Source organism: Cheilinus undulatus, linkage group 9 (assembly GCF_018320785.1).
Source record: "Cheilinus undulatus linkage group 9, ASM1832078v1, whole genome shotgun sequence".
In the NCBI taxonomy this organism is placed as follows: domain Eukaryota; kingdom Metazoa; phylum Chordata; class Actinopteri; order Labriformes; family Labridae; genus Cheilinus; species Cheilinus undulatus.
This window is the reverse complement of record NC_054873.1, coordinates 44,737,324-44,873,328: the sequence shown is the minus strand read 5'-3', so window position 1 is coordinate 44,873,328 and position 136,005 is coordinate 44,737,324. Positions and strand designations below refer to the sequence as shown.

Here is a 136,005-nt window from a genome sequence, read left to right as displayed (position 1 = left end):
TTAATGAAAATTAAAAAAAAAAAAGTTGGGACGCTGTGTAAAATGTAAATAAAAACGTAAACCCACAAAAAAAAAAAAAAAAAAAAAAAAAAAATGCATCACCAGGGACTGTCATGCCATTATATCTAAATACATGTACTTTGATTTGGAGTTGCCACCCCTTTTGCAGCTATATGAGCTCCCACTCTTCTTGGAAGGCTTTCAAGAGAAAGTCGGTGTCTTTCTATAGTAGTTTGTACTCATTTATTCTGTAGAGCATTCATGAGGTCCGACGCTGATGTTGGACCAGAAGGCCCTGGCTTGCAACATCTGCTCTAGTTCATCCCAAAGGTGCTCTGTGGTTTTGAGGTCAAGGCTCTGTTTTGGCCAGTCAAGTTCTTCCACACAAAACTCATCAAACAATGTCTTTGTGCCCTGGGGCACAGTCCTGTTGGAATAGAAAAAGGCGTTCCCAAAATGCTTGCCACAAATTGGAAGCATAGCATTGTCCAAAATGTCTTTTGATGCTGAAGCATTAAGATAAGGAGACTAACCCAACCCCTAAAAAAACAGCTCCATACCAACATCTCTTCTCCACACAGTTGGCACAATGCAGTCAGGCAGGTAACGTTCTCTCAGCATCTGCCAAACCCAGACTCTCCTATCTGACTGCCAAACAGAGAAGTGTGATTCATCACTCCACAGACCACGTTTCCACTGATCCACTGTGCAGTGTCAGTGTGCTTGACTTGGTGATGTGAGGCTTGCATGTAGCTGGAAACCCATTCACTAAGCTCCTGCCACAGAGTTTTTGTGCTTACATTAATGCTGCAGGGAGTTCAGAACCTGTCGTTGATCCCGCTCTGTGTTTTTTCTTGGTATTCCACTTTGCTGGTGAGTTGCTGTTGCTCCTAAATGTTTCCACTTTCTAATGTATATCACTTACAGCTGACTGTGGAGTATCCAGCAAGGATGACATTTCACAACCTGTCTTATTGCAAACATGGCATCCATCAAAGCACAACGCTGAGTCACTGAGCTCTTCAGAACGACCCACTTAGGATCATAAATGTTGAGACTGCATGGATAGGCATTTGATTTTATACACCTGTAGCAACAGGTCTGATTGAGACACCTGAATTCAATAGTGAACTGGTGTGGCCAAATATTTTTGTCCATATTGTGTAGGAAATTGAATTCCAATATGCAAAAAACTGTGTACCATAGACAGTACACTCCATGTCTCTGGAATCAGCAGTGTGAAATCGTTACTACAAATGTTAGCTGTGTGGTCTCATTGCTGAATCATTTAGTGTGTGCATTAAGAAGATTATGATGTAAAGAACTGTTTGAAGCTGTTGTTATGCCTGTGGTTTCCCATGTTGGTTTAAGTTAGATTTTCACATTTTGGCTTTTTCTGTCTTTATTAAGGGACATTGGACTGTGGATAGAGTCGCAAACAGGGACAAGAGAGTGGGGAATGACATGTGGAAAAGGAGCCACAGGCAAGACCTGAACCCGCACCAGGTATGTGGTGCAACCTGACCACTGGGCCAAATCAACCTGTTCCCATGTTTTAAAGCGGTTAAAATTTGAAGATCCTATGGTGTATAGCCAGAGAAATGTCCCATTTGCTGCCTGGTGAAAATGTAATAGATGATCAATTCCATGTCTTCCAAGGGATTAACTCTTTGGGCGCCACAGTTTTTTCAAGAAAATATTCAGTTGTGATATCAAGATTTCAAAAGGCAGTAGCTTGAAAGTGGTTAGAGATAAAGGCATACTGTAAATGAGAAAAAGCTTCAGCATGACCCAAAGTTTGTGGTGGGAGTAAATTCACTCATCTAATTTGCATATTCTGACGCCACCAGGCGGCCTCCACCACCACTGCTTCTACCACGTCTGCCCCTACCTCTGCTGTGTTTTTTTATTCCCGCTACCTCCATCAATATTTGTGTTTTGACCACCCCTGCAACCCCCACCATGTCCCCACCCCGGCTACCTTGAGGAAAAGCAACGGCTTCAGTATGTGCTGCTTTGTGGACTCTCATGGCACACAGACTCGCTGTGGCTGCTCACAGATGCACGGCAGTTTTGGTCTAACCAGACAACTGAACGTCGTGTATTGACCACCCCTGAAACCCCCACCATGTCCCCTCATCGGCATTCGCTGATTACTCCCACCCCGGCCCTGGTGAGGAGAAGCATCGGCTGCAGTATGTGCTTTTGGTGGACTCTCATGGCGCATGGAGTCACTGTGGCTCTGACGCACCGCTATTACCGGATGACTGAACGTCATCGTCACAGGGCTGAATATTCCACTATTTCTCCCGGCATTGTGAGTGTTCTCTCTACAATTCGCTCTCTTTCTCTCTTTTACGCTCTGACAACAACCACTTCTACCACTTCCTCGTCTCCTCAACCGGTGGTGCATCTTCAAACACTCTCTCTTTAAAACTTTGAATAGAAACACACCCACAAATGCTGCTGGGATATAAGTTACTCATGTCCGCCATCTCCTGGTGTAAAGTAGTAACAACATTAGGCACCATACTTGCAGCTACAGCCTGTTTAATTCAGCAATGCTGCTTGTCACAATTTTGGAGCTTAAGGGATTAAAAAGAAGGTTCCACCCATAGGTGCTTGTTTTAAATGCATTAACAGATAAAAATGTGAAGTGTGGAGCACCAGAGTTGTATTGTACAGTAATCTATTTAAACCACCCCATGAATTAAAGAACAGGACTTCCTGTTTCCCCCTAATGAAATGTGTCATGATCTGAATTTTAACAGCATTAACACAGACTTATTGATCCAATATTTGATGAACAAGTTGGAAGATTTTCTCTTTGAGGTTACAAATCCATTAGATTGAAATTATTGATCCAACTGAGAGAATACAGAAAGGCTTCTACATTATTATTTTGGCTTTTTTAGGTGATAACAGCTCCTTTTGCTGCTGCCTGAGAGAAGGGGCTCCTTTCATGAGCTGGCTTGTTTCAAATGCAGCAGTAAAGCTTTCAGCCAAACTCAGAGGCCAAATTTGACTATTGAGTGTTTTTCTATTGGTTTCTTGATAGCTTTGAAAACAGTCTCTTTAAAGATTTCTGGTGGCTGAGAGAAAGAGAGGAGTGGAAGCTTATGATGGGTTTCTTATTGGCGTTTCTATTAGTTTCTTTCAGTGGATTGAAATAGGCGAGACTGCAACACTGCAGTCTTATACCACTACAAATGATAACAATCAGTGTGCCTTAATTCTTGACATTAGCTTGGAGGAAGAGTAGTGTAAGTAATAAAACAAAAATAAAAGAATGAATTTTAAATAATGACAGATATCAACACTCAGGGACAACAAATTGTGTTCCACCTGGCAGCCTTTATCCTGCTGCAGGATTCTCTTTTTATGGGGATTTTGAAGTCGATAGGGAGCCTTGTTGATAAGCTGTGAACCTGCTTTGAATATGAATTATTTCAACCTGAGCAGAAAGACATAGGTGGCTCATTTACACCGACTTAGCTTATTGAAGGGTGTGCAGTTTGGAATATTTTTGCATGACATTACATTGGTTTCTGCAAATCAGCCTTCACTCATCATTAGACAGGCTGAGCTGATGATAATTTATCAGAACAGCGCCATTGTAGCTCCAGCTGTCCATTTTTTCTCAGATTTAAACACAGAAAAAGCCAGCTACATCCCAAACAGAGTCTGTTGATGAACAGTAGATAATACCTTTAAATCATCCTAGGCCACTAATCATCAACTGGCGGCCCGAGGGCCATATCAGGCCCCCCAAAGCTTCCTATCCGGCCCCCAGAAGATCATTACTTTCAAGAAAGGAGAAAAAAATTGTTGTGGTTTTAAGGATATCTTTTGGCTTTGAATGTCTGCCACTGTTAATTAATCCCAAAAAAACAATTATTATTGATATTTAGTTTTAAAATTACTTACCATTTGATCTGTTTTTACAAAAATATTTGTCAGCCATTATTAGTTTAAAAAAGAATTGTTAAAAAAAATGTGTTAAGACTGGCAACAATGTTGCATAAAGGGGCCAAATAAAGTGGTGAAAAGGGTTTAGAGAGAGGCAAAAAAGGGCAATAAGTGGTAAAATTGATTGTGGAATAGCAAAGAGAGAGAAAAATTGGCAGGCAAATTGGAAAAGCAGTTAAAATGTGGCAAAAAAATTGGTGAAAGAGGAAAAAGGGACAAAAAGTATCAAAAATGGGTTAAAAGTGGAAAGAATTGTGCAAAAAAGTAATGATAAGTGGCCAAATTAGGTTGGAAAGTGGCAAAAATTGATGATAGAGTGGTAGAAAAGGGATAAAACACGCAGGAAAAGTGGTAAAGGGGGGGGGGGGGGGGTAAAAGAATGACAAAAATTTGGTTAAAGATGCAAAAAAGGGCAAAAAGTATCCAAAATGGGTTAAAAGTGGCAAAAAATATAGCCAAAAAAAAAAAGAGCCTGGCAAAGTGGTGAAAGGGGATTAAGAGTGGCAAAATGGGTGAAAAGTGGGAAAAAAATTGTTTGAAGTTGCAAAAATGATAAAAACAAAATGGGTAAGAGTAGCAAAAACATTTTGCAGAAATGGCAAAACAAAGTAGTGAAAATGGGTTAAAAAGTGTCAAAACTTAATCAGTATTGGTGCTAAATCACAACTGGGGAGGGCCCATTCTCTGGGAATTTTAGGGGTCCACTGCCAGCAGGCCTGCTGCATTAAAGATAATAGGGATGCATGTTACTGGTATTGCCGCCTTTTTTTTTAATTTTGAAAGAAAATACAAATTCTAATACAATAACATGTTTATTAGGTCAATATATTTATTTAAATTTGGTTGATTTGAAAGTCCAGCCCCCAGAATCTCTGTCAAGACTAAATCTGGCCCTTGTTCAAATGTACTTGATGACCCCTGTCCAAGGCAATACTCGAAACAGGAAATGAATATGAATCAGTATTTAGAATCTAAACATTCGCTTTAAAGGGATATTTCAGTATTCTGAAGTTGGTTTTATGAGGTACATGGCAATAGCAGTGGCATTAGCCTCCAGCAATTTTAGTGAGCACTGCCCCTCTAAGCCCTTGGAGAAGCTAGGCCATCCAGTGCTACAGACAGGTATAGTTGTTTCATGTAAGTTAATGAGTTTAAGGTTAAAATCCCCCCCCCCCCAAAAAAAAAACAAAACAAAAAACAATTGGATCAATTATAGGCGACATCAAAAGATTTTGAAGCATTTCATTTCTCACCCAGAAATCCCTTGTGTTTGACAGTATTTTGCAATGCAAGCTTTGCCTACTGGCTACATGCTCTTTCATGTTTCAGTAGATTTTGACTAACCTTCACTCCTGTTGTTTGTTCCATGTTGCTTCTGTCTTGTAGCCTGTGTGTCATAATGGTTGTTGTAATTTCACTGGCTGGTAAGGTAACCTGAACCTGCCTTAAACATTCTTTTTCTTGTTTGGGTTGATCTGCTTTACATGGATTGATGCATTTTAGTGGCAGCTTCTGCTGAAAATAGACTGGAGCAGAGTGGAGTGGAGTGGCACTTTTGGCATGCAGAAGAGATGGACCAGAGTGTTTACTGTAGAATTGTAAAGATGGACTAGAAAGGGAGTAATTTGCTCTGGAGTGGGCTTAACATTTGGATAGCTGGGCAGTTGAAGTATATGAGGGAGAATTCTGAAATGAATTGTTAAACAGAATCCATTTAACTTGGAAAATCATACAAAAGATTTCCAAGAAAAAAAGGGACACACTAGCAAATCTTTTTCTCCTCTCTCTCTTTGTTTCTTGAGGCATAGGCCGGTATTTTGAAAATGGAGTTTTTTTCCAGTGATATAAACACTGAAAGTGTATTTTTAGAGGCTTAACACACTGTTTACATGTGTATTACACATCTGTTTCAAAAATATGTTTGGACTAATCCGGAGATCTTCACCTGCTCTGTAAGGTTAAAACTTTCAGTAGCGCTGTTCCCAAACTTTCCTGGAAACATCCAGTGAAAGATGCAGAAGCACCCTGTACACCAGTGATGTCATCATGACACTCTGGTCATTCATAATTAAAACAATGATGAGTAAAGCAAAGCACCAGGAAGGCAAAGAGATAGTTTTGTAGTAAACAGAAATTAAAATAACCCACTAGATGACTGGTGTGGCCTCTCCAGGTCTCACTGTTTTGACTGGAAGGCTGTCTGTGGAGACCAATGAGATATTTGTGTTATTGGCTGGGATGGGAGAGGAGCATCATGCACTGATAAAAGGTATAAAATTTTCCTTTAAGAAATGACATTCCTGGCAATGCTTCAAGAGATGCATTAAAGACACTGAATCTGTGGAACTGAGGCCAAGATTTTTTTCTCCTGTCTTTATAACTCCAGGGCAGGCAAAAGGGGATACTTAAGAGTTATTTTGAAATTTTCTAAGAGCAGAAAGAAACAACCAATATTCATAAAAAATGCATCAGTCCCATGGGATGTTTCCCGGTTTAAAATACAAATTAGCTTTCAGATATTAGGGAGGGTTTTATAAATAAGCTGATTGTCCTGGGTGATCGATTGCTATACTGTTGCTGGGTGCCAGCATACGTGTCACTGATGTCAGGTCATGGTTTCAAACGACACGGAAGATGCAAGAAAAATCCGGACATACATGAACTTTTGTCGTTCCCTGCGCTTGTATTCAGGCCTGACGACATTGCAGTAGGGCCAAAACCTGGCTACTTTTTTGTTTTTAGGAAGAAACAATGTTTACTGGCAGAACAATGAATAGCCTAGTTGTTTCTGCACTTCCTTGGTTTCACAATAGAGAAAAAGTGGCTGAGCTGAGTGACATCTACTGTCTACCTCTATATACCTCTGAATGAAGTGTTATTGTTAAGTTCAGATGTTTGAATTATTTAATGTCACGTTTTAACCCCTTTTCATCACTGTTTCTTCCCATTTTTGCCATATTCCTTTCCCTGTTCCCATTTGCCTCTTTGAACTAATTTGTGCCTATTTTTAGCCAATTCTTGCCACTTGGACCCTTTTTGTGGCAATAGCCACCCATTTCAACACATTAATTGCCAGTTTTTAACTGCTTTTCACAATTTTTCACCAATTTTTTTCCCCATGTCTTTCCTTTTAAACCCATCTTTTGTCTCTTTTATCCAATTTTCTCTTTTTCCATTTTTTTTTACTTATTTTTGCCATTTTTTCCCAAAGTTGCGACTCTTTAACCACTTTTCACCATTTGTTTCTGCAAATTTTTCCAACTTTAATCCCATTTTTGCTACAATTCCTTCCCCATAAAACCTCTTTTGCCTCTTTTAACCATTTTTTCCCCATTTTTGCCATATAACACCAATGTTTACTACTTTTTCCAGTTTTTGCTACTAACCACCAATTTTGCCACTTTTTTGCCTTTTTAACCCATTTTTGGTCTCTTAATTTTTTGCCTATTTTGACCTATTTATGCCACTACAACCTTTTGTTGTGACTCTTTTACCACTTTACCACATGTTTCTGCCAATTTTTCCCACATTTATCCCATTTTTTTCCCACTTAAACTCACTTTTACCTCTTCTAACCAAATTCTGTCCTTTTTTGCCACTGTTCACCAATTCTTGATATTTGGACCCCTTTTGCTAGTTAAACTAACCATTCATGCAAAATTGACTCAATGTTTGCCACTTTTTAACCACTTCTCCCCATTTTCCATCCATTTTTGCCCTTTAACTCATTTTTGAGACTTTTGTCTTTTTTGACTTTTTTTTTTTTTGCCAATTTTGACCTATTTTTTCAACTTTTTAAGCACTTTTCATCTCTTATTTCTGCCAATTATTGCTACATTTAGCCTATTTTTTCAATTTTTACTTTTATTTTATAATTATCTAATTGTTTTCCCCTTAAACTTGTTTCAGTCTCTTCTGCTTTTCTCTCAGGTGTCCTGACGTTTGTGCACATCATGGCTTTGCCATGAAATCTGACAATACTTTCCAAGTGGTTTAGTCCCATGTGCCCATCCACATTGTTACCGTTACAAATAAAAAAGGTAATTCTGTTTTAAGGAAAGCAGTCTATTTTTTGAAAATTACTTTGCTGACCTCCTCATGCCCCCCACATCTGGCTGGCCCCAGAAAGTGTCCCCTTTATCCCCCCTTAAAGATGGCCTTGCCTATGATTGACAGAACCTCATACAGCCTCACTTCAATGCCCTTTAGCTGCTCCTCCTGGCAAACTAAAACTTTCATTCCTGGTTTTATTGAAGCTTTCTGTCAGGATCATCTGGGCTCAGCTACATTAAACATGTTTTGTGTTTCTGTTGCTGACAATCCTCAGTGTGAGACTTACAGTACTGCATGAATGTTTATATTTATGCGTGCCCAGCAGTGTACAAGATGAGTCTGCTGTTTACCAGAGGATTTGTTTATGCCTTTAAGTTTCTGGTCCACAGTTTAAGGCTGAAAACCACAGCGACTGGATGTTTAATTCATATGCAGAGAGAACAACAACGTTATCTTAGGATCATGTGAGCCTTGTTGTCTGAGACATTAATTGAAACAGACCTGATGTAGACACTGTCCTCCTCTATCAGCCTGCTGTTTCATCAACCTGTCCTCTCCTTTTAATCCACCCCCTGTGTTTCCCCTTCACCATCTCTTTCCCTGCTTCTGCAAGATATTTCTCTGTGCCATCAAAATCCTACAGTTCCTCTCACTATGCTGATTCTGTCCTTTTTCTGCTCCTTTTTCCCCATCTCCCTGCTCTTTATTCCATACTGTGCACCATGTGTTAATCTGTCTATTCACACGGTCCGCTGAGAGGGCAATTAACCTGATCAAAAGTTGCTGGTGCTGAGATCAGACATGTTTCAGCAGGGGACGGAGGAAAGAGAATCACAGCGAAAGGAGCTGGGAAATCAGAGGAGAGGGAAAGCAGAGAGGAGCTCTGAGGTGAGAGGGAGGGAGAGTTGGACAGGACCATCTGGCAGGACCTTCAGGTGGCCATCAGTGTGAAAGCATTCGTTCAAACAGTTTTTAAATAGCTGAGTGACTCATTGATCTTCTCATGCACACACCTCACACCCCAACGCATCAAACCCCAGCACGCCGGCTGCTGCGATCTCATCTCAGTCCCTCTCGCCTGTGAGGGATTAAACTCTTAATCCTCCAGACTGAGGCTTGCTATTAGTACCAACAAGGCTGCAGCTATCTTTGTTTGTTTTCTGATGTGTCTGTGCCGGGTTTTGTGGGGAGGACAGGGCTTGGTTGTCACACTTTCCACTCTTGTGTGTATGACTCATGATCAGTACATCCAACAGCAATCATTCTTAAACTGGACTAAGCTTGAGGTCTTGCATCAATAATATTGGGAGAAAAGACAGCCTTAAAAGTAGTGTACCCATTGGCTTTAACATTTTTATTGTGACACTGATTTAGTGTTACATGTGGGTGAGAAACATATGGGACGACCCAGGGCCGTTTCTAGATTTGTGGGGGCCCTTTGCAAGATGCTGTTTGGGGGTCCCTTGTTTGCCAAACTACAATGGAGAGATTCCTGATCCATTAAATCAGTGATTCCCAACCAGTTTTCCTCCCAGGTTGGGAACCACTGCATTAAATGATACATGAACATGCAACAATCTTTTACACGTCACAAGCAAAACAGTAATGATAACCTTTAGTATTAAATTGCTTATGGTCTTAACCTATATTTTCTTTTTTGTGCAGCACTAACATTCATATTTAGCATTATTATGGTTCTTCTTAATAAAACAGAGTACTACATCAAAAACTTAACTCAGCTGTAGTAAAGGAGGAAGGATTGTTCAATTAAGAAAACTATATTTTCACAATTAATATTCCAATAAATGTGGCAAAAAGGGAGAGTACAACAAACTCAGCTGAGTTAGCATTAAGCCACTACAACAATAGTCCAGAATAATAACAACAGACCGAAAATTTATTTAATAAATAAGTAGTGTTATTCATAAAGCAGGAAGCCAGCTAACTAGCACTTCTCCAAGGCTAGCTGAGCTAGCTAAATAGCATGACAAATGACAAACAAACTTGCTAAAAACTTGGCATTACACCTCCCCCCATCCAACCCCACATCACAAACAAATGCCTTATTTTCATCCTTTAGACCAGCCACACACTAGACCAGGGGTGTCAAACTCAGTCGCAGCAGGGGCCAGATTCTGGATTCAGGACTAACCTGTGGGCCTAACAGGGTCTCCTTTTAAACCATAAACTGTCAACCTTGTTTCAACGGTGATAAAATATGAAAAAAACAAAACAAAACAAACAAAAAACTTAGCTCTGATGATCAATAATTTTGACATTTAAAAAGATACGTTTAAAGGCTCACAATCTGAGAAAAGTAAATTCATTAGTTCAAAACGGTCAAAACATTAAGTTGAAATCAAAAAATAATGTTTTTAATGGCAAATATATTAGAAAGAAGTCAAAATCATGAGTTTAAAAGGTCAAAATATGAAATAAAAATTGTAATCATGAAATTAAAAGTCCAAATATGATTCAGAACTTTAAATTGTTAGTCTAAAAGGTCAAACTATGGGATTATGAAGTCAAAGTTAGGAGTAGAAATATATGAGGTAAAATATGAAATAATTGGTTAAAAAGGTAAAAATATCACTTAAAAGAAGAATTATGAATCTTTAAGATCAAAATATCATATGAGAAGTCAAAATTTTGAGGTGAAATGTTCAAAGTATGAAATAAAATGTCTAAATCCTAAGTTTGAGTCCTAGTTGTGAAATGCTAAATTGAAAATGTGAAATTAAAACACAAATTAATTTCTTTTCCCAAATTCCTGACTATGTATCTAAATATTTGTACTTATTACTTTCAGAAAATGAGGGCCCGATTTAACTGTTCCACAGGCTGGATTTGGCCCCCTGGTCTTGAGTCTGACACCTGTGCACCAGACGATTTTCAAATCTTTAACAATTTAGAAATGTGGGCGACATCAGGCAGTTACAATCAATTTTTCATCTCTAATCAGGGCCGTTTCTAGCTTCGTCGGGGTCCTATGCAAAATGCTGTTTGGGGGCCCCTAGTTTGCTAAACTACAATGGAGAGATTTCTTATTAGATAATCACAAACATGCGACAATCTGCTACACTTCATGAGCAAAACAGGCTATGGTCACAACCTCTCCTATTAAATTATTTATGCTCTTAACCCATGGTGTTTTTCTGTGGGCAGAGCTAACAGTCATATATAGCACCGTTTACATTACCTTTCACTGAACGATGACATAGCAGACATCTGTACAACAGTCATTGTGGCTTATTTTATTATTATATCCTATATTTATTTTTAAGCATTTAAGGGAAAAAGATCAAAAGATGGGCCATTTCAATTCTCTAAAGACGAGAATTAACTTTCAGCTTTGGGCCCCCTGGTGGCTTGTGGGGCCCTATGCATTTGCATAGTCTGCCTATAGCAAGAAACGGCTCTGCCTCTAATCTTCTGAGTGCATACACTAGACCCCTGGTTCCCAAGGGAAAAAGGGTGGGAGCCACTGCTCTTCTCTCTCTCCTCTGTTGTCCATTGATGGTAGAATGAATTACCCAACTCCATTCGATCTGCAGAGTCCCTCTGTACTTTTAAGAGAAAGCTAAAGACCCAGCTCTTTGCATGCACTTAGCTAGACTGTCCTCCACTGTTGTCTCCAGTGGTAGAATGAGTCTCCCAACTACAGTTGGCTCACACTGTCCTGCTCCACTTCTGGGATTTTTGGGCCCAGCTCTTGGTGAGTGACCCAGCATGTGATACTCTGGTCTTTATTTGTTGTGAAGACAATTGAATGGATGGCAATGATGGAAAAAAAAAAAAAACACAAAAAAAAAAAAAAAAAAAAAAACACCATGTGGAGATGCATGGATGGACTTTGGCGCACACATGGATAGAAGCACAACCCCCAAAAACAGAATGCCCTCAGCCTGGGCTACCACTGGCTCAAACTGTTGAAATCTACTCTGAACAGCAGAGTTCACAAATCATCTTCTCACTGCAGTGTTTTGTGTTTGCTGCACAAAAAGCAATAAGACAGGATAAATATTTGGTCTGAACATGATGAAACAAAGCCCTGTTGTTTGGCTGCAATTACCTTTTTGACAACCAACCTGTGAGACACCCAGCCCCGGTCTCCCCTACTGCATGATGGTGTGTTAGATAGATGGTTAGCAGCTGCTGGTAGGGGTGTGTGTGAGATTAATAAAACACAATAAGGCAGGGACACACACAGAGTGCTGGAGGTGGTATACACATAAATAAGTTAGCTTTTTCAGAGTTGAAGGTGTTCCCCATCTACCACCTGTGAAAAATAAAGACATCTGTGAATGTATGTGTGATCTGGAATGAGAAAATGACAGAATTAAAAAGGCATATTGCATTACTGTCTCAGTGAGGCAGATTGCAGGGCACATAATCCATTCAGCTGTGACTGAAACGTCATCTCCTTTGTGAGAGTAAAAAAATAAAAAAAAGCTGAGTGAAAACTAATAGTGGGCTTGTGTGATCAGTCTCATGTTGCATACACTAACCAGCCTGGGGCATACGCTGCACCGCAGGTTAATGAATAGTGATGGAGGGATTCAATAAGCAGAACATCTACGTTCTCAGCACACACACATTGACCCCCACCTCTTCAGTTTCCATCTCTCCCCTCACTAATGTGTTGTCTGCTCCGTTAGCAGTCATAAGGACCTGGACAAAGTGTTTGCTTGTTTTAGCAGTTCCCTCCCTCAGGCGTAGGAAACCTAATGAGCTGCCTCTCAAGGACAGAGTGGAAGCGTGAGGCCAGCAACGCAGACAAATCTGCAAGCGTAATGATATTTTCTCTGTGAACTTTCACCCTGCGAAAAATTCCATCCCAGCAAAGCAGAAATGGATGTAAAGTGTGTGCAATAATGGAGAAGTTAGCATTTTCAAAGTCAGGACTGAACGCTGAGGAAACACAGCAACAAGTTTGACCAGCTGCACTGTCACAGAGATTTATCACTGACCTTTCTACTTCTATTTTCTCCTGTATCCTTGAAGTTCACGCTGCTTTTACTCCACTGTCCTGCCAAACATCAAGCTAAACCCACAGGGGATGCATGCAGCATTTTCAGATGAACAAAAACACAAAACTCCTGATAAAATATTCATAAAAACAAACACTGTGAGCACTCAGACCTTTAAACAAAAGAACACAAACTTGACAAAGTTATAGGTAACTTATTTATTACTTTATAACTTATTAGGAAAAAAATAAGGAACTAACTTCTAGTAAACCTACAGTAAAAGTGACATAGTTTATAGGTAACTAACTGCTAGTTTGCTTTGAAATGAATGAGGAAAAAAAAGATAACTATTAGTAACTGTAGCATTAAAGCTGGGTGTACACTGTGCAAATTTCAGCCGATCCAATTTCAAGTTTCACGATTCACTTGGAAGTTGTGCCGACTTTCAGTAGTATTCATGTGTTGTTTACGACGGCCGAACATGACCCAATTACAGCCTGACCAGCTGCTCCAGACTGGTTGGATGGATTTCAGACATGGTGTATATTTTGGTTGTATGACTCCACACACTCCCACAGTGAGAGCTGAACCACAAGCAGATTCCTCAACTTTGGAATATTTTTTCTATTATTTACTGTCAGAAAGCATCTTAAATCAACACGGCAACAGCAGGAATGACCTTCTCGTGCCTTCTTCTCTTCTTCTACAATAAAGGAAATAAACAAGCAGGAAATGTTCCTACCAGCAGACTGGCAGCTGACACGGATGGTGATGCTGTTTGTCTGTGTGGGATAGCGAGAGAGAGAGTGAGAATACGACTAGATTCAATTTCAACCTCAGTGTGTTTAACCTTGCAAAGCAGATGCTCCAGACTGGTGACCAGTGTTGGGAAAGTTCAGCTTCATAGTTCATAATTCAAAATTTTGAACTAAGTTCACAGTTCCAAAAACGAACTAGTTCATAGTTCTTTTGTTTTTCAATATGTTGCTGCGAGCTATTACCCTTAGAATAGTGGCATTTCCCCATTGTTGCCACCCATTTAGTCCACACTTGCACCCATTCAGTCACTGCCACATACCTTGAAAGGCTGGCCGGGTGCTTTAGTTCAACATGCAGTTTCAGGTTTGCTGTTGACGTTGTTGATGTACGGTAAGATTTTTCCCACCTGGATCATCTCTGACCTTTTCATAAAATTCTTTTAAGTAATCATACGAAGATGCCGTATTAATCATGGAGGCAGAGCCTGAGATGGTGCTGCTGCCTTCATTTGTTTTTGCCTCCATGCTTTGCATTTTGATGACACAAGCAGCAGTGCGACTCTGTGGTGGGTGGTGTTGCCAGATTGGGTGTTTGGGTCCCCCTACATATTAAGGCCTGTTTACGGTGTGTTTTAGCCGGGTTTTCGCCTGAAGGGCTCTATGGAAATCTGGCACTCTCTTGAACAAAGTTAAACTGTGAGAGAGCGTCGTTCACAAACGCCAGAATGAGCGCACTCAAAATAACGTTCACCAGGCAGAAATGCAGTGCGTTCAGTTCACATTCACCCAAAATATGAACGAGTTCATGAACGATCGTTCACTGAACTCTTCAGGCAACCATGGCGACTGTAGACATGTCAGTGCACGACTTTTGTCATTTTTGAAAAGAAAACGGCCCACTGCTGTTCTTTGTTCTTCTTTTAACGAAGAAATTTCATCAAGTTCTGATAAAACTGGCGCTTTAGCAGCACCCACGCTAATGTCTTCTACCATAACTGCACCAGCCTCTTCAGGCTGCTCGCTTACGTCACGACTCCGCCGCGCTCGAAAGTTCTGCCCCTCGTCGCTGATTGGTCCTGTCACCTTCTAACCGGACCCAAACGGTTCAGATGGGAGCTTTGCAAGATGGATTTGCCAGTGAGAAACATGGAAACGGGCGTGTCCATCTGCTTTGCAAGGTTAGTTTTAACACATATGAAGGTGAAAAGCTCTGGGCATAAGCCCCTTCCTCTGGGGGGCACTGGTGAGAGCTCTGAACATTTTGAATGAAGCCTCCAACTCTGAACATCCATCCTATCAGGTCACGTTGGATCCTTGTTTTGCATCTTAACAAGAAATCCATGATCCATGCAGTGATTTCTTGACTCCTCTGGATAAAAATGAGGTACTGGGGATGTGGGACGCCAAATCAGAACGTCACCCAGGGTGCCATGATGGCTGGATCTGGCCCTGGGTGAAACACCACTGCTGGGCTCAAAGATCTCAGTGGTTTTTGAGTACAAAAATTGGTTTTATTCTGTTGTTTTCCTCAATGCTGTTAGATTTCCTCTCCCCTTTGTTATGAAATCATTTTGACATCCTTTCTCTGACTGTCTGTGAAAATCGACTCAAATTCCTCCCCGCAGACTCCCATCAACCTTTAGGAAAGGTAATTTGGGAGGTAACCGCGCCCCCTGTTGCGCGTGAAGCGATAAAGGTAGGAAACATGGATGAGATCGTCTCCTCGGTGTCCTTGAATTTCACATTATAGCAGAGGGAAAGGGGAGCGAGCTCCGACAGCCACACAGCCCATTTCTCCCAGTATAATGTCATCTATCTCTCATTTACTTCCAGCCACCACTGCGCCTGTTTTCCCCTTTACGCTGAAACTTGAACTTGTGAAGCGGTGATAGTGTTGCGCACCACGGCTCTGACTCCCCCTCTGCTCCTCCTCCTCCTCCTCCTCCTGCAGCAGCACTAACTGAGCTGTAACGGGACACTTTGAGCGCACTAAGCCGTCACCAGCCTCCATCACTACTATGACCACAGTCTCTGCGCGCTTTTCACAGGCTGGGATGATGCAGACGCAGGAGACGCATTCTTGCTGTTTTACCACGCTGGGTTTGGGAACGATTAACAACCTGGGTTGTTGCTGAATGATCGGAGGGATTACAAGACAGCAGAGGGATTTCACACGGTTTGGAGCGGTGCTGAGGAGTAGGGGGATCCGGATGGTAAGCTGCACCTCATAAGTTGTGCCGATCTCTGCGGGGTTCCTGTTTGCATCTCTTATTCTTAGTCTCAAGTTTTGATGTTTTAACTCTACTTTAAGGGATGTTGGTGTATTTAAATGTTGCGAACATTTCAGCTTTGATGACAGACATTTGAGCGCAGTGTAGGTAGGTGGACCAGAAAGTTCAAACCAAATTGTTGCCGTTTTAAAACGGACTCATCCTGGACAGATGTGTGACTTTACCCTTTAAATAATATTCGACTTGACGCGTCCAATTATTGGACATCACCATGATACGATTTGCTAACGGGCTCTAATTACAAGCCCGTTGTGATTAAACGTAATTAAACAACCGCGCCAAACAGATCCGACACCTCGTGCGCGCGCTTTGGCAAGTTGATGAGACAGAAAGTGAGAGAGCAGCTGGATCCATACGAGGCGCACACCCCTCCACCCGCTCCTCCTGGCGAATGCAGTCACTGTTGACTTGCCCATGAATATAATATTAGCTCTCAGTGAAGGCTGAATACGCACGAGCCCGTCAAACTAACATGCTGATCTCATCAGACTGGAGGCAGGGATGTATACATTCACTGATTTATATCATACACGGACATATTATGATGGAACTTTAATTAAAGTTTGATGAGATTTAAAATAACTGTCTTAATATTTATCTAGCCTGCAGTAAAATCTATCATGTAGGGTCCATCCCTGATTTAGGATTTACAGTCATCTGATTGGACAATACTGGCTGTAGTTGCCTAAATTCCCATTTTCTCATTTAATGCATAAGAATGTAAAACATAATGAAACATCTGGACTTAGAAAAACAGTTTGTTCTGTGATAGGATGTGATCCATGGCTTTTCTCACTCATTCAGTCTTCACTACACATGCTCATTTACAAAGCAGATCCTCATTGCTTTAAGTGAAAAGAAAACCAGACTAACTGGGTGCAAAACTATGATTTAGTGATCTTTATTACACACAGAAACAACGATGATCAAATAATAAACACTTGTTAGGACATTGTAGGTCAATAAGCAACAAAGTGGCTACAACTTCAAAAATTAATGCTTAAAAAAAGGCTAGAATTTTAATTTATTTAAGTCTTATAAATCCCTCGATGCTATAATTTGAAGCACTGGTTTTCACGGTGCTAGGCAGGACTATTCTTGAGTTGGAGCAGATGATTTCAGGGAGAAGAAAACCAGAAAAGACATAGTTGTCCTAGCTAAGTCTGTCAATGTTAGAAGCAGAATAGAGGGATTTTTTGTGGAGATGTGCAGTATTACTAGTATGATATCAGTATTAGCTTAAAGTTCAATGTTGTGTAATGGTTTGGACCCGTGTTATTGGTTATTGGTGTTTTGAGAGCGCTGGAGGCAGTGAAGTTAGCCAGAAGTGCACAGTCACGTTTCTGCGGTTTCCACAATAGTCTTTATTACAAACTACACATCTGTTACATGTCCAAGAATGACGCCGAGCTTATTCTGGTGCAACACATTTAATTGTTGGAAAATCTGTTAATAATAGAAGAAAGTCCAGTTGAGATCAGAAGCTCTTTGCACAACTTTGCATATCTACTCCATAACCAGAAGTGAAAAACAGCAATACCATGACAGGTTTCTTTCACAAATCCAAACAAAAATACCATCAGTGCAAAATACTATCTGTATACCAGATACATTGTTAAAGATATCCTTCTTTGCTCTTGAAATTAATGAAAAATCTCTCTTATACTCATTAATGTAGAGGCAACGTAGCTTTAGTGTTCCTTTTCGTCAACTTAACATGTTCAGCTTATGAACTTGTCTTTTTAACCCTTTTAAAGCTCTACAAATATTTTACATGAATTAAAACTTTTAACTTTAGTCTTCTTAATAAAAGCTCATCAGTGTAAATAATCTCTCTGTCAGTTTACAGAGGATACGACAAAAGCACTTAGACATAAGACGGCATATGCTCTTATTTCCAAAAATCAAAAACTGTCCTCTCGATGTGCTTTTGGTAACACTAGCTTTATTAGCTGCTTAACTACTATTAGCATGCTAATCGTGGTTAGCGGATTAACATCAGCAGTATAAATCATCCCATCCATCCATTTTCAATACTGCTTATCCCGCTGGGGGTCGCGGGGTTGCTGGAGCCTATCCCAGCTGTCATCAAGAGTACCTGGATACAGCCGAGGACCTCCACTTCACACCAGGAGTCGGAAAATCACCGCCATATCTCATCTCCTAATACCAGAAGTCACTTGAACTGAACGTCTCCTTCACTGTTTTCTCCTTTTGTCGCCGCCATATGAATAGAGGCAAGTCAGCCACAAAAGGAATACAAGAGATGAAAGAAATGTGAGTTAGCGGGTAAGCACTGCAATAATGTTACATTAATTTTAATTAATCGATTTATGATGGAAATTCAAGTATCACTGAGCACAGACATGACATGCGACAGGAGACTGGCTGGCTGGCGGGATGTCGACGTCAGCTGCCATGTTGCCAGCGGCAAGTCTGCTTTGTCAGTCAACACAGTAGACAAGGATTGTGCAAGTTTTTCGTAAGTTTTCAGTCCAAGTGACTTCCGGTATTAGAAGATGAGATATGGCGGCGCTCTTCTGACTCCCAGTATGGAGTGGGGGTCCTTGGCTGCATCCAGGTCCCTCTCGCTGTCAGTGGGTGAGAGGCGGGGTACACCCTGGTCGCTGGCCAATCACAGGGCTGACATATAGAGACAGACAACGAGGCAAACTTCGCACAGAAAGGCCCTGACGGGGAGCGAACTGGGCTGTGCAGCCCAGTATAAATCAAATATGGCTTTATTTACTGGTAAAATGCCTGCATGTTAAACAACTTCAAGACTATCTATTTCCCCGCTCCTCTCTCCTTTGGTTTAAATGTCAGTATCAGTGTCAGTTCAAATGAGTTTGGTAAAACTGGCATACCAGACATCAGCAACAATCCAATATCATGCCAATATAATTTTTAGAGGGAGGAGATAGGCACACAGCCACAAGAAGGGCGAGTCAATGACAACATAAAGCTGTCATATTGAGACTGAGCACCAAAGTCAGATGACAAAGCCAGGGGAGTTTTTGCAGGAAGTTAAAGGAAATCTAGTCATTGCAAATAAAAGCAAGTGAAACATTTAGTTTTGCAAACTGTGATGAAAAGTAAATACCTTAGGCTGAATGTGGAGGATGATCTTCAGTCATTCACTTCCGCAGTGCAACCCTAAATCAACTGCTTTGACTCGCTGTTCTCATTAAACTAGAGGTGAGCACAATTAAAAGGCAATATTTGCAATATGTTAATTTCCTAAGCCAATAAACGAATCGCCTTCGGTGGAAGGATGTTCAAAAATATTAAGACAAAAATGTTAGAAATATTATCTAACTGTTTAGAGTGTTTGAATTTCCTTCTTTTAAATAACAAAAATAAGTGCAGGGAGACGTTATGAGTCTAATGAGTTTATTAATCAGGTTTAATTATGTGCTTTATCTTTTATGCTGCAGAGGAGTTTGATTCAAAGTATAAGTTAGTTCTATAGTTGCATTCGAAGTATTAATAAGTTGGTATTCATACTACAATAGGCCATGAGTCATGAGTAAACAGACAAATCTTTATCATATTAGACATTGTTCTCCTCCATGAAGCTAAACTGGGGTGATGTGTGGTTTAGCAGGTGCTCCACAGCAAGACTGGCAGATGAAAGAGGGTCTTTTGATCAAATTGTAAAATATTCATCTATTTAGTGTCACTCCTTCAACCTTCACATGCACCAAAACTCCAGACAAAAGGAAAACTTTCAGCCTCCAGCGATGTCCTTTCTCTCCTGTGTGGTTTTCGTCCCGTGGAGAACCAGATGTCGGTCTAAGCAGCGAACACCAGCGTGCGGCTAAAAACACCTTCCTCAATTAACTTTCCACCATGAAAAACCAGCCACATCCACAGGGAATACAAATCGATTAATAAATAGTTTATCACACGCTCCCCCCTCTGTGAGGTGGAAATGAAACCCCAGCATGGTGACAGAAGTGATTTATTGGTTCCTCCAGTACAGGATCGGATCCTCCTGGATCTGAATTAGTGACTCATGTTGGTGCGGACCAATGCTTCAAAGTGTCTGCACTGTCCACTTACACATTTAATAAGGCTGTGTTAGCTGTAGATACAGACCCAGCAGATCATCTCAACTGTGATGATAGCGTGATTTTATAAAGGCTGTAGTCAGCAGAATATGCAACCAAACTGTGACATCAGGGCTGTGAGTCACTGCTAGTCACCATGACGGATGACTGCTTTACTCTAGTTGTGCAGGGAGACCTGTATGTACACACAGAGGAGGTTTTAACTTTAGGCATGGCTGCACATAAAGGGGGTGAAGGGGGAAGCTTTATAGGGTATAACCAAATGGGGGGCCCATAAACACAAGGGTCATCCTAAATTTAAGCAGCATTGGACCAAAAATGTTATTTTTAACATAACTGCCAACATCAAAGTAACAAAAATACAGTTTTTAAAATGTGGTGCTGGTGATATTATACAATACTATCCACTGTAGGTTGGGATGATGATGTTGCGCAATGTTTAAGTGAGGTTTTTGTGGTTGTATTTGGAGTATGACTGCACAGTTGTCTTAGCAAAGCTTGCACATCTCAGTGAGTTGATCAATATTTAATAGTATTTGTAAGCCCAGTTAGTCAAAGTCAAATTCCTTGTATTTTTACACAAAGTTACCCTATAAAACTGATTCTGATTAAACAAAATCTCTTCTGCTGTATAAATTCATAGCACTCATTTTGAAGTGTTAGCAGTGTTAGCCTACTAGCATTCCTAAACTGATTATAATCTACAAAACAAAATAAACAGTAGGAACACAGTATGAAGCGCATAAACTCTCTGTTTTAAGATAATATCAACTAAATAAATCAATAAATACTGAGACATTTTTTTTTTTATTATTCATTCTATTTAAAGATTTTGCAAACTACTCACATGTTCTTTAAGATGCACAGAAAATCACAATGTGCCACATCATCGTACCGGTGTACAGCGGATCATATTATCTAACATCATTAGCAGACACCAGCCCTGAGCAGATCTGACAACCAAGCCCATCTGGTACTCAAACTGGGCCAGTTTAATTGTTGGAGATGGGCCAGTCCACATTTTTTTTTTTTTTTAGTCCCAATCCAGTTCTGATGCATCAGTACCAATAACCAATATAAAATCTGATATTAAAAACAAAAGAACAGAATTAATAATCTCATTGTTTTAGGTGGTATCATGTGTAATGTTACACAAAGCTCAAGTAAACTTTAAACTATATTTCCTATTCAAAGACCAAAATATAATTTAAAATGCATAAAACTTAACATTGTTCAAAACAAGGTTGTTATAGTTAACTACAACTAACTAAATAATTAAAACTAAAATTCAAAAATCATTTTAGTTAACTGAAACTAAATAAAAACTAAGCTTTACAAAAAAATGAAAACTAACTGTAGTGCACTTACAAAACTAAATCAAATCAAATAAAAATGGAGCCAAAATATCCTTGGTTTTAGTTTTTGACACAACCATACTGACTGGCACCTACACCCAAGTCTGGGGAGTGTAAAACTGCCTGATCTGATTGGTTAAGACTTCACATAGTGGTAGTTTTATGTCTGGAGTTGTATTCAAACATTATCATTAAGTAAATAAAATGATAAGTGAAGAGTAGCCTGTTTATATGTTTTTAAAAATGTATGACGCTCACTCAGCCTGACATCTATCTGTAAAAAACTAAAACTAATTAAAACTAAACTAAAATGAAGCATTTTTGCAAAATAAAAACCAAACTAAACAAACAAACCAGCAGTCAAAACTAATAAAAACTAAACTGAAATTGAAAAAAGAAAGTGAAAACGAAATAAAAATACAAACTAATGAAAAATCCCAAACTATTATAACCTTGATTCAAAATTAATGTATTCAAACTTTGTTCTGGCTTCACATAGAAACAGGAAATAGCAACTAAAGTAATTGTTTCAAAATTAATATTAGAAACTTCATTGCACTGTAAAAATAGTAGCAACAAGCACTGGGCACCTGCAGCAAACAGAATATTCAAAATAACTATGTAACACTAAAAATAGTAAATGTAAAAGTACCTACAAAAAAACTCTTTAAATAAGTAAAAATAATCAATGATTCAACTAAACAGGATTAACTAGGGACTATTGCAGCAGAAAGCAACAAATGTGAAGATTTTATACAACAAGCTGACAAAAGCAAACTGCTACTGAAAGCACCACATTTCCTGATGTGGGCGTTCACAATGGAAGCATTTGAGAAAAACAACTATGGACTTTTATTGTGAAGGACTTGTCAGCAGTACCACGTTAACTTAGCAGACCACTGTGTGTAGAGTCAACCATGCTGTCTGCAGCTTCTCCAACTTTGTTAAACGCCACAGCCTCCTTCTTTGAATCATGATGGACTTAAAATGAAGGAGCCCTGAGTTAAAACACCTTTAAAGAGCTTTTTGTGCTCTTGTAATTAGAGCCTGATCGATATGGGATTTTTGAGGCTGATGCCGATACAGATTTTGGGGGTTAAAAAAGCAGATATCCGATATATGAAATAAGAACATTAATATACACAGGATATATACTGTACATGAACACAAATTTGGACATGTGAATTAACAGTTGCATTTATCTTTGTTTATCTCACAAAGATGCAACTTAGACGATGTTAAAACACTGTAATACGCTCTCTAGAACTTATGTGAAAAAACTAGCATGCTCCCCTTGACGTTCCCTAACAGTGTGTTTCTGCGAGGTCGTTATTGTCATGGGGCACTAAAGTGTAATGTTATATTGTTTTATAAAGCCCCAGCTTACCATGGAGTAAAAAAAATATGCAGTTTCTCTCGCTGTTTCTCTGGTCTTATACATCTTTTCTGCTGTAGTCGATAGAGTCCGACTGCAGCTGAGAGGGACTGCTCTGCTGCGCGAGGACTTTGCTGCCTGTGAGTGCTTAGGGACGGGGAGGGGCCCAAGGCAGCACCCGCTGCTCACTGAGAAAGCAACAACGATACGTGCTTTCATGTCACAGTCTCCAAAACTCTCCAATAACACCAGAAAAAGTCTCTAGATTTGTCGCTAGTCGCTTTTTTGAAAAAGAGTTGCTAGAGGGGTCTGAAAACTCATTAAATATAGTGACAGAGTTGCTAAGTTGGCAACACTGAGTGGGGGAGAGCTGCTGCTGAACTCTGTGTGTGAGGGGGAGGGGCCAGGCACTCGGGCTGAGTTCAGCAGAGACACACAGGAGTAGGCAGACGGACAGGAATAGAGCAACAGGCGCAGAGCGCAGCAAAAAAGTTAATATATCGGCTACATATTGGCCGATGTTGTTTAATCTGTGATACGCTATAATCGGCGCTATTAATCGGCCCGCCGATCAATCAGTCAGGCTCTAGTTGTAATATGAGTCACTGCAGCTCGTAGTAAAGCTGCAGACTGTCTTTGACATTCCTCTGGAACTTGGCAGTCAATTTGGAGATGGTACTAGGTCTCACCCCAAATAATGCTACAACTTAGCTTTGCGGAACACCAGCTAGATCAAAGTAGCATGCCCGATTCTTGGAGCAGACGCCTACTGACCACTGTAGCAGGGTCCATGCTCACAGGTGCTGTCAATCAGGCACCTGACTGGGTACCAAAAGCTCAAAACAAGAGCAATAGCAAGAACGAAAAAAGTTTTATGAGACTGGCAGAGAAGATTTGGCACATTTTTCATGGGCAGAACCCATAGGAGTGGCACTCATATATACCAAAATAAACTGCATGGCAGAAGAGCAGATATTGCACCTCTAGCGAGTGTTTTTATTCTATTTTTATAACTTCCACCTGGCGTAGAGACATGCTAAAATATTTAGGGTTCTTTTCTAAGAGGCAATGAGTAAGTGCTGTTAGGTATTTCTATTTCTGCTGTGGTATGTCCCGAAGTCTTCCTCTTTGTTACCTGCAAAGAGGTGCTTCACGCTTATACTTAAGGATAGCTATGAAGAAGGGGCTCATGAATCTTTGCCAGAGGCCTCCAAATTACTAACACCACCCCTGCTTACACATGTATTTAGAAAAGTCTGGATTTGCCCTTGAGGATTCTGGCTTACCTGAATTGCAATGCCAAGTTTAGAAAATCTATTACAGCTTTTAATTCACAACAAAAGCTGGCAGAAGAAAAGCGTGGGGCAGCCACCCAAATATAAGTCAGCTTTATTGTTAGTGGCTGGATACAAGGAGCAGCAGAACAATGAGTCCCAGAGGATGATCCAGCTGTTTCAGCCTCAGACTCCTTCTTTCATCATTTGCCACCTGGACCTAAATTGTTCCCACCTTCAGCTTTCCCGGAGTGGCATTTATCTCTAAAGGTTGTGGAGCTCATTGAACACGCAACTATCCGTCACTGCTAAAATGTGTACCCTTTTCACCACTCACATACAGTTTGATGCGTCATATCAGCAGAAGCACACGTGATTTAAGTGCTGGCCTTTATTCAGCCTTTATTTAGTACTTCATCACTCTTTTGCTTCTCCTGCTATGATGGCCAAAAAACAGTCAAAACTGTTGGAAGTGAAGACGTCTCCAAGTTTCCACTGCTTGTGTTTTTGACACCCACATGAAGGAATGAGTCTGCAGCAGAAAATAAATTCAAACTGAAGGTTAGATGAAGCAAGTAAGGACAAATAATGTGATTATAGAAGCCTGTAGAAATTAACGGTAACTATTTAAGGCTCAGCAGCAGTTCTGGGCAGCCGCATCAGGAAACTGAGCCAAAAAGTTTTAGGGTGATAGTATAGCCAAGAAAAACATTTTGGACCCTGCGCTTCAGTGTCTGTTGCTGGGATTGCTGCCCATCCACAACAGCCAATAACTCATTCTTAGTGTGAATAACACCACAGACCTGACTGTTCTTTCTGCTGTTAATTCTCAAATTCTCCAAGTAAACCAACCAGGCTCTTCTTAATGGGTGTTAACTAGAGTGTGAAGTCCTCTGCTATCTGTTCAAGTCCTGCAGCAGCCACAGTGACCGGCTCATTCAGCAGCAGAGCCAAAGTGTCTGTCTTTCTTCTTTATTACCGAGGGAAGTTAAAGAGGGATGTGAAGCCTACAGCTCTGCAGAGTCACTGAGGTGTACTCTCTGATCCCCTCTTACTCATTCTGTATTCTGACCATCCTTCCCTATTCTCTTTCCAATCATTGCTCTGTTTTCACATCTCTGCCCCAAAGGTAGAAAATGTAGAATTTCTGCACTGAATTGTCTACATATATTAAATAGTACATGGACTTGAGCTTCTAAAGCTGTTTTTGTTTGAATACTTAAAGCACTTCTTACACCAGAGGTCACACTTACACATTCACATCTCATCCACACACAGATGGAGGAGGCAGCTATCAGTGTTAATACACAGGTGCTACCACTGACGCAGCAGTGGAAGGGTAAGGACACTTTAAAGGGGACATATTATGCAAAAATCTCTTTCAGGCTTTTCTAACAAAAATGTGTGCCCCTGGCCAATCCACAAAAAAAAAAAAAAAAAATGAATTCCCTCCTCCCCTCTATTTCTCCACTGTTTAGAAAGTGTGTTCTCAGATTGTCCCCTCATGATGTCATGTAGGGAGGTAGCCCCACCCCCAGGTTTGGTTGGCCCTCCCCACTGGGAAGTCAGTTCCACTCGCCTCTCCTGATCTTCCTCTCAGCTGCCAGCTGAGAAGAGGATCAGGAGAGCCACAACAATTTCCTGAGAGGGGCGTGGTTAGGGGCGGAGTCAGACAGCTCAGTAACATTTAAAGCCACAGAAACAGAAACAGCTTGTTCTGAGCAGGGCTCAAACAGAGGGGTTTTTAGACATGCAAAAATCCAATACTGGAGTGTTTTTTCAGCAACAAACTTCACAGGCATGTTCTTGGGACATCTGAGACCAATATAAACTTGTCTTAAAAGGGTAAAATATGTCCCCTTTAAATGAAGGAGTTGGAGGTCCAAACCTAATGCATCCCTTTTAGGTTAGATATCTATTTTAGTTACAACCCCGAGTACACTGTTTGAAATGTAAGTAAAAACAGAATGCAGATGTTGAGACTGAGACATTTTACCATTTCATCAAAAAAACAAAAAAAAAAAAAAAAAAAAAAAAAAATTAGCATATTTGGATTTGATTGCAGCTACACATCCCAAGCAATTACGGACACAAGGCTGGAAAAGTAGGTGACACTAATTAACTGGGGTAATTGGCAACAGGTCTGTGAAATGACTGGGTATTTAAGGAGCCCTTTTGCAAGGCAGAGTCTTTCAGACATAAAGATGTGCAGAGGTTTACCTGTCTGTAAAAACTGGGTCTAAAAACTGTGGAACAATTTCAGAAAAATGTCCCTCAATGTAAAATTGTGAAGTCTTTTAATATCCCACCACCTACAGTGCATGGTATAATCAAAAGATTCATAGAAGCTGGAGAAACATCTTTGCACAAGGGACAAGGATGAAGGTCGATAGATTCTTGTGATCTGCAACCTAAACAGGCATGATTCTGTACTGGAAATCTCTGCACAAACTCAGAAACACTATCAGAAATCATTGTCTGTCAACACAGTTCGCTCTGCCATCCACAAATGCAAGTGAAAGCTGTATCATGCATAGAGGAAACCACATGTAACACAATAAGAAATGATGCATTAGAAATGGATTTAGGCAAATGGAAAACTGTTCTGTGGTCAGTTGAATCAAAACTTAAAATTATTGTTGTAAACTACAGATGCCGTGTCCTGCAGGTTAAAGATGAGAGGGGCCATCCATCTCGTTATCAGTGCCCATTTCTAAAGCCTGCATCTCTGATGGTATGGGGTTGCATTAGTATCTGTGGCATGGGCAGATTCACATCTAGAAAGGCGCTCTCAATGCTGAAAGGATATAGATGTGTTCAAGCAACTTCCATCAAGACGTGTCTTTCAGGGAAGACCTTTCATATTTCAGCATGACTCTGCCAAACCACATACCGCATCCATCACAACAGCATGGCTTCACAGTAGAAGAGCCCACAAACTGAGCTTTGTAACTACAGTTTTCAAAGTCAAATTATCCTTGATTTTTATACAGTTGCAACAGGACATAAAAGTACAGGTGATTGCCTGGGGCCTCATGCAACAAGGGACCTTGGGGCAAAGGTGTGTATCAGAAATGAGGCACTATACTACATCAGCAATAATTTCAGTAATTAGGATAAGTATTTAGAATTTAAATACACTAAACAAAGTGAACAAAATAGCACCAGAACAGAGTTTAATAGTCAAAAGAATAACCAGGAAGGTCCAACTATGTCCTCATTTCAAGTAAATTATATTTAGGCAGATCTAAAGAGAAATAATTCGTATTTGTGTGGTAATACAGCATAGAATAGATTTTAAAAACATGATTTGTGGCGAAAGAACAGATACTACACCCACAGTGTGCATATGTTGTTTATTTTTTAAAAGTTGCACCTTGCCTTGAGACATGGAGACGTGGAGGCTTTGATTCATATTGTTACTCATAGAAGAGGTGATGAGCAAATACTGTTTGCTCACATTTGGGTTTGTCCGGTAGTTCTGTGTCTTTCATTGTAAAGAAAAGCGTTAAAATATTCTTTTCCACTTGCTGTGACTGCTTTAAGCAAAGTGAAGAAGGGCATTTCATTTCTCTTCACCTGGAGTCGTGGGACTAGAATCAGCCCTTAAGGAGTTGCACATAAAATCACCTGCAGTTTTGATTATGAAAAGTCTGTCTGCCAATTCATCTATTTTTGATTTATGAAGAAAATATATGGCATCCTTTAAAATGCTTAAATTCAGTAAAATTCAGCAAGTGAAGACAAAGTGATGACATGTAGACTGAACCCAATACCAGATGGTATCAGCGAACACTCGAGTTTATGCATTGATCCGATACCGTTTGGTTTAACTTTATATTTTGCTTCGTTTAGCCATGCTAAATGTTGGTGCTGTAAACCAGAAATCAATTCTTCTTCATTGTTGGAAACAGGCTACCGCTTCTAACGCAGCAAAGAAGAACCAAAGGACCCACTGCAGCAACAGAGTATGGTGGCAGTGTGACAGTTTTCCTCTGAATGTGATCGTTAAAATGCCTTCCAGACCGTCGCTGTCGTACAAGACAAGAAGTGACACAGTTTATGAAAAGTTAAAAAACTTTTGAACCATAAATCGTTGCCTCTTAATTTGTCGTCTTGAAGCTAGCCATTGTGTTTTCTCATTGATGCTTTTAATGCCTTTGAATCCCGTGCGCCAGCATTTTCAGCAAGCCTGGAGCTTGTGTGACATTTATGGACTTTAATGATAAAATCTACACCAGTAAACCCGATATTGAATGTCTTTTTATCCATTTTAATTAAATAAGTTTAATTTATTACCCCTAGCTTGAATGCAAACTACCATATTGTTACCCTCTGTGAGTGTCTGTCAGTCAACAGCAGGCTGTTCCGTAATCACGTGATGTTGGCCAAATAAAGCATAAAGGAGAGATAGAGCGAGCCTGGGAGGCAGCCCCTGTATTATTGTTATTTTAATATTAAGCAGCAAAACACAGTAATCAGCAGGAAAACAACTTTAGGCTCACAGAGATGCTGTACATTATGATTCTATTTGTTGATCCATGTTCTGAGTCAAATGTAGGTCTAAAATAATTTGATAGTCTGCACAGTCAGTCAGAAAGATTACACTGGCATCGGATCAGTACTTGGCCGATATTCAACACCTTGGTATTGGAATCATATCTGTAAGGAAAAAAATGGTATCAGAACATCCCTAGTCTGTGAACACAGGGTGTAGATGACTTATCCTCTGAGGTGCCTGTGAGTTATTTTTAAGTGAACTGAGACATTAAGGAGAAATGGTAGACTTATTTTACATCACTGTGGCTGCAGGGAGACACTGAAGTGGCTTTACCAAAGTGTGCTGAAAGCTACAATAAAGCTTGAGAGTAATTGGGATTAAAGAAAGAATCTGGCTCTTAGTTAATGGAGATTAATGCCATTAGATACAGGAGTGACTCAATACAGGTTTAACAGTGATTTATTTTACAAGTTTGGCAGTGTTTGAGATTGTGAAATGTCTTTGGTGAATAGACTCAATCATGATGTCTCTATGAACTTAAAGGGGTAGTGAGCCCGACAGCAGAATAGCATACCCCCCAATGGAGTCTAGACACTGGTGGTGGTGATGGGAGTGGGATAAGAGCAGTAAGAGACTTCTGAGGAGCTTAACCCAGACACTGATGAGATGCTGGAGGTGGAGATGAATGAATGCAGGATGCATTAAGGAGCTGAACCTGGAAACCTATGAGATGTAATGGAGGTGGCTGGGGTGGAGGAGGAGGGTTGCAGCGGTCACACTGAAACAGACTGACTGTGGAGGAAAGAGAACAGATTTTAAAATATGGCAGCTGCAGGATGATTGGATTGAGAGAGGTCATGTCTTAACGGGATTGGCTCAGCGCTGAAGGGAGTGGACGCCCATACCAGCTGATTACGAGAGCAGGAACTGGTGAGGGAAAAGGGAGACAGGTGTGTTAGTGATCACTAATGAATGAAAGGATGAATGGAAGTGAAATGGTCTTCCTACTTGAACTTACGCTAAGCTTGACTGCCCTGGATAATATATTCTGATAGGACAGTGGACAGAGTGTGTCAACTTTTTCAATGGGGGTTGAGTTGCAGGGAATTATGGGAGTAATTCTGTGCCACAGTCGACATCATCTTTAGTTCTTGTTTTAAATGAGAGCCTCATGGCAGTAGAATCTACATGCTATAAATGTAATCTCAGTTTTTCCCACTTTTGTTCTGACATTTCCCTCTCTCTCTTTCTCCCTGTCTTTCTCAGAGCATTGATGATGCCCTCCCTAATCCTTCTGCTGAGACTCATTGGATCCCCTTCGGTGCCCGGACACCTCAGTGCGGCTCTTTGACTCATCCGGCTCATCCTCTGCAGTCATCAGCTGCTGATCAATCCTAACTCACTTCCCTTTTTCAGGCTTTGCCTTCTCCAGTCTCTCCTTTCAGACTGGGAATACATTGATCTGATAGTGAATCCTGATATGCCAGCTGAGTCTGTTGTGGACGTCTGACAGCAATGTCAAAACTCACCCACGTACAAATGTGACAACAGGTTTACTGTAACTCCTCATTCTGCTCCTTTTTTGGCTTTTTTTGCTGCACTGGTTGGAATCCAAAGCCATAGCTCTTTTGTCGCTGTGAAGAAGACTGCTTGTTATGAGGATTTCTGACACCAAAAAGATTGAAAACTACAGCCATACTTACGCTCAGCTTGTCGGCAGTAGACCCAAGCTGTGGAAGGAAATCTTCTCTAATGTGGAGAGTTTAACAGAAGCCGTTAAACTCTGTGATAAGACAGGACTCCTGTGCTCCTGGTCTGAAAAGTTTAACCTTGAGGGATCTACAGACTCCTTCCATCTTTAAGACCCGGTCTGAGCTGCCCAGTGTGGAGCAGCCTGCTTTCCAGATGCTGCCATGCCCATCATCAGCAACGCCAACCATGACTTCAGCAATCTGTCTGTCAGCGATGACAGCAGTCTGGACCGTATCTTCACAGAGATACCCGAGACTGAGACCATCAAGGTATGACTGCATGCTTTCTGTTCTTTTAGTATGGAATTGAGACCTAAAGTGGCATAAACTGGGGCTTGGCATTACTTTCTTTGCTCACCAGGCACTAGCCATAGTGGTTTTCTTAATTCACGAGCCACTCAGCATATTCACGTTTGCATATTTGTTTGTAAGGTTAAAAATAATGGTATGCCAAAATTAACTATTTTCACCCCTTTTGCATTGATTCTTTTTTTCCCCCAATTTCAGGCCTTTGTGCTCATCCACCTTGGAAAGAAATGGGCTCATTCCCTTCTCCTTATTCCCTAAAGCAACCTTTAATGGACAGTGTAGTGGACCGATTGGCACGATAAATGATATAGACACTACTTTGGCTTAACAATCACATCATTGCTGTTGCATAATTCAATGTAATGGCAACAGCTTGGGATAAAAAATAGCAGATTTTCACTGAAAACTAATACTATACTCGACTTTTTCCACAACAACATGCTGAAAATGTGAAATGCTAAATGCCAAATGCTTTATCTGTGCATACAGACTATGGTCTCTCTCCATCCTGAGGAAAAGAGGCTATTCTGCCGTAAATCCATTGCCCATCTTTATTAAAGGGACATTTTGGTATTTTTGAAGTTGGGTTTTATGGAGTTTTTGCAAGGAGATTAAATGCTATTGCGTTGCATTTTAGCACAAAATAAACAAGAAGCTATAATTTACCACATGTTTTTTCATCATTAATTGATGAGGGAGAGTAAAAGGAGACCTCTGTCTTTGGATCAAAACTAGAGAGGAGTAAAGTAGTCAAATGTTGGAACGTTAGTGTATTTATACTAGGCCTGTTAATATAAACGAGTTTACGCTCATGATTAATCTGGGAAGCTTAACATGTTAAAAAATAATAATGCAATTTAATCATATGAAAAGTGAAGAGCCCTTTTGGGTCTTGCCCCTGACAGGTGTCCGATATTGCAGAAATAAACTAACACTAGAACTAAAAAAAAAAAAACTAACTAAAACAGAAAATTTTTGCAAAATAAAACATAAACTTAGCAGGAAAAACTAATTAAAACTAAACTGAAATGGAAAACAAAAGGTAAAAATGAAACAAAAATAAAAATGAATAAAAAACAGAAAAATATTATAACCTTGCCTCTCAGAATATGAGCAATCATCCACTGTCTCCAGAGAAAAAACACTCACGTTCTCTCACTCATGACTTGAAAATGGCACTGTTTGATTCACTGTTCATCAAAAAAATATGAGCATGTTCAATGAACACAATCATTTAGAACATTCAGGCAAAACGCCGGTGCTCATGGGAGTTGGAGGCTAACGTCATAGTGTCACAGTGCAATCGTGTCATTCATTATTTCAGATGCATTCTGAGATGACAACAGTTAAAACTCACTGATCACTTTTTTTTATCAGAGTCTCTTAAATAATCTTTCTCCCCATTCTGATGCCCGGTATCATCTTGCCCATGTCTATACCTAATGCATCGGCTACTGCCATGCAATAGGTTGATTTGTGTTAATAAGTAGTAGAGCAGGTGTACCTAATAAAGTGGTTGACACCTTTATAGAAAATTCAACCTGCCCATGTAGCTAATGGGAGTAAAGCTGAGATAGGACTACACAATTTCAGCATGATTATAGCATGATCTGACAGTTATGTGACTTCAGGACCCATCCACCATGCCCCTCTTTCTTCCAGCGTCATCACATTGGCCCCAGTGTTTGACTGCATTCCTCCTCGCTATCTGCCATGTCTGTTGGTTAAATCCCAGTATCACAGCATGAATTTATGGCTCTGTGATAGACTGATTTGACACAGTGACCATCCTATCAGATGGAAGAATCATGTAGTCTGACCTTGGCTTCTCTGGACTTTACATGAAACAGCTGAAATCTACTTGCATTTTCTGGCTGTTAATGTCGATCCCTGCAAACCGCTTACAGTATACTAAAGGAGCTTGTTAAGCTGAAGCTGCTTTTATTAAAGCTTTTATTGTTCACTCTCCAGGGTGTGTACTACAAGAGGGCACAGCTCATCCGTCGGCCCGAGGACCTTGTCTCTATCGACCATGCCCTCTTGGCGTTGATTAATGTTGGGGGAAACCGCTACACCTTCCCCTGGAGCACCTTGGAGCAGTTCCCGCTCACACGACTGGGTCGTCTCTGTGGCTGCCGGTCACCTGAGGACATCGCCAGAGTCTGTGACGACTATGACGAAGCCCGTAAGGAGTTCTTCTTTGATCGCTCTCCGTCTGCCTTCAGGGTCATCCTAAACTTCCTGGCCGCTGGGAAACTGCGTCTGCTGAGGGAGATGTGCGTCCTCTCCCTGCATGACGAGCTGACCTACTGGGGCGTGGAGATGGCATACATGGAGCGCTGCTGCAAAAGGAAGATGTACACACGTATCGAGGAGGTGCACGAGCTGGAGCGGCGTGAGGAGGAGCGGCGGCAAAGAAACGCCATGCAGCGTGTACCTGTGGAGGAGACGAGGTACCGAAAGGTGATGAACTGGCTGAGAGACACGGTGGAGAACCCACAGTCTGGTTTACCAGGGAAGATCTTCGCCTGCATGTCTGTGATAATGGTGGCAGTGACAGTTGTCAGCTTGTGTATCAGCACCATGCCAGACCTGAGGGAGGAGGAGGACAGGGTGAGTAAACCACAGTGTTTGCATGCTGTGAATGTAGCTGTCAGTAGCACAGAGGCCCTGGACCAGAGCCAAACCAATACTTATCAATCAATAATAATGCTTGAACTTCAGCTGGGCCCATAAACCCAATGCCTGTGGTGAGATGCCTACAGCGACTGTGTCTGTCAGTGAGATTTATCATGAGCGCTGTGAGTGATTACTGCAGTCTCTTCTGCACTTCTTCCCTCTGTGCTTCATAGACACAATAAAACAGTCAAATGTTTGTTTATGGCACAGATTTCTAACAAATGTCACCTCAAGAAATTGTACAAAACAGAAAATCTGGACCGTATGCTTTCCTTTATTATTTATAGAAACTCAAGTATCAGCCATGTGTGCAGAACTGTTGAAACTTCCTATCAACAAGCAGAACTATCAACCATTATCAGACTCATTTTGAACAGCATAGGCAGAGTTTGAGGGGGACTGGTTAGATTGAGGAGGTTCTCTGAACTCCCAAATGACTCATAATGAAAGTGCAAAAGTATTCAAAGCGATAATTCATTGATATACCGCTGCAAAACAACAGCCTGGCTGAACCAATGGATTAGCAGATTCCAACTCTCCTGGTCAGAGGATGACCACATCAGTCTGTGCCATTTGAGGAGAAAGTGGCAGACGCTGGGGGAGTGGTTTACTCATACTTCAAGCCAGTAAACAACGTGTGAAGTGAGCAGAATCAGCTTGACAGCGTTTCTTTATCAAAAGAAGAGAAAGAACCACCTGATGATTTTTGTTCTCCACCCAGATGGCAAGAGTTTGATTCACCAAGTGGCTCCACTGATGGTGAACAACAGTAGCAGTTACCTATTAACCTTATTGATTTTGACAGACAGAATATTTGTCTAATCACTTTCCAGGAATTTTTTAAAAGGCTCTGCCCGTTCCAAACACAGATAATGGGGGGTCGCCCAGATGTGAAATACATCCCACGCAATGGGTAAAAGAAACAGTGTATCTAGTGTTTCAGACTAGTTATGCTTTGCTTAAGATAATAATCTTGCAGAACCAGTGGATTGGCCAGATTCCATCAATCAGTGTTACAGATGCTGCAGATGTGGTTTAACTGAAGCAACTGCAAGCCTGTGAACTATGTTGAGCAGTGAAAATGATAGCGTGGATGCAGCTATAGCAGCAGTTTGATTTCTAGACCTTTTCTTTATTCATAGAAAGCTTTTCTATGTGGAAAAGATGTTTCTGGACAACAGTAATGATTGCCTGTAGAGCTTGCATCATACATTGTACAGACAGATGGGTATTTCTCACAGCCTCATAATACGATATGTATCCCTATATAGAGGTGACGATATGATGTGTATCGTGATACATTTTGATTTTGGACAATAAACATGCCATAATTAAAATATCTTACACTTAATTTACTTAACTTTGATTTCTTTGGTATGTAATGTCTATTAACTTTAGTACAGTGTCTTTGAGTTTTCAAAAAGTGCTTTACAAATAAAATGTATTATTATTATTATTAAAACTACAGACAGAAAAAGGTGTAGTTTTAAGGTTCTTACACATAAAAACACTTAGATTACAATCCCCAGAGATCAGAGTATATTAAAATTGTCTATTTATAATCACTAAGCTATTAATAATGCAAACACAGCAATATTTAACTTTTGTAAATGCATTGCATTTGACTTATATGACTTTCTGCTTTACTTTTGCCTAAAACAGCACCGCTGTTTCTTTACTGAACCGAGTGAGGATTGAACAGTGTCACTCATGCCACGTTCACACTGCAGATAAAGTGACCTGAATCTGATTTTTTTGCTCACATGTGACTCATATCTGATTTTTTTCTGACAATGTGAAAAGCACAAGTCACATTGAATGTGACCTTTTCGAATCATATTCAGGCCACTTTTGTATGTGGTTCTAAATCAGATCCGTATCTGATCTTTTGGAAATTCACTACAGTGTGAACAGATCAGAATTGTGCATTGTTGTTATCAGTGCTGCCCTTCGGCTCGTGTCTTTAAAGATAAAACATAAAGTACTGCTTATGATCTCCTGATCCTGTTTAGAAGTTGAGGGAAACTTTCATTTAACAGTGTCATTCAGTGCTGGTTTGTTGACTCAGTGAGCCTCGCTGTTGTTGCTAACTGGTGTCGTATGTTGAGCAAGATTGGTGTTGCTGCAGTGTTTTACCTTATTACAGCTTGCACGACTCATATCAAGTTCCTGACTTTCTAGTGTTTGAAGAAACTCAAAATAATCCAGTATCTTTGCTTTTAGTCCTGCTGGCAGTAGATAGACACTATGATCCATGTTACGGGAGTGAGGCGTGTGCTGCATCATGCAGTTTCACAACTGCTGCCATCTGCTGGACTGGTCACCGTGGTGACTGTGCAGTCCAGTAATAAAGTAACCCTTACAGTCCATTTTTGGCCGTGGATCTCAAGAGATTTAATTGTTGTGGTGTTCTCCTTCCCCTACATAGGTGTATATAAAGAATGTATATAAATAGTAAACTGCTTGTAAACTGGGATTATTTCCAGAAGGATGCCATACCACTCAAAGCACTATAGATTCCAAACCAATTTTCCCCACTATCTGCTCAGTCTCATGGTCTTTTAGATAAAACATACTACTAATATCCAAGCTCAAACATGCTCAGGAGGTCGACCTGCTTCATGCAGTTTTCTCTTTTTGCCCCTTATTGTGGAGAGAAGACGGACTATCTGCATCGCCCCTCTCTGCTGCATGGAGCTGAGCTCTGATCCTGACTGAGATCAATTTAACATAACGGATGATGAGCTGGGAGGGAAGCAGATGGTTTTTTATCAGTGTTAGGGTCTGACTTCAAAGATCTGATAAGTTTCAGTATTTGTAACTTATTTCCAACCTGGATTGAGCCGATGGGGGAATCTTATCTGTGCATTCATGTTTGCATTCAAGGGAAAACCTTAGAAAAGCCTGGACAGATTGAACCCCGGATAATGGAGTAAGTTATTTAAAAATGATAGTAACAGGGTTTATTTACATTATTTTCTCACGAGTTAAGCAGAGTCTGTGAACAAACCTTCAGTGTTCGTCTCTTGAAGCTAACAGCTGAGAACCCTTCCTATTATCAGGTTTTACAGTTTTGTGTTTGGTTACAGGTTGATTCACACATTATTGCATCGCTCTGATGTATGCATTATCTTTGTGAGCCTTACAGTTCAAACTGTACTTATGCTGGACAGCCATCTGCTGCTATGTGAGGTGGGATAAGAGAGAGAGGGACAGATAGCAAAAGGCAGTAAACAACAACAAATGAAACGGATTCATGGCTCCAGTTCAGTAATGATGTTAAAAGATGCCGTAAAAACAAAGTAATTAGTAATTATGTACTTGTAGGTGTTATTTAAGCCAGTAATGTTAAAATACTCAAAGTCCAAGGTCCAAAGTCGACCAAATTGCAGTATTTGTTGTTTCATTGATTTGATTGGTTGAAATTTTTTTTGGGAAACTTGGGTCACAATTTCCCATTAAGAAGGTGATGTTGAGTCCTGAGGCTAGACCAGCCGAGAAGCAGATGTTAAAAGAGGCACTAAGGTAGTATGCTCCTTAAAGTACAAACCAATTTCCATAAAAGCTGGACACTGTGTAAAATGTAAATTAAAAACAGAAGGATCTTGTAAACCCATACTTTATTCACAATAGAACAAAAACACATAAGAAACTGAGACTTTTCAACTTTTAATGAAAAATATTAGCTCATTTTGAATTTGATGACAGCAACACATCTCAAAATAGTAGGGATGGGCCATATTTAACATTCTGTAGCATCCCCTCTTCTTTTAACAACTGTCTGTAAACGTCTGGGAAGTGAGGGGACCAGTTGCTGGAGTTGTGGGAGAGGAAAGTTGTCCCATTCTTGTCTGATCCAGGATTCTAGCTGCCCAACAGTCCTGGGTTTTCTTTGTGAAACCATTTGTCTGACCACAGAACAGTTACCATTTTGCTTCAGTCTATTCTAAATGAGCTTTGGCCCAGAGAAGAAGTCAGGGTGTCTGGATTGTGTTCACGTATGGCTTCTTCTCTGTACGATAGAACTTGCATGCGTAGATGGCACGGTGAACTGTTGTGGAAGTTTTCAGTGGCCGATGTAGTGATTTCCAGTACAGAATCAAAGCGTGTTTTTAAAGATAATGAGCATCCTATATTGATCTATGGCTGTGTCCCTAAAGCATCTGAGATTTCTCTCAATCTTTTAATGATATTATGAACTGTAGATGGTGAGATACATAACGTATATGCAATTTTACTTTGGGGAACACTTTTCTGAGATTGTTCCACACTTTTTAGACACAGTTTTTGGCAAATTGGTGAACCTCTGCCCATCTTTACCTCTGAGAGACTCTCCCCCTCTAAAATGCTCCTTTTATACCCAGTTATTTTATTGATCTGTTGGCAATTACATCACTTACTTTTCCAGCCTTTTGTTGCCCCGTCCCTACTTTTTTGAGATGTGTTACTGAAAATTCCAAATGAACTGTATTTTCATGAAATGGTAGAATGTCTCAGTTTCAACATCTTATATGTTGTTTATGTTCTACTGTGAATGAAATATGTGTTCATGAGATTTGAAAATCATTGCATTGTTTTTATTTATATTTTGAACAGTGCCCCAACTTTTTTGGAATTGGGCTTACATGATGGAGCCTTATCATTGAGGGTTTTAAATTCAGAGGAATTGTTTTAAATAATACTCTAAATTTACTAGGGAGCTTACAGAGAAAAGCTAATGTAGGGGAGATATGGCTGTTTTCCTTGTTCTAGCAGCTAAAAGCATAAAGACACTGTGATTTTACAGTGACACGGTTGCTCATATGCTAAACTTGATGCTATTCGACAGTATTTCCAGGAAAACTGACTCCAACACTGATGTTGTCACCAGTATGTCAGTGTTAATAAGTGAGAAAAAGTACATGTGAGAGTCTTGTTTTATTCATTCCTGACTGACAAAGGAATTGTGATGCAGTAAAAAGCTGGGCTTCAGTCTTCTCTGGTATAAAAATCTTTGTTGTCACACCCTCTTAAATATCGCTGCGGGATGCTGCTGTTGTGTGCGTCTTAGCCTTTCATGTCCTGTGATCTGTATCTACCCATAGCAGCGTGGGATAATGAAGTCAGAGCTGCTCACTGAGGCCTGTCCAGTATCTGTCAGTAAACATGGGGGGGATAATGAAATGGGTTTACTGTATCTCAGGAAGAAATGACAGCACCAGCAGACACTCTCGCAAATTTACCGGCCTTAAAACACACACGAGTGAACTGGAGTCACATGCTTACACTCAAACGCCCTGACAGTCACATGCACATACAATAGTAATGAACTCCTCCACTGTAACCGATACGGCTCTCACTGAATTTCTCACCCTTTTGCTCTTGAGTCTTTTCCTCCTTCTTAACTTAAATTTTACTGCAGTGTATCCTCTGTGCGGTTATGATCAGTTGCTCATGAATAAGAAAGGGATTGCATGTATGTGAGCAGAGAGAGACTGCTGCAGGAAGACTCTGCAGCTGCTCAACAGCTGTTGAGAAGCCGTCAGCGGTGGCACCCCTGCATTGATTTTGATATGAGCAGTCATAGGCAGCCAAACGATCGTGTGCAGGAGGGTGTGATAGTGGAGAATTTAGGAGGCGGAGGAGAGCGACGGCTGCAGAATGCTTGATGAGTTGTAAAGGCTGAAAGCAGGATTGGAGAGCTCCGCCAGGAGTCCAGCAGTCAGTAGATAGTCATGGGAACACAGATGGACAGGACTGGAAAGAGTCCCTGGGTCTGATTCACTGAGTGTCTGTAAACCTGCATGACTGTATGATAGCTTTAAGGACCTTTTAAAGCACTTTATAGGAGAATCTATAAGCTGTAGCCTATAGGAAAGAAAGCACAAAGATGTCGCCTGCTCCTGTGGTTATATTTCTCATTCTCTGACAGCAGTGGCAAGGTTCACAACAAAACAATCAGATAGCAGCATTCAAGACAGCACATCTTTATGCTGCAGAGGCAGAGTACAAGTGTTAGTGAATGCAGGGAGATTGTGTTTCCTGATATATGGCTTTAGGATGCCAGTTGTGATGTGGACAGGAAATTGGGCTCCACTGCTCGTAAATCTGCCTGTTCCAAAAGGTACAAAAAAGGTGGAGCTCCACAAGAGGTAACAAGCTGTCTTTAGAGTTCAGGACACTCCTTTTAGAGAACCCCCTACACAGCCAGCCTTTACACACAGACTCACACCTATAACAACACACAGATACACACAGTGGCCATTACCAGCCTGTATTGATTCTTGACAGAGAGAGTTTCAGGGAAAACAAAGTTTTGTGAAACTTTACACCACTCTGGGTGCTGCTTATAAATGCTTATAATGACAACACACTAGGAAACATTAGTAAATTCTTAATGCTTCATTTATGAATCAATTTATCATCCATGTCATTCATATGAACAGGTACAAACAGAGTTGGGCTCCAGTTTGGTTGAGTATGGTTTGTTATGGTTTGGCACGCTAAACACCAAAATAGTTTGCGTTTCCACAGACACCTGTACTCTCACATGGTGGGTGGGCTGTGAAGGCATGCAGGTGAAATCACATGCAGCGCGAGTCTGCTGGGCCAGCTGCAGAGTTGTAGAAAGGATGAATGACAGAAAGCAGAAGGGAATGAGCAGTAAACAGTTTTATTTCAGCTGAAAATGCTTTTTAGAAAATAACTACATCTTATTTTTGTTAACTGTGGTCAGGACAGATCCTCTGCTGATGGAATATGTGTACAGAAATATTACAGTATGTTAATATGCAAATATATCTTGTCTAGAACAGTTGATACAACATAATATAAAAGTTAAGAGCTTTACCTCGAGAATTTGCCACATTAAAAATAAACTAAAGTTTAACTGGTGTGAAAATCAAACAAGATTAAGTCAGAAATCCTGGCAGCACTGATCTTGTTTTAAAATAGGCTGTAGCACGAAGTTCTACAGACACATTTAACAACCACAGAGCGATGTTTTCACAGGTTACCTAAAGTAAGAAGTAGATGAATAAATATCTACAATACAGAGAATCAACTGATCTAAAGCTTCATATTCACGAAACTTCAGCATTAATTCAGTTTCACATCCATCGCATATAGACCAGGCTGACGTACAGTGTTGGGGGTAACACGTTACAAAGTAATCCGTTAGAGTACTCAGATTACTTTTTTGTTGTAACGAGTAACATAACGCGTTAGTTTTATAATTCAAGTAATCCTGTTATTAGTTACATTTTCATAGAAGTAATCTGTTACTGAAAAAAAATCCCAAATTTCCTCTCTTTTCTGTGGCTTAAAAAAGAGGGAAAGGAAAAAAAAGTAAGCTCCTGGAAGCATCTGCTCTGTTTGTCCTTCTTTCTTCCTGTAGTCACGTTGGCATTGTTAGCTTGTTGAGCCAGCGAGATGACAAAAAGGACAGCAGAAGACTGTGGAATTATCCCCATTATATTGGATTTTTGGATAAAAGAGACAAGAACAGCATCATGGTGAAACGTTGGTTCAAAAGCTTGCTTTCATTGAATCAGCTGTGCAGCCGTTCTAATAACGCACTTTTATTACACACAGCGTTCAATTCTGTCTGCCTCTGCTCAGCTTGTTGTCTGATTGTGAGCATGTTAAAGAGCTGTGAAGGTTTTCCTGTCTGTTAGTGGTGTTATCAGGCTGCAGAGATACAGATTATGGGCTTTAAATTAGGCTGTAAATTGGCATTAGAGTCTGCACATTTAGATGCAGAAGTGTGGTCTTTATATGCCGTTTTTATAACCAACGAGGGGAACGAGTGGCTAAAGGGTTTTAGTATTTAGTAAAGCAAAAGTACTCTAACACGTTAGTTTTAGAAGTAGGTAATGCAGTAATTTAAAAAGTTAGTTTCAAAAGTAATGCTACCCAACAGTGCTGACATGTGCCTTCAGGCTCTGCTTTGTGTTCTTAAAATCAGGTCCAGATAGACGTCAGGAAACTTGATTTGTGGCCAGATATCAGTCTCCACAGACTAGGAAATGGTGTGGATTTCTGTCAAGTCCAAATATCCGATTTAATCAGATATGAGTCTTTTTTTCTCTCGTTTTGGCTCCTCATGGAGCACACTTTTGTGTTTTGCAGCCCATAGCTGAGCAGTCATATCGCGTGCTGATGTGACATCAGTGCAATCCCCTATTGTTGTGGGTGAGGCTCCACCTTTTTGGGCAGGTTAGGCAAGATTGGTACCCCTACAGATGGGTGCAGAAAAACTACCGCTTTCTATGGAAACTTTCAGCTTTAGGTGTTTTGGTAGTGCAATTTTCCTGCTTGGGTTTTTTTTATTTATCACTACGCTGCATAGACAACAAGACAGCCACAGAAATATTTAGCTGAAATATCTCAGAGTGACTTCTCTCAGCTCTAACTGACCAAAGATGATTCCCAAACATCTTACTTGCCTAATGATGAGGTGTTGTATGTAATAACACCAGCAGAGACACACGTGTGTGGTCTCTTCGTTTTCCTTTTTTGCAGAGTTGTACGTAGTAATCTAATAATCATCCAATGTGCCAACATTTGTGCATTTTGCTGCATTTCTCTGCACAAAACTTGTGCTAAGGTCGGCCCTATTACAAAGCACTAAAACATCAGTGAGTCTGCAAAGATTCATTAACCCTAACTCCTCAATGTGCAGCAACCTTCACAGACCTGTTTCCTGTTGACTTTGCTCACAACCAAGTAAGCAGCTAATCGGTTATACTGTACGTAGATGGGTAAACACTTGGAAAACTTTAAAGAGGATATATTATGCAAAATACACTTTTTCAGGCTTTTCTAACAAAAATGTGTGCCCCTGACCTGTCTAACAATCCCCCCAAGAAATTAGAAAAATCCATTCCCTCCCCCTCTCTCTTTCTCCATCTTTCAGAAAATGTGTGCTGAAACGAGCTGTTCTCAGATTTTCCCCCTCATGATGTCATGTGGGGAGTTACAAAATTGACACACTGCCACCAAAAATCAACATAATTTTAATTGTTTCGCTGATAAAACCATAAAAAAGGCCTATGCATGCTTTTCTTATTAAAAGAAGTTTGTATAAAGTACTTAATAACTGCTTTATCATGGTTTTAATCAGTTTTTAAAATCTGATTTTGGTAGCCTCACAACAGACAAAGCCTTGTGCCTCCCCTTAGATCTTTTTTGCCCCCTCTGGGGGGTCTTGACCGCAGGTTGGGAACCAATGCAATAAGGTATAGTACATATCTAAGTACAAGAGATTTGATGTAGGATGATTTCAGCCAGACAAACATTCATTTAAAGGCTCAGTGTCATACTAGCACTTGAATTTTCTTAGTGCCTGTAACTGTACTGACTGAGATACTGTCAGAAAGTCAAGGGTGTGTGTTTGTTTCTCATTTTTGTGTATCTAACATCTTCTCTGTGGATTAAGAGGACAAAGCAGGTGTGTGTGTGTGTTCATCCGAGCATCTCTTTGCATGTCGATGCTCCTTCTCGGAAACTGAAGGGCAGCTGCCCTCAAAAGTAAACAAATCCATCTGCTGCTCTCATGTTTTCCTCTCTGCATGCTCCTGAGTCTCAAACTATTCTTGTGTGCTCGCCTGCTGAACTCCAGCTGCAGTGTTCGTCTAAGCCCGGCCATGAGCAGCAGGACTGCTGTCATCTTTAATTCACATGGCCCTGCTGTTTGTCTCTGTCCCTGTCTGCTGGAGTGGGCCAAAATTCCCTCGTCCAATCATCATTCATCCGGCCTCTCTGCCTGCCTCCGTTTGGGTTAGGGGTGTGAAAGGAAAGGAAAGTAAGAGGAAGATGGATCAGGAGGACAAATAGAGGATATGTTTGTGAGAGGAAGAGAGGGAGAAAATGAGGGATGGGATGAGAGAGATGCTTAAGGGTGTGAATTAAAAAGCCAGAATGGATGAGATTGAGTTTCTAGTGGGGGGAAAACAAAAGATTTCATTGCTTCATTTTCCCTTCATGCCTATCTGGATGTGATGTGTTTCCGCGTGTCCTCAGTTGTCCCCTCTATCAAACAGAGCATCACTGTGAACTAAATGCTTTGGGAGGGGCCTTTATCTTACTGCTCAGTTTCAGGCCTGCTGATAATAACTGCTCCACTCCTCCATACTCAGCAGTGTGCCTCTCTCTGCTCTATAAGTGCTCTGCTCTTTATGATAAAACCCTCTATTTAAATCTAGAGCCTCTATTATTCCTTCAGGCTGTGTACAGTTGCAGCATTTTGATGGGAAGCACAGCCTCCCCTAATGGGTTTCAGAAATGCAAATAGATGCATGAAATATTGCTATTAAATCAGGTAGTCAGAGTGTCTGTGGATTTTAAGGCCCACCTGATAGAAGCATTCATTTGTCCTTGGAGTTTGAAGTCCAGTGCTGTTTCAAGTGTGGATTTAGGCTGTTTACCATCATGGATAAATATGAATATTTGGAAACGGCTTACTGTATAATCTCAAACTGGAATAAAGTCAGACTTTAATATCTGGAGGCACTATTTTTGTTACCAAGACTTGAATGTTCGAAGGTCAGGAAGCAAAATCCTTCACTCAGATTTGAATGAGCAAACACCATGATTTAACCCTTAGAAGTCCACGGGCTATTTTGCAATTTTGTCAATACTTTTCTTTTGATGATATAAACCACCCATGCTCATGTTTGGTATCATTTTTTCTGCACTACCTCAACTTTATGAAATGAAAACTATTTTTTTAAGTTTAAAGGGGACATATTATGCAAAAATCCCTTTTTCAGGCTTTTCTAACAAAACTATGTGCCCCTGGCCTGTCCAAAATCCCCTCAAGTACCAGAAAAATCCACTCCCTCTCCCCCTCTCTTTCTCCACCTTTCAGAAAATGTGTGCTGAAACATGCCATTCTCAGATTTTCCCCTCATAGTGTCATATGAGGAGTAAGCCCCACCCCCAGGGTGGGGGTGGGGCTAACAATGAGCCAACATGTGCATTTTGCTGCATTTCTATGCACAAACAAGTTCTTGGTCTGAAAATTGTATGTTTATTTTTTTCTCTTACTCTGTCATTGTGATGTTGGTGATCTAAGTGCACAACCACTAATGTTAGCCTGTGGAAAAAACAGGCATTAAGTGCACTCTGGTGGAAAAGTGGAGCTTTTAGCAGGCACAAAACTTGTGCTAAAGTTGGCCCTATTACAAAGCACAAAAAGTATCCTTGAGTCTGCATAGATTCATTAACCCTAACCTCTCAGTTTGCAGCCACCTTCACAGACCTGTTTCCTGTTGACTTTGCTCAAAAAGAAGTAAGCAGCTAACCGGTTATGCTGTATGTGGATGGGTAAACACTTGGAAAACTTTCAAGAGGACATATTATGCAAAAAACACTTTTTCGGGCTTTTCTAACAAAAATGTGTGCCCCTGACCTGTCTAACAATCCCCCAAGAATCAGAAAAATCCATTCCCTCTCCCCTTCTCTTTCTCCACCTTTCAGAAAATGTGTGCTGAAACATGCCGTTCTCAGATTTTTTCCCCTCATGACGTCATGTGGGGAGTTATCTCGCCCCCAGGTTCCGTTGGCCCCCCCCTGGAAGAAAAAACAATATTATAATTTTTTTTAAGAAATTACAAAAGGCTTAAATTGTGAAAAAAATGCTGGTGCCAGTCCTGTATAGTATGGTCCCCTGTCCTCTATGTGGGGCTGAGAGCAATACTTCAAGTTTCTCTTGATGTAAAATATGTTTTGGCTCTCCACTCAGGTCCTCTGAAGCTGGAATGAAAGGTTGAGATGCATATTAGTCTTAAAAGACAGAAGAATAGGCTGTGATCAACACAGACTCGGAGAATTAAACAAATTTAAATGAGGGTCTGTTCCGAATATTAGGCTGAAAGCAAGCTGATTTCCCTGAGGTTTAAACAAGGCAACTAATTCCAGATCTAATTAGATGCAACATTAAGTTGTGTTCAATCTACTAGTCAAAAGTAAACTATGAGAAAACAATAAAAACTCTGATTATTAAACACAGGATCACAGCTTCTACTGGAAAATGTGCAGTGAGTTTACAAAGTGGGGCTAACGTTAACTGATCAGAGTCTTCCGTCCTCTGTTCAGGTTAACATGTCTGTGCTTAGTGTGGTCATACTTCTCTCTAGTCTAGAGGGAAAACTTGAGTTTAAGCTGGCATAAATCACATAAAACCATCCTTATTTTCCACATCAGAATAAACCATGCCTCACATCAGCTCAGCGATGCTTGCATCGCACTGAGTCACACACACCTGGCTCTGAGAGCCAAGCTGCTCCATCCAACTGATGACAAATATGTCACTTAACTACCTTCTGCACCCAAATTGTCCTCCTAATCCCCAATTTTCTACATTACAGCCAGACTTTATGTTTTCACAGGTCACCTGGTGATGTTCAATGTGCTGCTTCTGCACCTGGAGCAGAAATGCTGCCAGCGTGCCTCTTTCTCACACGTGCAGGTGGAAATCAGCTATTACACTAATGGGCACACTTCATCTGGTCCCCTATTTGTTTATTGACTCAGTTACTAATTTCTTTTGAGCTGTACATAGATGTTTGACCTGTGTATCACTACCTCTGTGTGCTGCTAAGAAAATAAACATGGTCTTGTGCTTTTTATTTTGTGTTAGAACCATGTTGTAGCAGATTAGAGAGTTATATATAAACAGGCTCTTTGTAGAGGTGCTTGTCAATCTGACTACTCCAGTGTTGTAGAAAAAAGACAATGTGGCTGGTCTACTGGTCTATACTGAAAATAAATGACTGCCACTAATGTGGCTCAAAGCTTTGATCAGTTAGCTAGATAACTGCACACATCCCTAGTTCAAACTAGTGATATTCTTGAGTGAAAAATCTTATAAAAGTTAAGTAAACAGATATTCTGTAAACCAAATTTGCACTGCAGAGCTACAAGATTGCTTAACAGCTAATGTTACTAGTGTTAGCACCACTGGTCTTGTCTGCAGGTTAACATCCACATTTGTGAGCTGAATGTCATCAATCAATACTTCAGTTACAGGTGAGTATAACCTGAAACCCTCTGGACAACTTTATCCCTGTTTTCTAGATCAAAACAGTGCTAAACCATGCTATCCTACAAGATGCTATCAGTGCTATCAGTTCACTGTTGTTTACATCAAATTAAATAGTATTGTAACAACGAGGCAAAGTCATTAAGAATAGCAACAGTGGCTTCTACTGTGAGCGGCTGTATTACAGTTAAGTTATTTGGATATGACAGGGATCTAGGTCTTGAACTGATAAATATATTAGGATTTTTTTTTTTACCCTAGTGGTAGGCAGTAAACCGATTTCTATACAGTCACTGTTATAACTTCTGCCATCGAATGCTTCTTTTGCAGCATCATCAGCACTGATTTAAATGTGTGAATTGAGTTGTAGTGCTAGTTGATGTTTTCCCCAGTGCAGCAGAATGATAAGTGACAGAATAACAGCTCAGTCTGAGTCTGGTCAGAAGCATTTTTTCTTTTTTTGTAAGATTTATTTTTGGGCTTTTTTGGGCCTTTATTCAACAGAGGAGTCAGAAATGGGAAGAGAGTGGGGAGAGACATGCAGCAAAGGGCCACAGGCCGGATTCCAACGCAGGCCACCCATATACATGGGTTGCGCCTTAGGCCGGCCACACACTACAGGGTTTTAAACCCGATTTGGGCCTCCCCCAACAATTGTGGGGGCGTAGCCCGAGAGGAGCCTCATTGCAAACGACTTTTCATCTAAGTAGTCTGCATGTGTGTGGTGTCAAACACGATTGTTTTACTGCTCCAAATCGCGTCATAGCCTCCAAAATCCCGAATCCTAAATACCAGACATGTTTGATATTTATGATTCTAGGTCGTAGTGCCGCTGACGGAGTACCCACAACAACCAGTGAGAATGAGCAGACGGGGTAGCATCACAGCCAGATCATACATACTTTCACCGCTCACAACTTAATTCCAGCCATGATTTTATCCCGAGTCTTTCCCTTGTTTTATGATTGTTGTTGCACCTGTAACGCACGCCAGGATAGCCTGTTGTGGAGAGACAGCAAGACGGTATCAACAGACATCTGTGTTTTGTTTTTTTCTGAAGTCACGTGATCATGCGAGGTCGTAGACAGGTCGGCAGGTGTTTGGTCTCCTGTGATCTGACAGTCTGGCTGAGTCGTCTAGTGTGTGCGTTCAAAGGATTAAAGATGAAAAACGTTTGGAAATTGTCCTGAAGTCTGTGGTCTCCCACAGTTTAAAAATAGTTTCAGATTTTAAAAAAATCGTCTAGTGTGTGGCCGGCCTTAGACCACTCCATCTGCATGCCCAAAGGTTTTCGCTCTGGCATTACGAGCAGCTGGGGAACTAACTGAGCGTCACAGACTTGTGCACCTGTATTTAACGTGCAAAACATTAAATAGGTAAAACATGTTTTCTCCGCTCCAAGTCTGATGTCTGTATTAAAAGCAACAAAGTGAGTGCTCACTCTGCAGAGCATATCTGTCCATCATCTGGGTTTACTTTTAGCCCAGCATTGCAGTGATTAAACTTCAACAACTCTAAAGGTGTGTTTAAACTCCTGTACCAATCTGCCTGGCATTGCACTTTAACTCTTTCTGTTTCTGTGCAATGCATGCTTACATATGTATGCCTGCATTACACCTGCCTGCTTTGTAAACTATATCTGCTACATGTATTTGTGACTTGTTTTGTCTGTGTGCATGATTTTATTATTGCACGCATCTGTGCTGCATGTAAGTGTCAGTGCACCTTTTAGGAAGTATTCCCTTGTTGTCTTTGTTTGCTCCAGCAGAAGTGGGCGTAGTCAGTTGGATTGTTTTATCTCCTTTTGTTTACATCTGTTATAACTGCTATGAGTTTCTTTTTTATATAAATGTGGTACTTGACCTGTTTGACCATGCCCTTTTATTCAGTGCAGCTACATTAATCTTGTTATTGCTTGTTTGCACTGCAGTAGTAATGTTGTTCTGTCTCTTTGTGTCACCTGCCAAGGGATTACAGATGTAAATGATCAGTTTTGCTAACTCTGGCATGTTTACATTTGTCCTTAATGCTTATGTTTATTAATGTTCTCTGCCCCTTTTAAAATTCAAACATACAAAAATTAAAAAGAAATTAGAGATTTAGTTGTAAAACTGCAACTGCATAAAGTCACCAGTACGACTATCAAAGCTAAGTTAAATGAATGATAAACAAGCTACTTGGAATAATGCCTTCACAATAAAAGCCTGAAGCTGTTATCATTTCTTGAGGGCTTTCACTGTGAATGCCCCGAATAGGAATTACAGTATAATCAATAGCAAGTTGACACATATCAGCCATTAGATCATCACAGATCAAGAGAAACTTAAAACTAAAGGTTCATTTTTAAAGAAGTGAACACAGAGGGACTTACTAAATCACTTTCTGTGATCCTACAATCAGACATGAGTTGAGTATGCCATCACAGGTTTGGTTTTGGAGGAGGAGGGGGTTTGTAGGATTTTCTGCACCACATATACCTCTCAGGGCTTACTGGGGGCTGGGGCTTATCCCAGCTGTCACTGGGGACGAGGCAGGGTATACCCTGGACTGGCCAGTCAATCACACGCTGACATATGCAGGCAAACAACCAGCTCGCTCACACCAAGCGGCAACCTCCGGTCCTGAAAAATGAAGCCAATGCGGAAGTGCAAAAAATTGGTTTACCGCGAGTGTCCACTTGAGGCTGGCTGCAGGAAAACCAGAAGTTCCGTCCGCACACATGTTAAACAGCCGGTTTTGACACACAAAATAAACTGGTTTACAGCCTGGTTCAAACACCAAACCTGTCTCATTAGCTAGTGTCTTATTGTGCTCCCACTGTACAGGGGGTGAATTTTTTTGTACCACGATCATTTGGATTATAATTAGGATAAACCTCACTTCACGGTGATTGGTGCGTCTCATTTGATTGACAGATAGCTCGGCAGGCAGAGGCTCCGTTTCTGTCAACCGGAATGCTAGCTAGCAGCCTGACAGGAAGTCGCGCTTAGTGGGCAGGCCGTTGGGTTGATCTCAAGTTTGGTTGCCATACCGGAGAATACGGCTAGTTTACAGCAGCTTTTCTGACCTCATTTTAACATTGCAGCCTGGATCTTTGACTCACTGTGGACTTAGAAAAGAAAGTCATAAGTTAAAATAGACTTTTAGATGGTTATTTAAGCCGTTGTAAGAGGAAGAGCTGCAGCGCTGGGCTCTGAGACCAGCCAAAGCAGCACTTGGCTTGTGTTAAAGCCCCAGGCAGGCTGACAGAGACAGCACACTGACGTTGATGCGGTGTAACTGTCAGACTGTGAGAGGAAAAAAACAAGTGCTTTTGCCTGCTAACTGTGCCTAGTTACAGCAACAAGAGTCCTTGACATTCGATTAGTTACCTGGCTTCATGTAATGCTAGAGCTAAACGTGCTTTTGACTAGACTCAGCCTGAGCTGTGTGTCACAACTCACTCTCTCCACCAGCTGTGGGGAGGTACTAATACCGATTTACCGCCCACCTCTATGTAGCCCCGTTTTTTTTTTAACCAGCTCCTCTTGCTCCGTGGTCTCTGTGCTTGAAGCCATTGTCACACTGAGGCAGACACAATGACGTCATCAACAAGCGTTATTGCGATTGGTCGGTAGAATCCAAATCTCTGCCGTAGGCCAAATTTACATCATTATACCGTCTACCTCATATACCGCGCACCCCTAACTTGCACCTACGGCCAATTTAGAGTCACCAATTCACCTATGAGCATGTCTGCGGTGGTGGGAGGAATCTGGAGTACCTAGAGAGAGAACATGCAAACTTAGGCAACAGCGCTAACCCTGCGCCACCATGCAACCCTGTTGTCTATTTTAATTTTGTAATACTGCAGTATAATAGCATTCCTGTAAAGGGCAAGAAGAATACCTGGCCTAATTTAACCAAAATTTAGACTACCAAGGAATCTGACTTTAACTGTTTGTCCAGGTAAATGCATGTATCCCTTGTTGAAACATTGATCAATACCAGACAACCAACATTGAGCTTTTGATATTTCTTAACTGTAATCAAACTTTTGATCCATTATTTTAATTTAATGCAGAAAATGTCTCTCTACAGATTGTAGGATGGCCAAATCTCTGGAGAGCTTTATCCAACAGTCCTTCTCTGCAATGCTGTGACCTTGCTGTAACTGTGTAAATGTCAGCCTATGGACCAAACTCTGCTCTTTCTTGTCTTTTCTCCTTAACTTAATCCTTCCCTGCTGGGTGCATGCATCTTCAGACAGTGCAGTGGACATACTAAGGAGTTCATGAGATGAATTTAAATGTATTCTGCTGTCCTAGCCTTGCACTGACCCCAGTAATCTCCATAAGGATGGCAGCAGCGTTAGGATTGGACAGAGCAGGACGAGTGTGCTTCAAATCTCTCTCTTTCTCTCTGGAAAGCAGCAGCACACATTGATGACCTGTCAGATTTTACATCTTGTTTCTGTCTAAATGTCGAACATCTGAGACTCCTCCTGTCTTTGCATATCTTTCAGAGTAGAACTTTTCAGAAAAGCTACTTCCCCTGCATTCATTTTCCTTCATTTGCGGCCTATACATCAAAGTGAGAGCTGCTCAGATTCATGTCTTTAATATTCTCTCTGGGTGATGGAGTATTTTCAGACAGCCTCATCAGATTTGCTCTCCTTTCGCTAATTCACTTGTATTCTGGCCTGAGGAGTAGTTGAAGTGGCCATTTTATATCCTTAATGCCATAAATTGGAGAGGGATTTGCTGTTCAATAATTACGTCCCACGGCATCAATCACAAAAGAGAGAGAGAGAGTGAAGGAGAGAGAGGCACAGGAGAATAAAAGACTGCACGACTAAAGCTTCAGACTGTGAGTTATGTCACGTTTTCTGATTGACTCCCCACTCCTTCTCATGCAAAGACTTGTCAATAATCTTATTGAACCATCAAAAGTGTCTGGGCAAGTGATTATAGAGCGGACGCATGGGCGAGTAATTTCTCACTTTATTAGAGAGAGAGTGGGGCAGAGATAATGTGTCCTCTGACGTATGAAGGAGCGATTTATTATGTCTTAGAAAAGGAGGGAGGAAAGAAAGGAGCCTGGGTTTCTGAGAAGTTAAAGATAACGAGAGAAACAGAGTAGAAGGGGAGGATGTAAACACTAAACTAGCCATGAAACCTCCTTTCTCTCCTTGTGTGTCGTATCGGCTCTCCCAGAGGAGCTGTTAAAAGTTTAAAGACTGTCTGAGACACAGTAGTGTTACCTGGGCTCTATAGGAGGAGGGAGAACCTAGAACAGGCAGACCACAGACACTACATCCACATCCAGACATCATTAGTCTAGAATAGTGGTTCTCAACTGGTGGGTCAGGACCCAAAAATGGGTCACGGAGCAGTTTTCAGTGGGTCGCTACTAGTTGTCTGTAAAAAAATGGTGGCAAAAGTCCTCAAGTCCTTATTGGATATGCATCGATACCTTTTATTTTACCTTGTTTTACTGTGAAATTAGGTCAGTTTTAATGTTTGATCAATATTTCAACTAATTCATCTCCTCTTCTTGCAATAAATGCCTTCTTTTCCCGCGATAGTGAAGTAGTTTCACAACTTCTTTGGAAAACTGGCAAAAATTGACACATAATGATGTGGAAAGAGGGTTTAAAATTTGGTCCAATCATGCTCCAAACTGCAACATAGTCAACTAACTAAACAAAATCTTTTGGAAACTTGGGTCGTGATCTGTCATAAGACAGACTGGTGGGTCCCGAAGCTGGACCAGTTGAGAACCACTGGTCTAGAGCAGTGTTACTCAACATGTGGCTCTTTTGTGATGATTTGTGGCTCTTTTATGTCTTAATTTGAAATATTATTCCCCCAGAAAACCTTAAAAAGGGGAACTTTGACCTCAGAAATGATCCATTTCAAGTCTCATTTGTTTCCCACTCGAAAACATAGGTTTTGATTTCATTTTTTGTCTGTGTATTTCCATTGCCCTTAATTGCAATTTTGCCCCTCTTTTCTATTTTTTGCCACTTTGAATAAATTTTTGCTGCTTTTAGCCCCTTTATCCACTTCTTTTTGCGACATTTTTTCCCATTTACTGCCACTTTTCACCCATTTAGGCTGCCTTTTGCCCATTTTTGCCACCTTTTTGCTGCTTTTTGCCAGCTTCAGTCACTTTTCACTCATTTGTTGCTACATATATGCCAGTTTTTGACCATTTTGTCCCCTTTAACAAATGTTTTTGTCACGTCTCACCCATTCTTGCCATTTCTGCCCTTTAATGCCACTTTTCTCCACATTTTTGCTAATTTTCCCCCAGATTGCGGCTCTTGCAAAGATATTTTTTACAGTTTGGTTGAGCAGGGTTGAGTAACACTGGTCTAGAGTGAAGAAATCCCTAGAATACACTAGATTTAAGTATTCATCTGCCTGACCATCACACATACAAGGGCTGTAATGACAATGTATTCAAATACATGCATTAAAATAATGTGCCCCCCCCCCTTTTTTTGGAGATATATCAGCCTTCACTCTTCTTGGGGGCCTTCCACAAGACTTTGGTGTTTCTGTGGGAATTTGTACCCGTTCGTTCTGTAGAGCATTTATGAGGTCACCGTCTCTGCTCCAGTTCACCCCAAAAGTGCTCTGTGGGATTGAGGTCAGGGCTCTGTGGGGGCCAGTCAAGTTCTTCCTCAGTCAACTCCTCAGACCGTGTCTCAGTAGTCCTTGTTTTGTTCATTAGCGTACAGTCATGTTGGAATAGAAAAGTGCCTTCCCCAAACTGTTGCCACAAAGTTGGAAGCATAGCATTTTCCAAAATGTGTTGGTATTCTGAAGCATTAAGATTTGCCTTCATTGGAGATAAGGGGCCTAGACCAAAACCTAAAAAATCAGCTTCACCATTATCTTCACCAAACTTTACAGCTGGCACAGTGCAGTCAGGCAGGTAATGTTCTCCCAGCATCTGCCAAACTCAGACTCATCCATCTGACTCCCATCATTGAAGCTTGATTCGTCACTCCACAGAACATGTTTCCACTGCTCCACAGTCCAGTGTTGGTGTGATTTACACCACTCTATCCACTCCTTGACATTCGACTTAGTGATGTGAGGTTTCCATGCAGCTGCACAGCCATGGAAACCCATTCCTTGAAGCTCCTGCTGCACAGTTTTTGTGCTTACAATAATGCCAGTGCAAGTTCAGAACTCTTCAGCTATGGAATCAGACTGTTGGTGACTCTACCGCACCATTCACCTGTGCAGCCATAGTCTTCTGCTTTGTGGCTGGGCTGCTGTTGTTCCTGAACGCTTCCACATTCTGGCCTGAATTATTACAGAATATCAAGGAGAAGTTGTAGGTAAATATTATTTTTCATATGTCTATGCCACTGCCACAAAAGAAAAATAATACATAAAGAATAACTCAACCAGAAGTGATCTGAAAAATACAGTCTTAGTTGTTATTTCCTAAAACAGACTGTTCAAACTGACCTTGATTCTTCAAAGTCTTCTAAAGATTTCTGTAAAACAAAATTTTCATACTCCAGAGTCACACCGAGCACAAGTTCACTCGTGACTCTCATCTGCAGATTTTATGAATGATAAAATTCAAAGTTATTTGTCACAGTGGTCATGGATTTGCTGTGGATGCTCAAGTAGAGCTTTAGAGACAGAAAACCTACTCTTTACTCATTTTATATATAAAAAAATGACAATAATAAATAAACACAGTCTGTGCAGTAGTTTATGACAGGTTAGTCATGATACAAGAATACTGAACTTTGGTTTACTAAAAACATGCTGACCTTGATGGCTTCATGGATAATATACAGGCCTTTAGCATTTTCCTTTAATAAAATATCCATCTACATTTAACATTATCTGTATCTTTTGTCCTGCTCTAAGTGTTTCTCGTGGATTTTCTTTGTGACTCATATTTTCCCCTGGGTTGGAGTTGTTTTAATTCTTTGATGGACTTTTTCTTGAACTTTTGCAAGCAAGTTTTCTGCTTTCCCTGAGCCTTTTATTTTGATAGATCACTTTGTGTTCTGCACTCCAGTCCTCCCTTTTTGTTTAACCTTTAAAAACGTGACAGCTGAAAAGGCTGTTAAAAAAAAAGAAAGTGAATGTTTTCTCACTCTGTAAGCCTGGCTGACATTTTGCCTGGTCATCAGCTACTTTTGGTTGTTCCTCTTATTGTTCCTTTTATTTTGGAGCTGCCAATCTGAAAAACTGTTGATTATTAGTTTCTAAAGTGTGAATGTTTTCTGGATAAAGAAAGCAACGCAGAATGTACACCCATGTAGTCTTGACTGCACTCATGCGTGAAATCATAACAAAGTTATTTTTTTATTTTTATGAAAGAGCCACACTGCATCCTTTCAGGACAGTCTGACTGCATACGATCAATGTATATCAATATATGTTTTCGTGCTGATGTGTATGGGAGGGGTCAGGGCTCTTGACAATATTTTCAACAGTTTCGTGGATGGCCTTCTTTTAAACTGACTGTTTAATCTCAAGCTATAGAGCCACTTTAATGGCATGTTAGCCATTCAGTCCTTCACATAGCACACAAATGAGACACAGAGGACTTTAGCATGATTTGTCAATTCAGAACTTCGATATGCCCGATGTGCTATTTACAATACAGTTTTAGAGTGAAGGGGACATGCTAATGATATGCTAACCCTTCAATTAGCAGCCCATTATCCTCCTACTGGCAGGCTAACCAGCTAGCTCACATGCTAACCAATTGTGGTATTTGGCTTCACCCCTAAATTCCTGAATCTTCTCATCACATTAATTGGATTTTTGAATTTCATGTCTGTGTGATAAATTAACGCTGGTCTTCTTACATCAGGGTATAGTCTTTATTATAATATTAATGATTAATGCCAGTCCATTATAATAGGCCACATCAGAGAGTACGATCTAGACCTGCCCTCTTTGTAAAGTGTGTCGCGATAACTTCAACCATGAACTTGCACCATACAAACAGTGACTGGTTGATATGTAAGCTGGAAGCTTCTCCCTTATTATTAGGGGGAATTTCCACTTTTATGTCCATATAAAGGCATGAGACTACAGGGCTGTGTGCAAACACAGAGGGCACAAAGGAGCCTTAGGTTTAGGCTGTAGGCCTTAATACTCACCTATGCAAAATGCCTTCTCATAGTTTTCATCCACACTGGATTCTGTTGAGGATTAACTGCAGTTAGCATTATTTATTTTTAGCCGTTAGCATCTGTAGTAACAATGGGTTAAAACATGCTTTTCAGTGTTTAGTTAAAGTAAGAGAAAATGTCATACCTGTGACAATATTTTGGTTAGTTTGGACGTAAATCAACCTTACGTTTCTGTGGTGCAACCGAACAGTGACACAGTTTAAGTTATAACCTAACTAGTTTCAGCGTAGGGTTTAGTATGGACTTTACACCACAACTTAAGGCAGAGCTTACGCATAGCTGGTGCAATAAGCTACTGGACTCCAAGTATAAGAAATACTGAGGCCTAGATAGTTCATAAGTGGATGTAGTGTTCTTCCAAATGGAACCAGAAAATCTTGCTGATATATTTTGCACCTGTAGTGGATATAGAATATACATCACAATCACATAAATGTGAAGATATCACTAGTTCAGATGGTGCTGTCATCAGAAAAAAACATGTTTCACACTGAAATAAGAAAACGATGCAATCCAGATGTGTTAATAAAGTGAGGAGTTGTTATTTTTTCAACCTACATAGGGAACCCCACATTTATTCTAAAAGCTGACAGTTTAATGATGGGGAATTCTTTAAACATGTTTTCATTTGCATCAGTGAATGAAAGCTTTTATGATTTTGATTTGTTTAATGCCAAAAAATTGCTAAATGACTCAGTTTATTTACATAATCCTATATTTTTGAGTTGAAATCAAACATTGCTTTGTTACGTCAAAAGTTCACCATCGTTTAGTCATAACCTGTGCATTTAATTATATAGAAATAGTAAAATGCTTAAAAAGTGGTAAAATACAATGCACTGTAACATTGTGTTTCTTGCTTTAGCACATTTGTTGATATATCAGCACTCAAATGTGCTTAACAGTGCCGTGAATGTTCTTGGATTTTGTTCTTTGCTTATAAAGAGTCACAGATAAGGAAACGGTTAATGAAACTGTTGGTGAATGAGGTCTGTTGTAGTTATAGTGCAAAAAAATCAGCTGATCAGCTGAAATAAGCATATTTTTCCTCAAGTCAAGGTAAAAATAGCACCATGCTGCAGGGGGAAAAAACCCTATAAAAAGTTTCATCTTAAATTTGATGGTGTTCAGAGTTCAGGCAGTTCAGATAACATCTAGAAGTCTTCAGAGTAAGGACAGGCTAGAAGAAAAACAAAAGGAAAACCAGGATGGACAGGATCTTCTGCTTGGATTAGTCTGCCCAGCTTTCCTCCACCCACCAGAAACTAAAAACAGAGTTTGTTCTCTTGTCAGTTGTTTTTGCGTCAGAGTCCGCTCCTCTGAAAACCGTTTGGCAATGATCAAAGTGTTGGCACTGATACAATCTCAGAAGCATTTCTGGTCGTGCGTGACCATCACAAGTTACTGAACTGTGCAGAATTGCATTATGTGGATCAACAAAGACAGTTTCCGAATTATTATCTCTGAGGGTGAATTTTGATTTGGTTTCCAACTGTTTCCGACTGTCTGTACTTGGAAGCATGAATGAATTTCCCCTGCAGCTCAGAGCAGCACAGCCAACAGTCTGATCTCTGAGGAAAAAAGGAAACGATCCTGAATTCTGTCTCAGGGTAATATGATTGTAAACCGCCCTACTATATAGTTTTATTTGAGGTAATTCAATTCCACACCTGAAACCTGAAGCACATGCTGTAACAGGAGATGCAAAGAATTGACAGTCAGGCTTTAAATTACTCAGCCGGTGTGTCTCTGCATGCATGCATTGTCTCTGTACACAGAGCCAGCCTGCTACATCTGCTGAGCCGGAGGACAAAGCACCGTCATCAATCATAAGCCTCGTTTGAGTGTGGAACAACAGGGAGACCAAATTAAGAATGCATTCTTCATGTGCCACATTTGTTTTATTCCCTCCTCATAATTTCAGCCCCCGTTAAATGAACATGAACGGAGCATAAATTAGTGTCCGAGAGTGTAAACTTTGTGAGCTCAGCAGGGAGAAGCTGAGGCTGACAGTCAGTCACAGCGACTAAAAGTCAAGGAAAGTAAATAAGTCTTTATATATGCTTGTGGCTGGAAGGAAGGAGAAGAAAATAACTGAAATAAAGCAGCAGAGGGGTGTTAAATGTAGTGAATATCTCTGAGCCTGTGGTGTTCATAAAATCTCTCATACACCTGCTTACAGAGAATGGGCAGGCTGACCTTGAAGTCGCTGTAAACCATCTTATTGTCTGAGATGAGGCGAAAGAGAAAATGTGAGCAATAAGCAGTAATATTCAAAGCTCTGCTCAGCTCCCGCTTGATCAAGGGATGCCTTAAATGCTGATACTGATCATATTTTTAGTTTCAATATACCAGCTGGTTTAGCTGTCAGTCGGTCTACTTAGCTTTGTAGTGCACCGAGACGTCCTGTGGGTGGCAGTGTGACCTGATAAAAGTCATCCTAATTCAGTCAATAGCATGCTTTTATGGATTTTGCCCAACAAAACAGAAGGGAAACCTCTGAAGGTGCAATGCAACAGGTATCAAACAGTAAATGCCTTTGTACATTAAGGGCGATGCGAAAAAAGGCACAAAAATTCGAACAATTCAGAGGTCAACTTTGCTGTGCCTTTCTATGCAGATCAGGGGCAACACAATTTTGTTAATAAAGTATGCACACTGTAAAAAACATCTGCACTACAAAAGTCAGTGGGTTTTCTCCTGTCCTCTGATAAACAGTGATACTAGAGAAGAAGATAAAAAGAAGTTTCTGCCTCTCCCTTGTCGCTCTATGCATCAAGGCACCCTTCGCTTGGTTTGGAAGCTTACATTGACTTGCTACAGGCTCCAAAAACACATTTGGTGTGTAAGGTGCAAGCGTTCATTTATGTCAATAATTCACACAGTTATTACTGAGATAAAGTGCACGGTTGTGCCTATTCAATTGACAATTTAACATGGCCCACATAGGAATGGGAAGATTTTTCTTGGCCAGTCGTTCGTCTTAGTTCTGACACTTGGCAGTGTTAATTCTGTAAACAAACATTTTGACAAGTATTCATTGATGTGCTTTTTCTATTAAAAATTATGATGACAGTGTAGATCCAACAGTGTTTATGTTGCGCTGTCTTAGTTGATGCTTTCTCAGTGCCATGTGGAGGTCTGGGCTGGTGCCTCTGGAGGGGCAGACTAGGATGATGGTTCCCATTTTTACAAGAGGGGACTAGAGGGTGTGCTCGACTTATCATAGCATCACACTACTCAGCCTCCCACGGAGAGTTTACTAGAGGGTGCTGGAAAGGCTGACTGTTGAACCTCAGATACAGGAGGAGCAATGCAGTTTTAATTTTGTCAGTTTAACTATGACTAAAAATTCTCATCGACAGCTTTTTTATTTCATGAAAAAGACTGCACTAAGAAAGCAAAAAATTGATCTTTGATGACTACAACAGACTAAAAGTAAGTTTAGTTTTCATCAAAATGACATTTTTTTTTTCAAAGTGTAGTTTAGCTTTCGTCCGACATTCAAAATCCACAATATATCTCAAGTGTGGGTAAATCTGTCAAAATACAATGCATTCTGCCTCTCAGCTGTAGAAAGCAGGGACCCCAGGTGTGACAGAACGCACAAATAGAACACACCACCATGGTTTGGCTACAGACTCAAACAACAGAATAAATGCTTGACCTAAAAGTAAAGACTAGAAGGTGAGGACTTTTAATGGACTGAAACCTGGACTGAGTGTTTGTCGACTTAAACTAGACTAAAATGTAACTAAAACTAAAAGGCATTTTATCAAAAGACTAAGATTGAGACTAAAATTAAAGGTCAAAATCAACACTGAATCAATTGTGATTCCATCTGGGCTGTGAGACCATGGACCAGCTCGTTACTCTTGCAGAGCTTCTTGGGTGAGCATGGGAGTTTACATGTGTTTTTTTGGACTTGGAGTAGGCTTACCATCATGTCCATAGGAAGGTCATTTTTGGGGGACTCAAAATATGAGGTCCTGGGGCCGTAGCAGCAAGCCATCAGATTCCTGTATTACCAAAGTGAAAGTTGTGTCCGTATTCTCAGCACAAAGCCAGGACTACCCCTTGTCTCTGGTTCTCTGGTTCTGTTTGTGATCTTCATGGATAGGATCTTGAGGTGCAGTCATGGGGAGAAGGGTTTCTGGTTTGGGGACATCAAAGCTCCATCTGTGCTTTTTGCAGATGATGTGGTTCTACTGGCTCCAAATCTGAGGCCATTGCTCTCTGTCAGAAAACATGATGAGCAGAGGCTGCTCAGCTCCTATCTGTGTTCACTTCAAAGCTGTGCTCCATACAATATATTTACTACACAGTAAACTAGTGTTTTGTTTTCATTGATGAATTTAACATTGAGAGGGAAAAGCTGTTAAAGTGTCCTTCCTGATTTACGCTGTAAGCTATGTGCCAAGTAGTCAGGGATTGCTCACAGTACCAACCAGGAAAGATACTTTTAACAGCTTTTCTCCCTCATTGCAGTTGGTGGTCTACTTAAGCTGCAGGATTTCCAGAGTCTCCCTCTACTCTGTCATCACCAGCCCCATCATGCTGCAGTACGGGGCTTCTGCTTTCAACCAACCCAGCATCTACCTGTATGCTCCAACAGGGAATTTAAGATGTCATCTCATCACTCCTCTAAATGTATATGTAAAATAAATTTGCAAAAAGTGATGAGGTTGGAGCCTTATGCAAAAAAATACAAACTATGTTCTGCTGCCTCAATGAACATTTTAGGCCATTACAATCATGCATTGTCTAACTCAACTGTATTTATTAAAAAAACTCACCAAAACCTAGTTAGTTAGCTAATTAGCTTTCATCGTGCTCATTTCATCCCAGGCTTAAACATGTCTGAACATTGAGTTAATATTCTTAGATAAAGGGACTCAAAACAGAGTTTGAGCGATTCAGAGGCTTCATTAAGTGGATGAAGTTGATGAACCAGCTGATAACAAGGCGACAGAGTCGGCAATTCAATTATATAATTACACTGCAGAGTGCCTCCTTCAGCCACAGACACTAAAGTATTGACCAAGTGATTGGTTTTGGTGATCAGTGATGTGGTAATCAATTGATACTGATCAGTCGGAGCGTCTCTAGCTTCAACAGTGTTGGTAACAGGCTCATTGTAGTGATACAATCTCCCTCAATCCCACACCCTCAAATGACATTTCTAAGTAATGCTAATAACCAAGCTTAATTCAATACTGATAACGTGTCTGAATGCACATTCGCTGATAATAACTGTGCATGTGCTTTTCATTCATGTTTATGTCTGTGAGCATGTACATGCTCTCTAAGTGACCGTATCACTGAAGAGCAGATTCCATGCCTACAGCTGTCTATCTGCTGATGAGCCCTGTTCCTCTGTGTCTGATGTGCTACATGGCTGCCAAGTGGGATTATGGGAGAGAACAGCAAAGTATGAGGTGTTTATTCAGTCCGTGCCAGGATGTGGTTGTAATGCACAACACAGCATAAACAGACAGAGCAAGAAGATTCTGTTAACCTTTATAGAGGGTGAAGGTTATTCAGAGGTTGTTGGGATTGTTTAGAGCCTGTTTATTAGTAACTAAATTAGTAACTCATTACAGCTACTAGTTGAGTTTCTGCATTAAGTGAACAGTTACACTGTGAAGAAACTTTAATGTTGCTTCTTTTTGCTCTAAAACTGTTGTGAATGGACTTAATAGGTGAAATTTAAGCCATGTTACAGATACTTTTAACTAGATAAACTCTTCAAATGGTAGTGGTAAATAGTTGGGTACAAATACAACACAGAGAGAGTGCTTCTCTTTAAGCTGTATGCTTAAAAGTTACTTTTTAATGAAAGATCTCAGAATAAACAGCATTGATGTCTGATATAAGGGAACTAGAGCTTAGTGGTGCATTGTTACACAACTGCAATGGTAATGCTAGTCACATGACCTGAAGAATGCCGTACTGAAGCGTCTGTATTGTTGGAAAATCAAACCAGCTAATGTAAAAATCAATCTGATATCACCATCAGTTGTCTAAAAGCTGAGCACTGGACATTCAGAGGCAGTGAGTCTCTTGAATGTCAAAACATTCAGGCTGCAGGTGGCGCTGCTGCTGCTGTTGTCAGAGATACACCAATACAGTCAGTGCATTCCTGCTATTAGCAGCACCTCGTCCTGGTGTTCGTTAAGGCTCAGTCCGCTGAAAGCACTGACCTGATTGTTTTATATTTCACAATTTCAGGTATGTGACAGGCCTGTTTAATCAGAAGCTCTCATGGGGCTGATCAGGTTGGCTAAGCATTACTTGACATGACATTAGAAGTGGTTGATGACATTTGAATAACACAATAAAGCACAAAAGGTAAATTATCAAATTTTATGTAGAAACAGGCCACTCTGTCCACCAGTTTTCTCTCTTTCCTTCCTCCTGTGTGTGTTTTTATCTGTGTACTAGAGCAGCTACCAAAGGGCTGCAAAGTTTTTGAGGATTAAATCAAAAATGACCTAAGGATCCAAACAGGGCAAAAAAAAAAAAATAATAATAATTTAAAATTTAATCAATGTACAAAAAAGCACCCTAATTAATTTGCAAAAAAAATTGAAACATTGAAAAAATAGCTATTTATGTCACAGCAAGAAAAACTATCACAGTGTCAGATTTTTCCAAAATTATTCAGCCCTTAAAGGAACCATGCATGTCCTGGCTTAAGCAGCTGCTCCAGACTTGGGATTAAAATAAACTGTATATATTCAGGGCTGCACAGCGGTGAAGGTTTAGTGCTGTTGCCTCACAGCAAAAAGTATCCTGGTTCACTTCACAGTCGATGCCTTTCTGTGCAGTTTGCATGTGTGGGTTCTCTCCAGGAACTCTGGCTTCCTCCCACCACCAAAGACATGCACATTATGTTAACTGACTCTAAATCATTATAGGTGTGTGTGCCTGGTTGTTTGTTTCTATACATCAGCCCTGCAATGGACTGGTGACCAGTCCAGGGTGTACCCCACCTCTTGCCCCTTGACAGCTGGGATACGCTCCAACCTCCCACTGCCCCGAATAGGATAGGGAGTGTGGAAAATGGATGGATGTGTATATTCCTACTTACTTCCTCCCTTAAATGCACAGTATGTAAATTCCTTGCCAGGGATATCTCAACCACTTAATAACACACTAAGGCGAGTACAGACCACCGCTGCCAAGCTTCACCCTAAATTTCTGATAAAAAGTGCACTTCCAGGTTCATGCTGAAAGCAGTCTCAGAATATGACCATGTGCAGCACACATGCACATTCTGATACTGCTTCCAGCAAACAAGGAAGTGAACTTTCAAGTGCATCTCTCCCTCATTATCAGATATTTACCTCTGCCAAGGAGGTTATGTGATCGGGTGGGTTTGTTTGTTTTGTTTGTTTGTTTGTTTGTTAGCAGCATAACTCAAAAAGTTGTGAAAGGATTTTGGTGAATTTTGCACACAAGGAAGAACTGATTAGATTTTGGGAGTGATCTGGATCACCGTCTGGATTCAGTTATTTTTTTATAGGATTCTATACTATCGGGAGACAGGGCTATAGGTGGAGGTCTGTGCTCTTACCACTTTACACCAGGAGATGGCAGACATGAGTAACTTCAATCCCAGCAGCATTTTGGGTGTGTTTTTATTCAAAGTTTTGGAGTTTATAGAGTTTGAAAGACGCACGCCCGGTTAAGGAGACAAGTCGGAGCGTAACAGAGAGAAAGACGGTCGCGCTCTCCAAGTGCTTTTCTAGTTATAAATGAAAACAAAATGTTTGTTTTCTGTTTAACAGATTTGCCTTATGAGGTGCTGTTTTTATTGATCGAAGTCCTCAATATTGAGAAGGAGGTGGTGAAGGTGGCCAGTGCTGAGCAGAGTTGGTTTTAACTCACTGGAGATGCTGAGTGAAGAGTTTCCATGTAATGGAGGTGAATTTGGTGGATTGAACTCAAACCCTGTGGCAGCCACCTTGAGAAGACATGCCCCATTACAATGAAAAAAAAGATGAATTTCTATGTTTTTGAAAACTTTAGGAAATATTTGAGATGATGTAAGTCCTCAATTGAAAAATATACAACAAAGGAATGATCACTTTTTAAATTAATTCAGATATTTCAGTGCAAAAAAATCTATAAATTGTATCTTTAACAAGTGAAATCAGGTGTTATGAATATTAAGTGTTGCTGGCAGCTCTACCAAAAAGGAGCAAGAGATGTTAAACAAATGTCATATGAAAAGTGTTTCTTAAAGACTGATCAATGATTAGTCAAGATCAATGAGGGAAATTTGTATTTACTCAATTATAAAATTTCTCACAGCTAACCTGGTCTTTAATGAGACTGTGAGTTCATTTTAAAAAACAGTTGCTTCATTAATCCACATCTGCACTCACTCCCTGTCTTGATAAACTATGACGAGGCCACTGGATTGTTCAACGATGCTGTTAAACTTCAGTTTCAAGAAACTTTGGCACATTTAAGACTTGAGACCAATTTGTTCATCAATGTCCACCAAAGTTTGTACAGATTTTGTTTACCTCAGCATTTCATAGCAGACAGTCTCTACAGACCGCCTGGCAACAAACAGACATACATCTCTCTAAATACGTCTGACACTAATTAGTGATCAGAAGCAGCTGTGGAAGTAACTCATCTTGGCAGATTAATGATGTACAGCAGGTGTGCATCACAGGAGAGCAGACAGAGGACGCTGTAAGGACAGGTGATGAATGACACAGGCAGGGGGGACCAGAAGCATCATGAAGGGAGAAAAACTGAGGGCAGAGGGGGATGAAGGGGAGAGCAGTCGTTGCAATGACATTGGCAATAGGGAGCAGTAACATGGAGGAACAAACACATGAGGGTCATAGTGAGCTGCTGTTTTCAGTGTTTCTTTCTCTGGTGGTTTACTACAGAGCAGGATTTGTGGTTATCAAGGCAACTTCAATGTTATCTCTGGGTTTTCAGTGCTATGCATGACCAAGAGAGAGTGACAATAGAGGGCCTGGTTCATTTAAGGGTTGTGCAAAAGGCTCGGCCTGTTCTAATGATGCATGCAATCCACAAAGAATGTGCAGTGGATAAACTGGAATCAAACTGCCAAGCAGACAGCAACCTTGGTGGATTTGTACCTGTGGCATGACTGTAGATCAGGGAATATTAAAAATATTGGTGCAAAATCGTTGCTTTTCTGTCCAAATAAGCATCATAGTAAATACCACCTAATTCAGAAAGACCAGTGCTGATTGCCACAGGCATTTATAGTGCTGCTGTTTCACACTGGAGATGTTCCAATACCATTTTTTCTTCCTGATACTGATTCTGACATCAATGTGCTAACCAGTACTGGTGTAAACTTTCTGGAACATTGTTCTGTGGAAAGCTGGCCTCCAGAACAAGGCTCAAACAATAGAATGGTAACCTACAGCCTCTCTGCGACACTTAAAGTTGTTTTCCTACTAATTATTGTGAATTTTACTGCTAAATATTAAAATGACAGTGACACAGAGGGCCACATCACAGGCTCTCTTGTCTCTGTTTCTCTCCATTATGAGCTCATAAGGCTGTCTTCATAATGCTCTGTTTGTTTAAGCATGCACAGTTTGACGTGATGATGGAACAGCCTGCCATTGGTTAACAGTACCATGAAAGCATTCTGTGAGAACAATACGAGCATTAGCATCCCAGCAATATGTTTAATATTGGATCTTCCAGTATGGATTTAATCTTTAAAATCCCTGCAAAATCACCCAAGTTCTAGGCTTGCTAGAAACACTGTTTCAACAGACCAGTGCAACATTCAGCTACGAGGCTACAGTTACTAACCTGTTACTTCTTGTTATTTACCACAATGGTGGTATCAGATCGGTGCTAGGACTGAACGATTTCCAAAAATAACCTAATTGCAATTTTTTCTCCCAATATTGCGATTGCGATTTAATATGCGATTCTTATTAGGTTCCTCAGCTTATGCATTTTTCAAGAAATTCAAGAAATAAATCATTCTATATCGTAACCTACAACCAGTCAGGAATGCTCATCATACATTTAACCATTTTATTGGAAAATGGATATAATACATTTTAACTTGGCATAGAAGGCTCTGCTCTGAAGATGCTCCCTGGGTTAGTCAAGCAGCTTGTTTTGACTTTTCAGGAATTGCGTGCCTAGAAACCCCCATTAGGATAGACACATAAATGACAATGTGCTTGAAAAAAAGAAATTATTTTAGAAGCAATTAATCCACAGTAGCATGAATCTGAATATGAGGGTGCAACAAACTTTAAGCTATAAAGGAGAGGGCTGGGGTGGAGGAAGTTAAGGTAGCTATAAGATGGCCACAGCTAGGAGTATGAAATAATGTTAAGCTTCAACAAGTTTAGATAGAATGAACTAGTTATTTCTTCTCATATTGCAAATTTGATACCCATTTCTTTATTGAAGGGCAATATCATTTTTATGTCCCTCATTTTGGCTAAAACAAAACATACATGACCCTTCTTAGAAAGAAAGACGGCGGAAAGAGTCAGACATAAGGATGAGAGAGGGGGAGAGACATGAGAAAAAGGAGCCATAGGCTATTTTTAACACAAATTAATCACAATTATATGTCACCGTTTTCTACCTTTGTCCACTGTAGTGTCCAAAAACCTTGAATTGATCTACTGATGTGCAGGCTTCCCTGTTTTAACCTTTAAAATCCAAGCGCGTCGCTGACAACATGCTGTTAAAGCACACTTTGCATGACCATAATTGCATGACTGTTTGTGTTATCAGAAAATTTCAAACAGTTTCTGAAAGCTAAGAAGCTGTGCTTCACAGCCAGCATGTGGTTATTACTGTAATTTCCCCTTTTCTCACTAGGTTATAGCATAAATTTCCCCTGTTTTTTGTGTTTTTTCATTTTAAACTGTTAAAACACTCTTAACATGCAGTAAAATGTGTTTTATCCATGTTAATTATTTTTCTGTCGTCTAGTTATGATTATAAGGGTTTTCTCCGGGCCTTTTATGGTTAAAATAAGAAAAGAGTCCAGAAACTCAGGTTTTAAAGGGTTAAAGTTTACTCTTGTTGCTATAAACCTCATGAAAAGGTCTGATGCTGCTCAAAAGCATGTTCTTTTGTTACAAACTCTTGTGACCTCACTATCCAGAAGCTTTCTGCAAGGACTCGTGTGTTGTGAAAACTCATTCGTGAGGAATAACTGAGAATTAAATACACCAAACAGAGCTGACAACAGGAGACAAAGAGCCTGGTAGACTGAGAGCAGAGGTAGAACTACAGCCATTGTGAGTGTGGGGGGTAAGGAGGATGTCAAATGTCAGTAGAGAAACAGATCAGGTAGAATAAATTGTAGTTTCACTGTAAATAATGTGAGAGGGAGGGTTAAAATGTAGACAACAATCTATCATTTATACATGGATTTTAATATAAAACCAATTACAGACAGGACTACACAGAAAATCCACCTGTAATGCAATTTCACTCATATTATCCATTGAATACAATTTATCATTGTCAATTATTCACAAGCCTGTATTCAATAAGATATTTTTTTTGATCACTCGACAGCACTAATCCTTATGTATAAGATAGCATTTACTCTCTCTCCCTGTATCGTCATTTATCAGTGACATTTGTCAACATTTCCCTACACACAATCTTTTCTCCCTTCTGAGATCTTCTGTTTACATAAAGTGAAGCTAGCATAGCTAGGCTCACTGTGCCAATTTTTGTGACATGCAATTACATTCACACCTCAAGTTCTATCTGAAGGACAGCCAGTCCTTATTGTCCTCTTCTTCATTCATAACCATGAGTCCACGGCCATTTCTTCTTTGTTGCAGACCGCTAGCATCACACTGAGCATTTCTTTTGTAGCCATGATTGACACTTCCTGACCCGCCTCCTAGAGGATCTATGAACTCGTGTACAGTAGCGAAGACAGTCGTGACAACAGCATGTGATGATTAGGCAGGATCTCACCTGAAGTGTTGACAGTGTGTTGGCCAAGACAGGACAACATTTTTGTGCCATTGCAAAGACAAAAATAATGATGTAGTCTGATCCAACCGTTATCAGGAGTCTCTCTCTCTGTCCCTGCTTACGGAATTTCTGCTGTTAAACAAATCAGCTACCATGCCTAATTTAATTTCCTTAGTGATTATTGACAGTACAATTAATATCAAGCTCTGATTCATGAATGACTGGAGCATGTGCTGAGAAGTACAGCATGTTATGGGCAGGGGTTTCAGCACCGCGGTCAGTTCCACATTCATGATCCCCTGCTGTCTGTTCTCCAACTTGGACTTAGTGGACTCAAGTGTGGGACTTGGACCCCAACTTGGAATACTGTGGTGCCAGATTTGGATTTAATCCATCCTTGTTGTTCAGGACAATCATGGGATCGATGGGGTCTCAAGGAATATCACTAACTACATATTTGTACTGTGTGTTTGTGCACGTCACTCGCTGTGTGATTATAGCACAACACTAAGTCTAAAAATCTGAAAACAAAAAAAAAAGATTTTTTTTTCTCTTTCATGATTGAAAAGAGCAGTCCAGCATCACTTCCCACTCCACCTTCGGGTGAAAACAAGCCCCCAGACTGATGATTTAATACAGCTCAAATGACAATGGGATGTAAAAGAAGAGTTCTGTGATTTTGAGCACAAACTAAAGAGGAGTAAAGTAAAATTTGGAACCAGCGATGGCTCTGTGACAGAAGGAGCTGTCATCTGTCTGCCTGTGTAGAGATTCTTCACACCTAATTGAAGTATTAACACCTCTGTAAAAGTCAAGACTCTATCTCATTTGTAAAAGCGTTGACCATCATTTCTTTCCTCTTAAAAGTATCCACTCATGCCCTGTTTATGACCCCAGGTCATTTTAAAGGTATTGTTTTCACACCCAGACAATAGCCAATCTACAGCTGACAGCAGACTTGTTCAACTTTGTGTTGTGAAACTAAACCCACTTCTTTTATGCACTTTGACTTATTAACAGCAGGCTTCATGTGACTGTTTAACGTGAGCTCTTATATCAGGGTTGTTGAAGTCACAACCGAAAGTTACCCTGGGTTTGCTGAGTTCACATATAGCATCAGCCGTGGGTCACTGCGGCATATCTAAATGTACCAAAACATCAAAAATCTCCTCGGACTGCAGTTATATGCTGTGATGTCTACAGTCTCTGCACTGAGACTCTGCATTCCTTCATGTAGCCGGCAGAGCCAGCAGCAGACAGTATGATGTCAGTGTGTGAGTGTGTTTTACTCTTTAATCCAACTTTCTGATGTGCTTACTGATGCTGCAAATTGATTGCACACTTTCTATGTGCAGTAATAGATAAAAAATAAAGCAATATTCTGATCTATTTGTTTTGATGATAAGAGCCTGAAGCTCCCTTTTTGAATGTGTGCTTCAGTCTGCTGTGTAAGTGCACCACTGATGTTTCTTTAACACCAAAGACTAAAAATGAGACACTCACATACTTTACAAACTAACAAAAGCTGCTTTTATGTCATTTTGTTAGTAACTGTAAACATCTTTACAATCGCAGAATGTGTGTCGTTCTAGTAGTTTGTGTTCTGTTCATCAGTAGTAATTATAGACATCCCCAATTCCAAAAGGTTGGGGGACTGTGTAAAATATGAATAAAAACAGAATGCAATGATTTAAAAATCTCATAAACCCATATTTTATTACCTCTGCCAAGGAGGTTATGTGATCGTGTGGGTTTGTTTGTTTGTTTGTTTATTTGTTAGCATCATAACTCAAAAAGTCATGGACGGATTTTCATGAAATTTTCAGGAAATGTCAGAAATGACATAAGGAAGAACTGAGAGTACTCACAACGCTGGGAGGAATAGAGGAATATTTACCCTCTGCCATGACTTTCAGTCGTCCGATGAGACCATGGATGCTTCTGCCATGACAGTCCACACGTAGCGAAGCCAAAGCTTTGCCTCACCGTGTCTCCACCCCACCGGGGAGGGAGTAATCGGCAAATTAGATTTTGGGAGTAATCCGGATCACTATCTGGATCCAGGAATGTTTTTGAAGGATTCTTCACTATTGGGAGATAGGGCTGATGGCGGAGGTCTGCGCTCTCTGAGTGCTTTTCTCGTTAACAACAGAATATAATCAACATATCAGATATTGAAGCTGAGACAAATTACTATGTAATGAAAAAATATTAGCTAATTTGGAATTTGATAACAGCAACACATAGTATGCGGTAACAAAAGGCTGGAAAAGTAAGTGACACCAATGAAACGAGGCAGAAGGAGCCATTTTACAACTAATAAGGTCAACTGGCAACAGGTTAGTCACATAACTAAGGGGAAAAGGGGTATTTTTAGAGAGGCAGAGTGTCTCAGAAGTAAAGATAGGCAGAGGTTCAGCAATCTGTGAAAAACTATGTCTAAAAATTATGGAACAATTTCAGAAAAATGTCATCTAAACTTGTGAAAATTTTGAATATCCCACCATCTACAATACATAATATCAGTTTAGAGAACCTTGAGAAATCTCAGCATGTAAAGGAAAAGGCCAATGGTCAATATTGGATGTGCATGATCTGTGGTTCCTTAGGTGGTACTGCTTTAAAAACAGACATGATTCTGCAGAGGAAATCACTGCATGGGCTCAGGAACACTCGCAGAAATCATTGTCTGTCAATACAGTTCACCGTGCCATCCACAAATGCAAGGTAAAGTTTTATAATGTAAAGAAGAAGTCATATGTTAAAACGATCAAGAAATTCTGCCATCTTCTCTGAGCCAAAGCTCATTCAAAATGGACTTCGGCAAAAAGGGAAAACTGCTCTGTGGCCAGATTAATCAAAATTTGGAATCTATATTGGAAGCCACAGATGGTGTGTCCTGTGGACTAAGTAGTAGTCAGGGTGCCAGTCAGAGTGTACTCTAAATATTTTTTTGTTAACCCAACTATCAGCCACAACCACAAACTCCATTGTTTTACGCAAACCCAGCACGACAAAAACAAGGCAAGCACGGAAAACCACACTACAAAAAAGCAGGTCCAAATAGCCCCACAGTGTGTTAAATGTGTGTTCAATGAAAAATCAACACACCAAACACACCAAACACACACCAAAACCCAAATCTCCAAGCCTATCGCAGTTCCCTATTTACAAGTAAAGGCAGACAATTTCTATAGTATTTTTCCAAACATAGTGAGACCTCCTGTCTCACTTTAACTTTTAGCAGGAACCAGCAAACTGGCATTAACTCACTTCCTCTTATCCACAGGGAAACTCTATCGTGCAGAGACGTAACTTTCGTGAAGACAGGGCAGGAAAGGGAAACAAGGTTAGAGGGAAGTCTGTGTAATCCAGTTTATGGAAAGAGAAAATGAGATTTGAGTGGACTTTCATTTCATGAGCTTTAAAGGACTGGCCAAGGAGAAGGACACTAAGGCACACTGGGGCACTTGCGGGCCACAAGCTCCACGCCATTTTTCTTGGAGTTTCCATTGGGTGTATGTTCGTGCAGGTATGGGTGCCGGTCGCAACAAGAGGAGAGGGACCATCCATGTGTTACCAGTTCACAGTTCCAAAGTTTGCATCTCTGATGGTATGTGGTTACAGCAGTGCCTATGGCATGGACAGCTGAAAAGGCACGATCAATCACAAAAGCATGGCTTCACAGTAGAAGAGTCCAGGTGCTGAACTGGCTTGTCTGCAGTCCAGACTTTCCACCAACAGAAAATATTTGGTGCATCAAAAATGGATGCTATATAGCTATATAGCTATGCTGTAGTGGTCTATGCTGTTGCGAGCACTTCCTACTCATTTCCTGGTGTCTTTGCGTTGCTCTACTCTGCCAGAGTACTAGTCAGAAGAGAGAGTTTGATGCTTGTTACAACACCAGTTTCTAGTACAGTGTTTTATGCTTGTTTCTACACTGGAGACCATGAATTATTAGGTTGCAGCTGCTTAACACTCAGAAAAAGTTTATTTACAGCAGTTTTTGCAAAGATAAAAGACATAAGAGGAGATGGACTGTATGGATATGCAGATGATGGGGCTATATTCTTGCTTGTTTGGCCTCCGATAAGCATGGATAAGAAAATAAATGTCCAGTATACTTGGATGTCTGTGAGTAGATTCAGTTATTGGTAGGTTTGTTGTCTGTAGCCATTTATGAAATAGTGAGGTACATAAAACATGACTGTAGACAGAAACTGTCAGCCACCCAGTGCTACTGAGTGGACCAATCACAGGGTCTGAGGTCTGCTTTGTTTTGATGTAGGGTTGAATTTTTGAGTAGGTGCACATCAGGCGTCTGTGCAGCTCAGGGCTACTACAGCGTAGACTCAACACAGGAGTACAAATCAGGCGTTATGGTGGGTCCTGAACACTTTGAATGTCACCTCATCTTATCCATAAACTGATCTTGTAATCCCTCTCTCCTCTCTCCCTCTGCACCGCTCAGCCACCTACTCTCCCTCAAATCTATTCCCATCTCTCCTTTGTTCTCTTTATTCCTTCCTCTTACATTCCCTCTGTCATTTTTCTCTGTAAGGGTGTTTGTACATGAACAAGCTGTTGGTCTTTTGTCAGTGATAGGATGCTTGGCAGCCTGCACAGTGGCCTCATATTGGGATAAAACTGCTCTGCTCTGCTTTCACACTCATATGGACTTTTTGGAGTTCAGTGGGTCTCAATCACCAAATGTTCAAAGGCTGGAATTTTTTTCTCGGAAACTGCATGCACAGTTTTTAAAGGGGATTCAACATTTACAAGTATTAAGCTTTCTTATGTGGGATTCTTAAGGCAGCGACATTGCTGCTCACTACGTATACATGTCTGCATGATGGCTACAACGTGTAACCTGCATTTGTTTGGCATGTATGGTGCGGCCTCAGAAAGTAAAGTGGCACAAATGTGAGACAGAGCAAACACATGACTTGTTGAGGCAGTGTGGACATAGAGGCGATGTGACAGAGTCAGTCGAGCAGCAGGCACATCTATGGTGTCACTGTCAATGTCACCGCCCACAGACAAACGTATCAGTCAAACCAGCCCGGACAGATAAGTTCAGTTTCAGAAAATGACTTTAAAACCTATAAAACTAGATGTCATTTCTGCTTAACCTGTGACCCTGTAAACTGGGGACTTCAAGCTGAATAAATCCTTGGCCACTTTTGTAATGCTTTTGGTTATTCATTGAATGCATACAGCATCTGATGAGTATCTTTTCACAACATAAAAAGAAGTAGGATACAGCTTCATCATGCCTATTCTGTCACAAGTGTTGATTATTTTTAGTTTTTGAAATATTATTGCATATTAAGAAGTTTTTAGGAGGGCGTGTACAAAATGACGTGACAGCATTTGCACATAAGGAGTTCCAGTTTTGTTGCTTACTTCTGTATATTACCTGCATATAACCTTAAGGATTAAGCAGAGATTTTTTTAACCAAGCATTTTGTGTTTTGCTTTTACTTTGTAAGGCTGCACGTCTATAGCTGTCTTTTTTTTTGCACTGGCAGCACTCAGGACCTCAATTCCAGAGCGCTTCTCACCAGCATTGTTGCTACATTACAAAAAATGAATCCCGCTTTCCTCGGTAGAATCTGTGACATTGTTTAAAGATAGGTCTATGTGCTTCATGTTTCTGTGTTTCAAGGAAATCTCACACAGAAGACACACAGACAATGTAAAGAAATCCTGTCCTGACACAGGCAGCAGCTGCAGACCTGAAAACTACCCTTGAAAAACGACTAAGAAAGATGAGTCAGATTAAGTGCAGTGACAACAACATGCACAAGGCCCTGAGCACTGAGCACTCAGAACGCTGGGCTACATTGAGTTTTGAATTAATAGATAAGCGCTGCCATGGAAAAAAGGCCCTAATTGTACTGTCCTAAAGGCACCCTACTTCCTGTCCAGACAAAAACTTGCTTTAATTTGAAAGGAAAAAAGTTGGTTATGCCTTGATCATTGGAGAGACTGTAGATGTCCTTGTGTGGGCTCTAAATTCACGTCTCCTGGGCACGAACAAAGATCCAGGCATTTGGGGATGCCTTGGATGCTGCCACTCAATCTGTGAATGGTGAGCGTGTGGGAGTGGAGCAGTTCACCTACCTTGGCTGACTACGAGGCTGTGATGACTTCCCATTGGTACATTATTGGGTATCGTTGGCAGGACCTTGTGTCTAATGCTGACGTGCTCAGGAGAGCAGGGATGGGAAGGGTCAGCTGCTGGAAACAGGAGGAGCAGCTACCCTTCTACGGGCACCTGAAGCTTTCCGGGGCCCTATCCAGCCCACTGCAGACTGGACAACCAGGAGCCAGTGGGCTGGACAAGACATCTGGTGTGGCTGCGTGCAACCTGGAGAGATGGGGCATGGGCCTGGCATTGGGTTGGACAATGGCCATCAGGAGTCCAGAGCTGTTCAGGACCAAGGTTGACAAGGCCATGTGATTTGCTCCCATACCTGACTTGAAATAAAAACTCTTTGTTAGCTTGAGAGTAACAACATTAGCTTAACTTCAAAAAGAACTTGCTTTAGATTTAAAATAAAATAAAAAACAGCTTAAACAGTAAAAAACTAATGTTTGATATTCCATATGAATTTTAATCCATCTCCTGAGCTGTCTATGAGGTTTTTCTAGGGAAACAGGACATTCACACAGTGATGTTATTGTGCATTGCCAGGAGAGCAGGACGATGCTATAAGGATCCAGCTGCTGCCCTGCTTCTGTAGCTTAATAATTTATATTCAGTCAGTATTTTTGGACCTTATTCACATTGTGATCCGAGCTTCAGGATTGTTAATCCTGATTTAAGATACTCTTTTCCAGCTAAAACTGTCCCTAATGTTTTGAGACCAAACTATTTGAGTTAATCTCACCTAATTGACACTGTTAATGATATTATGTGATGCACTGGTTCCCAAATGGTGTGCTTTAGCACATTAATGAACTTTAAGACAAGGCTGGGTGTTCTGTGGGAATTTGCATTCACAATTATACAACTATGCATTGACTAAAGAAACTGTACCACATGCTAAAGAGGCTGTATTACATGGATATGAATATGGTGTGCAATCCTGAGTGTTCAAATGTTGCTGCAGTCTCATGCCCTAATATTTATATTTGAGCATTATTTTATCCAAATTAACAGCTATAACAAGCTTCAAACTTGCCAGAACATAGTATTCATCCATTTCAGAGCACAGGTGGAGACAGTTCTGCAGAGTCATCCTCTTAAGGGGGAAAAACTTCATCATGTTTGATGACTAAGCCTTGTTGTTCTGACAGTAGTGTCAACTCTGTGAGTCTGTGGGGACTGGCTGGCTGTTTGTTGCTCTTTTATAATTCATATGAAGGATTCTTACAAATTAAAAGTGCAGTATAACGCATGACATGGGTTACCCTGTGTGCACCTGTGCGTACGCATGCAGTGATCAGGTCACAGGAGGAACAGCCTGATGATGGATGGATGTGTCACTTAATACAGGCCCTTTAATAACCCATGACTGGTGAACACAGTGCTTAATGTGCAGCGTTCCGGGTTAAGGCCAGTAGCTTTCAACCACACCCCCTCATTCTTTCTCCACGTCTTTCATTGCCACCTATCCCCTCTTCTCATTTCTCTTCTTCCTTACAAATGTGAGCACAAGGTCAGTACAGCAGTAGGGAGACAGCATTCAGTGAAGCACAGTAGGGCTGGGAATTCTAGAGAGGAGGTATTTTCATGTGAGATATAGGGGATGACAGTATTGTTCATATGGATGGAGTTTATGTTGATTAAAAAATATATGCTGGGCTTAATGCTAAGTAAAAACATTGTTAATCTACTCCATTTGTAATATTTCATTCAGGAGAATTCATACTTTTAGTAAAAACAAACAATATTCTTACCTGTTTATTGCCATGGCAACATAAACGGAAGTCCTGGTATTAGGTAATTTTTTTCAACAATCAAAATTGCCGGTAAAATCCTGCTCCTCATCAGTTCTACCAGTTTATTCAATTATGTGCAACTTAGACAGCGCGTTTTTCTCTCTTAGTTAAAAATCCTACATTGAAACTAATCAAGTTGTAACTTAACTTGTGTTATTGTTCAGTTGCCCTAGGGACATGTGGCTTCTTCTGATAGAACTCATTTTAGTTTTAAGTGACCAATACCCAAACAATTTAAGTATTTTTGTTGTAACTCAAATTATCTGAGTTATGACAAATCTGTAAAGTATTCCCAGAATGCCTTTGGGCAATAAAACCTTTATGCACCATGAGTGAAGTTGCTGTCTCAATTAAGAGTTTCCGTCCATAGGGAGCAGTGTTAACAATGTTTACGTCAATGAATGTAGGTACGCTGACATTAATGAAATATCAACTGCTGGTTTAGTGGGTGTCTAACAACCGTTGTTGCAAAAGGTCGCTCAATATAGTCCACCTTAGGTGGAAACTTTGGAAAATCCGCTGACTATGATATTTTGAGTTTTATGAACTTATCTGTGTTTACAGTGCACTGAAAATATTAAGTAAAGCAAACACAAAGTAGATGATTTAGCCTAAGTCCTGCATACTCAAATTAACATTTGAATCTCAGTTTTGAGCACTTAAAATAATTCATTTTAAACTAGTAGTGAATACTTAAAAGTTAAATTTAGAACAAGTACTGCACACTTAAACAATTTTTGTAACTCACAAAAATCAAGTGTAGTTTACTTGTTATTTTGGAGGCAACGAGTTTCCATATTTTTTTAAGTACGCTCAACTCATTTTATTTTACAGTGTAGGAAACTGACAACCTTATTAGTGTTTTTAATGTTTTTCTATAGAAATTAGACCCTTGGTTCTCAAACGATGGATCAGGATGAAAAAGTGGGTCTCAAAGCCATTTTAAATGGGTGAAAGGCAAAGAAGTATGTGGCAGAAATTCATTGCTATGCTTTTATTTTGAAGGACATTTGTCCATTTCTTTGTTTAAACAATCTTTTGTTCCATCTTAAGTCGAAATTGCCCTTTTTTATATTAGAGACATTTGGTTATGATTAAAAAATGTAAGAAATTTTTGGTTGTGATTAATGGATGAGGAGGCCTGAATCTAGACCAGCTGGTAACTGATTTAGAGGATTATTGTGTGGAAGATTATGTGTGATTCTTGGTTAATGATAACAAATAATTGCCCTATATGATGATGATGATGATTGGTGATTTGCCAGACTTCAGTGTTGTTTGAATTTTTACTAGAATGATGATAAAGTTCATATAATTCTGGTACCCTTAGACCGTACCATTTATTTACAAAAAAAAATCTTTTAATACCGTGGCTTTATTTTGATAGGAAAGCTAAGGAAAGACATGCAGTATATGAAGAGAGCTGAAGTAGGCATGCACCAGTCCTGCCACCAATGCATCAAGGACTGTTGCTTCTGTAAGGGTGCCTACATTGCCAATTGAGATTAATGGGCATCCACAGAAAAAGGTTTCAAATAGCTAAATAGTAGGTATCTCCTTCCAGCTGAAGAATATCGAGGTATGATTTTTGGTGCATGTCACCCATCCCTAGAGCAAAATGAGGTCAAAGTAAAGCTGATTGATGGGTGGAATATCTTTTCTGTTCTTTCCAACCCTGTCATTTTGGTAGGATCATCACGGGGGGCTTTTCCACCTGATTGAGACTCAGGGCAGGAATATGAAAGATAAAGAGAAGAGCTGCAGAGCTGGAGTCGTAATGTATAAGAAGCAGAGAAGGAAATTAAAAGCCAGAACGAAACACCAGGGAGCAGTCCTGGGGATGATAATCAAATTTTAAATAAAGTAGAGTTTATAGTGCAGGAGAAAGAACACACATCTCTATATCATACATGGAAGGAGAGCACAGTGCATAGGGGACGGCTCGTCCTAATTACTAGCAGAAGACACTGAAATGTGGAGCTTTATCTGATCCACTGGTAAGAAAAAACACATTCATAATTCAGTACTGTAGAAGCTTTCTCTTGTCCGACAATAAAGAGGCACATTTACACTTCAAACCCTGCTGGCCTGCTGTTCAGGCATCCTGCAGCTGTCTCACAGCTCTGTGACGGGTCACCAGCAGAGGGGAGATGGGAGCCTGTCAATTAGGATGTAAAACTCAACTGATGGTGGAGAAACAGGGCGAGGAAGAAGCGTTTGTATGTTGGAATAATGAGGCATTTAAGAGTGTCTTCACACCTATAGCTCTTCTAGTTTGTGCCAATTCAGATGATGAAATGATACGCTGTTATATATTCTAGTAGTTGTTTTGTGTTCAGTGGGCCAAAGCACACACCAACGAAGGGCTGAGCTTACCCAATTATGTCACAGCTTACTTTTCCTGCTGAGTGAGTAAACAAACGCCACGTGTACTTGTTTCCCTTCACACTGTGAGACGACTCCAAGACGCTAGTTAGCTAGGTAGATTGCCAACAAAATGATGTGTGGGCTGACTTGGAGCAGACAAGATTTCAGGTCACTGAGATTAAAGCAGAAGAGCACATTTGACACGAGCAGGTGTAATGCTGTGTAACCAAACAAAGGACTCAAATGCTCGAAAACAATGAGGTAAAATTTACAATCTGTTTAATCAGGCAGGATAGGTACACAGAAAATCCAGAAGAAGAACAGACAAAAGTATCCAGATAAACTGGCAAAAGACTAGGTCAGAAAATACAAACTGGGTCAAGATGTAACTGGAAAATGTGAGGAAATGCGAGTAAGCGGGCACTAAGGACAAAACAAACTGTCAGAGAAGGGAAGGACTAGGGAAGACTAAATATTCTGGGGGAAGGGAGACAATTACACACAGGTGACACACCTGAGGTAATCAGGTAGGGATGGGCATGAAGTGGCAGTCTGAAAAGAGACACAAGGAAAGTATCACAAAATAAAACAGTAAGCACAAGACAATAAACACGAGGATGAAAGAAGTATGAAATGAGATACTTTAACCTGTAGACATGACCGTGACTGTATTAACAAATGTTGTTCACCAGTATTTCCTGGTTTAGTTTTCTCTAAAGTCATACTATGTGTGCTAGTTTTAAAATTAAAATAAATAATAAACTAGAAAAGCACTTGGAGAGCGCAGACCTCCACCTTTAACCCTATCTCCCAATAGTGAAGAACCCTTCAAAACAATTCCTGGATCCGTCCCCATGTGCCCCCCACCACAACAGTCACCAATTACTCCCTCCCCAGTAGGGTGGGAACACAGTGAGACAAAGCATTGGCTTTGCTACGGGTGCCAACTGATGCACCCATGATCTTACCGGACGACTGGAAGTCATGGCAGAGGGTGAATATTCCTCTATTCCTCCCAGCATTGTGAGTATTCTCACTACAATTCGCTGTCTTTCTCTCTGTTACGCTCCGACTCGTCTCCTCGACCGGGCGTGTGTCTTTCAAACTCTATAAACTCCAAAACTTTGAATAGAAATACACCCAAAAACTGCTGCTGGGATTGAAGTTACTTATTTCCGCCATCTCCTGGTGTAAAGTGGTAACAGTGCAGACCTCTGCCATTAGCCTTAATCAAATAGTACAGAATCCTTAAAAAAATTCCTGAATCCAGACGGTGATCTGGATCACTCCCAAAATCTAATCAGTTCTTCCTTAAGTCATTTCTGACATTTCCTGAAAATTTCATTAAAATCTGTCCACAACTTTTTGAGTTATGTTGCTAACAAACAAACAAACAAACAAACCCACCCGATCACATAACCTCCTTGGCGGAGGTAATAAAAATGCTAAAAATTTTCACTATCTGTTGTGACCTACAGCAATGACACACAAGCAAGCACCACTTAACATGGTCACTCTAAAACCATAACACCTGAAGATCAGACAGCACTATGTAAAAGTACAGACCAGTCTGGCAAAAGTAGAGAGTCCTGTGATAAAAAGGACAAAATCCACAAAATTTTATGAACCAAAAAAGTTGCTGAACCAGTGGGCTTTATAAGGCCAAGACATACTTGATATCACCTTTGCAGATACGGACACATCAAAGATGCCAAACATCCCCATCAAAGAATTATCAAAACGGGGCCATGAGATGCAGCAATGTGACAAGACCCTACAGATATGCATTTTTGGGGGGCTCATGCTGATACCAATATTAGGGAATGCAAAATTGTGCAAAGTGATATATTGGCCAATTACATTTTCACATTAAGTTTTTGGATTGATTAATGCATGCAACAAAAAACTGCGATTAGCATATGCACCACAGGGTCAAAATATTAGGAACCCCTCCTAAAACAACAGCAACACTCACTATAATCTCAGTATTAAATATAAAGAAGAAGGAATCATCTCTCTGACAGTGTCAACATTTAAAATCCATACATTTATTAAAGTAGAATTCATGGTAGATGTGTTGTTATTGGGGGGCATTACATTGCACCGATCAATGTTAATTTCATCTACTGAAAATGTTCGTTTACTAAGACTAGCCAAAAATCAATCTTTGATGACGAAAACTGACCAAAAAGATGTTTAGTTTTCATCAAGATGAAGAAAACTAGACTAAAATGTAATTCAGTTTTCGTCAGACATTCAAAATCCTTGATATTTCTCCACTGTGGGTAAATCTGTCAAAATACAATGCCTCTGTATCTCTTCTGCCTCTAAGCTGTAGAAGGCAGGGACCCCAGGTTTGGCAGACACTACCATGATTTGGTACCAGATTAAGGCAACAGAATAAATGCTTGGACTAAAAGTAAAGACTAGAATGTGAGGGATTTTCATGGACTAAAACTAGACTAAAATGTTATTGAGTTTTTGGCAACTCAAACTAGACTAAAACTATAAAGGGAGAAATGACTGAAATGTGAGTAAGACTAAGATGCATTTCATAGGGGTGTAACGATTCATCAATCTGGATCGATATATCGATTGTTTGAGCAATTATTCAGTCAAAGTATAAACATCAATATTAACCACCATTTTTACCTTATGCTTTGAATTTGAAAGTCCCCCATGTGCTTGGTTATGACAGTTTCTGCCCATCCACGAGCTCAACACCGCTAGGCATGGATAGCAGGTAATGGCTAGTAGCTGAGAGAGTATCAATATTGTTTTTTTTTCCTTTATGTGAAAAGTAACAGATTGTGGAAAATGGGTTCACAATATCGTCTGATATTCGTTGCAGACCTCTAAATCAAATCAAATCGAAATCGAATCGTGGCAGACTTTGTGATATCGGCAAATATCGAATCGTTGCTCAGAGAATCGATATTGTATCGTATCGTGATGAAACTGGTGATTTACACCCCTAGCATTTGACCTGAAGACTGAAACTAAGACTGACATTAAGAACAGCTGTCAAAATTAACACTGGCACAGATGTGTCTAATGAAGTGGTCAGTGAGTATATTTATAATGATGATTTGTTATTAACTAAGCCAGTGGTTCCCAAAGTGGGGCGTGGGCCTTCCCAGGGGGGCGTTGTGTCATGACGGGGGGGGGGGGGGCATGGCAAAGGCAAAGCTAAGCAAGATCAGCTGATCACCTCAGATTCAACAATGCAGATGCAGCCCAAGTCCAAGACATCTGCATTTTTGACTGGATTGGAAAAAGAGTGCTCACTTCTAGGCAGCAGTGCCCTGGCCAAATGCTTACCTTTTGCACCATCCTACCAGTGTGAGGTGGGCTTTACTGCTGTTATGTCAACCCAGACAAAGTACAGATAAAAGCTGGACATTGCAAATGAACAGAGAGTGGTAGTCTCATGATTGCACCCAGGACCTGAGAAGATCTATAGCACAAATCAAGCTCACAGGGATCACTGATATTATTGCAGGTCTGGAAGTATAACTCAGTCCTAAAAAAAACTGACAAATCTTTTATTTTCAGGGAAGTCTCTATATTTAGAAAGTCAGATTTTAAAACAAAATTTTGGGAATCTAAGTTGCAGTAAATAGAAAAAAAGGAACTTGTTGACAACGTGTTTTTCGTACATTTACATATTTTACATGTTGATTTGAATGCTGAGGGGTGGGGGTGGGGGCACCTGAAAACATTTTCTTCTGCCAAAGGGGGGCCCAGCAGAAAAAGTTTGTGAACCACTGAACTAGGGTAACTAAGGTAAGCAGATATGCACCGTCATCAAAGCCACGGCTGAAAAAAGATTTAAAATGCGCCTCTATGATCTGGTCATAACTCAGGTTATGCTAATTTGCTGGTCTTATCTGACAGCATGCATCTGCCTGAGTGATACTGTGAGATATTACACCATTACTGACTTGGCTAAAGTTTATAACTAGCTTAAATTAAGCTTGGTTATCCTGACTTTAACAGATAAATGTGATCAACACAACGAGGCACATCACGACTCATGGACAAGCAAGAAAAAGGAGACTTATGACGATATTGTTTACTTCACAAACTAGTTATAAACTCACCACTGAGGAAAACAGTCCTCTTCAACAAATCTGATGCTCAGCAAAGCTGCTCTAGGCTCTAGCTCACTCTGCTGTACGGAGGTAAATATGGAGCTTGTGACATGTGAGGAGTCAGAGCGCCCTCTACTGGATCAATGATAGAACACAGACAACGTGTCTAAGTGAAACCAACTCATATTCCCTGCACTTTGAAAATACCAGTGTTAACATCAGCCAACCTTTGTCCAGTTAACAGTTATTTTTAATAAGTTGTAATCAGCTGGTTTAATTGACCTGCCAATCATTTGGTCAGGCCCTAAACATGACTAGTAGAAGCAATGTATGAAAATCAAATGTATTGACATAGCACATTTAAAAACAGCAGAAGCTGACCAAAGTGCTGTATATTAAAGAAGAAAATACAAAATAGTATGGACAATCACAAAAGATAGAAAAATGACATGCACAAACACAGATAAGGCAGAAAAATACAAATGTGTTTATAACCACATATATGCATGAAATTAACTATGGAGGAAATGGAAGTGCCAGTATTTATGGAGAAGGTTCTGTCAGTCAGATATGAGCTGAACCAGCTCAAGGCTGTCCCCAACACCAACCCAGCACTGCAGGCGAATGATTAAAATACCATGGTCAACGGTATCAAAAGCAGAGCTGAGGTCTAGCGGGATAAGGATAGCACATCTGCCTGAATCTACTGCAGGAAGGAGGTCATTGTGAATGTTGAGGAATGCAGACTCTGTGCTGTGTGCTTTCTGGAAACCTGCCTGAAATGTGTCTAGTATGTTGTTTTGAGGGAGATATGGCAGAAGACTCTGTAAAAAAACTTTTCTAGGAGCTTGGATAAGAACGGTAACTTGGAAATGGGTCTGTAATTTGTACGTTGTAGGGAGGTCCAGGTTGGGCTTTTTTAAGAGGGGCTGGCATATTTCAAACAGGATGGAAACCAGTTGGCAGGGAGGTGTAAAAAATTGAGAGGATGCTAGGACCAAGGACATCAGAAGCATCCTTAAGGGGAAGGGTGTGGACTATGTTAAGGGGAGAAGTTACAGTTTTCATTTTAAAAACAGACTCCCCAAGTGAGGTGAATGAAACTGGCTCAAAGGTGTTTAACTGAGCACAAGAAGTACAGATTTCTCTTGCTGGAGCTAAAATGCTGAGTCTGATGTTTTCAACTTTACTAGTAAAGAAGTTTAAAAGTGGTAAGGTTCAGACATCAACGAATGTGGACAGGGTCTGGTGAGTGAATTTACAATGCTAAAGAGGACCTTTGGTTTATGGTGGCGCATTGAGATGATGTCTGAGGAGTGTTCAGTTCTTGCTGCTTGAACTGCTTGTTGATACTTTATTAGTTGGTCTTTCATGACATTTGTAGGAGTGAGGATGTGATAGTCAATACAGCAGCAAAGACAACAATGGCAGAAAGTTTAAAGACAAACTGATAGACCAAGTCCACATTTTCTCTTCTTTATGAAGTGTTACTGTCCCAGACAGAAATTGTACCTTCAACCAGCTGGAGTGGATACATTTTGTTTTAAAAGTGGATGTTTTAGCCAGTCTGTATCATTTTTACTTTTATTAAAGGGATATTTCAGTATTTTTGAAGTTGGGTTGTATAAGATACCTGGGGATAGTAGTGGCTCTAGCCTCTAGAGATTTCATGCCCATTGAACAGCATGCAACTGGGGAAGCTAGGCTAACTACATCCAAGGTTGCATTGCAGAATAATACCAAACACAGAGGTTCTCTATTGGGAAAATAAAACACTTCAAAGATTTTCCATATAGCACTATCTACTAACTACTATCTAACATTGTTTTTAGTCACATTTTTTCCATAAAACTCACTAAATTACATGGAGCAATTGTACCTGCCTGTAGAGCTCTATAGCCTAGCTTCCCTGCTGGTATGGCCAGTGAGTATTCTCACGCTCACTGAAATCACCAGATGCTGACTCCACTACTATCGCCAAGTACCCCATACAACCAACTTAAAAAATACCATAATATCCCTTTAAAAACACACCCGATTAGGATATTTTCACAGAATAAATAAATAAATAAATGCACAAAGGGGCATTCATGAGGACTCTTTCTGTTTTCATCAGCTCCTGTAACAACATCAGTGCAGTTGCCTAAAAGTCACCAGTTAACACAGTCACCAATTAATCTGATGCACCGGGAGTGTTATGTCTGCAGCGGAAAATGTTTTGTTTGGACACCCCGTCATCAGTCCGAGCTGATCTGATGCTACGATTGATTACTGATGGTAATATTATTTTAGATATGATGTCAGAATAAACAACATTAACACAGAAATACATTATAATATCCCATGTGTGATGCCATGTTGATACTTTACATCCCACACAGCAGGTGGTTCAATCCAGCCTGAGCTCTCATGTGCCCTCCAGTATTTTTCCTTGAGTCAGGCACAAGCAAGCATGTTTACAAGAATGCATATAACATACAAAGACCGGGTTACGATGAGTCAACCAATTATGTCGCGGCTCCTGGGTCTATCGTGTTTTCACTGCTTCAGGGTTTGAAAGGAAGCGAGCCAAGACCACCTCTCATAGGTGATCTTGGCTGAGAGCGATTGTTGTGTTCACATAAGACCGATCCAGAGGGACCAGCGGAGAACGCCCCCTCTTCAAGAACAACTTCTCTAAACCATCCAGGTGTTAAAACACTGTCAGACAAACCGAGTGCTCCCCTTCAATCTAAACTATTGTATAAAACACAGTGTGTCTCTTTTAGCCTCTTTAGGTGTGTTTATGTGTGTGTCTCTTCTGTTCCAGGATAGATTCTTATTAGCCTCCATGTCGTTGAGAGTCAGTTGTGTGTGTGTAATAAGAGATTTATACCATATTGCACCAATTCCAATTCTCCCACCATCTGCCCAGTCATTAACGCTAACACTGGCATCAGTGTAACACCCTGGAAATGATATTATGCAATAATGCCAGATGTTTAATTAGAGAGATGACTGAAAACCAACCAATTACACTGCAGAGTAAGAGCCAAACCTTAGTGCGCAATTATAAAGCTCATTCTGTAAAATGGGAATGAATTTTGGCTTTTTATTCAGAGCCATTAAATATCAAGGCCTTTTCCTCTAAAAATACATTTGTACAAAAATTAACAGTGTAACTGGGGTCTCTTTTCCTCTCCATATCCTAGATGGGCATAAGCACTTAAGTACTTGAGTAGCTGCTCATTGTGGATGCCTGTACTTCCACATGCTGCAGTTTTATCAATCGTTCAGCATGATTTTTGTGGTTTTTGAAAATTCATTTTTCTTTTAATGAAGAAATGTCGCAAAGTTCTGATAACACTGACACTTTAGCAGCATCCACCCTAATGTCTTTTGCAATAATTGCACAAGTCTCTTGTCACTGCTTGCATATGTCACGACTCTGCTGCCCCCGAAAGTACTGCCCCTCCCTCGACACTGATTGGTCCTGTCACTTTCTAACCAGGCCCAAAGTGTCCAGATGGAAGCTTTTGCAAGATGGATTCGCCAGTGAGAAACACGGAAACGGGCGAATCTATCTGCTTTTAGTTCTGATTCACAATGAAGCAAACATATCAGGAAACAGATGCAGCAGTGCGAGCTGAGTTGTTGCAGCTTAAACCAGGTTGGCTTATGATGTTGCTGTGATTCAGTTTGTCAAATGCCCAACGGCTATTTAGGATGTTGCAACTAGATCAGTGGTTCTCAACTGGTGGGTCAGGAGCAGTTTTCAGTGGGTCGCGAATGTGTCTCTGGAAAAAATGGTGGCAAAAGTCTATGAAGAACATGGATCCATACCTTTCATTGTACTCTGTTTCATTGTGATAATGGGTACATGTTAATGTTTTATTAATATTTAGACTCATATATCTCTTTTTTTGCAATAAAAAGCTGCTTTTACCAAGATAATGAAGTAATTTCTCAGGATCTCTGGAAAAATGGCCAAAATTTACATGTCATGGGGAAACGGAGTTTGTAAAATTTGTAAGTTTTGTCCTGTGTCTTTTTCTTATCTTGAATTCTGTTTCTCCAAGATCTGAAGTGAAACATTTTTATTTGCTAAATGTGCATTGTTGAAATGTTTTGGAAATTTGGGTCTCATTTTTTCATCAAACATGTTGGTGGGTCCTGAGGCTGGACCAGTTAAGGACCACTTAACTAGACAACTGGGGAATAGAAATCATGTGTGGATAGACGATAAATACCAACAAATAATTGTTAAAAACAAAATATTGCACAGGCTGCAGTTTAGGTAGAGCAAAGGGTGGCTTCTAGGGCTTAGGCCCCAAAAGTTTTATGCAGTGTTAATTTTGACAGCTATTTTTAATTTTAGTCTTAGTCTTTTAATTATATGTCATTTAGTTTCAGTCACATTTTAGACATTTCTACCCTTTTCAGTTTTAGTCTAGTTTTAGTCCATGAAAAGTCCTCACATTTTAGTCTTTACTTTTAGTCCAAGCATTTATTCTGTTGCTTTAATTTGGTACCAAGTCATGGTAGTGTGTTCTCTGCACCCTGCCAAACCTGGGGTCTAGAGATACAGAGATACAGCTGCATTGTTTTTTGACAAATTTACCCACATTGGAGAAATATCATGGATTTTTAATGTCCGACGACAACCAAGTTACATTTTAGTCTAGTTTTAGTCATCACAGATCTAAATTTGTGTTTGTCTTAGTCTAGCTGTTGTCATAGAAAAAAGGCTATTGACGAACATTTTTAGTCAGAGTTTTAGTCAACGAAATTATCACTGGATGGTTTTTATCAGAAGCCCTGAATCTTTTATGTTGCTGAAACGTATTTTTCCTGCTTAGTGATATGATCAAAAATGCAAAAAGAAATCATTTATAGTATACAAATGGATGTGGATATTTCATTTCTGCTATTTATTTGCTAAAAAGGTCCACAGTAAATATATTAGTCTGTTACATGTGCAGTGAGCAGGAAAAGGGACGTCTGGAGGTACTTTGGCATAACATGTGTATCATAGAAATACCAGTTCATCACAGAAGCTGAAAGCACAAAGAGAAACCAGACAACTGGTAGATCTTTCTAGCTCTGTAAGCACTGGTGGCTTGCTGATAATGAAATAAGTTTTTGGAGTAAGAAGGCCTCAGCGCTGATGGAACTGGTCAGAAAAGGTATATGATGAAGCTGAAGGCTGATCTGAGACATGATGAAGAAGTGACTGTTGCTACAGATTGGTGGAGCGGTCTCTCAGTGGTGTCTTATTACTGTTCTGTTATGTTGTGTCTCTGTTGTGTAGCTAGTCTGAGCATAGCTGAGGTCTGATAGGACAAACAAAAACAGCACAAAGATGAAAAGCAGTGGATGCAAACATAATTAAAGCTGTGTTTGTGTGGAGCAGCAGACGTCTGGATTAGTTCTTCAGAGCTTAACTACTGCAAAAGATCACAAAACAACATCATTTCTGTCCTAAACTGTTTTAATTACTTCATCGCTCCTCTCTCATCATCCTAGCTGGAGGAGAAATCCTGCTGCTGAACAATAGCTTCATCAGACATGGAGGTTGTTTTCTACACAGGAATTTAAGAATATTTATCTATTAGATTCATCATTGTGGGGACTGGGCTAATCAATACTGTATTTTATAAACAAATATTTCATTACCCTGCTGTATTGATCTTTATTGTCTTTGTGCACAGTCCCAATTACAGAATAATCACTCAGTGATTTAATTCTCCTGTCACAAACCTTTTTTCCAGCTACACGTGATAGAAGGGAGTTTGCTAAAAGACGTGTTTTTAAGGCTGATGTTTGTCTGACTGTACGCCAGTTTTATTAAATGGTCATTACCATTAACAGCTTTCATTTTTACTCAGGTTTCTGCATCCAGTTTCTTTATCAGCCTCAATGCACTTTTGGATCCTCATTAAGTATTCTTCAAACCCCAAAGGCAAAACTTCAAACATCCCATTTTATAAAGTTTTACTTCTTCTCCCTAATCCTCCTGATTAACTGTAAATATTCTTTAGTTAAAGCTTTGATAAATCTAGTTTGTTGTCCTTTATGGTGCCCCATATGTACTTTTTGAGCTTTTTGGATTAAAATTTACAGCCTCATTCATTTTAAAGACAGAGGTTTCTGCTGCCGAGATGTACTTTATGATTATATGATTATGGTTGGAGAAATAATCTTGGTAAGTAATTGTCTCAGGTGATTTGGTGCATGATTTTGGCCTAACTATTGATGCTTCTTATGAAATTCTAGAGCAGGGGATCTCAACAGGTGGGTCACAAAGATGTACCTGATAAATTAAAAGACTTCCAGAAGCCATTGATGCACTTTTAAAACATGTTTTTGTTTGTCTTTGTTCCATCGCATTGTTTGTGTACTCTGAAGGCCAAACTTGTTTTTATTAAATCACCTGCCATAGCACTTTGCAGAGGTCTTTATTTATAGGTGTTCTATGTATAAAGTTTAAATAATCATAATAAAGATTAGTATAAATGTTCTCGTAACATTACAAATGTTTAGAGTTACATGGATATTCTTAAGAAGATTTTTTTTCTTCATTGTATCTTTTTGAAAGAGAAATAACCTACTTATCAAACCACAGAAGTATCATTAAAATGAGTTTTAGTAGATTTAGAAACATTTTAGTCATTTTCACTATTGAAAGTTTCAGTCTAGTTTAAGAAATCTTTCGTCTTTACTTAGTCCTTACTTACTTGAATCAAATCATTTATTCTCTTTAAACTAATTTTATTAGCCACACTGTTAATTAATCTTTGTGCAGAACACTCGGCATCTTCTAAATACTACAAATTTTGAGTGCATAAGTTTGCAAAGTATTTAGTAGTCACCTTTGGCTGCAATCACAGCGCTGAGTCTGTGTGGGCAGGTTTCATTCAGACTTATACATCTTGACTCTGCAACTTTACTCCATTGTTTTTAGCTAAACTGCACAAGCTCTGCCCGGTTGTACGGGAAACAGGTGTGAACAGCCCTTTTCAATCCAGCCACAAATTCTCTGTTGGATTGAGGTCTGGGCTTTGACTCGGACACTCCAGAACATTCATCTTGTTGTCTTGAAACCATTTCTGTGCTGCTGTCGCTGTTTGCTTCAGGTCATTATCTTGCTGGAGCATAAATCTTCTCCCAAGCCATAATTCTCTTGCAGACTGAATAAGATTGTCCTCCTGGATTCTCCTTTATTTTGCTGCATATATTTGACCCTCAACCTTTACAAGCCTTCCAGGCCTGGTTGCCTAGAAGTATCCCCACAGCATGATGCTTCCACTACTGTGCTTCACAGTAGAGATGGTGTGTTTGTGGTGGTGTGTAGTTTTTGGTAACATCTTGGCCTCATCAAACCAAAGAACTTTCTTCCACTTGATAATGGAGTCCATTTTGGTGAACTCCAGTTCAGATTTAGGTTTTCTTCAGTGGCTTTCTCTTTGCCACTCTCCCATAAATCATTGACTGGTGAAGAACCTGGCCAACACTTGTTGTCTGCCGAGTCTCTCCCATCTCAGCTGCTGAAGCTTGGAACTCCTTCAGAGTAGTCACAGGTGTCTTGGTGGCCTCTCTCACTAGTCACCTTTTTGCACGGTCACTCAGTTTGTGAGGACGGCCTGATCCAGGCAGATTTACACATGTGACATATTCCTTCTATTTCTTGATGATTTAATTGAACTGAATCACCCCCTGACTTACACGTTTAACAACATTTTCTCTGAGTTATTTAAAGTGTTCTCTTATTTTCCTGGTGTAGGGGTAGCTGGGAATACTGAATAATCAGTGACTGGACCTGGGCCCCTACGCTGCCGACTACACTACTTTCTTCAGTGGATGCTTAGCTACAACAAGGTCTAAGCATGAGAACGATCAGCGATGGATTCGCTCTGACATTTTACACTGCAGCTAATTTTGACACTGTACAGTCATCCCATTCCTAAAATGATGAAGCCTCACAATGCTGCTATGGGTTACAGTATGATCACTTCCTAGCATGCTTCCTGCAGTGATTCCCCTCTTGTTGTGTCTTAATTTGACATTGAGCCGTGTTAATACAGAGCATAATAAGAAACACGGCGTGACACAGCTGCTGTGTTGGTGTTGAAATGAGCTGTCAGTGACATGAGCTCCAGAGAGTCGTACAGAGGAGATAAGGTCAGGAAGATAGTGGCTATTGTGGGAGATATTGTGCTCCATGTCTGTGTGTGTGTTTGGAAGACAGAGGGACTAAAGTAGAAAGCTTCTCTCTGTAACAAATTGGCCTATCATGCAGAGGGCGAGAACAGTGTCACAAAGCCCTGATGGGCCTAATGTCAGCACATGAGGGAGCAGAGAGGGAGGAACGGATGAGCACACACGTGAGAGAAATAACATGTGACCTGTGGGGAGTGAGTGTCTTTAAGATTGATACACAGACGGCCAACGACAGGACAGAAAAGCATGACAAATGAGGGCCGCATAAAGTAGAGGTGTAAAGGTTCATATTTAATTAAGGATTTATTAGGTTGATAATTCTCTAGGAATCAGGCATGTTTTTCTCTTTTATTATGTCCTCTGCCTTAAGAACAGTCAATACTGCAGACCTCTATAGACATCATGAACTGCAGACATGGAGAAAACACGGATCTAGTGTGAAATAACACACTGACATAAGTAGTCCTGCTACTGTGACATACGATAACTCCAGTGGTTCTCAAATTGTTAAGCCTCAGGACCCACTGCCACCTCCTGACTGAGAAATCAATACCTGCATCTTCAAAAAATATTTTAAAAAAGTAGCATTTTTCACCTTAAATGGGTCCAAACATAAAACTGAAAAAAGACAGAACACACAAGAATGTTTAAAAAAAGTGTTTCATTTACAAAAGCCCAGGGAGGACAAGCATTTGTATTCGGCTCTTTCTTGTAATAACATTCATATTTAAGTTTTCCAAAAACGCATTATCATTGGTAAACCTGCTTTGGTATCCCAAAATAATGAGATAAATAATTTAAAGATCTCAAGAAAACCTCCTAAATATACTTCTCATTGCAGCAAAACTAGATATTTACTGTTCAAAGAGATAAAGTTTGTTTTTTTTAAATTGAAAAATGCACAAATCCTGAAATTGATGTTCCAACAAGGATGGCAAAGGAGTATGTTTACTACTGTGTTCTCTCACCTTTTCTTCTAACAACACTGTAAGCATTTGGAGATTGAAGACATGTATATTTCAGCCATGAAAAGTGGAATTCTTTCCCATTTTTTCTTGATGTAAATCTCAACACTGATGGTTTTCTGTTGTTATATTTTGTGCTTCAAAATGTGTCATACATTTTCATCAGCTGACAGGTCTAGATGGCATCCACTGTGACGCCATATGTTTCAAAAACATTAATAAGGTTTATCAGGTTGAACATTAAATATATAACCTTTGCACTCTTTTCTATTGCATAAAGTTTAAAAGGATTTGCAAATCACTGTTATCTGATTTATTCTGATTTTACCCAGTATCCCAATTTTTATGGAATTGTGATTTCTATTTGGTTTCATACCAAAAGAAAATCAACATTTTTCTCCACATACACACATGGACAAAATTGTTGATACCCTCCCATTAAAGAAAGAAAAACTCACAATGGTCACTGAAATAACGGGAAACAGACAAACGTAATAATAATAAAAATTCACTGAAAATGAACGAATGAAAATCAGACATTGCTTTTGAATTGTGGTTCAACAGAATCATTTAAATAAATAAATAAATAATGACTTTGACTAAAATGATGGTACCCTTGAAAAGATGTGAAATAAAGTGACCATAGGGACATGTTAAACTAAGGTGTGCCCTGTGATTAGCATCACAGGTGTTTTCAAACTTGTAGTCAGTCAGTCTGCCTATTTAAAGGCTGAAAGGTGGTCACTGTGCTGTTTGGTATCATGGTGTGTACCACACTGAACATGGAGCACAGAAGGCTAAGGAGACAGTTGTCCCAGGACACTAGAGAGAAAATAATAGACAAGCATGTGAAAGGTAAAGGCTATAAGACCATCTCTAAGCAGTCTGATGTTCCTGTGACTAAAGTTGACCATATTATTCAGAAGTTTAAGGTCCAGGAGACTGTAGCCAATCTCCCTGGATGAAGAGACAGATAATCGGACTGGTAACAAAAAAGCCCAGAACAATTTCCAAATAGAAGAGGTGAACTCCAAGGTAAAGGTAAATCAGTGTGAGAACTCACCATCCGTCACTGTTTGAGCCAAAGTGGACTTAATGGAAGACGACTGAGGAAGACTCCACTGTTGAAAGCAAATCATAAAAATGTCAGACTGAATTTTGCCAAAAATTCATATTGACAAGCCACTTAGCTTCTAGGAGAACATATATTGGACAGATGAGACAAAACTGAAGCTGTTTGGACAGTCACATCAGCTCTATGTTCACAGCATCCACAGAAAAGAACGCTGTAGCCACTGTGAAACATGGAGGGGGCTGGGTTATGTTCTGGGGCTGCTTTGCTGCATCTGGCAAAGGATGCCTTGAATCTGTGCAGGGTGCAATCAAATCCCGAGACTATCAAGGCATTCTGGAGTCAAATGGGCTGCCCAGTGTCAGAAAGCTTGGTCTCAGTCACAGGTCATGGGTCCTCTAACAGGATAATGACCCAAAACTCAGAGCTAAAAGCAGCCAAGAATGGCTAAGAACAAAACACTGGACTATTCTGACCTGCTATGATCCATCTAAATCCTGCTGAACATCTGTGGAAGGAGCTGGAGCATGCAGTCTGGAGAAGGCACCCTTGAAACCTGAGACACCTGGAGCAGTTTGTGCACAATAAGCCAAAGTAACTGGGACAGGTGCAGAAGTCTCAGTGAGAGTTACAGAAACTGCTTGATTGCAGTGAATGCCTCAAAAGATTATGCAACCAAATATTAAGTTAGGGGTACCATCACTTTTGTTTGGGCCAGTTTTTTTCTTTTTTTCTAATGATTCTGCTGGGCCACAATTCAAAAGCAATGTCTGATTTTCATTAGTTCATTTCCAGTAAATATTCATTTATTATTATTTTCCTCAGTTTCAAATTATTTCAGTGACCATTGTGAGGTTTTCTTCTTTAACGGAAGGGTACCAACAATTTTGTCCATTCACAAGATTAGGATATAGAAGTCTGGGATTGCTTATAGAACTTGCAGTTAGGAGCTGTTTTAATGCAGTAGTGAGAAGTTAAAGAAATCAAAATGGACATTTAGCCATGGTATATCAGTATGACAAATAAGAATCAAAGAAACATCCAGTTTTTTTCCCTCTGTGGCAAACACTTAACATCTTATCAAAGATAGATACAGAATACAGGTGAACACCTCCTGCACTCATGCTCACTTTAACCTGATCCCTTGGCATCTAACTGAGGATATAATGTGAGATGTTGAAGGGTTAAATGTCATTCACCATTCAGCAATGCTTAGGTTGTACAACAGAACATTTTACATGGACAGATGTCACACTGTAGGAACAAAGATAAAGGCTAAAAGTCACTCTGGGACACTTGGAGAAACAGAGAGAGAGAAATGGAGAGAGAGAGCAGGAGTGATAAATGAGAGTGGCAGGAATGGGACACGTGTGCGAAGGATGCATCAAGCAAAGAGAAAGAGTGGAGGGAGTTGTGTTGCACTTAAAGGAGCACTGAATGAATGAAGGAGCTGAAGCAGAAAGAGAGTAAAGTGAGGAGCAACCGGAGTATGAAGGATGAGAGGGAGGGAGATCGGAGAGGGTGATGGAGGAGGAAACGGAATGAGTGATGAGAGGGTGGAGACGGAGGCAGGAGGAGGAAAAAGGAGGGAAAAAATGAGGGGGGAAAGAAAATAGATGAGACTCATAGCAGCAGAGAGATAAATGCAAAGATGGAACAATGAGGAGAAGAGGAGAAGCTGATGAAAGAAGAGGCTGAAGGCAAACACAAATAATGACCTTCATCACAATAAACATCCAGGCATGTGTTTTCAGATTCAGACTTATAATGTTGTTATAGTCTCAAGAGAAAACTGATTCAGTTTTTCAGAGAATATTACAGCTTCAGCTATTTCAGTAAATGAGCAATGTATGGAAATATGTGTCCCTGAAAGAGACGGCAGATATAGATTATGAATCTTCTCAAACAGGAGCAAAAGACAAAGCAGGTTGATGCTCAAAAATTTCAGTTTGACTTTTCAGAGACCACTGATCAAAATGACATCTGTTTTTTTTGGAACAACAGTAAGTCAGCTGATTGCTGTAGGTCAGAATACTTTATCTTTTCCAGTAAAAGTCCTGGTGCAGGAAGCTGGAATAGCTGCTGTAGAGGCAAGAACGGCTAACATGACACGCCAGATGGACTGTTTCATAAATTCATGTCATGGATGTACCATATTTCCTCTAATAGAGAGGCAAATTGTGGCTGGGTCCCATATTACAGCCGGGGTCGTGGTCCGCAAGTAAGGGCCCCCAACACTTTAGTTTCAAACTGCCTGTCAGCCCAGAAAGAGAACTGTCATATTTCATTGTCATTATCTCGCTTACATTTAGTTATAAAACATCCAACTTCAAAGAATATTTTATTTTAGGCTATTACTGTAGAAGTTCCATTATATTTGCTTTATACTAAGATATGAACAGTTATTATTCTCAATGAGAATTAGACATAAAGGCCAGACTCCAAATAATGAGCTTCCTTCCTATAAAAAGCCCGGTCATTATTTAAGGGTTTACGGCAGTGTTACTCAACCCTGCTCAACCAAAGAGCCAAATTGTTGAAAAATACCTTTGTATGAGCCAAAATCTATGCGGTAAAAAGGGTAAAAAAGTGGAAAAAATGTGGCAAAGGAGGGGTGAAAAGGTGCAAAATAGGCGTAAAATGGTATAAACTGGGTAAAAAGAGACAAAATGGGGAGAAAAAGTGGAAAAAATGGGTGAGAAGGGACAAAAAAATGAGTTACTGGAGGCAAAATTGGTCAAAAAGCAGCAAAAACATGGCTAAAATAAGTGAAAACTGACTTAAAGCAGCAAAAATTGGGAAAATGGCATTTAATGTTGACCCACCCACCCACCCCCAAATAATACAAAGAACATGTCCTCCAATTATTTCTGTCCCCCTTTAATGCTTCAGTTTAGGTAATAATACAGAGAAGCCCCCAAATACCCAAAGAAAAAAATTAAAAGCAATGCATCGCAAAATACAAAACAAAGAAAGAAAAATCCAAAGGCAGATGACTCACCGGTTCTGGAAACGTCCCTCAAAATTCAACTCTTTCTTCTGTATTGAGCAACAATATTTATGTCCCTCCTTCTCACCAGTATCAGAGTTCTCACATGGAGGAGGCATCGCCACAACAAGAGGGCAATCTTCTGTCTTCTCTCTGGGAGACAGAGCCCTTGCAGAGTTTTGCCACTTTCTTCCAGGAGGGCCAGCAAAAGCCCTCAAAACATTTCTCCATCTTCTTTTTTGTTTAATGGTGGGTGACATCCAGCGTTAAAGGTGCATTACTGCCACCTACTGGGCTGGAGTATGAGCTGGAGTTTCCTCTTCCCTTTAGGGAAATAAACACAAACTTAAACTAAATTGTATTCATTAAACCAGATTCTTTCAGAAATTCACACTGCTTTATGTTCTCCTTTTCCCAGACTAGATAAACTCTTAGGTTCCCTCATTCTTCAGAGGTATTCCTCTTTGAGTATTATACTTATGACAATGACAGATTACGTATTCAACTCCACATTTACATTTTCCAGTGAGATGTTTTCCAGTTATTTAACCCTGTATGCCCTAATCTGAATCTTGATAACTATTTGTACTCTGGTGGTTTTCCCTATTTTTTCCATTTTACCCACAGTTTGCTCAATTTCATATTAATATCGTGCTTTATTTCCTTAATCCCAGCACTTTTCAGAAAAGTACTGGGATTCTTCTGAAACTTTTCGGGGCTAGGGACCCTTTACGGGGGAGAAAATTTTCCAAGGACCCCCACATAACCCTCACACTGATTAAATGTTAACTGCCATTTTTCTTCTCAAAGATGCTGTATTTGAAACTCTACGGCTTAAATACAAGCTCTTGTCCAATTGAATGTAGCTTTTTACTTTTGCGATCCTTTGAGCAGCCAAATAAGAAGCCCTCTGTGCTTTTTCTGAGGTTGTGGTCAGGGCCACCATTCATGTTTTTGATGTTTTCCTCACCCTTTCATTGGAAAATATCTTTTGTTTTGTCCTTAAACTCGGCATGCTTTGTTATCACATGACGCTTTAGCTTCATGGCTTCACATAAAGACACACAACAACTATTGCTGTTCTCAATACAACTAAACTGGAGACAGCTGTCATCATATTTTCTCAGTTTAGCTGGTCTGGGCCTAGCATCACTTGAGAGGGTGTAAATATTTATCCATTGTTGCTAGTTGGGCCTAACCTTGCAAAGCAGATGGATACGCATGTTTCCTTGTTTTTCACTGGCAAATCCATCTTGCAAAGCTCCCATCTGAACCGTTTGGGCCCGGTTAGAAAGTGACAGGACCAATCAGCGGCGAGGGGCAGTACTTTCAGGCACAGAGTCGTGACGTAAACAAGCAGCAGCTAGAGCTGGTGCAGTTATGGAGGAAGAGATTAGCATGGATGCTGCTAGAGTGCCAGTTTTATCAGAACTTGACGATATTTCTTTGTTAAAAGAACAAAGAACAGCAGTGAGTTGTTTTCTGTTCAAAAAAGTCGAGTTCTTATGTCTATAGTCGCCATGTTTTGCGTTATTCCTCAGTAGCTGTGCACGCGCAGCTCGATAGCAGATATGTCACGTGTTTTGTTGCTCTGATTGGCCTGCAGGGATGTGACAGACAGAACATCCATCCAATCACACTCTGAGTTTTTTTCAAAGCCTCTGCCGTTTCTCAAATGTTTCCTATCTGTCTTATCTGTTCCTATTTGTTTCACAAATCCATCTGGCGTGTCAGGTTCAGCTTGGCCGGCACACAAATGTGTCCTGAGCAACGTGACTGATGGGTGATGAGTGATAGATTTATGGGATGTCACAATCATAATCTGAGTTTTTATTGGTCTAAAACTGACTTTTGTGGGAGTCATTGGTTTAGTATGGTTGTTTTATGGCACTGTGATCCCCATATGTATTTATTTGATTTTGAATGACATGGCAATTATTTCACTATTTTATTTATTTATTTCTAGATGGAGTAACCTGAATAGAGTTTGGAGGATTTCATAAAGAATATCTGCGCTGCTGTGAGATATCAGTCCGAACATTACCCTTTGTTCTCCTTCGGCCCCTCCCCCACTGCACACCTGAGTCAACCTGGCTGCAGCAGGTCACCTGACCAGGCAGACTGCAACCAGACAGACACTATATCACAAAAACAAATAACAGCAGTAGGATAGGGAGAGCTAGGGGATTTAACCTTGCAAGGGTTTGTTTTTATGTAAATCCCCAAATCTAAAACTAGCTAATTTGTTGCTAATTTGTTGTTTCGGTGTTGTCCGATCTGTTTAACGGTCAGGGTTAGAAGCTTCGCTGACGTCTCCTTAGTTTTCAGAGAGGGTTCATAAGATTGCATCACTCTTCCTTGATACTGTAGTTAGAGGGCATGCAGACCTGATTGCTTTCTGTCGCCGCTCCCACTGAGTGTCAAATGATCTCTGAAACCTGCCCTAATAAAACAGCTGATTGATTGTGTCAGTGTATTATCTATCAGCGCTGCTACAGCAGCTTTAGCATTCTGACTGGCTGTAGCTCATGTTTTATTAATGACTACAGAGGGTGATTATCTGACCTCAGGATTTTTTGTCTTCTCCCCATCTCTCCATGCCTTCTGTCCCATCTGTCAAACTCCTCTCATCCTCGTCTCTCTGCCCACTCCCCCTCCTCCTCTCCATCCCTTTGCTTTCCCTCTCCACCCCAGGGCGAGTGTTCGTCTAAGTGCTACAACATGTTCATCATAGAGACTGTGTGTGTGGCCTGGTTCTCCCTGGAGTTCATCCTGCGGTTCATCCAGGCTCGCAGCAAGCTGGACTTCCTCCGTGGGCCGCTCAACATCATTGACGCCATGGCCATCCTCCCCTACTACGTCTCCCTGGTGGTGAAAGAGGAGGACCCAGACATGGACCACGAAAGGCCGGGGGGAGGTAAGGGTTACTTGGACAAGCTGGGCCTGGTGTTGAGGATTCTGCGGGCGCTGAGGATTCTCTACGTGATGCGGCTAGCTCGCCACTCGCTTGGCCTGCAGACGCTGGGGCTGACAGTCAGACGAAGCACCCGGGAGTTTGGGCTCCTTCTGCTCTTCCTCTGCGTGGCTGTCACCCTCTTCTCCCCACTGGTCCACTTGGCTGAGAGCGAGCTCACAGGCGCCCATGACTTCAGCAGCATCCCTGCCTCCTATTGGTGGGCCATTATTTCCATGACTACTGTAGGCTACGGCGATATGGTGCCTAGATCCATCCCGGGCCAGGTTGTAGCACTGAGCAGCATCCTCAGCGGGATCCTCATCATGGCCTTCCCTGCTACCTCCATCTTCCACATGTTCTCCCGCTCCTATCAAGAGCTCAAGATGGAGCATGACAGACTGTTCAAAGAGGAGTGTGCGGCGGCTGCTGCTGCTGCCGCTGCCACAGGGGAGCTGCAAGAGGCAGGAGGAGACGGAGACATGGGGGACTCATCTGTGCCTGGACTGGGACTACGTCTCGACAAGGACAGTGTGCACTCACTGGAGTCCCTGGCTCTTTTAGGGAAAGGTGAAGATTCTGCAGGAAACAACAACCACAGCCTACCACCTGCAGCTTTCTGAACTCTGTTTGCAAAGACTGACTTGAGTATAAACTTCCAAGAAGATGTGATTCCACTGATCTCTTTGTTGCATAAAATAAAACAGCAAACATTATTCCTCCAAAGGCCTCACTTCCCATGAGGTTCTGAAGGTATCTTGGATGAAAGGAGATAAAACAAACAGCATTTCTTTTGCTCTTTGGTCTTGAGACTGCTAAGAAACTTAAGAGACTTCAAACCCTTTAAAATGGACAGTGTAGTCTGACCAGAAAGCCTCTGCAGCAATATCAGTAACCAGCTGCTTCCATAAACATGCAATATTCAATCCAAAGTTGCTTTTCCTTCCACTGTGAAAAATATATATGTACTTCAACTGCAAATTATACTTTTATTCTTATTACGTTGAATATGTCGCCTACAGTATGATCTGAAAATGTGTCTAATAGAGGGTATGCACGCGACGTCACTGTGGGCTGAGTTCCTGCAACTCTGAGTGGCAGAAAGAACCATACTGGTGTCAGGGATGAGCAGGAAGTATGCAGCTTTAATGCAGTGAAAAAGGACTGTCTTTTCGGTAATTAATCCTTCACAATGTTCTCCTTCTGCAGCATAGATCCTGGGAATATTTAAAATATATTTAGAAGCATTTGGGTTCATAATATTACAGTAAGAAAGCCACAGGATGAAGCCATGCAGTTACAGGACATACTGCATATCACAGAAGCTCCATGCATTCAGTTAGTGATGAATAGAATATGAACTCTCCCTTCTCTTAATTTAGAATGATGGAAATTAAGAGCTTTACTTTCAGCAGATCAGTCAGACAGTGACAGAACATGAAGATAAAAAGACATCTAAGGACGGATTATGCTTTTGTGCTAAAATGCAAGACGAAGATTAATGCGCCCACTTTTCAGCAAAACATAAATTCATAGATATTCATCTCAAGTATCTGACCTAATACAGCTGTCAGACCGTTGAAAAATTGTTCTAGGAGTAATCTCATTATTTCTAACTGCAAATAATCTCCTTTTGTTGCATTTTGAAATTCAAGTATTTTGCATTAAAAAACTAAGGGTATTAACTTTCTGTTTGGATACAGACCTGCTTTTATTTTGAAAGAAAGAAAAGAATTTTAGGTAAGAATAAGATAATGACGTGAACTTAATCACAGAAAAAAACTTGTTTAGGATTAAAAAAGGAAACAAGGGTGGGGTAAAAAGATTGTTTTTTGATAACAAGAGTATCAGATGACTTGTGACTCGTCCACTGAGCTTTCTGTGACTTTTTTAAAATGAAATGAGACATTAAGGAGCAGAGGTGGATTTATTTCACATTTCAGAAAGATAATGTGAACACACATTTACAGCAGTGGTTCAAAACCTTTTTTCCTAAGACACCCCCCCCCCCAAAAAATTGGAAATTTTAAGTTGGTTTTTTTTTTGGGTAAATTTCCGAATTTTTCAGCTCTAAAATTCTGAGTTTGATATCCTGTAAATGTATGACTTTATAATCTTTGAGGGTTGATTTTTTCCCAAAATACTGATGTTTTTGCACAAAGATCAACAGATTCTCTTAAGTTTTTAGTTTGGCTCTTATACATTATATTTTTTCAACTATGGATAAAAAATATATATTTATATATGTAAATGTAATTTTGGCAACATCATAGCAGACAGCCCCCCCCCCCGTTCTAGATTCAGGTAAGAGAAGAAATGCTTGGAATAAAAGTAAAGACTAAAATGTGAGGACTTTTTATAGACTAAAACTAACAAGAGTAGTAACAACTCAGAAATAACTAAAACAAAAATGCAAAACTAAAACTGAGACTAAAATTAAAAATAGCTGACATAAACCTTCATAATAAACGTAACCTTCAAACTTATTACACCTTCAGAGCCATCACTAACTGAACAGCTAAGCCTGTGAGTGCTATCAGACTGTGCTTTGTGTACTTAAAATCAGGAATGCTCAAATGTCAGGAAACTAGGTTTCTAGCCACATTCAATGTTCATTGTCCATTTTGTCTTTAGTAAACAGTTTGCATCTCTAAGAGATGTCCAGCTGTCCTTTTAATTGGCAGATATTTCCCTGTTTAACTCTGTTTTCATCAGCTCTCCTACTGTGCGCAACCATGCCTCATAATGTTTTGACTGAGTGGGCATGGCCCGGTGGAAAGTGACATCAGTGCATACCCACTATACTGTCCTGTCCTGAATTCAAAGAGGTGCTCCTCTTTATTTTTTTTTGACAAGCTTGAAGCCATGCATAGGATGAAATATAAGCTAACTGAAAGTTTTGCCCATATATAATATGATATATATATATATATCCATCTCTCTCTCATATGTCTGTATGCTTGAACTAAACGAGGTGATGGTTTCCTCTCTCTACTGTGAACTCCAGGTAAACTGTGATGTAACATATTGCAGAAGTAAGAATCCAGATAGTTTTAAACTCGATGATGAGGAAATAAAAGGATGGAGAGACTGTTTGTGTCGGAGAGAGAGGATGTGTGAGTGAGAGAGAACGAGCGCTAAGAACCATGACATGTACTTTGCAACGCTCCAAATAAAAGCTCTCCTAGTAATCTGAGAGAAATCCATTTTCTGGGCTGTAGTTTTTTTTTTTTTTTTTTTTTTTGGGGGTGTTTTAATCTCCCTGGCTAATCGGGGGATGCACAGACAGAATCCTGCAATTGAACATTTCAGAGAAAAGAGGAAGCAGAAACAGCTGTTTAAGATAAATAGAGACAAATATTCTTTGAACAACAATTCTGCGACTTTCCCCTTCGTCTTTCACCTTTAAGTCATCACGGGGACGATTACAACAGTTTGGAAGGGTGCCGGGCCTCTCCGCTAATCTGTTTAGTAGATGTGGAACCTCCTAAGTCTGTTCTGTAAATTGTTAAATATCCAGGGATAAACCTGTTCCCTCATGCTGAGTCAAATCCTGGGGTGACCTCCGGAACAGACGGGGTCATCCTCCATTATCCAAACAGTGGTCAGTCACACAATGGGGACCAGGAGGGATGTGGAGGCACGCAGGGATACGCCAGATGTGGATGTAATCTAGATTAAAATTGGGATTAAGAGCCCCAGAGGCTGACGGGTTCCTGCTGCAACTCATACTCATACACTCGTTTTCTATTTGGTTTCGTCTCTTTTCCCTTGAAAATATTAAATTTTATATTTAATATATATATAATTTTATTTTTATATTAATAATAAATAAAGTCCTTGTATTGTATTGTAAAAATAGGACATTTGGTCCAGTGCTGTAATGTTTGAGGTCACAGATTGGTCATATGGCATCTGATTCAGGCTGCTGCAGCTCTTTCTATAGAGTGGACTCTGTAGGCAGAGCCTACAGAGCCTGGTAACATATGGCCAAGCTGCTGTCAATCAGAAGGAGACAATCCAATTTTGCATGATGAGATATGAAGGATTACACAGATTAAGGATGTTATCCATCTGTGTCCTCTATAAGAACAGAAAAGACAGTGATATCATGGACAATAGGTGGCATGTGCATAGTTTTCTCAGTGCTGATCATGGTTCATGATTCTGCAAACAGTTACGGGAGCAGTGCATCCTCACAGGAGGAATAAAGATGCACAACAGGTAGTAAATAAGCCTTCAGATAGGCAAACTGGGCCCCAGCAGGCTTAACTTTGCATGAAAATGACGTCTCAAGTCATTGCTTATGCTGGAGATGGATCATTTTCCCCCAAAACAACTCTTTTCTCATTCTGCAGTCAATTTCTTTCAAGGACTGTTGCCTTTGAACAGCAAGATCAAACACTATTAAAGCAGTGTAATGAGTGAGGCTGTTTGAAAATGTTCAGATCAACTTTTACAAAGAATTTGTTAAAATGAAAGCAGAGGAAACATCCAGCATGTTCAAAAATATCCCTTTGTGCACATCACAGACTCACAAATAAACAATTTAAATGCATCTTACATGATCAGAACTCATTTTCAGATATATAAACCCCAATTACAAAAAAGTTGAGACATACAGAAAGCAGAATACAGTGAGAAATCCTTTTCAAGCTGTGTTCAACTAAATACAGCTCAAAGATGGGCTATTTAACATTCAAATGCATAACATTTTAAAATGCAAACATTCTTAATTCAATCCCTGCAAGGTTTTCGAAAAAAGTTGGGACACGGGGCAAGAAAAGACTGGGAAAGTGAGGAATGGCCAGAAAGCACTTGGAACATCCTACAGGTAAGTTGGTTATTTGGTAATATGAAATAGTACTATGATTGAGTATAAAAGGAGCACTCTTGAAATGCCCAGCTATTCATAATCAATGATGGTGCAAGGTTCTCCACCATGTAAAACACTGCACAGGCAAAGGATCCATGAACAACGTTCTTTAATGTGCAGCTGCGAGGATACCTGTGAGGTTGATCCCTCAGGCAGCTCTGAATAAAGATTTTACCATGCAAAGTAAAAACCAAATCATCCAGAAGTGCTGACAACTTTTTTGTGTTGCAAAATTTTGTTTATAAGAATGGGTTAGAACCTAGTATATGGCTGACAGCAGTTATCTGGGATGCCTATTGAAATGCCTGACTGAACTTTGTGTTCTAGCAGAGTGATTAGTGTCTGGGTGTGTCATATGGCTGCCCCTAATGCCCCTTAAAGTTTAGAACATAAATCCCTGTCAGCAGGAAACATCTAAGACTGGCCTTACACCAGTGGACTTTGCTGAAACTTTTAAAAGACTTTAAAAAGACTGACATCTGAGAGCCTCTCACATCTAAAGAGAATTTGTCAGCAAGTCTCTGAGTTTTTAGTCACAGACTAAGATTTTGCAAAGACTGGGGGTCACTAACTACAAGGTAAGACAAGAATATGATTCCCTTTGAGGTTATTTCCCATCATGCATCTGGTGATAATTCAGAACAACTTTTGAGCAGAGAACAAGATGTAGAAGGAGATTACATGGAAGCTATCTCTTAAAAAACAGTTTTTAAAAATCATTTACATTAAGAAGAACTAAAGGTAGAGTTAAACACTGAAGCAACTTTGAAAGTTAATGCAACAACTGTAGAATTTTCCCCAAAACACCAAAATAAAAGCACCATGTGAAAATGTGAGTCATCTCACCATAGAAACTAGAATGGCTGTCTTAGGCGGCAGACCCACGCCTAAGCAGCGCCACCGAGGAACTTAGGCTCCCATTGATTACTATGGTGTTCAAAATTTTGAAGTCCAAGAAAAACCGAACGGGTCCACAGATCATCACCAAAATCTAATCGATTCTTCCCTGTCACTATCCCAATATTCCCTGAAAGTTTGGTGAAGATCCGACTTTCTGTTCTTGAGTTATCTTGTACACATACAAACAAAGAAACAAAGAAATGAACAAAGATACGGAACCCTTTACATAACCCCCTGCCGATTTCATCGACGTGGGTAACAAACTGATCGGGCTCTTACCTTGAAAATCCAAAATGGTGGTTTACTGTACCTGTCATGTCAGCCTTAAATGAATTCTGACAGACAAGGCACACAAACACAGGCTGCAAAGCGATGCAGGGGTTAGGTGCTGTTGCCTTATAGCAAGAAGGTTCCTGGTTCCCTTCCAGGGCCTTTCTGTGGGGAGTTTGCATGTTCTCCCTGTGCACGCATGGTTTCTCTCCGGGTAGTCTGTCCAAGGTGTACCCCCCTTATTGTCCAATGGCAGCTGGGATAGGCTCCAGCCCCCTGCAGCCCTCAATGGGATAAGCGGTAGAGAAAATGGACAGATTGATGGTACACAAACACACAGGTGCAGAGATCTGACTGCAGCTCTGAACAGAAAAGTTTTTCATCTCTTGAGTTATTATTATTATCATTATTTGTTTTCATTTACTCGGCTTAGCCATAAAGCATTTTTTGAACTTTGAACTTTAAGTTCCGAGCAAACATTCAGTGGTTCTAGATTGATCTACACTTATGTTCATGTTTTAGACTGAAGAAAGACCGCCTTAAAACTGCTAAAATTGAGTCTTATGACCACCTTACACCTAGAGCGAGCTGCAACCTTAGCAAGACGGCACTATGATTTACTCTTACTTTGGAAATTTGTTGCTGTCTTTGAAATCGGACGAAAAGTTGTTAGGTGTAAGACTGCCTTTATCTCAATTTGCCATCCTCTTTCTAGATATTTGTGAGTTTGAACTCGCTTCACTGTTTGACCCTGTAATTGTGGTTAAGTCTTCAAACACAAGAACATGTCTCTGGTTTGTGGAGAAATGACGCTGCACACCATCTAAGGGTGCATTCACATCAGAGCTGTTTGGTCTGCTTTAAACGAACTCTGGTCCTTTTTCCTGGATAGTCCGGTTTGTCTGGAGTGGTGTGAAAGCTCACACTAACTCAGGTGCGGACCGAAAAAGCCGACTCTGGTCCACCTGAAAACAGGGGGTCTTGAACTCGGGTGCGGTTCGCTGGAGGTGTGAAAAGCAAAGCGGACCAACTTGTGAACCACAGACAGGAAGTGGCATAAAGTGTAATGGTATAAGGATATATGATTTAATACACTCAAATACATGTCGGTACCTCGCTTGGTGTCTGTGTAGTGTTATGTCACTGTTTGAGGGAATTTGTTTGGAGTTAGTGTCTTGGAGCAGTAGGAGTTGTTGGTAGGCGGAGAGAAGCAGGGTCATGAGTGACGTCACACAGTGGGGGGCGTGGTGGCTCTGACTGATCAGCCTTATGAGGTACACCTGTGGAGGTGGCAGGGAAGCTAAAAGGAAAATGGACGCCAGGTGTGGAGGACGCTAAACCTCAACTCAAAGGACAAACAAAAAGGATTCAGGACACGGGTTTATGTTTTTGTTTCAATGACACGGCACCGGATGAGGGGAGCACCACCTGAACAAACAACTACCAGAGCGAGCCGGCGGCAGCAAACCGGCATTGTAGCCGACCGAGAGTGAGCTAGTCACGGCATGCGCGGCTTCTCAGGGGTAAGTCATCCACACACAAACCCCACAGACAGGGAGAGGCTTTACACACACACCGAGGGACACACAGGCAACAAGTTCACGTCAAATACATCACGTAGGGTGAGGCACTAGGTTACGGGCTCCCTAGCCCTAGAGTCAGGTGGATTTAGCGCACGTTAGGGTAGCAGCATAACAGTAGCCATGGCAATACATCGTAGTCCATGCTTATTCATTCGTCTCGTGTAAAGAATGACATGTTGGACAGCTCACCATCTCGCTGATTGCTCCTTGCGCCCCAGTGCAAGAGCAGAAACCCCAAGACAGCATAAATTCTTTTTTTTTTTTTCATTGTTTATGTGGAAAAAAGACGGAAGGAGCTGGGTTTCGGTGCGTCGTCTTCTTCTATGCCTGCTTTTCTTTTTGGTCGTCATTTGTTTGTGATGAAAACGCCCCTATCCGGTAGATGTTGTAGGTGTAGGGGCCAAATGAGAATTGGCTTATTCATATAGGACCTGCCTTATTGATAGCTCATATGTAAGGTTATTTACATGTTGACATATTTACAGTTTATGTACAGTTTCATATTGGATATATTTCATGGTTAATAATTTAGTTAAAAAGGGACTTTCATTATTATTTCTTATTTAAATATATTTAGAATTCATTAGTTCAAAACCAGTCACGTGACCTACTTAGTCTGGTATGCAGCATACTGGTGCGGGGAGAGAGATGAAGCCAGCTCAGCTTAGAAGTTCCAAAACAGACCGAGCCCCCCTGGACTATCAGGTCTGAAAACAACCTAAGAAAATCAACAGGCCATCTACATTAAGATGGTTTAGTCCTCCCTGCTGTAGTAAACTGTGTGAGCAGCATTGTGTGACAAACTGGGATAGACAGAGTTTTAATTATTCTCACTCCTGTTTGTTAAATGGTCCAAAATAACTGTTAATTTACTCAAACTGCAGCCACTGGAAGAAAATGAGCTGAGTGCTTTAAGGCATTTACTTTTAAACAGCTCTCTGTAAACAAAAGTGGGGTTATTTAACATCATGGGGATTAATTAGAAAAAAAAAAGTCTGATTGATTAAAAAGGCTGAGGATTAAAAATAAGGTGCCAGTAAAGTTTTCTCTGTTAAAAGCTGCAGTACAGACACAGTGCCTGTCTTTTACTCTGGTAATCAGACTCTCTGTATGTGGTGAAGCACAGGCTGTTTCATTCTGATGGATCTTCTATCTTGTCCATCTCTCAGCCTTCTGAGGATTTTGTCTGCATGCTCATCACATTTGTTGTTGCTTCCAAAGACTTTTAACAAACTGTCCTGCTGAGCACAAACTGTCGCCTCTCAGCAGCTGCAGTACATGAGCAGAATAAGACTCCCTGTTTTCTGCCCCAACACAGTATGTTTCTGTCTTTACTGTTTCCTTTCCTTCGGTTTTCTTACCCACATTCATTCTTTACATTATTATAATCAGAACTATTATTATTATGATGATTTAAATCAGATGTTTTCATTGTCTTTGGGTCCTATAATGAAGCATTTCTGTGGAAATCCTGCAGTTCACAATATCCTACCTTCAACATTACTCTCTGCATAGCTTTTGTTTTGACAACAATGATAAAAGGACCTCAGAAGCCAAAGGTACGACCCGGGAGAGAATCTCAACTCAACTGTAGATGGACCGTATTTCATAAGTCAACTTGAATCTTCTCCTCTGCTTGCGAGCATTACCAGGCAAGATCTGTAATCAATATGTAGCATTTATACAGAAGAGAAGAATTAAATGCTTAAATGCACAAAATGCAAATTCTCCCACCTAAACTGTTAATTTTCACAGCACTTTTTAATTTAGTTTTATAGTCTTTTGCCAAAAATATCTTTTAGTTTCAGTCATAATTTTCGCATCTAATTTTTTAAATTTTAGTCTAGTTTTAGCTGACGAAACTTCCCAACATTTTAGTCGACGAAATTTACAGTAAATTCAGTCAACTGATTGGATCTCTCCCCAACTTACCCCGCCACCACGCAGCAAAAGTAGCTGTGATTGGATATAGTATGCCTAACTTGCCCCTACTTTCTACATGACAAAATTAGGTCTGATTGGATAAAGTCTCTGTCAAACATTTTCGACTCGTTTTTATTTGTTGACTAATATGTCAATTAATTTAGTTTTAGTTTTTGTCCATGTGCACTTGTTTTTATTAGTTACTGTCTTGTTTTCGTCAGGGGAAAAAAGGCTATTAACGAAAACTATAACGAAAATAATTAGTCAACAAAATTAACACTGCACCAAAAGATGATGATGAGTAAAGACCAAACACACTGATCAGCTCTACCCACTGTTATTTCTTATTCCTCGTCTCTGTTTAAAAGAACCGGCATTACGATGTTTTTACTAAATAGCGAAGCAATGTCTTGGTTTCATGGGTGAATTTCTCCAAATGAAGGAGAAAAGCAGTTCAAAGTGGCCTCCCTGGTTCATGCTGTAGGTGATGTTAGAATGCTTTACAAGTAGCTTGCAGCATTAGCCAGAAGGGCCTCTTTTAGCGGCTTTTCTTGCTTCTTATTTGAAATCCATCCCCGGGAGGAGGGAGGAGACAGGGAGAAACTGTGGGTTTGAGATGACCTGCATCTGACCACGCTAGCTTCACAGACTCAGTTACCACAGTAACTGACTCAGGAGGCATCCTGAACAGATGCCTGAACCACCTCGACTGGATCCTTGCGATGTAAAGGAGCAGCAACTCTACTTCAAGAGCCCTCTGGCTGTCCGAGCACCTCACCCTATCTCTAAGGCAAAGCCCAGAGCCTGGCCATCCTCTTGAGGAATCTCATTTAGAGACAGATTTGACCCTCCTCACAGTTCATGACTATAGGTGAAAGTTGGAACATAGACTGGAGAACACATTTGTAACCTGGTACACCAAACTACTCATACACAGTGTTTGGGAAAGGGCAGCACCTTTGAAAAAAAAACTTGGAGTGCGATTGGATGAATGCTCTGTCTGTCACATCTTTACGGGCCAATCAGAGCAACAAAACACATGACATAGCTGCTACCAAGCTGCGCCCCTACCGATGGAGTAAACTCAATATAGAACTGCCATGGCAACCATGGCAACTGTAGACATGTCAGTACACGACTTTTGTCGTTTTTGAAAAGAAAACAACTCACTGCTGTTCTTTGCTCTTCTTTTAATGAAGAAATGTTGTGAAGTTAGCAGCATCCATGCTAAGTCTTCCTCCATAATTGCACCAGCTTTTTGTTGCTGTTTGCCTATACGTCACGACTATGCAAGCCCCAAAGTACTGCCCCTCATCGCCAAATGGTCCTGTCACCTTCTAACTTGGCCCAAACGGTTCAGGTGGGAGTTTTACAAGGTTTAAACATTTGGGTTTGACATCAAAGCTGAGTACAAGACAGTAGATCAACATTTCAGCTTTTATTACCAGGTATTTACACCTGGATCTGATGCACAACTTAGAAGATAGCATCATTGTAGTTGATCACCACATTTTTAGGTGAGCAAAAGTATTGGAACAGATAGACTTAGAAGAGATTAAGGTGAATAAGACTTAATATTTACTTGCAAATCATATGCTTGGCTACATCAAGCCTGTGACCCACTGACATCACCAAACTTTTGCATTCTTCTTTTGTCATGCATTCAGGCTTTCACTGCAGCCTCTGTTTATTTTGGGAGGTTACTCCCTTTACTCTCCTCTTTAGCAGGTAAAATGCATGCTCTATAGCAGCGATCATCAACTGGAGGCCCGGGGGCCAAATCAGGCCCCCAGTAGTTTAGCATCCGGACCCCAGAGGATTATTAAATTCAGAAAATTTGTTAGGGAAAAAATATGGCATGCTATTGTTAAATTTTTCTTGAAGGTTCAATAAAACCTCCAACCTAGCAACTTATCAATTTCTTCATGAGAATCTTCGCAGAAGAATATTAGCATCAAACTCGGTGATAGACATCATGAGAGCTCCAGAAATACAATATGTAGCAAAAATATCTCTATTGCCCCCTTGTGGCTGCCTGCAGTATAGGTGATAGGGGCTGATCTCACCGTTTAAAGGCTTAAAATTTATTCATTTTGAAGGGATTTTTTTCCCCAAAATATGTTAACTAGACCAAAACATTGATTTTATTTTAGTCTGGCCCCCACAGCGTTTGTCTGGAAAAAGATGTCCCATGTGAAAATGAAGTTGATGACCCCTGCTCTATAGGGTTAAAGTGAGGAGATTGACTTGGCCAGTCTAAAACCTTCCACTTCTTGCACCGATGAACTCCTTTCTTGTTTTTGCTGTGTGTTTCGGGTCATTATCTTGCTGCATAATGAACGATCTCCCAGTCAGTTTGGTTGCATCCTTCTTTAAAATTGCCAGACAAAAAGTTTCGGTAACTATGCACACTTACGTAGATGTTGCCTGGGTTGCTACCGTTTGCTGGAAAGATGCGTCACACAGATACCAACCCTGAGATTATAATCTCATTTATTCTTAGAAAATCAGATTTTTATTTTCTCAAGTAAATGTAAAATGGTTCCAAACCTTAAAAAATAACCTTTGGGATTGATTCCCAGTCTCTGTATCTCTGTGTCTTCCCCCATCCTCTTCCCATATTTCCAGTCTCTCTTCAGCTATCCTATCAGAATAAAGGCAAAATACCCCCAAAATAAACTGTTTCAATGCCAATGTTTATACTTAGAACATGCACTTCTACACAGTCTCATTTCAACGCCATTCAGGCTTTCTGCAGCCCCAGGACTCTGCAAAGTTGGATTTCTCATTAATATTTTTTTAAGTGCAGAGCTGAGTGACTATGTCTCATAAACCTTCCCCTGAGCTGCATCATTTTTTAGAGAGAGGCGTACAGAGTGAGAGAATGATCATGTAAAATACCATCAGACTTTCCTCTTCTTTACCCTTTCTTTTATCCAACCGTATAAGTCTCAAAAAGATATTTTCTTTAGTATGACAGCAGATGACACACATGGGAATGGTCCATCTGGTCCGTCTGAGTCTCTGTCATCACCTTCATACATAAACAGCTCGCTCTGCGCCACATCAGCCCTCTGCACTCCCATCCTTACTCACCAGCGGCAACAAACTCACTTATTTGCAAGTTAAGTTTGTTTGCAGAGCTTTCTTAATCACAGTTTCAGTCTCAAAGGACTTCCCAACGCCTACACCATGGGAACAATGAATGCATGCACTGACCCTGTGGCCTTTAGACTCTCAATGAGCAAGAAAAACTCCCACTAACCCCTCAGTCTCCAAAGTGAGTAGGTGTGTGTGAGAGAGCGTTCGTCAGTGTGTATGTGGAAGATAGAGACAGAACAACCAGAGAGAGAGGGAGAGGGATCGCTGACATGACTTCACAAACTTTGATGGATTTGTTTACATGTTCTGACTTGATGATTAAATTAGATATGGATCCATTTATCATGTGCTGTGTTGTGAGGTTCTGTTAGACCTTCTGAATAATGATTTTCTCATACTCTTTCTTCATAGCATTTCTGAAAGCATTTGATCAGAGACTGAAGGCACTAAACTCAATCTACACCATGTCTTAAATGCACATCCATGTGATTTGGGATATTTCTGGCTATATTCAACCTTTTAGATTGCAGTATTTTTGCATAGACAGACCAGTTTTAAACTCCTTTCATTACAATACTGAAGTGAGCCTAAACTTCTGTGGTTGAAAAATTAAACCAATGCAAGAACTGCAAAACACTGCAGTTCCTCTATTCTCCACCTGAAGAATGCACAGGAAGTCACATACACACCCATGTTAAACATGCATTTTTTTATCGAACATGACATTTACACTACAAGCATAAATGAAGTGTCTACATTACTTCACAAGATTCAGTAAATGTCAATTTAAATAGTGTAAATTAATGAACAAGATAATGCTGATAGAGTATTCATGTTTGAAACCAACATTATCCATCCCAGTGGCGCAAAAACTGGGTATGCACTATATGCCGCGCATAGAGGCGCCGCGCTAGGGGGCGCCAAAGCGATGGGGGAAAATTATTTCGAGTCAGCATTTTCTGTATTTAACAGCTGTTTTTGCATGTGTAAATGATATGATCAATAACAGAGGCGCATCACTGATTAGGCGCCCCTCCGCTCCTTCACCTCCCCTCCTCTGGCCCCCCTCACACACACTATAGGCACTCCAGTGCACGCCCCCTCGAGCACACGCGTGCCTTCATTTGAATCCTGTCATCATCTGATGACAGGGAGATAAAGATGGAGAGGCAGAAAAGAAAGCTCTCAGGGGCAAAAAACAGAAAACGGAAGAGGGAGAGGGAAGAAGGTTTCATAGGGATGAAAAAAAGCTTTTCAAAGTGGTTGAAAGACAGTAGATAAGTTATGTCAGTGTATCAAGAGGAGGCTTGTAAATATTCAGGTTAGCTAAAGCTACTAGTAAAATGACAGGTTACTGTTGTCATGCAACTGTGTACTGATCAGTATTTACAACAGTGATACTCAACCCGCGGCTCTCCAGCTGCATGTGTCTCTTTAGTGACCAGTTGCAGCTCTTTTAAGGTTTACTTTTAAAAAAATCCTCCCGAAAACCTCTTTAAAGGTGAAAATTGTCGACAGTAAAGACTGCAACAAGTCATATCAACAGCCTAAATCTAAGTCCACACAAGAAGACAGACTTTAATTTCCAAATTCAAATGAAAACTTGGATATTATTACCATTGGGTGTGTCCAGGACAGAGGAACGTGTGTAAAAGAGTGCAGAGGAAGTCCGCTGGTGGCGTATATTTTCAGTAAGTTCATTCATAGAGGTGTGCTGTCTTGTGTTCAAATTGAAGCTTCTACTGCCCTCGTTTTAACAAATTTCCTCAGTCACTCCCTGCCGATGCTCTCTCACTGGTGTTTGATGATGACTTTTGTGATGCGCATCATCATCAACGAGCCAAACACACACTGATCACATTTTGAAATAATGTAAAATTGAGTAAAACTTATCCAAATGTGAGTGTGTTTTTTTTTTTTTATCTTAAATGTACTAATGATAAATACTGTCAAAAGGGCAGAAAAAGAAAAATAAAAGCAACGAACTGGCAGGACAGAACGATTTGTGAGGGGGAGCTGCAGGTGTGAGGCAGGGCCGGTTTTAGCCATTTGCAGGCCCAGGGCAAAGACCAATATGGGGACCCTCCCCCTTTAGTTAAAAGCAATAATAATGAGAGGAAAAAAAATAGAAAGCAAAACTTTAAGTCAGAGGCGGAGCTAGGTATTGCCAACGTTAGGGGCTTAGCCCAAAACAAGGGGAGTCTGGGGTTATTCTCTCTGTGAGATTTTTCCTGCTTTACAGATGCTATTTTCATTGATTTGCACCATTTGTATTCATGGAACACACATATTTCATTTGGGAGAACTTAAAGTACCTCTTAAAAACAATTTCTATGTTTTCAAAGTGTTGAGTGTATATACCTTATCTGATAGTAAACACACAAGTATTGAGTTTACACCTGTAACCCTATTACGTACGTTTTTAAAATTCCCAAAGGCAAATAGCAGAACAGAATTTAAAATGGGACTTATTATCTATATTCTGATCAATTCCTTTCTGACTCACTCTGTTTTCTGCTCTCTCTTCCTCCTCTAGTCTTTAAGTCTCTTCCTTTCTCTCTCTGCTCCACTCTTTTACTCCTGGATGGAAGTTTGCTCCACTGAAAGAAGAAAATATAAAAATGAGGAGTTTTAGATTTATGACCATTATACTACTATTAAAAGATCAACTTTTATATGCATCTTAGTCACTTCAACTCTTGGCATCTCTGATGTTTTCTGTAACAATGCTCTATTACCTGATCAACAGTTTCATCTTCTGTCTCTCTTTGTCTTCACCTTATTGTAAAGCCAGTAGTGACTCCCCTTCCTCCCCTCTTTCCTCTCTCTTTCTCTTTTAACTTTCTCTTTTACTTCATGTTTCATGATTCCTCAAATATGAATTCAACCTCACTTTTTCTGTAATAATTCTCCTCTTCTCCTCTCTTGGCTCATCACACATTTCCTGTGTGTGCTTCAGTCAGCGCCTTTATTTATCTTTATCATTTCCTTGACTTAATCCTGAAACTTAAAACTACCAAAAAGTAAACCACATTTTACCAGTAGTTCGCAAGGCATGTAGAGTTACTTCAGACGTGTGTGTTGGGGGGTCTGGGTGTCCTCCCCAAGAAATCTTTGAGCTTCAAAAGCTTGATTTCCTATATTGTGGTGCGTTTTGCACTAGTTTTTACTAAAAATGAATTGGCTAAATTAGCTATGAATTGCAGTAAAATTCCCAAGTTAACTGTTTCCACATGATTGGAGTCAATCAGGTCAGACTAAATCATCCTAACACAAAATCAAACCATCGTCTGGAATCTAAAAGCCACATAATATCTTTCTGTATAAGATCCAAGAAAAAATTGGAAATCAAATCCTGTCAGACATTCATAATAGCCAATATTTTAAAGAATAAAAAAGTTAGTGTTTAATCTGATTTGAACCTCTCCTGTCTACAATCAGCTCACACTTCAGCAGAAACACAGTAAAGAGTCGACTCAGGCTAAATCATGAGTAGAAGTTTAATCTCCCCTCTTTTAGATCATATTTTATTCTATATGGTTCATGTCTGACTGAAGTCTTTTAAAACACAAATCAAACCAAATGTTAAAGTGCTAAGGAACTTTGTTCAAAATGACATTAGAGTTACTTTTTCTTGTTTATTTTTTGAGAGAGATTTTTCCCTCCAAAAAGGAGTGAGACTGTATTGAACATCTCTGCTGTGCTCTGTGAGTGTGTGACAGACTGACCCAGGATCAGCAGTGTCACTGCACACACACAGCTTTCAGGATCAGATCACTGTTTATCAAACATGCTCAGAACTGAGCTGAGTCAGCTGAGTCGGACTAAAGTGACACAGACACATAATGTGAATGAGCTGTGAGCTCAGGCTGAATGAACGTGCTGAATGTTGGCTGTCTACTAAATCAGACTTTAGAAACATTACCTGTATTCTGACCATCTGATGTTCTCTATGCTGGACATTTCTTCATTCAACTTTGGTTTACCGCAGCCTCTGCATTTACCAAAGATTGCATATTGACGACAAGAGCACTCGCTTCATCCCCAATTCACACAGAACCAAAAACTTCACAGAGGAGCGAGTCGCTCTGAGACCAAAGAGGTTCGGGGCTTTTATGAAAACATCCGGGGCTTAAGCCCATGTAGCCACCCCCTAGCTCCGCCGATGCTTTAAGTTAACAGAGTCACAGAACTACAGTAAATGTCCAAAATATGAAATATAAATACCCAAACAGACACCCATGATTCATCAGCTCTTTGAAAAGCTTCTCATAGCTCTAAGTCGGCACATTCTGATATTTTATAAAGACTTGAGTCCAGGTGGAACTTACATAAATCTAGCATCTGCTATAGAGAAGACCATGGATGACAACAGGTAGAATTCACGTAAACATTAAAAAAAAAAAAAAAAAAAACAGAAAAAAATCAGGCCTGGGGGGGGGGCTGTAATGTCTCTGCATACCCCTCAGAAAGTAGGTAGTTATGCCCCTGTGTGAATATGTTGTATGAATATACAGTACATTAAAATACAATAGATGTATTCATAGACTGGATCACATCAAGTGTTATCTGTGACGAGGGGATGAACACAAGCACAGGGTTATTTGGCAAATAAAACAAAAAAAGAACATTATTTGAAAAATTATTTTCCTCAAAATTGACTGTTAACAAATCTGCCACTGCCACTGGCCTTTGACAGACTTAGGCTACTATTATGGTGGGCTATTTGAAACAGCAATACCAGAACGGTCAGTAGGAGGCTCCACTCTACTACAATATGGTGCAAACATGTAACAATTAGGATGCTTTTAGGGGTGTGACGAGATGCTTATTTCACAAAACAAGACGAGACAAGATTTTACACCTTTTTTCTAATTTGGGGAAAAAATATAAGAGTAGAAAATATGTCCTTTATACAACTGAAAGTCATATTTGTGAAGCATTCAGATTTATTCAGAAATGTTAAAACTAACTCCTCTTGAACTGAATAGGCTATTAATACTTACACAAATTTGATCTTGTCTAACTCCGACTCAAACTGTACAGTTTAATGCTCTTCAGATCAGACCTTTATTTTAATATTCTACCACTTCTTTATTTCACTACACCATGCATCCATTGCTGTACGGATTATTTTGAAAGTAGCCTACTTTAAGCACTGTTTACAACAGACCAAAATATAAAGAGTTGCATCAGTAAAATTAAACTATTTCTTATCTTCTTTAAGGACATCCATATTTAAAACACTCAAAAGAAATCTTTCTGTCAATAACAAGTTTGTTTGTTTTCACAGTCATTTAGAGAAATGAATTTAACTATAGTTTTTGTGGTCTTTTTTTCTGATATGAGCTTTGACAGTGTTGGACACGATGCACAGATGAGCGTTATGTGTGTGCATTGGTAAGTGAGTGTGTGTCTCTGCTCTGTTTGCTGTAAGACAACAAACAGGGCACTTTAACTGGGGCCATAACTTCGCTTTTTGGAGCCAACAGTGGATTTTAGGGCGCTCAAACAAAGTTTGTTTTGCTACGTTTACTCCTGCAGTAAACAACGGCCGTAGTGCTACTTATGTTAGGCTTCTAATTGAGCACAGCCAACAGCTGATGGATGTGTGACTGACAGATGGTGAGATGAGGAGACATGACGAAACTGCGGCTTAATCAAAGTTACAAAGTCGCATACACGAACTCACGTAGAGTGCATAGATTTCCAGCAGAAGCATTTTATCATTTTGGACTTTTATGATGAACTTATTATGCATTTGCGGATCATGTACGGGAGGAGAGGGTGGGGGGATGGAGTGTGATCTAAATGGGTCATGGATCAGCTTTCTTCATTAGCTGTCAAACCAACAATTTTAAAGTGACCAGGGCATCTTTGTGATCTTTTATAACTTCCAGTTAGATATTGTTTTGTGTCAGGAGAGCTGCTGCTCCTAATGTCTAGGCAATATTGATCTCACAAGATGATTTTCATCTCGACGATACATCTCACACCCCTAGGTGCTTTAGATATCAAAACGGCCTAAAATCTGTAATATGAAATTTCTCTGGCTGAAAGCTTCATCAGAAATACTGGCATGCTGATTTGAAAAAGTTTTTTCCAGAATTTTTTACCTTCAGTTAAAGCAGCACACAGTTTAGTTAGTTTTGTAAGCGCACTATACAGTTTTAGTAAATTTTCTTTTTTTGGTAAAGCTTAGTTTTTATTTAGTTTCAGTTAACTAAAATGATTTTTGAATTTTAGTCTTAGTTATGTTATTAGTTTCAGTTAACTATAACAACCTTGGTCACAACCTGACACACTGCAATTACAATTATTTATTATATAATAAAGTTTTGTGTGAGAGTGCCACTACACAGATTTACACGCTTAAATTGTTGAAGATAACAGCAATAACAGCTCACCTGATTTGTAGTGTGTAAATTCTGGAAATCCTCAAGCTCCTCCCTTGGTATTTCATTTGGGATTACTGTTGTGTTGACCTCACCGTTGGTCCTTTGCATTCCCCTTGTTTGAGTGGCACAGTCCGAAAAAATTGGTGTGTCAAATGTTCCCCTCCAACACCAGAGAGGTCAGATGTAGACGTCATCCATCCAGTAGGCGGGTTTCAAGATACAGAGCATGTGTGCGTCTGATATGGTAGTAAAAAGAGTTGAAAACTCTGTATTCCTCTATACAGCCATAAATTCCTCATGCAACACGGAAATCTGGATTACGGCTATGTGCAGTGTTGATATGACTCAAGAGAGACTTCAATGTTAAAGCAACAAAAACGAAGCAAATCACACACCTCCAACAGGCCACGTTGTTCACAAAAAAAAAAAAAAAATGGGTTGGCCAAGTAATGTTTTAGTCCACTGAAAAAGTCCAGTCTTACAATAACAACGAAACACAAGTTGATGTGCAGGTAGTAAAAAAGTCCAGAGAGCACAGAAAAAGTCTTTAAGTTGTATTCAGCAATAAGGACGCAGCGTCACAGATCAAATACTTCTTACTACAAGTTTCTGAACCCTGCTGGCGGAATAACGCACTGCGCAGGTGCTGTGGGTCAATACCAATTCCGGAAGCGGGCGGGGGTGGGTTATACCAAAAATCTAGAAAGTAACAAACGCTTGTGATTCAGATAGGGGAAAAGGGGTGCGTAACGCGCTTAGCATTTAACATATAATTTATTTTATTAAACCTGCCGATGATGTATGTAATCACATTTTACACGTTTTACACAGACTGATATGGTCTGCTCTGACCACACACCCCCCTCACTGACCTCACTTAGTCTCGCCCACGCATCAACCGTTGGACTGAGCGAAAGGCTGTTGAGTTTGGATTCAGCAGAGGTAAGTAAAACTTTGGAAAATTTTAAATTTTAAACTTTTATATTACTGCTCATATTGAAAACTGCACTCTGTTCTGGCATTAATTTGGCATCTGTATTCTAAGGCCAGTTAGCCAGCTTAGCAAATGTTGGCAGACTTTGCAGTTCTGGTGCTGCAAAGGTGGTGGTAAGAAGTTTTTACTTTTGCATCACTACCTCACTTCTTGGGTCTAAAGATGCGCCCATGCGTCCAAATCACATGACTAATTAAAATATTTTCCAATTTGTGTGGAAAGTGCAGATTTCAAACAATCTTTTCGAGCAGGAAAAAGGGCTATTTTAGTGAAAATGCTAACATGGCGCAAGTGCTTGAAGGCAAAAAAATGTGACAACCCTTTTCCTATTGGTAGAAAAATTCACCACATCAACCAATCAGAATTACATGGCAAGACACGCATTTAGTTGCTTAAGCTCGAGTATGTAACAATCGATGAGAGCTGTGATGAATACTGACGGTAGCAAATCTCTCATGGAGTGAAGTGCAGTTTGTAAGTGTAGTGTGTTAAGTGTTTACTGCAGTCCTTGTTTTGTGCAGAGGAGAAGCAGATGAGGAACTCCCACAAGGTCCAGCTCTCTGCTGACACAGGCAGCAGAGCTGTACAAAGCTGTACAGTTGTAGAAATACGCATGAGCATTGGCTGCATTTTAATGAAAATAGTGTATATAACTTTTTTGATTGCTAAATTTGTACATTTTTTTTTTAATTTACAATTTACATTTGCATTTGAAGTAAATAAACATGTTTGTGGTTTTTGCAATAAAAAATACCCCTTTTTTCCTGCTTGGATTTTATGAGTGACACTATGCATGTTTTTATAGGTAATGGCTTTAGGCTTTTCTTAGTCTTTGGAAATGTATGCAGGTATCAGATAAGATGCCCCTGATTTATAGTAAGCATCTGTGAGTCACTGTCTTTTTCCTTTTCCAGGTAAAGCAGCAGTTACAGATGATCATCAAAAGACGATCATGGATGGATTGGATGGTGTTACCGAATCGATTCTAAATGGTTTGTCATATTTAGGTGTCTAAAAACAACACATTAATGTGAATAGTCAGTTAATTGAATTTTTTTGTTGTCCATGCTGACATTGCTCTCAATAACAACATTAATGGAACCTTTTGTGTATGATTACAAAACACCAAATTGTGTAAATTTTATTCTATATTGACAATTATTCATACATGTGATAAATTAGCAAAAGTACACAAATTTTCACTTTGCTCTGTCTAGTATAAAAATGCAAATATATAGATATTTTTAATAATATATCTAATAATTGTATTATTAACAGGTTTTTTATGATTGAACTGTCTTTACAGCTGCCAACATAGATGAGGCCTTGCTCCACACCCTCAGCCGTGAGGAATTGTGAGACCTTTTTCCTGGGCTAGAAAACTTTCTCAGGAGGAAACAGTTGTGGGCTCTTGTTCACAAAGAGGTAAAATTTTGCCTGCTTTTATCTGAAAACACCTTGCATAACAAATGCTGCTCTGAACTAGGCCCGTGTTCATTAATTTTTTTATTTTCTTTCTTAGGATGAGAATCCCGCTTTACCAGACAAAACAGGCCCCAGTGAAATAGGAACTGTGTCTTCACTTCAAGGAACACCTCCATCTCCACAGACATCTACTCCCTTGGTGGAGAAACCTCCAAGGAAGACCCTACAGCTTCCCAGTCCTCCAGAATATGTGATCTACACAGACAGTGAGTTGGAGCTAGCTTGTAAGCACTATTTTGAGATGGTCCGCTCTGGCAGAGAGGGGGAAGCTGCCATGTCCAAGGAACTGAGATGCAGACTGGTGAGGAACACCGTCACCAACATGATTTCGCTCTTGAGAGCAAGCCAGCTAGCAGAGGATCTCCGGTACTCTCCTAAGCATGAAGTTACTGCCATGGCCAAGAAACTTGAAGAGTATTATCCCATGCTAGAGGACAAAGACTTACCTACCAAATATGTGAGTGTTGACAAATTTCACCATACTATTTTCTTGCACATTTGTTTTTTTGTTTTTTTTTTCTGAAATTTTGTATCTGATATTTGTGTATACATTTTCAGTAACTTTCATTTTATTCACAACAGATAAGCGTGTACAGCTATCTTCAGAAGAGGATACTGAATGTGAAATCTCCTCAAAAGAGGCAGGGGCCCAGACCAGAGAGGGGCTGATCAAACTAAAGGTGTCCCATTGACTTCTCACCAAGTGACCAGGAAGAAGATTATAATGCAGATTCAAGTGGGAGATCAACAGTTATGGCAACTGGCAGCAGCTCTGATTGCAACAGTTCATGTAAGTTAAAAACTATATTTCTGCAATGATTGTTGACATAAAGGCGAGATATTATGATTATTTTGTTTTAATTAGGTTTTGATATTTTTTAATGTTATAGATGATTTTTTCTTTTTTTCATTTATTTGGCTTTCTGTAAATTAATAATAATATAACAATAACACACAAACAAGGTTATGGTGCTGGCTAAAAGCCATGCTGTAATTTAGATTGACATGTTAAATGCCAGTTACTGATTGATATTCTCCTTTTTTTGTTGACACGGATAGTCCAGCAGCACAGGCCCGGCAATACAAGACTCTGCAGGAGATGTTTAAGAAGCCAAAACCCAACCAAGATGCTGTCTGCCAAATCCTTGACCTGGAGTTTCAATCAATAAGAGCCTTTATTGACTGTGATGTTTTGAGAGAAGAGGACAGGCCAACAAAGATTCTGGAGGCATATCCATGTTTCATGGAGCTACACAATGTATGTGGTTTATTTCTTGTTGTGGCTTCTCCACAAGCAAGCATTGCATTGTTTTAACCTATATTTGCACCATAGGGGATGGATGAGCTGCGCCGGATCTTGGATAAAGGCAACAGCACATTCATAACTGAAGTGAAGAGATTGGATGACTTCTGTGCCATGGTGCAGTATTTTGGAGTGTATTTTTAAAATACACTCCAAAAACAGCCACCAAGTGATCTTTTTACAGAATAGCTAAAGTTAAAAAAGTAAAAAGAAAAGACTGACATGCAGAGAAATATCTTATCTAAAACTTCATATTAGCAAAACTCCTAATTCAGTTTTAGATCCATCACTGGTTAATCAGGTTGATGTGTACCTTCAGGCTCCATTTTCTGTACCAAATCCAGGTTCATGTAATATCAGGAAAGTCAATTTATGACCACATATCAAGGTCAACAGCCTACTGTGTATTTAATAAACAATGTTTAACAGTAATTTAAGCAGTCTGTATTTCTCCCATTTTCATCTGCTTTCCACTGAGCAGACATCGGTGTTCCAAGTTGTTTTGCAACTCACCCCACCCTAGTTGTCCTGTCACATGCTGCAAGTGACATTAGTACATACCTCCTGTTAACTCAGTTACATTATGCAACTGAATAATTTTATTTCGCTTATAAAACAACTTTTGCCTCCTAACAACTGTATTTGTTCAACTTTTTCATCAAATTTCAGATTCCTGAAATTACATATGAACACATCATGTGGTTTTACCAAGTGGACCTTAAACATATAGTCTACATGATTTTAGCTAATGTTCAACAGCTAACATGAGTTAACTAATAGGTTTTAATCTGCTTTCAACACAGATTTCATCAAAGATTCTACATAGCCGCTTCAAGTGGAGACTGAGAAGCAGCAGTCATAGCAGCAGCAGGAAAAGATTTTTACACCAAAGTACTGACCAGGTAATTGAATTTTTTTTTTGTCATTGCTTATTCTCTGTTTAGATTTGCTGCTCTGTAGTCACTTTAATGTGTAGATTATGCAATAAATTTGGATTACCATTCCAGGCTGAAATATCTGCTTCTTTTTGTAATGCTGTTACAGCCAAACACTGGTTATGCTCAGACTTTATGAGGACCTAAACAGACCATTCAGACTCATCAATTTTGTGCTCTTTTAGTCTGTATTTTTAATGACCTGCAGTGGTTGCTGTATTATACACCTGTGGTATTTCTTAATAAGCACTACATGTTAATGGTACAGTATGAGCTGGATAAGTCTCCTGTATAAGCACAGTTTTCTGTTGTTTGTTCAGGGCTGTAATGTGAAGCATGGAGGGTGCTGTTCTTCACTGATGTTCACCAAATCACACCTGATGAAGATCTGTATATGATAACATGAAGATCTGCACTCTAAAAAGCGTGTTTTGTCATTATTATCCTTGCATCAAGTTTCTATGAAGAAATTGGCCAAGAGGATCATGATATAGATTCATATTAATTTATTAAATGTTATAGAAGCAGTCAAAGACCAAGGCAGACACTGAGAGTTGTTTCTCGAGTGTTATGTTGTTCTTTTATTTTGCTTTTTTTTCCTGTTTATTCCAAGAGAAAAGATCTTTTCTTTTCCAGCATCAGTAATGGTGGATGCTTCCTCTGTCTTCCTGCCTGGCCAGCTCACCAAGATACAATGCAGCCAGAGACACAGGGGGACACTGAGAGACTGACCCGACAACTCCACCTTAGGAAATGTAAAGATGGTCTGAACAGACAAGACAACACAGGTTCAGAAATACAAGGTGTGGTTTCAAGAAGAACCTGCAGAGAGGAGAAGTTAGAGAATAAATTTCTAATTTTTCACAAGATTACACATTGCCAGTGCATATTGCTTTTTTTTTTCTTTTTTGCACAACAGGTAGGTTTATGTATAAACACTTAGAATGAAACGAAGTGAAGGAAAAGGTAAGTGGATGTAAGAGTACTTACCACTCCACCAAGCCACCAATTCAGTGATCCTAAACTCCTGTGAAATAGTTACTTCTGGCAACATAGAAGGAGAGAAGTCCATTATGGGATTGGCTGTGGTACAATCCAGTATGCTCAACATTCTCCAATGCTTCTTTTTTCCATCCTCAAGGATTTTGGCTCTATCCTCAAGGAGTCTGTGGCTTTCTGAAGAGAACTTCATCATGTTTTGTCTACATGAAGGTCACTTTGGAGGCCCCCTCATTTTGTTTTGTCTGCCATGATTGCATCCTTCCTCTGCTCCACCTCTCAGTCCAGAAGTGGCCTTAAACAAGCCACGGGTGGTCCCTGAGGCTCGTCAGGCTTACACAATTCTTTCTTAACTGAAACCTCCTCACAAAATCTTGGCAGTCTGCACAGAGAAGAAAATCATGAGCTCAGTATCAGATTCAAATGGTGAATAGAATTTACTACTCAAAGTGCTTTTAAACAGCAGCTCGCACTGACCGTTCATATTCTGCTATGAAAAAATCCCCATCACTCCTAACTAGTCTAATTCATACACATTCTCAGACAAATGATGGCGCAATGAGAGCATTTGGGGTTTAACGTTCTAGTCAAAGGCACATTGATGTATGACTGTTGGATCTGGGGATCAGAACTCCACCATCAGATCTAGAGACTCTACCACTGACCCACAACCACCTAAATGTGTTTAATTTTACTGACCAAGTGAGCTGATAACTTACCAGAGGAGAGATCCTCAAGATTTGCACGATACATTAACAGCATTTCAGAAATAGCAAAACCAATCTGCCATGCTGTTTTCTGTTCAGCCTCGTGTTCCAGTTCAGTAAAGTGTTGAAGGGAGGCATCCACATTTGTTTCTGCAATGCACATAATAAAAAATTGAAAGATTAGCTACTATTAGAGGACCGAGACAGGAATAACAGGAGCATGATTCAAAAACTGTCATCAAATTCTCCTTTTTTACAAATGCACTGTACTTCACTTACCACTAGAATTGTGAAGCATATCTATCCTGAATCAGCTTCAAAATCTTTACTACAAATCTCAACTGTCTATATTTATTTTCTGCTGTTGTGATTTTACTATAGATGCATGCATGTTGTAAACTATAACCTGATATCTATCCAGACATACAAATAGAGTTATCATTACTTGATAGTCATGTGTGTACCTATTACTAGATTTTTATCAATTAATGTTGGGTAAGGAAAACCATTTAACTGTTGTTTCAAGTAAAGTCAACCTAAAGTAAGCAAGTAACATCTAAGGGCTGGCCTGCGCTGTAAACAGAAGTGAGAACAACACAAATTTTTTAAAACCTTTGTGCAGCTATTGATGTTTTTGATGTTATTGATGTTTATTAAGTGGTCTAGAACTGCGTATTTGCTCTGATTGTTAGAAGTCTGGAGCTTTGTGTTTTATGCAAATGCTTAAAAAAATGTGTACATCTTTGCACATGTGGACAGAGCATGACAGGCTTCTGTTTTCCTACTGTGGCTGTTCCAGACAGAGATGTCAAACCCTGCATCCAATTACATTAACTAGTACTCAAAGATCTACACAGCTGTCCTGCACTGCAAGACCAAACCGTTACAAATAATTAGATGTGTTAACTTTAACATCTAAAATGGCTATTTCAGGTCTATTTTTCTGTGTTGTTTAGTAAACAGAACTCTATCACTTGAGCATTTTTTTGTACTCAAATTATCCGACAATCATCCCTTAATCTGCAGAGTTGTCCCAGAATGCCTTTGAGAATTAGACACTTTTGCACCATGAGTGAAGTTAATGAACTGAACTCTGAGGAGGTGTACTTTCTGGATCAACTGCACCTTTGAGTCTTTCACTGTAATTCTGCACAGTAAAAGGTTTTTGAAAAAAGGTTTTGTTACTGAAACATCCAAAACAGCTATGTCAGTTCAATTTTTCTGAGTTAATAGAACACATTTTTAGTTTAGAATAAACAGTGCTCAATCAATGTAAGTATTTTTGTAATTGTATAAAGTTAATTGACAATCATCCCTTAATTTGCAGATACTTCCCAGAATGCCTTTGGACATCAGGCTCTTTGCAATATGAGTGAAGTTACTGACTGAGCTAGAGAAGAACCTGCAGGGAGCATCCACAATCTACAATGGATGGTATACTGAAGATGATGTGAGAGGACTTCCTGGTACAGTGTGAATCTTTCAGTAAGTGTCACCTATAGTCACTTAAATTGTCTTTCTTTGAGTGGCATTAATGTTCCAGAGTAAAGACAAGGGAAAACTGGAGTGGATGAATAACATCACATTTGAGTAAGATTTAAACAGAATTTTTAAGTTTCGGAAAGTTTCCACAGTGTAGTTAAACTTAAGTTAACCAACATAAATATGCAGGTAAAGCTAAGGTGATAATTTAAAAAAGGTAAGTACCTGCTACAAGTAGTTGATTGTTTGAAATAGCCCGCTAGTATGAAACGGGTATTACTTGTACTCTTCACTTATTCATTTGTACATCTTACTTACTTTATCAAGTGTTAATTACAAAGTATTTTAGATCACTCAAATGCAAGTGCAAGAGACAATCTCCTAAGCTGCTTTGTGAAGGAAAGTACTGGAAAATATCAGGTCTTTAACGCCCTGAAATGATCCAAAAAATGTGTAAATAAGACTGAAGAGCAACAGCTTACCTTGCTGTGCCGGGCAGGTCTTCCCCAAAATAAACTTGCTGCATCCAAAATCGATGATGCGAATACGAGGGACATCAGAGCCAAACTCTATGAGGAGGTTGTCCAATTTTATATCCCTATGGAACACCCCCCTAGAGTGGAGCTCTATCCCAGCATCCAACAACTGTTTTGTAATGACCTATGGGAGAAAGACGCAGGTATAAAGAGTGAGTGACACCGTGTGCACAAATGGATAAAAATTCTTGAATTGTAATTCAACTTACTTTTGCCTCCTGCTCTGACATGGCTGACCTCCGAGCATATACATAGTTAAACAGGTCACAGCAGGGGACCGGTCTCTCCATGACCAAGATCACATATTCCTTGACATCGTACCAGTCCAGCAGGGCCACGGCTGAACTGGTTTCGGATGCTGCTGGAGTGGCTTTACAAAGCAGTGCAGCCTCCAAAGGAACCTTCCTTATTTCCCCATCAACAGGCTTTATCAGTAAAAAGAGAGAAATAATTAAAGCTTCTTGGCCACACTTTAAAAAGTAAACTGCATTTTTAGAATGCATGGGGAAAAAATGAAAAATCCTTTTGTTCTAAACATTAAAAAAAAGGAGAGAAACAAGCATCATAACATAAAGATGATATAAAGTATGTTGGCATAAAGAAGAACAAAATACAGTAAAAAGTGTTCACCTCTTGGATGTTTTACCCTTTCATTGATTTTATAAATCAATCATGATTAACAGGGGTTCTTCACCAGTCAGAGCTTTGTGGGAGAGTGGCAAAAAGCCACTGTTGATGAAAACTCAAAACTCTACTGGAGTTCACCAAAAGCCAGGTGGGAGGCTCCATGGTCAAGTGAGAGAGTTCTTTTATACAGAATATATGTTTGTATTTATATACATCATGATTGATTTATAAAATCAATGAAGGGGTAAAACATTCAGGGGATGAATGCTTTTTATATTTACTGTATCACTTACTACTTCTATGTATTCCACGATCGCTGGCGGTATGTATTTTATGGCCACCTACAGAAAATAAAAGACAGACATTTGGTTAGCTCATCTTGTGGAGACGTGAAACACCCTAACCCTTATCTATCTCCAGTGGCTCCCAGTCAAGCATACACCCGACTAGGAGCCCCTGGTCACCATATAAATCCAAGATATTATCAATATTGTGTGTGTTTGTGGAACATCTTTGAAACTTACCGGCAGGTTGTCTTCTCTTCGGTAGCCTGAGTAGACCGTCCCGAAGGATCCTGCCCCAAGTTGTTTCTCTGTCCTGTACTTGGTCTCAAACATGGCTACAGAAACAAAATACAAGCAAAAATAGGTTTGAACTTGTATTTATTTATGTGATAGGGACGATGCAGTTTAACATAGTTTCATAACAGAGCATGAATCTGATGTGCTTCACAGATAGTTTATAGCAATTGTGAATTTCCAACTCTTGTCCCTAGCTGGGCCGTTAAAAATGCTTTTGGTTGTACATTAATACCAAAAATAGCATCATTTATTAGAAACACAATCATATTTACAGCATTAATCCAAACAAGAGGCTGAACTTCTAGAGGAAAACATGATGATGATCAACATTTCAGAGCTTTGCCAAGCTCATCATTGATACAAGAAACGCTACTAGCATCTTTAACACTCCCTGACTATCATAGTTGTTAAACAATAACAATAAAATAATGATTAGAAATGTAAATATACCCTGATCTCCAGATGTGGCCAGCCTATCAGAAACACAGCCACTTAAAATGTTGATGATGCCCTCAGCAGAATCGGGGGACTCTCTTCTGCATTTGCTGGGCCCCTCTTCAGGCGCAGCCGTGGGACTCTTCCTCTTTCGGCTGATTTTTTTGTCCAAACCTGAAAACAGAAAAACATTCTTTTCTTTTTTCTGCTCTCATGAGGAAAAAAAAAAGTCAAATAAATTAGCACAATGACATGCAAGAACTTTTAAGGTGCATTTATCTGTGGATCATCCTGACAGTTTCAACACTTGGTGGGTTCCTGCTTTTTGACATAGATTCTTTAAAATGGGCTTAGTTTTTTAAAATATCTTGTAACATGACTCTCATTCATTCTCTTATTTTAGTAATCAATGATCAAACACTTCTCAACATACTGGTGTTGTTGGATGGACAGGTGCTTGCTCCATCATGACTGGAGGACCAATTGCTGGAAGAAGGTTCTCTTCTATGCAACGCATAGGTGAGCGGGTCAGTGTAGCACCCTGCAGAAAACAAGTAAAACAATTTTGAGGATGCATTTCACTTGATAAAAAAAAAAACTGTTAATTTAATTGACTACAACTTTAACTAAGAACGTTACCTATTTCTATTTTGAAGATGGGACTTAGAGTAACTAAAAATAAGTCTTGGACAATAAAAACTCAAAAAGTAAGCTTAATTGATGAAATTTCCATTTTAGTAAGGAAGACTGAATAGAGACTAAACTATTGGTGCTGGACTGTTGAATATTTGTGATATTCATCCACTGTTCATATTAGGTTTTTCAGTATTTTCATCAGTATGTTTAAATCAATTAAAGTATCAATATTGCATTAATATGAGTGTTTTACATTTAAACTAATTCTACAGTTTGCCTGATTGAGCTACTTTAAAGGAAATAAATGCATTGACTTAAACTGAAGACTAAAAAGTAAGGATTTTTATTGACTAAAACTGGACTAAAGTGTTTTAAATACAGGTTAAAATTAGTAAAAGTAAATACCAGGATCAAAATCAAGATATCTGCCAAAATTAACACCAATTATCCTGTTCTACCAGCCAACAGCAGAGCAGATTAAAACAACACACGTGAAATGTATGCAAAGCAAACTCCCTTAAAGACAACCTTTTTAAAACCATTACTAAAAATACACTCTTTAAGATCAACTAGTGCTGCTCTGTCTAATTGCGATGTCAGGCTTTGCAATTACATAATTACATAAAAGGCTTCAGTTATTTATGTATCAAGTACATGAAATGTTTAAAAATGCATGTAGAAAAACAATGAAGTTTACAAAAGTGCCAACACTTCACATTGTAGAAGTATCCTTAATATCAAAAAAGGATCAACTTTCACTGAGGAAAATACTCTAAAAGCAGTACAGTTAAAAATCCTGTTTTTGTATTTTTTCAAATGCTGATTAATACTTGCATGTTTTAAGTTGAGAAATACTCTAAACACTACCATAATTCTATGCATTTTCCTTGATAACCAAGCAAGTAGACACATTATTCCATTTGTCTTATTTCATAATTACAAATCGCAATATTGTCCAGTATAATTGAGACCGCATGATATTTTTAAATCATGCAGTGCTTGAATTCACTACATTGACTTCCCGTTTGTTATCCAAGTAATTTAAGTAACAGCTAGCCTTATCCTTTGGATTAACAATAACATTACTTTGGATAGTGTTCTGTAAATTATAAAATCTAAAATTTAGTCTATAATAGAAATATTCTTTCAAATCTTTGCAATTGGAATTTTCTTTTAAAATCATGAAAAAGTTTCAACTTACTCAGTTTTCTACTGGCGGCTGAACGCCGAGCAGTGCGTCTTGGTTCCCAAGAGTTGTACCACATGTTGACCAAAAAGTGATACTTTCAAAATGCAAACTAAACGAAATCGTCCTCAAATCTGTCAGAGTTGTTACCTGATGAAAACTTGTGTAGAAAGAGAAATTGTGGCAATTTCAGTGTTTAAGCTCTGTTCTTTAGAACGCTTTATGACATCATAGAGGGTCTATAGAAGGTTCTAGAACATGGAGTCCATTCTACACTCTAATGTGGTGATCACATGGTGATAAATGTGCCATTAAATTCTAACAAAACTAGTCAATCTCCAGTGTATTCATGTATTAAATTACAGTGTTTTTACTTCTAGCAACCCAGCAAAAGTAGGAAGAGTCCATAATGTGAATCTGGTGTGAATATTTATCAAGAAACATACTCTCAAATGTTCAACAAGCTATAACCATAATGTTGTTGCCATGGCGACACCATAGACCCTAATAAACATGGACATAGTTTTGCTGATGTCACACATCTGTGTCTACGGAAGCACTATGAAGCCCAACAATGGCGGGGGCAATAGTGGTGCAGTCCTGACGTAATTTTGTAGGCAAAACATGGAAGTTAGCGTTGCATGGGTTTCCTTGGTGGTGAGCCAATGGGATTTTTCAATGGGCTTTTGGATCATTGCTGAAAATAAGATCTGTATTCAATAAAAGTTTTTGAAACTTAAATGTTTTGTTCAAAAAGATAATCTTCATTAAGTGATCAAATAAGCATATCTGGTTTGTTAATATAACTGACAAAAGTAAAAAGCAAATGTCATGCTATACCGGGCTACAACACGGTCAACTGAATTTAACGTCATCACTTGCGGATACAAGTGAGCAGCAGGCTCAGTTGCCACGTTTGGAGTGATGACATATATGGTCCCGACAAACGCTGTAGTCCAGTTAGCTTCAGCAACTATTTTTATTAAGACCTGAAAAGATACACAATTCAAAGGGGGGGCACGTTTCAGATGTATTTTATGCTGTTAACATTTAACTCTCTTGAGCTTGTGTTCACCACAGACCTTGTATATAAACACCATATAAAAACACAACAGAGCTGTATTTGAACTTAAACTGAGGTGGTAGAAATGTTTTTCACTTGAAGAAAAATAAAATAAACAGCATGAAAAATAAAATGAAATTCTGTAAATAATTTTGGTCACATCTGACCCAGGCATATCTTAAAGTGCATAAAAACAAAATTTGCACAGTTGTATTTACAGTAGAAAAGGACGTGTTTTATATTTGGTATCTAGGGGCAACTTCTGTCACCATCGCTAGCCTTGTTCAAACCAACGCAGTGCATTGTAGGTAGCCTGTGGCTAGGCTACGTGGTGTGTTGTGTTCATGGTCTGAAATACTGTGGGAAGTTACGAAAAATTGCTAAACAATTTGCACTCTGCATCTGTGGCATGACCACAGGCTGGGTCACTTGGGGGGCTGGTTCTGGGGTGCATGTGGCCCCCTGGGCCGCTATTTGAAAAGGCCTGCCATAGACTTTTAGACATGGGAACCTGAACCTGCTAAAATGCTAACCCACTTCCATGTTTTAGGACACGTTCTTGCACTGCTCAAAATGGAAGTGCTGTCTATACAGCTCAATACCTCAGGTTATGTTCAAATACAGCTTTGTTGATGTTTTTTTTGTCATGTTACCAAATTTAAAAGGGAGACTGAATAAAAAGTTCATATTTTTCATCAAATTGATCTATATTAGAAATTTGACATTACCAGCCACTTACTGAGCGCCCAACATGTCTGGCCTGGCTACATTTCTTGATTTTAAAATTTGGCCAAGTTGAATTTGTAATGGGCTCTATGCATGACAGGGGGTGGTGTATTTGCGGTGGAAAATAAAACCGGTTCTCAACTTCCGCCTAACGATATGTGCTAGGCCAAAACAGAATCTAAACCCTCCTATACTGCCTTAATTTGTCCGTTTCGTTGTTTTTTTTTGTTTCGATTGTTGTTTGTGTTTACTCTACCATCATCGCTTGACATCCAAACATGCTGAAATGATGTTTTAAAAACAGGTTAAAAGCACTTCTGGACATCGTTGCTGTGTGCTGCAATGTACATCTTCAGCTAAATTTAACTTGTCATTGACAGTCAGCTAAGGTAACTCATGCAAACAGCGAGTAAACCGCAACGATTTTGCCATCATACCCCATTCTCTTCTCCCACTCTCAACTCTGTTGCCTGTGCAAGATTCGGTCCTGCAACTTCATATGCTGAAAGATCTCCGTCCCAACCCACAGTGTCATAAAGCTAGTATTCAAAACAGTACAATGAACTGTCTATAAATGTTTTATAAGTCCAAAGACAGGAACTGTCTCATTTGCACTAGTGATTATTAGAGACCTGTCACTAACATACTTGTTCCCATTGAGAATAAGCAACTTTACTTTGATTGCATGTTGTATTCCATCAATTCCCAGAAAATTCCTGATCTTTGTTGTAATGTACTCCAAGTTTGTCACTGAGACAGGACCCAGCTCTTTCTCATGAACAAAAGTTGGATGGTCAGGGCCTGTTTCATTTTGACAGCATTCAAAAAGCTGATTATGATTCACAAATGATTTACAGATATTTCTGAAATTCAATTTAGATGACCACTGTTTGAAAACACAGTGCTTTAATTTTAATCTCATGCACATGTGCCTTATTAGTGGACCAAGGCAAAGAATTTGAGCAGGAAGATGCAGCAAGTTATGTTGCTTAGGAATTACATTCTTCTCAGGAAAAAAAGTTGTTTAAACTGCTTCAGATGCTGTTCAATCATATTTTTCAGTCTTAACACAGTCTCAAACTGGCAGGACAGAACGATTTGTGAGGGAGAGCTGCAGGTGTGAGACAGGGCTGGTTTTAGCCATTTGCACGCCCAGGGCAAATGTAATGTCTGTAATGTCTCTGCATACCCCTCAGAAAGTGGGTAGTTGTGCCCCACATCCATCCATCCATCCATCCATCCATTCATCCCAGCAACAAAAATTATCTTTACAATTTCCACTAAGTCCAGAACAAACAGAATATATTCATTTTTCTCTATAGTGTTGAGCAGAAAGGGCATTATCTTCAGCATTATCAGCATTTGTCTAGAGGACTGTTTAAGTTTATTATCATTAGACACTGATTGGGCAGGGTTTATCAGGTACATCTATTGGGGACAAAGGAAAATTCTGCAGGGCTGAATTAAACATGTCCAACTCCATCTGTCAAGAGAGAACAAGGTATTTTAACACACACTTAATTTCCATGGGTGTGACACCCTCAAGAATGATATGCATTATATCCTGTGGAGTTTGCTGAATGAGGTCAAAGGCTGGAAAAATCAACCAACTTACTTCTTCTGTTTATACCATACGTGGTTTTAAGGGCTGATTTCAAAATGTCTGTGCTAGCCTTTTCTATTTCACAACACTGTTGAATATGTTTTTCTCTTGTTTTTTTAGTAAAACTTTGTCCATTAAAATTAATCTGCATTTCTTCAAACGTATATTCACAATGCCTACACTTACTATATGCAAAGCCAACTCCTTCCTTAAAACCGGCAATCTCATATTGTGCAAGTGTGTCACCACAAACTGAAACTACAGCACCAAATAAATCCATTCCACTAATCTGTGTTTGAATTCTGACACCATTATAGAGTAACTGTAAGTGTTCGTCAGTTCTTTGTAATATACAATCAACACCACACTCATCGATATCCTCAGATTTTGCTTATAGCAAGGAGTCTGATTGCACTAAGCTTTGACCTAAACTTGTGGTCTATGTCTCCTAAAGTATAGTAAACCATCAGTAATTTATTCACTGACGCATGTGACCCGAGTGGATTGCATATTTCGATTTCATCGGCATACAACATTTTCTGCAAAGCAGAAGGTTTTACTGAAAATAGTGGGTGGGATTTGAAAAGGCTCCCATCAATGATGTCATACAAGAACTCATCTTTGTGACAACTCTGTGGTGTGGTGTTGATCATATCAAAAATTCTTTAATTGGACACCAACTATTCAAGACTCTTGATTAGGGGTATATAATAAAAACTTGGGTTTTTGATTACAAGAACTCTTGATGGGCCTTTCTTAGCTCTACAAACTCTTTGAGACATAACAATCTCCTCTGGTTTGACTGGGTTAAACAGCTTCTGGACAGTGCTGTCCTGCATATATGTGGTGGCCATCCAGGAGAGTGGATCTTGAAAATTGTCCAGTGTTGCCAATGTTTCTACTTGTAGCTGCTCCATACTGTCTGAATGTCTTTCAAAAATCCTCTGTATAGTGCCCCTTATGGTGCTAAGAAGTGCCGTTTGATACTGCTTGACCCCAGAGACAATGCTGTTGATGCTCCTCTGAAACATAAACAAGAAAGAAACATAAGATAAATACTGTCCACCAGGAAAAGAAATTCAAAGCCATAACACTATAGTTCTTAAAGTTATTACTAATAATTCATCAAGCAGTTGAAATTGATTAGACCCCTTGTTCCCCCCGTTGACTGAAAAATACTTAACACTTGTAAATATTCATGTTTGACCCGCCTAAAAAGTACCGGAACAACAACTTTACAAAGTATTGATTTTTGAGAAACACAAAAGCAGAACTGCATGAAAATAAAGTTGTTTTTTTTTTCTGTATGTGAATATAGCTCTTATTATTGGTCATCTTATTGTATAGATGTTTAGTTTCCCTTGCCCAATACTGTAACCTTATCTATCTGGGGTAAGTGACAAAACATAGAGCTATATAACATTTAACTTCAATCATAAAAATACACACTTTATATTATTACAGTCCATGTATGATACTGGAAAGGGTATCAATAAATAATACAAAATGTTACCATAATATTATTAGTATAATGTTAACACTGGTGTATGGTAATACAATACCTGTGACAGGTATTGATGGCAAATGCAGCAGCACGTCTGGTAAGATTTTCACTTGATGCGCTGGCTCCTTCCTGTGAATATGTTGTATAAATATACAGTACATTAAGATACAATAGATGTATTAATAGACTGGATCACATCAAGTATTATTTGTTGGACATAATCAACTTTCTTTCTGGGGTAGGGACGAGGGCAGTGGCGCAAAAAGTGGGTATGCACTATATGCGGCGCATAGGGGCGCCGTGCTAGGGGGCGCCAAAGCGATGTAGGAAAATTATTTCGAATCGGCATTTTCTGTATTTAGCAGCTGTTTTTGCATGTGTAAATGATATCAATAACAGAGGCACGTCAATGATTAGGCACCCCTCCGCTCCTTCACCTCCCCCCCCACACACACACTATAGGCGCTCCAGTGCACGCCCCCTCGAGCACACGCGTACCTTCATTTGAATCCTGTCATCATCATCTGATGACAAGGAGATAAAGATGGAGAGGCAGAAAAGAAAGCTCTCGGGGGCAAAAAACAGAAAACAGAAGAGGGAGAGGGAGAAATATTTCGCAGGGATGAAAAAAAGCTTTTCAAAGTGGTTGAAAGACAGTAGGTAAGTTATGTCAGTGTATCAAGAGGAGGCTTGTAAATATTCAGGTTAGCTAAAGCTACTAGTAAAATGACAGGTTACTGTTGTGTTGCAACTGTGTACTGATCAGTATTTACAACAGTGATACTCAACCTGCTGCTCTCGAGCCGCATGTGGCTCTTTAGTGACAAGTTGCAGCTCTTTTAAGGCTTACTTTAAAAAAACCTTCCTGAAATCCTCTATAAAGATGAAAACTGTCAACAGTACAGACTGCAACAAGTCATATCAACAGCCTAAATCTAAGTCCACACAAGAAGACCAACTTTAATTTCCAAATTCAAATGAAAACTTGGATATTATTACCATCGGGTGTGTCCAGGACGGAGGATAGTGTGTAAAAGAGCGCAGAGGAAGTCCGCTGGTTATATTTTTTCAGTAAGTTCATTCATAGAGGTGTGCTGTCTTGTGTTCAAATTGACGCTTCTAATGCCCTCATTTTAACACATTTCTTCAGTCACTCCCTGCCAATGCTCTCTCACTGGTGTTTGATGATGACTTTTGTGATGCGCATTATCATCAACGAGCCAAACACACACTGATCACATCTTAAAATAATGTAAAATTGAGTAAAACTTGTCCAAACGTGAGTGTTTTATTTGATCTTAAATATCCTAATGATAATCAAAAGGGCAGAAGCAGAAAAATAAAAGGCTGGGCTGGTTTTAGCCATTTGCAGGCCCAGGGCAAATGTAATGTCCGTAATGTCTCTGCATACCCCTCAGAAAGTGGGTAGTTGTGCCCCTCATCCATCCATCCATCCATCCATCCATTTATCCATTTTCTTCCACTTATCCGGGGTCGGGTAGTGGAGGCAGCAGGCTAAGCATGTCAACTCTGTCATCTCTCTCCCTAGCAACATTTTCCAACTCCTCCTGGGGGATTCCAAGGCGTTCCCAGGCCAGATAAGATATAATACCCCTCCAGCGAGTTCTGGGTCTACCCCGAGGTCTCCCTCCAGATGGATGTGCGCAGAAGACCTCCACAGGGAGGCAACCAGGAGACATCCTGATCAGATGCCTGAACCACCTCAACTGGCTCCTCTTGATGCAAAGGAGCAGCAGCTCTGCTTTGAGATCCTTCCGGATGCCCGAGCTTCTCACCCTATCTCTAAGACTGAGACACCCCTACTGAGGAATGTCATTTCGATCGCTTGAACACGCGATCATCTTCTTTTGGTCAGTACCCAGAGTTCATGGCCATAGGTGAGGGTTGGGACAAAGATCGAACAGTAAATTGAGAGTTTTGCCTCCCGGCTCACTTTCCTCTTCACCATGACGGTGCAGTACAACCAACATTATGCTGAGGATAAAACTAGTGCATGAGTCTGGAG

The 136,005-nt window shown here is 40.0% G+C and overlaps 1 protein-coding gene and 1 long non-coding RNA gene across 2 annotated transcripts; both read left to right on the top strand.

Moving 5' to 3' along the window:
• The first annotated feature begins 15,754 nt into the window (after positions 1–15,754).
• Positions 15,755–100,124, top strand: kcng4a (potassium voltage-gated channel, subfamily G, member 4a). Its single transcript, XM_041796117.1, has 4 exons — positions 15,755–15,963; positions 29,886–30,640; positions 32,651–33,292; positions 97,867–100,124. Exons 2-4 carry the CDS (start codon positions 30,533–30,535, stop codon positions 98,746–98,748), a joined length of 1,632 nt encoding a protein of 543 aa, XP_041652051.1. The 5' UTR covers positions 15,755–15,963; positions 29,886–30,532; the 3' UTR covers positions 98,749–100,124.
• Positions 100,125–118,083: 17,959 nt separating this feature from the next.
• LOC121515497 lies at positions 118,084–122,269 on the top strand. The gene is made up of 8 exons (XR_005992375.1): positions 118,084–118,119; positions 119,086–119,163; positions 119,478–119,596; positions 119,694–120,113; positions 120,239–120,446; positions 120,716–120,914; positions 121,763–121,861; positions 122,215–122,269. It is a non-coding gene; the product is annotated as an uncharacterized LOC121515497 (long non-coding RNA).
• The last annotated feature ends 13,736 nt before the right edge of the window (positions 122,270–136,005 follow it).

Bases quoted from the DNA above. Each gene is read 5' to 3' on its own strand.
- kcng4a (XM_041796117.1), top strand. From the start codon at position 30,533: ATGCCCATCATCAGCAACGCCAACCATGACTTCAGCAATCTGTCTGTC. The intron at 30,641-32,650 runs GTATGACTGCAT...TTCACTCTCCAG, and splicing joins CCGAGACTGAGACCATCAAG to GGTGTGTACTACAAGAGGGC. The intron at 33,293-97,866 runs GTGAGTAAACCA...TCTCCACCCCAG, and splicing joins TGAGGGAGGAGGAGGACAGG to GGCGAGTGTTCGTCTAAGTG.